General features: G+C 39.4%; 2 protein-coding genes across 2 annotated transcripts; one reads left to right on the forward strand and one right to left on the reverse strand.

The window, feature by feature from the left end:
- Positions 1-40,169: 40,169 nt before the first annotated feature.
- On the reverse strand, positions 40,170-109,221 carry IFT43 (intraflagellar transport 43). Its single transcript, XM_081326392.1, has 9 exons — positions 109,104-109,221; positions 108,381-108,464; positions 100,210-100,277; positions 64,844-64,879; positions 61,770-61,813; positions 43,675-43,747; positions 43,362-43,437; positions 42,587-42,649; positions 40,170-40,665 (listed from the first exon to the last, which is right to left on the reverse strand). Exons 1-9 carry the CDS (start codon positions 109,143-109,145, stop codon positions 40,546-40,548), a joined length of 606 nt encoding a protein of 201 aa, XP_081182518.1. The 5' UTR covers positions 109,146-109,221; the 3' UTR covers positions 40,170-40,545.
- A 2,628-nt stretch (positions 109,222-111,849) lies between these two features.
- TGFB3 (transforming growth factor beta 3) lies at positions 111,850-141,605 on the forward strand. The gene is made up of 7 exons (XM_081343325.1): positions 111,850-112,928; positions 121,248-121,411; positions 129,646-129,775; positions 132,722-132,829; positions 133,641-133,812; positions 137,488-137,641; positions 140,706-141,605. Exons 1-7 carry the CDS (start codon positions 112,583-112,585, stop codon positions 140,862-140,864), a joined length of 1,233 nt encoding a protein of 410 aa, XP_081199451.1. The 5' UTR covers positions 111,850-112,582; the 3' UTR covers positions 140,865-141,605.
- Positions 141,606-144,179: the final 2,574 nt, after the last annotated feature.

The following is a 144,179-nucleotide window of genomic DNA, read 5'->3' on the forward strand; positions in this document are numbered from 1 at the left end:
GGCCCACTTAACATAGCCTTTGCCAAATCTAGCTGCTACTTTAAGAGGCATTGAGCATCTTGCCTTTCATGCAGGAAGTTTGAGGTATGAAGAACTGCATATGCCGGAGTTCTGAAAGGAAAAAAATTGGAAATGGAGACCCTAAGCCACCTGAAATGGAGATGATGACGGAATATACTGTTGTAGGCAAATTCTGCAAGAGGTAGCAGTTCAATTGTCTGACTGATGAGAGACAATGCTATAGATATTGTTTTAGGTTTGGTTCGCATGTTCAGGTGTGACTATTCAAGACTGGATGCAAAGAAAATAACAGATACATTTTTTTAATTGGAATGGGGTTGTCTGAAACTGGGAAATAAACTGAGATACCCAATCTGAGATTACAGGATTGACCTAAAAACTTGGTCTTAAAAAGTTGTTCCAATAGAAGAAAATATATGGAGTCCCTGGTGCTCTCTGAGCTTAGTTGTTTGCTTGCAGACATTTTGTTACTAGACTAGGTAACATCTTCAGTAGTAGAAGGGAATGGCTTGAACATCTCAGAGAGATGAGTGAATATTTTATCTAGTCCCCATTATGCTGGCTCCAGAAAACCAAAGATTTAATGATAGAAGAAGATGAGATTATGGTTCCTTTTTTGTACGTCCACAGATCCAGAATGAGTGAAAAATTCCATGGCAGTATACAACACACACGGAGAGCTGGAATTGACCAAAAGCAATCTGAGGCCAAAGAATATGACATTTTGGCCTTTGCATTGGCAAAGATGAGACATCTGACTGAGAGAAGGGCCCTGCAAGAATATGCAGATCCTCTCCATTTAATGGCTTATGAAGCACCCCCTCCATTCCAACATCTGCCTATGATGACCCTGCTAGATGCCCATCATCATGTTGCTCAGGTCCCCCACCCACATCACCACAACATCTACTCTAATCCTCTGGATCCATTTCATTATGACAGTTCTCAAAGTACAATGTTTTAAGTAGCTCTGCAAACCCCAAAAACCCATCAGTTAGTTGCCCAGAGTATTTGGGAACCGTAGAGAGTTAATAAATCAATAAATACCAATGCAAGGAGAAAGGAATAAAGGAATGAATCTTAATATTTTTAGAAGCAAAGCTTTCCTCAGATGGACATTTAGATTAACCTTGGAAATCCTAGAAAAGAGAAGTTAGGGCTTCCTGTATAAAATGTCATGGATTCCCACCTATTTTATTCCTGATTTTTTTTTATAAAAACAAGCATGAATAAGCATTTATTCCTGAAAATATCAGTCTTGGGGGGAAAAGGACTCATTTCACTTCCCATAATTGCTTTTGTTCTTATATTAAAAAGTAATTTAATCATGTACAATTGTGGGCATATGAAGATGTGGCAGGAGAGAGGAAGGTGAGACCTGTAACTCAGAAGAGATGTTTGAAGTCATATGAATTTGATAGCATGTGGCAAATTTAACTCGGGAAAACAGCCACTAATTGTGGAAGAAAAGTTAGAGGACAGTATAAAAAATATACTCTATTTTCTGTATCCTGATGCAGAATGTTTCCAAGCTGAGAAATTTAGCCTTATATTTCCTCCAATACCGCATTGTCAGTGGCGATATACTTGTTGCCATAGTTAGTATGTTAAAAGAAGCTCTAGTTAGAGCAACAAACCCTGTTTGGAGCTAACATAATAGGATGATAGGACAGAAAAGTTACGGTACATTATCCTGTATCTGGCCTCCCAGATATATCGGCTATACTCAGAGCTGATAATATGAGAATGGAAAAGGGCTGAGAAAAACGGATCAGGATTGGTTGGCTGTTGTTATTTTTCACACAGACAGTGTCTCATTCGAGGTGGGTGAAGAAGAGTTTGAAATGTGCTAAGGACCTGGTAGGAAGAGAATTGTGTTTGACTCAGAGAAGGGGAAAGAAGCAAACATGGAATTAGATTATGTCAGACAACTATAGAGGGTCCTGGCTGATTGAGGGTCACTAAAGATGAGTCAGCATAGAGGTCACTGACAGGAGGATCAGCCTTCCCAGCACAGATCTGGAGGGGGAGATTCTGTTCTTCTAACCCAGTGGCCCCCAACCTTTTGGGCACCAGGGACCGGTTCCGTGGAGAAAGGTTTTTCTGCGGATTGGAGGAGGCGTAGTTTTGCACGCTACCTGCATCCTGTGAATGGGGCTATGGGATCCAGTTGCCGGCATGCCGTAGACTGTTGCTGCTCCATGGACCGTAGGTGGAGGGGGACCCCTGTTCTAAGCTGTGAAAAGTTGCCAACTAAGTTTCAACTAAATCCGTTAATTAACTCTTTGGTAATTTACTAATAATTATACACTTAGCAATAGGTTAAAATAGACACATTGACACAGGAACAGAAGTATTATTATTATTGCTGGCAGGGAGATAGTTAACCTCAGCAGAGTAAAGCAATTAGGCTATAAATCAATTTGTCACATTCCACTCTGTTCTGATGCCAGGAGCAGGATGAGCGGAGATCAGTTTGTGGGCTTTAGCTGAATGCCTCTTGCATTGTTAGCCTTGCATGGTGGAAAGAGAAATTAAACATTTTTCTAGCTTTGAAATTTAAAAGTAGGAGAAATTCTGGACAGATTCACAAGTTCTGTACATTCTATGCTTTGTCTAGGGAAAGAACCCCCTCACAAACACACATATAAATATGGCTTAAATGATATTTTAATTATTTTATAATATCCGTGGTTAGCCTTCAACAAAAGTGCTGCCTATGAATCAATCTGACTGACACCAACATATAATTAAGGGGAGCAGTTATGGTGTGGTACCCACAACATGGGTTGAACTGCAGTTCCCCAAGTTATTATAATTGTATGTGATTGTTGCCAAAATGGCAACAGTCTGGACTTTTGGACAGGAGGTTATATATATCAGTATCTACCAATTTTTGCTACTTTAATGTGTTACTATTATAAATTACACACAATGATACAGTTTTAGCCAATGGGAGCAGGAGGAGTAAGAATATATTACCGTATAAGATTTTGTGAGGCATATACCTATACTGAATATCTGTGAATGAGAAATAAAGAGTAACAAGTAGTAGTGCAGAACAATTTATCTTCTAGATCAAGGGTGTCAAACTCAATTTCATTGAGGGCCGCATCAGCATTACGGTTGCCCTCAGGGGTCCGGGTGGGTATGGCCAGGGTGGGCATGGCCTACTTGGTGGGTGTGGCAAGAGTGTGTATGGCCTACTGGGTGGGCGTGGCCAGCTCTACATCGTTCGCATCAAGGGTGCCTATGGGGGCCTGGGCAGGAGTGGGACAGATCCGAGGGTCTCTGGCAGAAGGAGGGTCTCTGGGCCAGGGCCAAGGCAGTGGGGGCTGTTCCCTCACTGTTTCCAGGATGGCTTCACGGGCCACATGAAACCACTTCGTGGGCCGGATCTGGCCCCCAGGCCTTGTGTTTAACATGTCTGTTCTAGATTAGAAAAGCCCTATTCTGGAGTAATAAGCAGTATTTCAAAATTAGGAATTTGGGCTGGGCCTGTCTGGAAAAAAAGAAGACCAAGAGGAGACATGGTATCAGAGTTCAGGTGTATATACAGTAATAGGCAGGGGCTGAATCTTTAGCCAAGTGGATCACAACTCTCAGAACTGAGAATATTGTACGTTGAAGCTGTTATCCACATTGCAGTTTCCCTTGCAGTCAAAAGAGGACTTGGAGATATGCAAAGTGGAGGTGGTCAAGCATCAGACTGAAAGGGGAGGGGGTCTCACAGGAAAGCAGAGGGATCATTTAGAGCCACAAGATTGCCAACATGGAATAGGTCATTTCAGGCCACCTCTCCAATATATCTCAGCGCTCCACACTGACTGCAGAATTAGAGGGGAAACACCAATTCCAGAGCACCACACCTCAAGCCTGTGGAGGGCAAAGAGATACAGGTCATGGTGTAGAGATATGTGTTCAGAAAATGATTACTAGGCCACTCATGTGCTGGGCCATGGCGGCTGTCTGAATTTGTCCATAACTGTAAACAAAGCATTGGGTTACATTGCACAGCCCTTTTATTTTCAAAGAAAGCCTTTTGAGCTATGTAGAGTAGTAGATGATATTGTGACTTTTAAAAATTAATTTATATTCCATTTTTAAAAGAATGTGCAGTCCAGTGATACACCAGGTACCGATGGAAGTACCTAAAGGCGATACATTGATTCTTTTTTATATATAATAACATTTTATTAAGTTGTACAGTAAAATACGAAATACAAAGCAAATAGTAGGACACGATGGGGAGGAAAAAGGGAGAAGAAAGTGAGAGAAAGCGAAGAAAAAGGAAAAAAAGAGATTGACTTCCGACTTCCCCTGTTGCAGTAGAATAGAGTATTAATGTCAAGCCTCAACTTTTTACTTTTTCAGAATAGGAAAAACTAGCCATTTCTGTAACAACAAATCAATCTAATCAGTGAAACCCAAAATCAAGAGTTTCATTTTTTTGCACCTCAAGCACAAAGTCCAGAAGTAGTCTCCATGTAGAGAAATGAAGGTACTTGTATTCTTTTATTTAATCGAAACAGTCAGTTTAGCCATATCTGCCAGCTCCATCAACTCCTGTAGCCATTCATCCATAGTAGGAATCGAAATGTCCTTCCATTTTTGTGCGTACAGGAGTCTTGCTGCCGTCAACATATACAGGATAAAAGTTCTGATTTTTCCCCCCAAATCTTTTCCCATTAAACCCAAAAGAAAAGTGTCTGGTTTCATGTCTATTTTTACTTTAAGGATTTTCTGTATCAAAATGTGAATCCTTCTCCAATATTTCTTTGCTAAGGCATTACATTGATTCTTATGAGCACCACATTTAAGTTTCCCTGTTATAAATCCTGATAGAACATCTGGACTAAAGCTGCACTTATATATATTAGCCAAGAGAAACACACCCCTCCCCCAAAATAGCCCCCCCCATCTCTGCCCTGTTAGCATGACCATAGCAACACTTTGCATTTGGTTGTTCTATCTCAGATGCTTTCTCTCTCCCTCAAAGGATTACTCTGTTCTGCATCTTCTCTAACATGTTTCTCCATAAATTCTTTCTACAATCTGATTGCCTTCAACTGTATTAGACCAACTCCGCTGTCATCCCCAGTTTGTCACAGACACACTACATGATATGTCAACTCACAAAGGGCATTCATCACCAGAAATCCATTTATAACAATCAAATATATTATCTTGGGGGGGAATACAATAATTCATTTCCAAACATTGCCAAATATTTAGATATTTCTAATATCTAAATTATAAAATGTCTATTTTATAATATCTTTTAGAAATTCCTATGGTCATATTTTTCAGTTTTTAAGCTTTGCATTTGGAATCCCCATCCCAGGATAAACCCAAGTTGTAGCATGTAAATTTTTAAGGTATCAAATGCATCATTTTAACACAAGTAGAGATTCTCGTGACTAGATATCATTGCAATGTGTGCTCAGGTGTTGCTTTTGTTTTCCAAACTGCTTTTTTTGTCTAACAATGTATTTGGATGTTACAGTACTTTATCAAAGCCAAAGTACAAATTACTCAGCAGCTTTTACTTTGGTATATTCCAGATGAGTTATACTGAGTATATGTGCACTGAAAATTCTGGAAGTTATAGTACCAACACATCCAGAGGATCTGTGATTTAGAAAAACTTTTTAGATTAACCTTTTCGCCCGGGGGGGGCACTCCCTACAGACATAGGGTACAGAAATGTACACTAGTGTACAGTGTAGTAGAAGTGTACAGCACTGAAGTATAAAGCTGTAACCATTACACAATGCTCACATTTCAACCTCTTTTCTAACAACATTGAACCTCATTCATGTCCTTAGTAGCCTGATCTGGGAAAAATCCCTCTTTTCTCTGGCTTCTTTGAATGAAACGGTTCTGGTGACAGATGACGAAACTTTCAACCACAAGGCTATTGTGAGAAATAAAGCATTATACAAAAGGCAGTGATCACTTGATTTCAAGCTAGATCGGTTTAAAAATGAGCTTTGGGCTACCAAGACATGAATGATCCAAGGTAATAAAAAACTTTCTGGATTTCCAGTTGATCCTGATGGGCCCTTTTATGGCTACTTTTGCACAATGCTTAAAAACTTATATTTTATAGCACTTGCACAAAACACTGGTGATACCATAAGTGTACACTTTGAAGTATCTTCTGTTAACCACTATGCTTGCTGGTGGGAAGTGGGGGAACCATTTCCTTGCCCTATTTCCTCTGTCCGAACCTCCTTCCCCACCCCCAGCCAATGTGTGTTGATCCATTAAAGCCCTAGCAGTATGTCACAGGGCTGATAATTACATTCCACACTCCCATCATGCCGTCTGCTGCTGACCTCTCACCCCCTTCTCTTTTAATCACTCCTTGGCATCACTCACTCTGACAGAGCAGCAGCACAGTCCATGTGACCTGTCAGACTGGGGACATGACTTATAGGGCTCGGCCAGTGGACAAAGGGAAGGGAGATAGGCAGCATAAATCTTGGGGGCAAATAAAAGAAAGTGAAAGGGTGCTGTAGCAGGGCCTGCATTAGCAGATTCCCAGCTTCTTGTTATTCCCCTTAGAGTTATGATGATGAAGAAGTGGCCTAGAGTGACGTGCACTGGTCACCATCAACCTTGCACATCCTACAAAGACATGGCTTAATATCATGCATGGCTGCCAAGGGCCCCAGGAAGGAAGGTTGGAACCAGTAGAAAGAACCATGGCAGTTTTAAGGGGGGGGGAAAAAGCCAGGTCCTGTAAGAGTTCTCAAGAGGGCTGAAAAATAAACGTGACAAGAAGCTCAGGCCTATGGGACCCAGTTTTCAGCTTTTCCCAATTTAACTGAAAGATAACATACTGTATTTGAGAGACAGGGAAATGCAGCAGTTAAAGTATAAGATGAGGAATGGGGAACCGTGAAAATAACTGAATGACTTTGAAGTTGTTGTGTTTTTTTTCTTGGCCTACCTCACTTCATGGAGTTGTGACTACACTGTAAAGAGAAACTGAGAGGAGACATCTGCCCCATCTTGATTCTTCCACCTTGACCCTGAGAGGAAAGGTGAGAGGTATGTGCAATAAACAAACATGTCCTTTCAGTTAATACTGAAAATGCTTCCTCATCTTAAAAAGAGATGACTCTGGTTCTATAAAGGCAAACAGGGAATAAATTCTTTCTGTCCAGATGAACTATCTGAACTACTGTGCAATATGACAAAAATATGATATTCTCTACCAGTTGTAACCTCCGTGTCATATTAAAAGATGGTTCTACTATCCCATACATTGGAATACTCCATGCATTGGAATAGTCCAAATGTGTGATAAGAATCTGAGTATGCATGAATTAACATCACTGAATCTTCTTGATCCAACTAGGGATGTAACTGGTGCACCAGCTGAAACTAGGCAAAAACCCCCTCTACCTGTGCTCTGGAGCATGATGTTGTCTATAACAAATCTGGAATTAATATTTCTGGAAAGCCTACAGAACAGCACTTCTATCCTAGCAGATGTTAGTCCCACTTTTGTCCCATCCTGAGGGTAATATGTAGTTGATAATAGCTTATTGATGATACCTCACCTCAAATCAATGGATGGCTTCTTCTGGCAATTATAAATAGCTGTTAAGCATCTTGAGAGAAAGAAACAAATGCTGTAGTACTCCACATTGGAGTAAACATGGGCTTGATCATGTCTTCCCACTAACTACCAATTGGAACTTCCCTTTCAGATTGGAATATAATCACTATAAACCTGTTTCTTGCAGATAATTCAGAACGATAACTCCGTTAGTGTTAACAAAACCTGCTGACAGTATTGTATTCCCCCCCTCCCCATCCAGGGCCGACAAAGGTTAGCAACCAGATCCACCTATTACCCCTGAAACCTGACAGAAAAAAACTAGTTAATTCATTTTTCCTAAGATCCTCCAAGATTGACTCCCCACTCAACAACAACCCCCCCCCCCGAAAGGGAAACTGGACAGATGATATGGCCTCTTCAAGAGAGATACACAATTTCCTCAAGTCAAGGGACAAGTCCCTTTCCCCTGGACAGGCACTGAATACCTCCTGGATCCAGTCACTCATACATGTGTAAGCTGCCTGAAAAAACCAGGTGGGACACCTGTCAACCCACAGGTGACAGACTCATACTACAAAGCACAATATCCTCTTTCTTTTGTTCCACAAGTTCAAAAGAATTCCAGGTAACATTGCAAAAGTTCACCCTATTCAACTAATACAGCTCTGTTCAATTTGTGTCCAAGCCTAAGTAAATATGAGTGCCTATGTAAAAAAAAAAAACCAGCAAAACGGCCTGCAGATATTTTATCCCTCCTGTCATTCTCCCGAGGGTCAGTATTATCCTGAACAGGATTAGTTGGCAGGAATCTGTGAATGCAACAAGAGCAAAGAAGTCATATCTCATTGCTTTGAAATAATAATAAAAAAAGATTCAGCATTTCTCTATTTTCTTGAGTCAAGACCATGATTATCTGTGCCAACCCCATGGTTGCTGTGGAAGGCATAAAATCTTGAGTCAACTTGAATCCCACTTCCAAGGCATGGTGAATGAAGACCCTTCAAACCAAAAGCTTTGAGACAGGAAATAAAGTCCAAGAGTTTGGGGAGAATCACTTCTGGGCAGCAGAGTAGTCCTTTCATCAGAAGGGACCCCAGAGAAGGCCTCTACAGCACAATTTCACATACCTGTGAAGTTACTGTACCTAGAATTGTGCTGCTGATCACTGTTAAGATCTCATGAATAATTACAACAACCCATTTTCCCCATGTTGGGTGTTGTTGCTGTATGGAGCCTGAAACCCTGCGACAGTGTCATATCCCTGTTGCTACCCAGATCTCTGTAGTAAATATCAGCCCTGCATGTTCCTCAACTACCAGATCATGAATGGATCTTGTTCTGAACAAATACCAGTAGTAGCCTGAGACCAAAATGCCTAAGAGTTTGGCTACCTGGGTCTGATGTCAGGGCTACTTGGTTAGAAGAAGAGATCTGCAACAATGTGTGGACCTCTTTCTCTGCTATCACTGTTTCATTTCTTTGCCCCCAGCATCTTTGTCCAAGAACACCCACCACAACCCAAAAAATGACATTCAAATTTGCATCTGCCATCTTCTCATTCTACTTGCTGTATAAGGCTGTAATGCCAGAGGCTTCTGCAAACTCACTGAGCTCAACCACCCAACTCAGCAAACAGCATCCTCCCAATCCACAGCTACCAAGCACCCTATTACTTATCCTAAACTTCTTCCTACAAAACATCCTCTACCAACAAGGCCTCTGCAGTGCCTCCCGTGGACCCTGCTACAGTGCACTACAGTGGGGTAGAAGCCTCTCCATTCTTTTACTCAAGAGGGAAACACACACACACACACACACACTAGGTCCCAAACATTCTAAAATACTTAACAAACACTTAACACATATCTCCCTTGCCTCTCAGCTAACAAAGCTAGAAAGAGCCTGTGGCCTAGAGGTTAGAACAATTGCCTAATGTGCAATCGGCCCAGGTTCGAATCTCAGAAGGGTATGGCTGACTGATGAGAACAAATGAGTTTGAAATGGCCATATTAGTCTCCGTTTAATTCTTTGTTAGCAATCCAAAAAAAAATACACAAATATGAGTTGTCACTGTTGTGACTACAGCCTGTGGATGGCCTTGGGTTAGGCTGAAACAGGCAATAAGATTTGTCCCGTGTTTGGGGCCTATCAGTCCCTATTTCTTTCCTTTCAGTCCTCTCTTGAACTCCAATACCACACCAATCACTTGGCACTCATCAAATCCAACTTCTTAATACTTCTTTTTTTATCCTGTTCAACTCCATCTTCTAAATCATAAACCCAAACTTATCCTACATAATCCAGTTTGCATTACCATCTCCCCCTGCAAAATACGGAGAGTCAAATGCAATCTATTTGGGGATCTCCTTAGATAAACAGACTGTTCTTTAATTTCCTTACGCCTCTTTTACTCCACTCAGCTGTCTCTCTACTTTCTAACACCTAATCTTTCCAAGTATTCGTAGTTGCTTACAAGCTTCCTTATAAGGAAACATCTTAACTATAGATGCTTGTTTTACAATAAAACTAATGCACATTTTCACACATAATTCACAGTTCTGTTTTAGTTTCCTTGTACCCCCTCTAGAATTGCTCTTCTCATTTCCTCTTTTTCCCAATAAGATGGGAAATGTCTATAATTCTAGCAACTGTTTGACCAGCTGCTATTGTATTTAATTCCTTGTGAAAAGCAGAAGACTTGACAACCAGAGTAGCTCCTCACACTTAATTGAATCTCTTTTTAATCTTTAAAATTTCATATTCTTTCATCTTATTCTTTCTTTCTTCCTCTTCTGTCTTTACAACAATTTCAGCTTTTTTTTTCAACCTGTATTTCATATGATAAACTAAGTATCTCCTGATAATGAATTTCATATAGTGATAAGGAATTCTTCCTTCTTTTTCAAATTAACCATTCCTTCTTCTGTGATAGATTGGATTTTCTGTCACAGAAAGAGCTGTGGCTGGCATTTCTGCTTACCTGGCACTCTACTTTCTGAACAATCTCCATTTTTTTCTTATAATTCCTCCCCCCAAAGCTTTTAGTAATTTGTTTATTACTAAATTTGCATACTATTCAGCAGCTATATTTCTAGCTTTTACTTCCATTTTACAACTTCTGAACTTTTTTTACAACTACTTCTACAAGCATGTATTCTGTCAGCAATAACCGCAATACTACATCTCTTGACAAAGTTAGTGTAGTAGGAAATCAGCTGACAAATACTATTTTGCTCATCAATAGCTTGCAAACATCTCATAGACATCTGATTGTCTAGTGCAGAACTGAATGTTGGAATGCAGAGGTCAAAGCCATCTTTCAGCAGGGGTGTTATCTGGGCCACAAACATGTTCATGTGAATGTTCATTCTGAAGACTAAAGTCAAGGGTAATTTCACTACATCTGCCTCAAATGACATTTCAAGTTGAAAATCCAAATCTTTTTGAAAAGATACTGATCATACTCAGACTTCAGACAGATGTTTATGCACATGGGAGGGTTCTTTGTTCTCCAAGGATTAGACATACCACAGCACAGAAGATAATTGTACAAAATATTTTACTGTAGGACATACTGCCATGAGCAAAAAATCAGGGAGCAAGGCGGCCTAAAATTAATGACTGCAGGGTTTTTGCATGCTAATGCTCCCTAGAACAGAGTTCCCCAACCTTTCCAGATTGGTGGCTCGGAGCAGGGGGGGAGGGGGGAAAGAGGGGATGATTTTGTGGGAGGGGCAGGTGCATGTGTGCATGCATGCACATGCACGAGCGCCTGCGATGTTGATACTTGCACAGGTGGGGCTGCAAGCACCCACAACAAGGGTCAAGGGAGCAAGCCCAGATTTATTCCCTCACAGCATCTGTAAATGAATTTCCTGTATTAATTCAGAAATCCAGATGTAATTTATTCAATTTTCTAAATGATTTTGTAAGGCCAAGTTTGTATCTTGAGCAAGGGAAATATCAGAGCTGAATTTTTGAATAGAATAGAATAGAATAGAATAGAATAGAATAGAATAGAATAGAATAGAATAGAATAGAATAGAATAGAATAGAATAGAATAGAATAGAATAGAATAGAATAGAATATTTGGTAAGACCACACTTGGAATACTGTATCCAGTTTTGGTCGCCACAATGTAAAAAAGAGCCTTGGTGGAGCAGTGGGCTAATGCCTCCTTAAGTAACACCAGCTGCCTGCAATTAGTGCAGGTTCGCATCCCACCAGGCTCAAGGTTGACTCAGCCTTCCATCCTTCCGAGGTAGGTAAAATGAGGACCCAGACTGTTGGGGGCAATAAGCTGACTTTGTAATAATGCCGCTTGGGGGGGGGGAAAGCCCTAATAAACAGGCATATACATAGAATGAAGGCTATTGCTAAGCACATTGGTTTGTGCTTAAATTGTAAGCCGCCCTGAGTCTTCGGAGAAGGGCGGGATATAAATGGGATTAAAATAAAAAAATTAAAATAAAAGATGTTGAGACTCTAGAAAGAGTATACAGAAGAGCAACAAAGATGATTAGGGGACTGGAGGCTAAACATACAAAAAACAGTTGCTGGAATTGGATATGTCTAGTATAATGAAAAGAAGGACTAGGGATGACATGATAGCAGTGTTCCCATATCTCAGGGGCTGCCACAAAGAAGAGGGAGTCAAGCTATTCTCCAAAACACTTGAAGGACAAAAAGCAATGGATGGAAACTAATCAAGGAGAGAAACAAGCTAGAACTAAGGAGAAATTTCCTGACAGAACAATTAATCAATGGAATGTCTTACTTCCAGAGGTTGTGGGTGCTCCAACACTGGAGGTTTTTAAGAAGAGGTTAGACAATCACTTGTCTGAAATGGTATAAGGTTTTCTGATTGAGCAGAGGGCTGGACTAGAAGACCTTAAAGGTCCCTTCCAACGCTTTTATTCTGTTATTCTCTTATAATAGAATAGAATAGAATAGGAGTAGAGTAGAGTAGAGTAGAGTAGAGTAGAGTAGAGTAGAGTAGAGTAGAGTAGAGTAGAATCATAAGGTTGGAAGGGACCTTGAAGGTCTTCTAGTCTAACCCCCTGCCCTAGGCATGAGACCTTATATCATCAGCAAGTTCTTCATCTCAAAAATGATGAATGCCAAATCAGGTTTTACAATTGAATGTTAAGGTAACTCAAAGCATTTAGGTGACTTCTGATTCAATTCTTTCTTTTTCCTCTTCTGCCAGGCCTTTTGTAGGGTGTAAATGTGCCACTGATACATGGGAGTGATGCTATGTACCCATCAATTATTTATCTATTTAAGTAGATATTTAAAAGGTGTAGTAGGTGTTTTGGTGACATCACAAATGGTAATCATCAGAACATGGAGAGAAAAGATGGGTTCAAATTCAGCATGATGCAGATGTTTCCTACAGCTCTAAATCTTTCTAATTCTTGGATCTCTTTGTCTCAAGATTGCCAATGAAAAGAAGCAACTAAACCCCCAAATGACAATAGCTGCTGTTCACTTGGTCCTGACCTAATAATAAGAACGTTGAGCTGGTTGGTAATTACAGCCAGTGAATACGTTACGTTAATCAGCACAGAAATGCTTTAAGAAAGAGTTCAACACTTAAGATTAAGGTATCCCTTTCTGCATCCATCAGCAAAAGGAAAGGAAGGAAGGAAAGGAAGGAAGGAAGGAAGGAAGGAAGGAAGGAAGGAAGGAAGGAAGGAAGGAAGGAAGGAAGGAAGGAAGGAAGAAGATTCAAGATTTGTGCGTGCTAATTTATATGTATAAATGCAAATTTAGAAACAATTGTTTTGACTTTAATAATTTCTCTTTCCATAATGAGAAATACTATAATGAGATGACCTTTCTGTCTGATAAACCAGTGGCTAAAGAACTGGTAGGTAATTTCATGGGTTCCAGTTCTCCTTTCTTAGGGCTTTAAATTGGGCCCTGTGCAGGACAGCCCTTCAGACTAAGGGAAGGGCATACACTACCTGCTCAGAAGGTAACCCTGTATTCTCCTTCAGCTTGATTCTTTTTACAGCTAGGTGAATCCCCTGAGCCTCCATGGGTCCTCTTACTCAGCTCTCAACCCTGACCCACTGCAGGGCCCAGCCTTTCAGAGAAGAGAACAGCCTGGAGTTCCTGGCCTCCCTCCCCGCATCTGCCATGTAACGATGATGGAAGTTGCTGTCACTACACAGCGACAGTAATAAACACTCTTCTTAATAACACAGGGTGTCCCTCTTATTAAAATGAATAGACTTCCGCAGCCGTGCTGGACTGCCTGTCTTGCATTCTATGGGGGACCGCAGCTCTCAAGCAGAGCCGTTTATCTACCATAATTACTAGCACAACACAGCAGCTCACCTTCTGTACCATGGTTCGTGATGGCATTGATTGCTCCAGACTGGTAGAATAAGCAAGTCGTCACCTTGTATTGAAAGACAGGCACATAACAGGCACAGGCCTGAATGGACAAACAGGAAGCAAACACGGGGATTAACGTAGGAGCACAAGTCCCCATTATTTATAAAAGACACTGTTGATCTGTCATGGATCTTACCAGTAGAAGAGTCAGATTCACTATCTTTCAGGCATGGTTTGTATTTAGTTTGATTCCTTCCTATGACCTGTGGCTCTCTTTCTCTTTTCACTTAGATGTTTTTTTTTCTAACTTAGTATTTGCATGACAGTAATAAAGTATTTTATTTATTTCTTTGTTTGAGCAATAAGAATGAATATTTTTGTAGACCAGCTGAGTGCAAACAGAGCAAATGGGAACACAAAGCTATTAATAATAACATTAATTCAAGAATTGCACACTAGGTCTAAAATTCAAGTGTTTGGGGTTTAAAAATAAACTTACAGTTTGATTATTAACATTATGCAACTATTATAGTTCTGCAGGAAGTAGTGATTTGAGATGGAAATATGAATATAATTTGTGGTTTGTGCTTTTGAATATTCCAGTGCTTCGTTGTTCAAGAGTGTTAGAAATGTCATGCAAAACTATGAGGAAAAATAATAAAATTAAAAGGGAGGAAAAAGGATCTCCCTAGTTCTTTGGATGTATTGCTGCCAAGCATCAAGATAAGTTTTTCTGATGCTTAAACTTTCTCTGGCTCTTTAAGTTTGCTTGATCCCTCTGGAAGTGTTGCTCTGGGTCCCTGGAAAACTGTGATTCAGAGAAAGCATCCTTCCGGGAAACAATAACATTTTAAAAGATTACCTTTCAGAAAAATAAAAATTCTACCAATATTAATGCTTCCCACTGAAATAATATATGTAATACTGCATTGGCTGCACCAGACAGGAGTAAAAGGAAAGTGGGAATATTATTTCTTTTCGTAATAAGGCACTTTCACTATTTCTGAAAGTGTTCAGAGCAGTTTGTTAATAGCACCTGCATTATTTGCTTCTCTTCAGTCAGATTTTGAAACAAGCTCCATAGAAGGGTATTGCTTCTTCTTTGTGCTATGCGTGCAAGCAGAGGCTGTAGATCTGCCTGTCTGGGGAGCCTTCATTTGGCTTCAGCAATGGTCAGTTTCAACTTTATGTGTCTCTGATTCTATCACATCAAAAATTTTCATTTAACTAGGGGTGTCAAACTGCCGGCCCGCAGGTGGGTTGCATCATGGGGAGGCCGTGCCCACCCCAGCTCCGGCAATGCGAAAAAAGCCGCTATACGTTGCGACACATCACGTTACGCGGCGAGTTTGACACCCGTGATTTATGCTGTGCCACAATCTGACTACTTCTGAAGTTAACTATTTGAAGGGGACTTTTCCAGATTGTCATAATGCTAATGGTTAAATATTTTCTTGGGAATTATGCAAGTTTCTGGTTAGAGAAAACTTGCCATTTCCCCCCATTTCACAGAATTTTATTCTCCCTCTTCTACCTTTTATTGTTAGAGGAAGGTTTTTCCATCTATAGAATATAATGAGCAGAAATTGGTTAACTTTTTTTGGACTTGCAATTTTAGATGAAAAATCAGCAACTTAAACATTTTAATTTATAGCCATTTTTCCGTAGGTTTTTAAATGAATCAAAAACCTTTTATGGGCAATGGGCAGCCTAGAAATTTAATCAATAAAATAATAACATTAAAATAAACATGCTAGACAGATAAATAATCAGACAATGATTTCTGTTCATATCAACCTGGAAAAGTCCTTCTGATTTCATTGCGGTTCAAGTGGATGTTACAAACATTGATTATGTGCCATCAAATCAGTGTCAACAGTTAGGTTATAAACATGTTTAATATTTTTAGAACTTAAACTAATTTTTTAGAATTCAGTTTCCTTTTTGGTTTGTTTGCTTATTTTACAAAACAAAGGCAAAAGAAAGACTAACGTGAATTTTCCTGTTTCAAAAGCAGGCAGAAAACATTCTGAGGATAGCCAGAATAGCTTCTTTTCCTCCCTTCGCCTCCATTCTGCTCTTTGCATCTGTGGAGTCTCCAGCTTCATTCCCATCCCTCTTGGACTTGACACATTTCATACTGGACTCCTCAATCTTCCCCATTAGGAGAGATTGCAGGTTGAAGGGACAGACATAGGCACCTGTCACAGCTGCTACATATCACCTCCCAGCCCAAGCAATGGCCTCATCTTGTTCAATCTATCACCCCAGCCTACCTGCCACGCTGACTGTCATCAAGTGCCGGGAAGTTCCCTTGAGAGCTCCCAAGGATCTGCAAACAACTCTCTCCTCTTTGCTCTCAGATTGATCCTCTCCAGCCTTAATGGCAGGTGGGGTAGATTGATGATCGTGAGGGATTCAGGGGTGACTGAAGAAATTGCTGACTAGCTGGCACAAAATATGGTGGCACAACAATGATAATATTACGCAGGAAAGAACTTGGGAAAAGATGTCGTGTTAGGACACTACTTGAGCACCTATAAATTCTAGACTGGGGTGTCTTTCCAGCAGGAAGAGTGAAGGTCTTTCCTCAGAAAGACTCCTGCAATTTGACTCTTTAATTGCCGTATTTTTTATTTTATTTTATTTTAATTCCATTTATATCCCGCCCTTCTCCGAAGACTCAGGGCGGCTTACAATTTTAAAGCACAAATCAATGTGCTTAGCAATAGCCTTCATTCTATGTATATGCCTGCTTATTAGGGCTTTTGCCCCCCCAAGCGGCATTATTACAAAGTCAGCTTTGTAATAATCTTTTCCAGTCTTGCTACATCCTTAATGTATCTGGTTTTTTAGACCACAATATAGCATTGCTAAGAGGGACGCGGTAGCTCAGTGGGTTAGGACGCTGAGCTTGTCGATCAGAAGGTCGGCAGTTTGGCGGGTTGAATCCCGAGTGCCGCGTAACAGAGCGAGCGCCTGTTACTCGTCCCAGCTTCTGCCAACCTAGCAGTTCGAAAGCACGTAAAAATGCAAGTAGAAAAATAGGGACCACTACGGTGGGAAGGTAACAGCGTTCCATGCTCCTTTGGCGTCTAGTCATGCCGACCACATGACCACGGAGACGTCCTCGGACAAGCGCTGGCTCTTCGGTTTTGAAACAGAGATGAGCACCGGCCCCTAGAGTCGGAAACGACTAGCACTCATGTGCGGGGGAACCTTTACCTTTACCTTTATAGCATTGCTAAATATTAGCCTTATATAAAAGGATTGCAATTCTGGGAGTTTCATTTTAAAAAAAACACTTTCCTAATAAAATGGATCAATTGAGCATAAACCACACTCCTGATATATTTCTTCATCTCAATGCCAGGTTAGATTTTGCAGTATGTATGAAGTTAGGCTTTTCTTTCTTTCCTTAGAGTGCATCATTTTACAAATTCATTGACGCCTGCAATTATCCTTTTGTTGTCCACCTACCAATCTAGTTTCTTTTAAAACTCTGTAAAGTGTGTTGGGCAAATGCCATCCTGAATAATTTGGTATTCTTTACAAATGCTGTTCATTGCTAACTTTTAGATAAGTCGTTTTTATTTCACCTTCATTTCATGCTATTGAAAGTGAAGAGTGATGCAAAGGACCAATCAAAGAGTTGGTAAATCTTGCTTCACAGCAGCACCATAAGATCTCATCTGCATATAACAAAGGAAGGGATAAGCTTATTGGTGGGAATTCATCTTGCTTGAGGGATCTGTCTGTGTTGCTGTTAGCAATCCCATCTGTCCTGAATTTCCTAGATGAGATTTATAGATTGTTTTTAACTCAGTGAAATCAAATACAATTTCTTCTCAGTGGATGAGTTCAAGTGAGTTACAGTTGTTTAGTAGCCCTTGAATCCAATTGTGCGGTCATGCAGATGGAGTTGTACTCTTCGTCGGTCATGGTGCACCCCAATATCTGTTCAGTTTCCACATTTATATAAACATGTTCCACTGAGCAATGCTAGTAGTAATAACTGAGCAATGGTCTCAAATCCTTCTGTGTCCAGAGAGCTAAGGAAAGGCTGCTACCTACATTCTCAAGGCAGTATGTCAGTCCTGGATTCCACAGAGAGGAAATAACATAAGAAACAAGTATGTAGGTAGCCTTTATGAGAGCTTTGTTCACCTCATAGGGGAAGGTGGTGGTCTTGGGAAATTCTGTAGCAATAGCAACAGAAAATGTAAGCCATGTAACAGGACATGTCCTCTCAGTTCTGTAGCTGCCAGTGCTTTGAGTCACAGAAACAGACCCCTCCCTGCTGCCAAAGCCAGTTGGATTCCTGCTCTTGAAAAAGCTGTGAGCTGTCAAGCGCCCAATGAAGAAGTTATTGAGAGCAACTGTATTTTTCTCCTTTTGCCCTCCAGACAAGAACTCAGTGGCCAAGAGAGACCTCTAGTGATGCTGGAGAGAAGCTGCTTCCTCTTCCACCGAGTTCCTTTAGAACCTGCGCTGTACAAAAAGCTCGATTTAGCACTGCAGTTTTAATTTCTGCACAGGAAAATGAGACTGGAAAGATCCTCATCCTAACTAAAGATCTCATTCGAAGTTACTGTTTCCAGATTGCTTCGGAACTACCTCCTGAGTTCTAAGTTACCCTTTTCAAAAAAACAGTGTTGATCTATTTTCATATTAGTTAAGCCCTTCTCTGCCATCCAAAATAATTTGTGTGGAACGTAAGTAGCTTAAAAAGACCTTAAGGCTGGAGGACTGTTGTCAAATTATAATAAACTACTCAAGGCATTCATATCTGGATTCAAATGTGCATTATCTAATATAGTTACATAAAACCGATAGCTGCTGTACAAATACTGTAAGTTTCACCGTATCAGGATATTTAGAGAACTATAACTGCAGATTAACTGGGCATATTTGAAGAATCTATGCCACAAATGGCTGTGCTTAGATATAAACTTCAGTTTCCTACACATTGTAGTCAACAGAAGTTTCAGAATTGCTTCTAACCACAGTGATACTGCTGGAAATTACTCTGACCCATATAATTACAACACATAGTTATAAGAATACGGGGAGATAAGCATGTGAACTATAAAAATACAACCAGTGCTCAGAGGCTTCTGTGGGGGAGGGGGGTATCAAAAAATCTCAAAATGGTGGTGGTTAGATCCTTGTCTCAAAACCACCTGTTTTAGGTTGATCGTGTTCTATTATTCTACTTGTGAAGCACACACTTGAGATTTTCCCACCCACATACCCACTGGCATTCTACCTGCACCCTTGTATGTTTAAATGATATTGATAATAAAATAAAGATGCTAATCAGTCTTGATTTAAAAAAAAGTCACTAGACTGTGCTGCCCTTGGTGCTGATATCAGGCATACATCCCAGGACCACCATCATCAATCGTTCTCTGGGTGCTCAGATGGCTGCCAGCTCCAGAGTGAAGGCTTTACCAGACCACTGCAGATACTGTGTACTGAACATGCTGATGTACCTAAGGTATCCCCATTACTCAGGAATGTGATAGATCTTAAGATATGCTGCAAACAGGAAGGAGCAAACTTCAGATCTGCAAAATCTGTATTTTCCCCCCTAGACTGTTGAGATCCACCATCACAATTGATTAAATAACTACTAGTCCAAGGAGAAGTTCTGGCTTTCGTAAAGCTGCTTCATACAGAGCTGATTATCTGTAAGAACAGAAGCCTTCAAACTTGGCCCTTTTATGATTTGTGGACTTCAAATCCCAGAATTCCTCAGCCAGGTTTTTGTGTTTGCCATTGCTTCCTTTCCAGAGCAGAGAGAGAGTGGCTGGCCCAAAGTTACCTAAATGGCTTCATACCTAAGGCAGGACAAGAACTCACAGTCTCCTGGTTTTTTACCTGATGCCTTAACCACTGCACCATACTGGCTCTGATTACGAAAAAAATAATCTTTATTTAACAATGTGGCTATACTATGACCAGACAGTATAAAATAAGTCTCTTTAAACTGTTGTAACAAACTCCTGTATACTTATGTTCTCTCCCAAGAAGAGCAAGTGTTTGGCAAATAAAAATTATAAATCTTAGGCTTGCTCTTAAAAATCCATAATATTTCCTTTCTGGGCATAAGACTTCACTAAGAGCATAAATGTATTAGTTCTTACACAGTCTATTGACCAGCCATGCACTTAATGCTTAACAATTTATTTATCTGGTGCAAAAGTTTGAGCCCCTCTCCCCACCACCACCGCTACCACTGCCTCCCTCTACCTCTACTTGCCATCTGGCCATTCGTTTGGAAATCTGTTTCACTTGACCGCTAGCTGACCACAGCTGCCCTGTTTTCTCCCTCTTGCCACAGCTTCCTCCACACGCTCCCAGCTCACCTCCGGCACTTTGTGCTGAATATGCAAATTTTCCCCCAGCCAGCTGGCATCTGCTGCCCAGAAACACATGTTCACAAGCCCACTGGATTGGTGGGGGGAAAGAAGGGAGCACCCTGTGCACCCAGATCTGGCAGCTGTGGAAAAGAAGTGACTTTGGCACACAATTATGCAGAAAACAGACAGGAGCAAACAAAAATCCAAGGGCGAGAATGGGGGCAGCTTGTGTGTGCGAAGGAGCATGTGTGGGTGTGTCTGTACATATGCAAACCCACCGCGCTTTGGACTTGTCCTATTGTGTGTGAATTAAGTGTCCCCCTCTCCATTTTTTGAAAGGGGTGAGAAGAATTTTCTTGAGGAATAGTCACAGGCCATTGATGAAAAATGTGATTCTTTCCAAAGCCAGTAAGAGACTTAAGACAAACAGACCTTTTGAAGCTTGACTGTGGTGTCTATTGCCTTTCCCTACATTTGCATGAAGAACAAGGATTTATAGGGATTTGGAGTTTTAAAATATAGTCTGCTCATTTAGAATACTTGTGGGGGAACTACCTGAACAAAAGCACCTGTCAGGACCCACCCCAATCCACGTCTTGGGAAAACAAAAACTCTTGGAGTCAGTTCTAGTCCAAAAGGAATTTTTACTAGGACATGCTTGGTTGTGGAAATACAAGACAGGACTTAGTATTGTTTTACAAATTGAAACTTTATAAAGGGTTCCCGGTTCAACCCCCCTTCCCTCAACCCCATTTGGTCAGCCCCCATCATTTTACTTCGTGTCATCCCTTTCGTGGGGAAAAAGGAACTTTGAATCTTTATGGTTATTGCCTTCTTCCTCTACAGATTTAAATGAAGACACAGGCCAGATGCCCTCTTCTCTAACCCTCCCTTTTGTTCCCCCAGTTCAAAAGGGTTCCCTTGGTCTTTGAAATAACCTAAGGCAGGCTGAATCCACATGAGCTCCTCCTTCCTCGGGAGTTGGCAGAATCCATGGGGGGGGGATAATGTTTTAAACATACATTTATGAATGTGATATAAATGGATTCTGACAGCACCCCAAAATTTATTTATTTATTTTATTTATTTATTTATTTAATTTGTATACCGCCCTTCTCCCGAAGGACTCAGGGCGGTGAACAGGGCAATACATATTAAAAACAAGATACAAAATTAAAAGCGATTAAACAACAATGCCCATGAATAAATTAGTACACATTAAAAAAGTTAAAACAGATTTATAAAACCCAACCCCATCCCATCAGGCCAGGCCAGCTTGTTCAAAAAGGTAGGTTTTGAGATCGCGCCGGAAGGAGCGGAGGTCAGGCGCCATCCGGAGCTCGACCGGAAGATGGTTCCATAAATCCGGCGCGCCCACAGAGAACGCCCTCCCGCTGGGGGCCACCAGTCGACATTCTTTGACCGGTGGCACCCTGAGAAGGCCCTCTCTGTGGGAGCGTACTGGGCGGAGGGAAGTTGACGCCGGCCGCAGGTGCTCCCCAAGGTATTCCGGACCCATGCCATGTAGGGCTTTGTAGGTCATTACCAACACCTTGAATCTCACCCGGAAGACAACTGGAAGCCAATGCAGCTCGCGGAGCAGAGGTGTAACATGGGAGTGTCGGGAAACTCCCAACACAACTCTCGCGGCTGCATTCTGTACCAGTTGGAGCCTCCGAGTGGTCTTCAAGGGTAGCCCCATGTAGAGAGCGTTGCAGTAGTCCAGACGAGAGGTCATGAGCGCGTGAGTGACCGTACGTAAGGCATCCCGGTCTACATAGGGCCGCAACTGGCGCACCAGGCGGACCTCGGCGAAGGCCCCCCTAGTCACAGCTACTATATGGTCTTCTAAAGAAAGCTGTGAATCTAGGAGGACTCCCAAGTTGCGAGCCCTATCTACGGGGGGTAATAACTCACCCCCCATAGAGAGGGATGGGATAAGGTAATATAAATTAATATAAGGTAAATGCATTTTTAAAAAAAAAAAAAGTGGGGAGGAATCTCCCAATCCCACCTTGAACTCCTGGCCCCATTTATTCACATGATTTAGTTCCAATTCTTTTGGTTATGATCCTACCCACACAGCCTTTATTCCCATTTATCACCTGAATCCCTACTATAAAATAAGAGCTGAACTAGCCACTGAACTCTTTGTGTTTAGATGAAGCTGGCAGATGCTTTTCTTTCTGATCGGAGGCAAGAGGTATGAAATCCAGAATCTTCAACCACATCTTAAAGAAGAGACCTGGGAAATTGGGCAAGAGGAAATAGAAGCTGGAGGGAAGCAAAAGGATGTGGCTTTTAAGGTCTAGCGAGGCTGTAGAGATTCAGTTATGAACCCATATTGCTAATCAATCTCTTTAGCTAGTACAGGCAATTCTCAACTCACAACTATTTGTTTACTGACTATTCAAAGTTACAGCGGCACTGAAAAAAGTGACGTATGACCATTTTCACAATTATGACCATTGCAGCATCCCCGTAGTCATGTGATCAAAATTCAGATGCTTGGCAACCGGTTCACATTTATGATAGTTGCTGTGCCTCGGGGTATTTTTGTGACCTGAGAAGCAAAGTCAATGGGAAATCCAGATTCATTTAATAACCATGTTGTTGTTGTTAGCTGCGAAGTCGTGTCCGACCCATCGCGACCCTATGGGCAATGTTCCTCCAGGCCTTCCTGTCCTCTACCATCTTCTGGAGTCCATTTAAGCTCACGCCTACTGCTTCAGAGACTCCATCCAGCCACCTCATTCTCTGTCGTCCCCTTCTTCTATTGCCCTCAATCTTTCCCAGCATTAGGCTCTTCTCCAGTGAGTCCTTCCTCCTCATTAGGTGGCCAAAGTATTTGAGTTTTAGCTTCAGGATCTGGCCTTCTAAAGAGCAGTCAGGGTTGATCTCCTCTAGGACTGACCGGTTTGATCGCATTGCAGTCCAAGGAACTCGCAGGAGTCTTCTCCAGCACCATAGTTCAAAGGCCTCAATTCTTTGGCGCTCAGCCTTTCTTATGGTCCAACTTTCACTGCCATACATTGCAACTGGGAAGACCATAGCCTTGACTATACGCACTTTTGTTGACAGGGTGATGTCTCTGCTTTTTAGTGTGTTGTCTAGATTTGCCATGGTTTTCCTCCCGAGGATCAAGCATCTTTTAATTTCTTGGCTACAGTCCCCATCTGCAGTGATCTTGGAGCCCAGGAAAATAAAATCTGTCACTACCTCCATTTCTTCCCCATCTATTTGCCAGGAATTGAGAGGGCCGGATGCCATGATCTGCTCCGTGAGCTGCATTGGTTGCCAGTTGTCTTCCGGGTGAGATTCAAGGTACTGGTAACGGTATTTAAAGCACTCCATGGCATGGGGCCGGAGTACCTCAGGGAACATCTGCTGCCGGCATCAAGCTCCCTGCGCCCTGTGCGTTCCCACAGAGAGGGCCTCCTCAGGGTGCCACCGATCAGAGAATGCCGATTGGTGGCCCCCAGGGGGAGATCCTTCTCTGTGGGCGCTCCGGAGCTGTGGAATCAGCTACCGGTTGAGCTCCGGATGGCGCCCGATCTTCGCTCCTTTCGTCGCGATCTCAAGACATTTCTGTTTGTACAAGCCGGCCTAGCCTGAGGGGGAGTGTTGGGGTTATTTTATTTTTCGTTTTTTAACTTTTCTGGGGGTTTTTAGTGTTGTATTTATATTGTTTTTAACTAGGGCAATTTGTTTAATCTTATTTTAATGTTTGTATTCGCTATTTTATTCTGCCCTGTGAACCGCCCTGAGTCCTCAGGGAGAAGGGCGGTATATAAATGTTATTAAATTAAAATTAAATTAAATTAAAATCTTGGTTTTCTTAATGTTTAGTTTCAACCCAACTTTTGCACTCTCCTTCTTCACTCGCAACAAGAGGCTTTTTAGTTCCTCTTCATTTTCTGCCATTAGAGTGGCATCTGCATATCTTAGGTTGTTGATATTTCTTCCGGCAATCTTAATTCCAACTTTTGTTTCATCTAGCCCTGCCTTTCTCATGATGTGCTCTGCATATAAGTTAAATAGGCAGGGCAACAGTATACAGCCTTGCCGGACTCCTTTCCCAATTTTGAACCAATCAGTGGTTCCGTGTCCAGTTCTCACTGTTGCTTCTTGGCCCACATATAGGTTTCTCAAGAGACAAATAAGATGGTCTGGTACACCCATCTATTTAAGGACTTGCCACAGTTTGTTATGATCCACACAATCAAAGGCTTTAGCATAGTCAATGAAGCAGAAGTAGATGTTTTTCTGGAACTCTCTAGCTTTCTCCATGATCTAGCGTATGTTGGCAATAACCATGTTACTAACTTAATAACTGGTGATTCATTTAACAACTGTGGCAAGGAAGGTCATAAAATGGGTCAAAATTCACTTAACAACTGTCTCACTTAGCAGAAATTTCGGGGTCTATTGCAGTGGTAAGTTGAGGACTATCTCTAATGGAGAGTATACAAAAAGAAACCACTTTTTTTCTTCCCCAATCAGTAGAATCACTGGCTCCATCAGATTATGGTGCTCTGAAGCTACAGATATAGCAAGCTGATGTGCAAGCTGGCATAAAGCATGTGCACAGAGATGGCCTGTGAGTGTCATGGCAAAATTTGCTTGGTTCTGGGGGAAAATGAAAATAATTTTTCACTGCTGTTTAAAATTCCCTTGACTTCAATTCCTAATGAGTAAATAGACACATCAGTGTAATAGCCTTGGCAGCAACATGGAAGTGATAGCCTGTAGGTTGCTGTTTATAGGCGAGAAAACTTCCAGATAATGCCATGTGAGGCAGTGAATATATGCTGACTTGCCAGCACAGAGCCAACATCAGCACATATATTCATAGTTCCGTACAGCATTACTTGGAAGCTGTTTCACCTGTATGGAAGTGGCTTGCCATTGCCTGCTTCTGAAAGACAGAGACGGATATGACCCTGCTTAGTCTTTTAAAATCAGACAAGGTTAATTAGCTGCTGTTTCCTGGCTAAGTACTGAAGTTTACAGATAGTCCTCAGTTTATGACCATTTGTTTAATGGCCATTGAAAGTTACAATGGTGCTGAAAAAAATTACTTATGCCTGGTCCTCGCATTTCACAGCATCTCCACAATTGCATGATCATAATTTAGGTGCTTGGCAACCAGTGTGTATTTATGACATTTGCAGCATCTAAGGTCATGCGATCATCGTTTGCAACCATCCCAACAAGTCAAGTCAACGGAGGAAGCCAGATTCATTGAAAGACCGCAACAACAAAAAGTTGTAAAATTGGGTGCAACTTACTTAATGACCACATCGTTTAGCTGAGCATTCCAATCCCAATTGTGGTCATAAGTTGAGGACTACCTGCATTGGTTGCCAAAACACTGACAATTTTCACATTTAATAATTAAAACCTTCATTTAAAAGTTGAAGAAGGAAGAAATAAGAATATTTAAATAATAATTTTATATGGTTATTTAAATGTTTTATATGTCACATTCTAATATTTCTTCCTCATGCTGGCTGGGGAATTCCAGGAGTTGAAGTCCATAAAGTGCTAAGGTTGGACATCCCTGTTCTAGAATGTTGAAAGTAAGATAGGAAATATAACTATCAAACAAGGAATATTTTACAGTACCTGAAGCAGAGCAATCTGTACATAAAGACTTCTCAACTTCTCAACACAGGGATATATTCCAACTTCATTATAGCACTAATACAAGTGTCAGTTCCCATCCCAGGTCAAATTACAGTTGCTGAACAATATAAATATGCCATTTTAACAAACTAGGGAACAATGAAAGAAATTGGCATGAAGCTGAAAAGAACAGAAAACTAAGGCAAGTCCAACAGATGCTTGTGAGACATTTCTTATATTTTCTTACAAGAAATAGATTGATCTTCAAAACAGAGATCTGATAATTTAAGGTTGTCAACCAGATGATATTATTTACTCTTATTTTATGCATTTAGTTATTTCAACCATTTGGTTTTATTTACTTTTATTTATTTAGTTATTTCTTTTAAGGGTTGATATGCCACCTGTATATTCTACAGATAGTGTTCACACACAGTCTGTGCCTAATGTCTACAAAGTGAGTATTTTATATTCTTATATTTACTTACTTTGCATATAAACCCAACTTTCCACCTATTAGGACTGCATACAATTCTGTACCAGTGTTTATACTCACGACAACTTGGAGTGTTGGCTACTCTAAGAATTACTGATTGGATCTACACCAGGGAACACCACCCCCCCACCCCCCCGCACACACTCTCCTGCAGACTGGCACCTAATAGTTATGGCATGCAGGCTAATGACCGCTTTTAAGAAAAAAAAACTATTTTAATGTGTTTTATCAGCATAACACTATGAATGGAACAAAAACAAAAAATGTCCTCCAAATATAGTTGAGAAGAAATACAAATAGGATTTTGATATCCTTTTCTCACATATAGAGTTTATCCAGACTCATTCCAAAGAGTTGGAGGATGAAAGGTGCAGAAGAGAGTTGCGGGGGGGGGGACTTCAGTGGAATCCAGTGTCCCAAAATGAACTGGTAGCTGCCAACCTGAATCATTTTTAAATTACTTTAAATACTTCCTTGAGAGTCAAGCTGTGTGTAGTTGCGCCTTTCAATTTTACAATATTCCTCTGAATATTAGTGTTGATGGTTAGCAATCAGAAGATGATCTTCCACTATTGTCTTGCTGGTGTGGTATGCTTCCCTTAAGCCTTAGGGAAAACAAGGCTCACAATTCTGAGGTCTGATCCTACGTGGTTCTCTTTACATTTTTGTTCGTAAATACAAATAGTTGTGTTTCTTTGGTGCATTATTTTGTATAGCACTCTGAATTGCCAGGTGGTATGGTAGCTCCAACTGCTGGGAGAGTAAGGTTCAAAAGCCCAGCCAGACATGATGCTCTGACTTTAGTCCTATCACTATCTCTCAGCACAATTACTTTATAAAGTTGTTGTAATGAGTACTTTGAGGAGTAGAATAAAGAATCCAAGTAAATAGAAACAGAAGCATTGAGCTAAGTTGTGTGAGTTACACAATACTTTCTGGACCTGATGTCATGCTTGATACTAGTGCAGATTGATGGAGACCACTTTCCAGACAATAAAATTAGCATTCATATCATTCCATTTCAATAACTTAAAACATGATTATTAAAATTTCTCTCAGCAATCATATTTCTTACTTTTTTATTTACAGTATTTATTACATTTATTTGGCACCCATCTCGCCACAAAGCGACTCTGGATGTTTCCTTGCCATGATAGAAATTACATTTTGGCTGAAATAATTTGGAAGGCAGCGAGAGGTACATCAAATGGTTTCAAAAGTATAGGCTGCCTTCTGATTGTGAAGAAAAGAAGGATATTAGCACAATATATAAAAATATATGATTCTTGTCCTGGTAACTTCTTACAATATCTAATGCCATTCATTATAGCTTCCTCTTAGCCATCCAGGGATTGCATTGCCCATCCAAGTTCTTATTCAAAAATGGGCACATGTGTTTGAAATGATCCTTCAACCACCATCTAATCATACGAACTCACGAGCTCCAGAAGAGCCAGGCCCATAAAAGCTGAAGAAAGATAAGAAAGTGACAGAGAGAATATTTCAATTATAATTTCAATTAAAATCAGCATCTGTGTCATCTGGAGTGACCTCTGCTCCTCAGACTGAGTCAGAGCCTTCAGGAGAAGAACATGTTTTGGAGTTCAGCAAGTCTCTCATTGTAGAATGTAAGTCAGGCACGATTCCTTCTCACAGCCCTCTCTTGCTTCTCACCAGGGGAACTGTAGCAGATCCAAAGGTTGTCCCGCCTCTCAGATGAAAAGAGAGCTCCCTTTTCAGGCCTCTCTCTTTTCCTCAGAAAAGGCTGTGAGGCAAGGGAGATGCAGGCCGAGTTGCTGCAGCTCATGTCTCCTCTCCCTTTGTATGTACCTCCCGGAATGATTATTAAACGCAAATTACAGAAAGAGGTGACCCAAACGATCTTTATTTCTTCTTTCAACAAGTGCTACCCGCAGGGTCCTGATTCCAAATTCTGTTTCAATTATAGCTGCCATTAAAACAGAAAACAAAACAAAAACCTCACCACTTGTCTCTGCAATTACCAAAAGCAAAATCGAGAGCCCCGTGGCACACAAAAAGCTGGCATCTTTTCCATCTGCATGGAAACTTCCAGTTGCCAAGATTAAGGATATAAACGGAGGCACTGTCATACTATGGTTCATTCGTATTATATGAAGCGCAGAGCACACCACCACATTAACCTCCTTCGGTACTAGGTTCTCAGAGGTGTAGCTCAGAAACTGAGGGCTCCCACACTCTTTTGCATGTAGGTTCAGGCACCAAAAAACGCTGATGTATCATAGGAGAAACACCTGTGACTGTTCTTAGCCTACAGAATTACCCCTTTATCCTGGAGGGATTGGTTTCTTACAAGATAAGTGATAAAACACATCACATTCCTTATTTATTTGTCAGACATTTCCCCCTAGCTTAAAGAATCTACTATGCAGATAGTTCTCAACAACAGCAAACATGTCTAGAATTAAGCTATGTGGTCATAAAGTATGGCAGCACTGCTTAGCAGTGGCAATTCCAGTACTTCTGATTGCCATCATTAAATGAATCCCACAACATCAAATGTGACATCTCGTGGTCACGGTCTGTGATGACTTGCCAACATCCCCACTGACTTTGCTTGTCAGAAACCAGCAGTGAAAGCCACAAATGACAATCACGTGAAGGCGGGATCCTGCAACAACATAACAACGCCCAGATCACAATCACGTGACCGCAGGGATGCTGTGATGGCCAGAACTTTAAGGACCAGTCATAAGTACCACTCATTCAGCTCCCTTGTAAGCTGATCATTAAATAGGACCACCTGGATGCTCCTGCTGATGAACCTTACAGGAAAGTTTATAGGCTGAAGATTCAACAGCAATGGAAATAATTATGTACATGCTTGGTAACATACTTTTTTTTCACAGTTCATATGTAGACCATGTTTTGGAACTAAAAGAAACAAATAATTCTGTTGGCTCATTTTGTTTTTTGTTTTAACAGGCGACACGATTAGACTAAAGTATTCTTGAGTACCAGCAGTGAGCAACATTCAGAGAGTGGATCTGTCAGCCTCTGCAAATGGCACGAAAACCTAGGAGTGGGCTCTTAGTGAGAAATTGATCAGCAGAACAAGGCAGGGACATTCAGAGTGACTGCTTAGGAAGCAGTTAAATGCCAGATCAAAGGCTCAGCTTGGCCACTTTAAGAAACTCCCCACATGGTTTGAACATGCAAATGCACACAGAAACAGGCAGATAGCCCCAAGATCTGTAGCTATGGGACCTCTCTTCTGTTCTGGACAGCACCATGCTTAGAAATGGTGGTGTGCATGTAAATAATTAAGAAAAGGGTTAAGAAAAAGGTCCGGAATAGTCCCAAGACATTTCCTCGGATGTCTTATCACTACAATCCAGGAAAACTACATACTACATTAACTACATTACATTAGTAATTACATTACGAACTGCTTTTCCACATTCTTTATATATGCTTTATTTATTTTAATAGATTTTCCCCCCATTCTTTTTACACTGCAGAACTTCACATTATTTTTGTCCTCATAATGAAGTTAAAAAAAAATTCTCAACAAAAGTTATTTTACGTTCTTCATCTGTACCTTTATTAATCAAATTCCTGCAGTGAACGTAGAGTCAATGTTGATATCCATTTAGTGGTGGGATTAAAATATATGAACAACTGGTTCTCTGTGTGGATGCCGCTTCCGGAAGTCCATTCTGGGCCTGGGGAAAAAAAAATTAGCTACCGGTTCTGCCAAAGTGGTGCAAACTGGCTGAATCCCACCACTGTATTCATTTAAACAGAAATCCTCCCCTCTTCTCCCACCCAGCTTTAGATTCCCCAGCCTCTCTAATTACAATCTGAGACTTAACAGAATCATTGATGGCACCCATTTCTGCAAAACCCGGCTGAAACATGACGTCACGCTGAAGAAAGAAGAATTGCATCAATCTCAACTGAAATTCCACACCCACTTTTTCCAGCATATCTGATTTGATTCTGATCCTGGTCAGTAAACTCATATATTTTTGTACTGCAGTTTAAGAACCAGTCTCTGATACTATGCCGCCTTGTTGTGTGGCCAAGAAGTAACTTGGGACTAACTGGCCTTAAGGGTTAGCTTTGCAGGACTGCGAGCTCTGGATTCTAGCACCACTATGGAGTAGGGTCCATGAGGGTCCTTTGGCTCCTGCTAGAAATGGAGGTAGAGAAGGCCTCCATCAGCCCTTTTCTGGCTCCGAATTGTCAACTTGAAGTAGGTGAGCAAGGAAGATTTACAGCCATGGTTACTGAGCGATGTGTGAGCAGTTTGTCACACTGAATCCTGGCACCTTGTCCTACCTATGTTGTGCGTATTTTATTGGTGTTGAGCAAGAAGAGGCTGGAGCAGAAGGAGACTGGAGAAAAGCCACTCAAGTGAAAAATGAACCAAGTCAAACAGGATTGAGAAAGAGAGACAGGCAGGGGAAGGGGGTGAAAAGGGCCAGAATATAAAACACAAGATAAACGTCTTTACTGGCGGCAAGGATAGGGAGTGGAGGATCGGCAGACGAGAGGGAAAATAGAGATGTGGCCCGTGATGGGATCTACTAATGGAGAAAAGAAATCCTTATTTAACAAAGCCAGAAGTTGTGGAAGAGCCATGGCAGAGCCACACGGAAAACTAGTGTCGCAGACTAGCCTGGTGGGAGCTTAAGCAAAATCTCTCATCAAGCCTCATTCCCCATGGGGGGTGCTCCCCCCCCCATCATCAAGGAAAGTGGGAGAACAGAAGGTCTTTTTAAAATCTCACTTGCCTGCCATCTCCCAAATGCTGAAACTTCCAAGAGAAAAAGGAGGAGGGGAGGAAAACAACAAATAAGCTGGCTTTATTGGCAAGGCAGATCCTGAGTTTTTCTGTTAGGGACAAGAAAGGAAAAAGGGAGGGAGACAGAGACTTGCTTTGTGCTGGCAACAAGCCACTGAAGGTGCATTTTTAATTAAATTTATACAAAATGTGTCAGTTTTATCTCTGTATTTCAAACCTGACTCTTTTCTATCAAAGTAAAGTATTGATCTTCAGTACCCTGAAGCTACCTGACTGAATTAAACAGAATAAATAGGAGGAGGACTGCAAGGGCTTAGAAACAACGGCAGAGATAGAGAGGCGCATGTTTAATGGCTCTGCAGTCATTTGCTGCAATTAAAACACAAAACCATTTAGAGGAGCTGTTAACACCTTGAAGTCTGAAAAATTCTCACTTCAAAAAAAACAAAAAACCCCAAACAGCTCACAGGCAAAACATTTTAATTGCTATAAAAACTTCCAGCCTCAGCCACTTGCTGGTGCATATGCACCCAAGCCAGACAGGCAGGCGAATAAAGCCTGAAACGAGTGAGCTTTGCGATCTGCAGGATCCAACAGGAAGCAAAAAGTAGTATTTTCCTGATGCAATAGAGGAAAAATAATGGGGTCCAACAGATGATAATCCATCTGGAGGTTGTCATATGCTTACAACTGAACAGGCATGCATTTAGTCCCTAATAATGTCAAAATGCACCACACACAGAGAGAGAGAGAGAGAGAGAGAGAGAGAGAGAGAGAGAGAGAGAGAGAGAGAGAGAGAGAGAGAGAGAGAGAGAGAGAGAGAGAGAGAGAGAGAGATTCCCTTGTACAGAGACCTCAATGCCAACCTAGGAATTCACCTAAATCAATGTCCATTTCCACCACCACCACAGGTGCTTACTCAGTGCTGTCATACGGTAGCTAAATGTATGAATAGCATTTCTGAATGGGGCAAAATAATATTAGGCTATCCAGTATAATTTGCAAAATAGCTATCCCCCTCATTTAGTCCTTTTCTGGTGTAGAAATTACAGGAATCATAAGAAAGAAAAGCAGCTGTTTTAAAGCATTAAATGCCCTAAAAGAATAACATATTGTATAGGGTGGCCTTTCCATTGTGCCTCCCTACAACAGCGTATACTTATTGCTAGATTTGTCAGACAAAAAATGAAATCTAAAAGAATGAATAACATCTGTTAGCTATTTTGCAATTTTTGCTTGAGTGTAATAAAGATCATGTCCATGTCAAAGTTTACTTAAACAGTACAGAATGTGCAGTTCTGTTCAGCACTCTGAACAGAAAAAAAATAAGCAAGAAAATAACTTTAATTTTTGCCTGCAGTTTTTGATGACTGCTAACTTGATGACAGTTTAAGAGAGATGTGTACTCTGATAAAAATTGTAGTTTTTAAAGCCTGCCTATAAAGAAAAAGGAGTATTTAAAAATATACATATCTGAAAGAATATTCCTGTGAATTAGCCATGTTTTCATAGTGATCTTATAATCCCTACCAATAGCATGCACATTTCTATCTCAAAACCTATCTTTTTGAACAAGCTGGCCTGGCCTGATGGGATGGGGTTGGGTTTTATAAATTTGTTTTAACCTTTTTAATGTGTTCTAACTTATTCATGGGCATTGTTGTTTAATCGTTTTTAATTTTTGTATCTTGTTTTTTAATATGTATTGCCCTGTTCACCGCCTTGAGTCCTTCGGGAGAAGGGCGGTATACAAATTAAATTAATAATAATAATAATAATAATAATAATAATAATAATAATAATAATAATAATAATAATAATAATAATAATAAAAAATAAATATTATGGTGCTCTCTTCTACCCATTTTTAGTCTTCTGCTCTGCCTGGAGCAGAGGCCCCTAACCTTTTGGGCACCAGGGACCAGTTCCGTGGAGAGAGGCTTTTTCACGGACCAGAGAGGGCGTCGTTTTGTGTGCTGCCTGCATCTCGCGGATGGGCCTTTGCTTGTTTGCACGGACCGGTTTCTGGAATGCCGCAGACTGGTGCCGGTCCACGGACCAGGGGTTGGGGACCCCTGCTGTAGATTTTTCCCCTGTTTGTATATTATAGCAATAAAAATAAATAATTTAATTGTACTTTTGAAACTTATCTTGTTTAATAAATGCTATTTTGCATTTTATTTTCTGTTCATGTATTTTAATTTATACCTTGTAATGAAAAAATAATAGTTATGTTTGTTTGTGTGCGTGAGTGTGTGTATGTGTATGTACTATACTAATACTACACTACACTACACTTTACTAGAAAAAATGCACAGTAGTTATTAGAAAAGCTGAATAGAAAAGAGCTGGAAGGGACCTCAGAGGTCTTCTAGTCTAGCCCCCTGCTCAAGCAGGAGAACCTATACAATCTCAGACAAGTGACTGTCTAGCCTCTTTTTAAAAATCTCCAGTGATGGAGCGCCCACGATTTCTGGAGGCAAACTGTTCCACTGGTTAATTGTCCTCACTGTCAGGAAGTTTCTCCTTAATTCCAGGATGCTTCTCTCTTTGATCAGTTTCCAACCTTTGTTTCTTGTCCTTCCCTCTGGTGCTTTGGTGAATAATGTGACCCCTCTTCTTTGTGGTAGCCCCTCAAATACTGGAATACTGCTATCATGCCACCCCTATTTCTTTTCTTTAGACTAGCCACACCCAAGTCCTGCAGTTGTTCCTCATATGATTTAGTCTCCAGGCCTTGGATCATCTTAGTGGCTCTTCTCTGAATTTTTTCCAAACTCTCAACATCTTTTTTGTGATATGGCGACCAAAATTGGCTGCAGTATTCCAGGTGTGGTCTTACTAGGGTTTTATAAAGCGGTACTAATACCTCACGCGATCTTGATTTTATGCCTCTGTTTATACAACCCAGGATTGTATTAGCTTTTTTGGTGGCTGCTGCACACTGCTGGCTCGTGGTTAAGTGATCATCCATTAGGACTCCAAGGTCCCTCTCACAGTTACTGTTTTTAAGCCAGGTCTTGCCCAATCTATACTTGTACCTTTGATTTTTCCTGCTTAAATGTAAAATTTTGCTTTTCTCCACATTGAAACTCATTTTGTTGGATAGGGCCCATTGTTCAAGTTTGTCAAGATCTTTTTGGATCCTCAGTTTTTCTTCTGGGGTATTGGCTACTCCTGCCAGTTGGTGTCATCTGCAAATTTGATGAGTTTTCCCTCAGTTCCTTCATCTAAATCATTGATGAAGATATTGAAGAGTACTGGGCTTAAGACGAAATCTTGTGATACCCCACTGCTTACTTCTCTCTATGTGGATATAGTGCCATTGAGGACTACTCATTGAGTATGGTTTGCCAGCCAGCTACAGATCCATATGGTAGTGATGTTGTCTTTTCCAACTTTTTCTAGCTTACCAAGAAGTAGGTTGTGGTCTACTTAATCAGATGCCTTACTGAAGTCTAAGTATAGTACGTCCACAGTATTTCACTGGTCGACTAGTTTAGTCACTTTGTTTGTTGCTCTCCTTGTTTGTGTGCAAGCTGCATTTGTGAAAGACCCTATAGTATTAACCTGTAGATAGCTATGATTGCATGCAGGAATCTTATGTCACACAAGAGGCCTGATCCTAGTCAGAAGCCTCTTGGGGTGTTAGTAGCCACAACCACATGACTGAAGCTGCCATCTTGACTTTTTTGACCCCGCTCCAAAATGCCTGGTTCAAATGGCGACTATCAAGATGACCCCTACTGTCAAGCTGGGGAAGATTATCTAACCTACAGTCTGCCGATCATTTTCTGTCTATCAGGAAAAGCCATCAGCTTTTTCTTCACACAAGGAAGAGGGCAGGACAGACTAGATTTCTTTTAATTAAAAGAAAAAGGATCAGATTTATTTCAGATAAGGAGCAGGATTAAAACAACAGAGAAAGAATTGACAAGAGTCAGCTGTCAGCACTCAAACCAATCCAGAGTGATAATTAATAATGATAAGCAGAATAATAAAGGGATAATTAAGTGGTCTTGAAAATGACAGGAGGTGGGCCTCGATAAAGGTCATTCAAAAGGCTTATAGAGACAATGTAGCAAAAAAGGGGAAGGCAAATGGAGGATTGAAAGGGGAGAATGAATTGTGTTGGTTGGTTCAATTTGGCATTGTTATCAAAATAAGCCTTGCTTCTGAAATGATAGCAACATTTTTGCCAAAATTCTCTCTATTGGGGCTATTAAAGGGATAGGACCAGTGTCAACTCAGAAATGCTATTTGCAGTCCCCAAACATCTGAGTTTCAGTGTGTTCACTTGCAAACTATGGGAATGGTTTGTAGAATGTTTTTAGTGTAGAGAATTCCTGGATGCCATGCAACTCCATAGGTTACATTAATGCAGTCAAAGCTGCAAGCAGAGACTGCCAAGCCATATATTTGCAGCTAATTAATCAAGCAGGATGACAGAACCAAATTCCATGGTCTATAAGTGGCAACACACCTTGACTCTTTGGCAAACCTCCTGCACCATGTAGTCATGAGCAAAAATATTAGAGTTGAAAACCCCTAATCACTCACCAACTCTTAGATTTAAGGCTGTTGTGTAAAGATCAGAGTTGGTGAAGAATTTATTTATATTGTCCTTCTTGGTATTCTGAAGGGATAACCCAGTAACAACTAACTCAGGACTGGTACTTCATGCACTTTGTTTATTCCTTAACCCTCTGTAGTTTAACCTTTCCCAGCCACACGTAGGAATTCAACTCCCGGAATTCTCAGCATAATTTGCTATGGGATTCTGGGAAGTAAATAAAAGTGCTCCAATTCAGAAAACTAATCTGTGTTGTGGGAAACAATATTTACCAAGTACAACATCCTATGACTTTCCAAATAATTAGAGACATTTGTGCAGTACTGTATATAAAACCAATTCAATGACCAGTTCCTTCCCTAACTCACATTTTTCTCCAGGGCACTTTAAATGCAGCGGGCACCACACTTGCTCTCCTGCCCAGCCAATGGAAACAGGCTCCTCGCCAAGCCAGAGAAAAATAAAGGAAGGCAAAAGTTTGCCTCTTGCACTTTTGCCCTGTGATCCTGCCATTGCAGGCCACAGCAACAGATGCTGAGAGCATATGCCATGAATTAATTCTGCTTTCCCTGAAACCCTCCAGCTTGAGGAATTGGCATAGTCTTTCCAAGTTATTAACATAGTCATTCCACTGATCTCTAATCTCTTTGTCTCATTTTATAAAGTGGCCTTTTCTGGGGCTTGCAGGTGGCAAGAGACTTTATTATGACAGTTGTTTAGAAAATCCCCCTGATGTTTTTACCCTTAATTAGCTGATTTCTTAGAGATTGATTGTTGTAATGGATTAAGTAGCATGCACCACATTCTCTCCATGTATTGCCATCTAGATTTAAAAGGACAGTTTTAATACAGATGATTTTTGAGAATTGTTTAAAGAAAATTGTTTTACAAAATCTTCAGTGCAACTCAGAAAAATTACCAAAAAAAATTGTGCTCTGTAGTTGTCAACAGATGCAATTACTTTCCAGAGAAATCCCTTAGAAATCAGTGTTTGTTGTGCAACTCTGTCTCACCTGTGACTCCTGGATACACTCCAACATACAGCTGAGAACTTATTTACGTTCATTGTTTCCATTTGATTATATGAGAATTGTGCACAGCTCATTCTGGAACATCAAATTATTTGAAAAAGGAAGTAATCATTCCTAGCCACCTTCCAAATGGTATAAATACAGGTAAAAGTAGGACTTAAAAGAAGTCACAAGGAGAGGGAGATCAATTGGGTAAATCAACTTTCTTTGTTCCTACTGATTTGCATAATTTCCATAATTGAAATTATGAATGTGGAACTCACATTTTTACATATTCTTTACTGAGATAATTGCTTATAATTGACTTGGAGGCAAAACTATAATTTTTAGAAATAAATACGGCTGGCTTTCTTACACCAAATCAAAACCATTTTTCTAACTCGGGTTGGCAACTGCCAGCCCTCAAGCTTCTTCTACCCAAAAATCGTTATTTTTGTGCTCTCCCAAATCTCCCCTACCAAAATGTCAGTTTTTAGCAGTTGCATATTTTTTTCTATCTTCTGAGCTTTTAAAAAGCAAAATGGCTGACCGCAAATAGTATTTTTTCCAACCCACAGTGGCACTTCAGTTTCAGGAAAGAGTTTTTCCAACTTTGCTATGATGAATTTGTTCCTATGCTATTTATACAGCTATGTTTAACTCTGAACAAAACAAGCATTTATGGCCTGGGGTGGTGGAATGGTAGAATGTTTCTCTCTCTGTCAAACAAAATATAAGCATGTTCCTAGTCCCTTCCCTTAAACATTGCCACCTTGTAGTTAGGCAGTGTACTAGCACCTGCCCTATGGAACATCTCTGAAATTTGGCAGGCCCCTTCCCTCCTAGCCTTCCGCACTGAAGAGCTGGCTTCTCCCCACCCATGCACTGGGACAGGATGAGGTACCTGCATAAAGGAAGCTTGATTTGATGCCAGATCTTGAATATTCTGGGCATCCTCAGCATTCCTCCTCTGTGTTAAGTGTGTTAAGGAGGCCACATCTTCAGAATAGCTCCATGGTGTCTTTTCATTAATAGTGCTAGGAATCATTCCATTTGGAAGCATCCATACACTTAAAACATAATAATTCTAAACCCAGGAAGCTAAGTATCAAAACCGAACACTGTAAAAACTACTGTTTTCTCCTAAGCTTTATTTCAGTGCTATAATTTTGTCAGAGGGAGTCCTTTGGTGCTACCATTGTTTCAGTAACACTAAGAAAAATCCTTCATCTGCTGCAAATTACAAAGACCCTTATTAAGAGTCTCAGATATACCTGCTCCATCATGCTCTTTCTTCTTTTCTTCATTGTAGTTGATTGAAATAAAGTGAGAGAGATTAACAGAGTGACAAAATCAAGTCAAAGGAAGTTGCTGGATTCAATGGACCAGAGGTCTTCAAACTCGGCCCTTTTATGACTCATGGACTTCAACTCCCAGAATTTCTCAGCCAGGCATGCTGGCTGAGGAATTCTGGGAGTTGAAGTCCATGAGTCATAAAAGGGCCGAGTTTGAAGACCCCTGCGACGAATGCAACTGAAAAATATGCTGCACATATCATTTGTGGAGATCCTATTTAGGATTTTTTGCTTTCCTGTTTTTCCTTGGCTCAAGCCTATGTCCTTGAAACAATGTCTAAGAAATTGAGTAAAATACCTCCTTCTCCTGATTCAATTTCAATTGCCCAACTATCAGAGATCTTTTGTTTTCAGACTGGAATGAAGTAAGTGTGTGCATCAGAAGGGAAAATCAACGTAGCTGGAAATATAGGCCATGTAGTCTAAGGAGATTTAGGGTCCACTGCATCAACCCAGCCCAGAGGCAAGATCCCTTCAGGTTTTAGAACACAAAAGCAAGTAACAGCAAGACAGAGAGACAGGAAGCAACAAGAGAAAAGAACAGGTCCAAATCTGACCCTAACATCAAAGACAGAAAGCATCCTTCCCATCTAAGTCCCACAGCTTGCAATTAAAAGTGAAATACACATATTTCAGGTACCATTGCTGCTAAATTTAAGCATCATAGTTCAAAGTATATGTATCATTGAATCCCTACATGAACAGAAAAAAATACAATCTGTATATGGTACAAAATGAAACACAACTTTCTGCAAATTTTAACCCATATAAATTCAAAATTTAAAAGATAGTTAATGTGGCAAGAGCAGAACTTTAGACACCCATTTGGGAAGAGCTTTGGACTGAAGAAATGAATACTCTGCCAAGAGATACTTGGAGAAAAAAATGACAAAGCTCTTGAAGAGCACCTTAACAGCAGTTAAGTATACCAGTATACCATACCAGTTCCCAGTTCCCAGACTGTATACTGATGGTGGTGATGATTCTGTGCAGAGATTTCATGCATGCAAGGAGATATAAGAATATTTCTGAGAGGAATTCTGCAAATGGAGCTTCAAGCGTGAGTGCCTGCCGCTCTCAGCAATGGAGCTTTGAGCACAAGCACAAGTGCCTGCCACTCATGGAAATGGAGCTGTGTGTGCGAGCACCCACCACTCACACAAATGGAGCTGTGCGCACATGGGTTCTGAACAGGCTACAGCTTGGGGATGGGGACCCCTGGTATAGGGTTTCCTGCTTGAAGACTAGAAGACCTCCAAGGTCCCTTCCAACTATTATTCTGTTAGAAATCAAACGTAAATAAGTGTATTGCTTTATATTGGAAGGTGACTGCTATTTCCCCCCCCCCAATTTATATATGTGTGTGCATGCATGCCTATGCAGCTATTGGTTCTATCCTCCATGACAGTCAGTTTCTCATGTGAACTCTTGGGAAAATTAATTGCCCATCCCTGTTCTAAAGGAACCGGAAAACATGGAAAAAAGCAACGAGCACTTTGGCAATTTGAAACAGGAGGCTCCTTAGATGCTTTTGCACATTCAGACAAATCTCTTGAAAAGATACGCTCATCCCTGCCACTTTCCCTACTATTGTGGTGGCTCAGTAGTTTGTAATATTCTGTTCCAGTTTTGGAGGAGAGTTAGACTAGTCCTATTCAAAATGGAAAAAGTTTTTAATTTCCTTGTCTTTTACACTGGCAATATGTTGCATGGGTTTTGTAGTTGATGATGTTGATGGCTCCCTTTCGCTGTCCACAGCACTGCTAAGTGTATGGTTAGCTTGGTGATAAGCATAGATAAATCCAGAAATTATGATCTTGGGAAAGCAGTCAAGCCCCAGCATATTTTAGAACAGGAAACTGGTACTCCCAGTTCACTTCCAAATTCAAAAAGCTCATGTGATATATGGTGCACTTGGGTTGCTTTTTGTTTGTGTAGCCTCTTCTTTACACATTTATTATTCATGTACATTTAAACAAATCTGAATATATATTAGAGTCACCACTTAAGTGAGGAAAGGTAATAAATCAATTTAATATTCCAGGCTTGTTTATGAATAACTGTAATAGCAATGAGTATAAAACATAACATTTTAAAATGAGGCATACATGTATGTAAGGGAAAAAACATCTTAAAATGGGCATGTAAGTACTTGAAAAAACATTATCTACTGAAGTTTCCCAGTTAATAAAAATATTTCCCAGTTAATAAAAAATATAACCAATTAACCTGAATATCAATGAAAAACTTCTTTTGAATTCTATTAGATATATTTCTTAAACAGCTATTATTACATTGTGTAGACAAAAATAATTTCTAAAATAAAAATCATACTAAAAAGGAATGTCTCTACAACTGTGCTTTTATGCAATCAAACAATCAAAATTCAAGCGTTCTTGTTCAAAATAAGGTTCTCTTCTTTTTCTGACTGCCCAGAGTCCCATTCACTTAGAAGTTCAGAGGCAACCTCTGTGTAGAGATGGTTCCAGTCCCAGATGACGTCATCCTGTCAAAGAACAATAACAAATATAAAACATGTACCAATGGGGGCAAGATGTTTCTAAACATGATGACACAGTTCAAATGGGGGAAAATACATTACAGCAAGGACCCAATCCCTAAGTGCTAATAATGGTAGAAGGATCACTTGTTTTTTGCAGGTCAGAAGAACGTCTCAGCTGGGTTTGTCTGCAGAGATCACATCTTCCCACTCCATGGGTTAAAAGAAATTCTGCCTTAGTGGGGTTACCAGTGAAAGGTGACCTAAAGAGGTTGACTTCTGAGAGTCCCTTTGTTGGCCCAGTCCCTTTGTTGCCCTCATGAATGTTTGGAATGTAACAGAGGAAGAACAACTTATTTTTGCTGTATCTTATTAAGAGACATTATGTTTTAGAAAGATGGTGAAAGAACAAAGTTTTGTAGCAACAGATATGGAGGGATGGATAGACTGGTGACCAGTCTCTGTTCCAGGTTGTAGTCTAACCAAGGAAATCCAGGTGACAATCAAGGTGGACCCTTCACTCTTAAGCTTCTGCTTTTTAATGCTACACCAGTTGCTGGTAAAACATTTATTAACCAGGATTTAATTCTGAGTAAGTACTTGACTTAGTATATATTTTAAGACAAGAGAGGAAAGTTACTGTTTCTCAGTTCTACCCTCTGGGATACTGTGTGATGCAGCAGGCAGGCTAGGGCCAGAAGGTGCTGAAATAGTGGCTGTGATCTATGAGAATTCATCTCACTGACCAGAAGCTCCAACCGACAGTCTTCTAATTTTGAATATTTGCCTCAGTGTTTAGGCAGCCACAAGAATGGAGCAATACTGTTAAAATAGTCATCCCACTGCATAATAATCTGTCATTCTGAGCTAATTGTGATTATTGCTGGTGTGTCAATGCAATATTCTGAATTTCTTGTCTTGATGGATTTCAGGCCCTGTAATAGGCAGAAGGAATAATCTTGAAGAACAGGGGGAAGAGCCACTACTGGTCCAATAAAAGAAATATGAGTCAGGGCCAGAACTGTAATCTGAGAAAACACCTCAGATAAGACCGTCCTTAAAGAAAGGGAACACATTCAGACTTGCAAGATTCTGTTTATATTTTTATAACACAAGTAGTATTAGTCTGCATGACTTTGGTTCCCTAGTCTGAAAGTCTGACATCAATCTTACATCTCCTCATCTCCAGTCCTATACACAATGAAGTTTATATCCTGTTCACCTGATAGTGATCTGAAAGTAAGCTTTCCAATGTCACAAAAATCACTCCCTGACGAGCCTTAGATTGGCAGCCAACTCAGAAAATAAATGGATAGTTTTCTGAACATGTTGGCCAATCAGGAGTCCTGTTGAATCCCTGGCTACTCTGTTGAACATCATTTCAAACCATCACTAAGCATCCTCTTCCATTTAGCAGAGGTCAATCGGCACTAGGAAGCTGAGAGCAAAGAAGCAATGAACTATAGTGATGCAGTATGGAGGAATGTCTGGGTTGAATCAGATCAAACGTAGCTTAGGGCTCCTTCAGGCACAACTGTAATTCTAACTTCATGGAACAGGCTCCCTTCTTTCAGTCCAACCATATGGCCCCCCCTTCATCAAAATGCTAGGGGAAGGAGAATTGAAACACTTGGGGATTTGTTGTGAGAATATTTTATCATTCTTTGCAGAGTTGATCAATCTTATCTCTGCTTGGACTTCAGTCTTATGTGGGTACTACCTGCTTGCTTGATATGATGGTTCCCGGCCCCAACAAAAAAGCCATAAAAGTGTTAAAAGATTGTCCAGACATGGTGATAAAACCACGCTATGATTCCAATAAGGCAAATTCCAAAGGAAACTGAGAAGAACTGAAACAGTGGAGTGAAACAAACGTTATTTAATCGATACTGAACAGGTCTAGCAAAAAGATTCAGAATGAACTCACCTCTCGTACTTCTTGTTCTGGTGCTAACACTTTACTGAGCAGCTTGAGATCAATCTCTCCATCCTATAAACACACATTAAAATCATATCTGCTCCAAGAGCAAGTAGTAGCAACACCTGCATTTTTCCCACAATAGCAAGACAGTCCTATTCCTTCTCTGAAAAGCACGTACACCTAGAATGGGAGCAAAGCAGACCAAATGCACCAAACATCTCACTCAGAAAATCCTTTCAAAAGCAATCAGAACATACAGACATTTGGAGAATTGTTTGCTTCTTGGGCGAGGCTCTCTGATGAGTACAATAATTTCCAAAATTCAGTGTCTAGTCTTCTCTCCCAAGTTTCTTAAATCTTTCTTGAAAGACATTCTGTCAAATGAATTATATAACTAAGGAATGTCCAAAGATGATTAAAAGGAACATCAAATATGTTGCATAGACAATAAGATATTTAATTTGGTTTCTAAGACCAAGAGCTCTATCAAAACAACAGATAGAATATACATATATTACATTAGAATAAAAAGGGACATGTAGAAGCAGTGGTGAGATTGCACCAGTTCGGTAGAACTGGTAGCTAATTTTTTGTTGCCCAGGCCCAAAATGGACTTCCGGAAGCGGCATTCACACAGAGAATTGGTTGTTCACCTATTTGAATCCCACCACTGCGTAGAAGGTAATAAATGTCAACTTTTATATCAACAGAAAAGTCTTGCTGCTACCTTCTTCCTGGAAGAAATATAAATAAATCTGAATTTCCATCTGACTGCACTCACCAAGGTTTGGAATGCAGCGTACTTCATGAGTTCATTGTCCAAGTCACGATAGGTCAGCACTCTATTCACCTGAACACTGGTTGGGTTAGAGCAGAAATGAAATTAGCATTCACTAGAGTCTAAAGTATGGAGCTGATCCTAATAAAAAAAGTCTTTTATTAGCTTTACTCAGCAACTACAGCAGCTACTTCCTCCCTTCAGAAGAACTCATTTGCCATTATTATAACACAGGATACAACACTCAGCCATGTGGGGCAGAAGTTGATCCCAACAAGACAACTAACTAGCAGAACCAATTCTGGGGTTACTCTACCTAGGCGGGGCTGCCACTTGCATGGCAAAGTCTTCCTCTTGTACTTCCTCCAAGTTAGGGATCACTGGTATATCTGCAAGATATAAAAGATAGGTAAGAAAGAATTACTACAGATTTGCAATGTTTATTTTGGGAGACGGACCACAGTTCATTGATAGAACATAGGCTTTGCAATCTGAAATTGTTCGATACTTGGCATTTCAAATGAAAAACATCAGATGATGGGGAAAACCTCTGCTTGGAAGAGGTTCTATCAACTGGACCAGACTATTCTGGATCAGATGAACAAATAGTCTACCTCAAGGCAAGTACAGTGTGTGTGTGTGTGTGTGTGTGTGTGTGTGTGTGTGTGTGTGTGTGCGTGTGTACACACACACACACATGTGTACAAATTTTGTTTCTGCAAATACACACACATGTAGAAATTTTGTTTCTGCACAAAAAATAACTTAATCAGGCATATGAAATCAGCAGATACTGTGCTGCTGTACTACAATTCCAAATATCCTTCATCGTAGCTATGATGGCTGCTGACATTAGGACATAAATTATCAGCATCTTTAGGGACACATAATCCTTGCCCCATCCTAACAATAGTTGTAACCTATGTGACAACTAACATAATCCTCCTCCTTTCTCTGTTTTAACTGTTTAAGAAGACAGATATAAGCTTTCTAAGAAAACTAAGTATATTCTAGCATCAGGCAAGAAACCAGAAGTTCTAATCCCACTTTAGGCATAAAAGTCAGCTGAGCCAGTCACTCTCTCTCAGCTCACCTCACCTCACAGGGTTGATATTGTGGGGAAAATAGGAGGAAGGAGTATTATATATGTTTGTTCCCTTGTGTTATTTATAAAAAATAGTACAGTGGAATGAAAAAGCTAAATAAATAAATATTTTAACAGATAAAAGCAAAAGAAAAATAGTTGGATGTTTGAATGGAAAAATAATCTTTATTTATTTTGTACAAAGACATGCAGATGCTTATTCATAGAAATACAGGATCCATTTACGTTCTAGTACAATGAAATCTTCCTCAGTCACAACATGACTATTTTAATAAGCTGGCTCTTGAATAGTTTGGTGCTAAAGTCCTCATGCTTAAGCATTGGGCATCATTGTCCTCTGAGCCGTCTTGATCCCGTTCTGAAATTTATTCTAGTGTCCCAGATTAGGTAGATGGCTAGGGAACGGGCAGGCTCAGCTGAAGTTTTGACTGTTAATTTAAAAAATATTTTTAATCTGTACATTGCTGAGGATTGCTTTGTGGGTGGCCTACCAGCGTGATTAATAAATAATGAATAAATCATTAACACACTATCTTAACTAAGGATGATATCTTAGGATTGCAAAACTCATGTCAAGTTTTGCCTGTAATTGCTTTTGCATTAAGCGCTGCCTTGTCTGAAACCTTGTCTGAAATTACCATTTCAGAGCAGGAAAAATGCCCGTCCTATGAAGTCTAGGACCCATGTCCAGGTCTTTTTCCAACTCCCCCCTCACAGTTCCAAATGCACAAGCCACATCGCCTCCTCCACATTCCTTCTCCTCCTCTGCAGATTCCTCTGACCTTGATGGAAGCAGGACTGGCCCATCTGCAGTAGGGCAAGGGTTAGCGTGGACTTTTGACAAGGGTAATATTTGGAGCAACCCACACAGTGGGATTTCTCTCTAATTGGATGCCTGGTGAAGGGGCTGAATGAAAGAGAGGCTGAAAACAGAGCCAAACCGAAGCAAAAGACAGTGACAGCTTGGACAGTCTCAGCAGAATAATGCCTTCCAGCTCCTCAACTATCCAAGGACTTGCTGCCTAAAGCAGAGTGGTTTTTAGCTCATAGCTAAATGAATAAACGGAGCTGTTGAGATTCCTTCTTTACCAAATCCATGCCACAGTGATAAAGTATGCGCAGGCACAGAATTGAAGTTTACAAGAGTGCATTTTGCTCATCAATGTAACAATTGCAGCCTCCAGCTGCATGTAGACCAACGGGGTTGAGTGCATTCTACAAATGACTCCACAGCCATCCCTTGCCTCCTACTTCCACTTTCCACTGTATTTTTAACGGCACTCTACTATATTTCACATTACCACATCACTTTCTTTCTCTAGTGTTTCTATCCTGCCTTTCTGATCCGTATCTTCCTAATAACATTCAGCAACAGGAGAAATTTGATATGGCAGCACAACATCAAAAGTGCTACATTTTCTGAGTAACAATCTTCATTAAAAGGCACAAGCTTTCATGAACTACAGCTCAGATAGCACAGAATGGCTAAAGTGAAGTAGGATTTAAACTCAGATGGGGAAAAAAGTGAGGAAAGACAGGATAGTTATGCACGTACAGATTACCGTACACGTGTGGCAGATTAGAGTACCATATCAAACAACAATTTTAATGTGTTTGTTAAAACCTTCTCAGATATTATGAACCCTTTTGATGTACACTCTGTTACTCAATCGTGTTGATGACGTTTCTTTGTTCCAGAATTTTGAAATCTGCAATGGAGTGTCCTGAAGGATTAAAATGTTCCAGTTTTACTTTATCCTTTTTGTGAGTTCTGATGTCAAGCTCACATCCATTAATTATTTTGTGCAAAGTGTGGCCTGTTTGTCCTACATAGATCCCAGTGGGGCACTGCTGGCAGAAAATAGGATAGATCAATTAGAGAAACAGCACGTGAAGACATATCTAATCTTGTGGGCAAAATTATTGGGACTTGTAATGGTGCTGTTGATACAAAAAGATGGTACAAAAAGATGGTGCTGGTAATAGACATACGTTTCGTTGCAGGCTTTAATTCTCATCTTACCATTATTTTCATGTTTCTTCAGACCATCTGGGAGAATCTACTTCATGTAGAATGGTTGAATGTATGCAAGTTTGGGCCTGCCACCCAGCCCTGAGAAAGTGCAGTGCTGTTGTTCAATATGAGTTGTAAGTTATTAATAACATATTTGAGTTGCTTGAGTTTTGATATATGGGAGACAACCGATAGTGTTCTGCTGTTTTACTTTTCTCGTACGTCTTTTAATAGTTCTTCCCTGAGGACTGATCTGAATTACTGCTCTTCTTCTCTTTCCTCTATTTTACAACATCAATCTATCTCTTCCAGTCTTCTTTTTCTTCCCAAAACTCAGTGTAGTGTCCTCTACCTCAACTGTCTCTTTTTGCATTTCTATCTGAAACTAAACCCATTTTAGCTTATTCTCAGCTTGCTGTTTCTCAGCCTTGATCATCAATATTGTTCTTTTGCTTTCTTTCTCTGGCTTGTCCCTTTCCAACCTTTTTCTAAAAAAACTATTTTCAGACTCAAGAACATCTCGATATCTGCTCCTCAGTGCTGATTTAGCTCCCTCTACTGGGCTTAGAATGAATTATAAATGGAGAACAAAGTACTATATTTTTCCATAAGAACACAAAGTTTTTTTTCCTTGAATGGGAGGAAGAGATTGTCTTACAATAACTAAGGATAGTTGTTTAAAAATAAACAAATGTGAGGAAGATTAATTACAGCTAAACTGGATTACTTGCTTGCTGATTTTATTGGATATAATTGGAGAACCTTATTTTATAGACAATGAATTTTAATCAATAGTTATTGATATAATTTATATTTATTCATTTTTTGTTATATCCCTGCCTTTTTTGGAATGTGGCTTATAATGTACATAAATACATGTAAGCACCTGTATACACAAGTACAATATATGTACTGATACATTTTTATGAAGAAGAAATTCTCCAGGACATTTTTACCTGGGAGGACAGGATGAGTAAATTAGTTATAAAACACCACAACTGTGATGTTTCTTGTCAACTGCAGCAAAAAAGATCATAAAATCAGTTGGTCACATGGGTGACCTGCTTTATGACCATCATGCTTTACAACCTTAATGGGCTGGTTCAATTACAGTTGTCAGTTGAGGACTATCTGTATACAGGTCTTGAATAAGTCACATACATTGTGTTTAAAACCCAGCTAAACTTGGTTTTTGAATGCCTTTAAGAGACTCTGGGTGTCCAAAAATGCTGGATTAGAGCTGCAATGCCTGCACATGCTAAGAACCAGAAATTAAAACTAATAAACTCAGCAGCTATTAAAGCAAATAGACAAAATTCACAGACCACAGGGCAACTTCTAATTTAAGTAATGAATTGAGGTCAATTCATACAACTCATTTAATGTTGCAAGGCCTGCTGTGAGCACTGAATACAGCGATGGCTATCCAACTGCTTCACCACAGGCATGAGACTGCCAGTCGGTCAAGGCTGAACTGAATCTATCATGTACTGATTATTCTAAAAGTAGAATGGTTATTCTAAATTAGTGGAATGAGTCCTCTACAACAAACCAAAAATCAGAAAACATAAAAATGAAAAAAAAAATCAAGAATTAAAAAAAATCGTTTGCCTATAAAATATTAACAGCTCGATATTATTATTTGGAGGTTTTTACAACTTTTTGAAGTCAACCATATTCTTTAGTAAAAATTACTAAAATATACACTATGATTAGTCCTAAAATTAATTAATACCAGTAAGCCTAATGTATTTATCTTTCTTAGTAATGATAGAAGACTTTATTCTGATATCTGCTGGGAGGCAAATTTTGCCAATCATGATTTTTCCAGATCTACCTTAACCTGCCTTCCAATAAGGCAGGCAGATTCCAAATGACTGTTAGAAGAAACACTTTCTAAAGATAACTTTAGTTCAAAAGTAAAATCAATCGCCAAGAGAACATTTGTTTCACTTCACTTGGTGTGTTCAAGTAGAATCTCTGTATTGAGTAAAAGAAAAAAATTGACTTGAATGGCTTTTTCCAACTCTTCCACAAGTAACTTGTTACAGACTAACCTACATGGCTCAGACTGCTGCATGCAGAGAACATAATCAGTACAAGATGCAAATTATCAAAAATGCTTATTTAAGGCAAAATGTTAATATATTTTTATTTAGTTCTCATTAATATCAACAGCATTTACTTCTGAAATCTTTGCATTCAAACAGACAAGTGATTCTAGACAGAGGAATAGAGAAGTCCAATAACTGTACCTCAAATATGAGATTTAAGGTGCTGGTTCTTACCTTTAAAGCCCTACATGGCTTAGGCCCAGGATACTTGCAGGACCATCTGCTGCCGGGAACGAATTCCCATCGCCCAGTACGCTCACATAGAGAAGGCCTCCTCAGGGTACCGTCGGCTAGACAATGTCGGCTTGCGACCCCCAGGGGAAGAGCCTTCTCTGTGGGAGCGCCAGCCCTGTGGAACCAGCTCCCCCCTGAGCTTCGGATGGCCCAAGATCTCCAGTCCTTTCGCCGCGGCCTCAAAACACTCCTTTTCCACCTGGCTGACCTAGACTGACAGGGATTTTAATTATATTTACAATTCTAACTTTATTCTTTAATTTATTTTAATTTATTTCAAATTTTATTTTTTAATTTACTGTACAGAAACCTTTAAGTTTTGATGTTGTTAGCCGCCCTGAGTCCCTCGGGAGATAGGGTGGGATATAAATCCCATTAATAAATAAATAAATAAATAAATAAATAAATAAATAAATAAATAAATAAATAAATAAATATACACATCTCAGACTAAACATTCCAGAACTATCTAGAGAATTCCAATTGTTAGGCTGACTAAAATATATTGAACAATAATTAAAATAAAATATGGAAAATGGTACTTAACTGAGCTCCTCTGAAGCAACAAGTGTCTAAATTTTCCAACTATGGGTTCAAACCAGCGGTGAGATTCAAATATGTGAACAACTGGTTCTCTTTGTGGATGCCGCTTCCGGAAGTCCATTCTGGGCCTGGGCAACAAAAAATTAGCTACCGGTTCTGCCGAAGTACTGTGGAACCGGCTGAATCCCACCACTCGTTCAAACCCTTCTAAAAGAATTGGGTGACACATACTGAGTAGAGAATAAGACTGCAAAAGAGGGAATAGAGCTCCTTGGCAAAATATCATTATGATTAAATTGTTTTACTGGGAATGACTATTCTTTGTCTGAAGCTTGTCTGATAACAAGAGCTTAGGAACAACTGCTGTTTGTTCTAATGTTTCATAGCATATAATCTTATGTTAGGAATGGAAGGATATGGCCCTCCAAAAACACTAAACTACATCAGTCTTAACAAGAAAAGCCAATTGATTAATACATCTACCCAGCCATATTTTAGGATGGCACAACATATCCAACACCCTATTAGATTAATAATCAAATTCTCATATGTTTATGAACTGAATGTATTTATTTATATATAGGTTTGCTCTTATGCTCATTGTTAAAATCAACTCCTAAGTAGCTATGCTCCACATAACATTCACAATGATGTAGATCTATGAGAAGACAGAAACTAAATTTTTATATTTATTTAACATTAATTTTCTGCCTTTTTTCTGTATCTTCAAATTACAGGATCTTTCAATTTTACAAAAGGTTGTGGAACAAATTTTCAAGTTGAAAAACTATTACCGGTAAGTATCTTGTAGTACATTTTCAAATTTTCCCAATAATCAAAGTCTGCCCCAAATAATTTATGATAGCCTCTGATCCTACTTATTGACTTGCTATTTTTAGTATCCAAATTAGAATGAAAACATCTCCCAGTAATCATCTAGTTTTTATTATTACAGAATCCAAAAATGTAAATAGTTATGTACAATGCTATGTTTATAATGTTTATGTACAAAACTAGAAAAATCAAAGGACATAAAGAGATTTGAAAAATTAACTGGCCTGTTTTGTGCAATGAGAGGCTTTAAAACAAAAAGTTTATCCAATTTATATAAAAGAAGTTGATTTTCAAGGCATGGAACTTCAACATGCAATTCTAATTTCCTTATGACTGCAAAACTTTTTTTTTTTTGCTAAGCACTGTTACCTTCCGCATCACGTTTAGGGAATTTTAAACAGGCAAATGGAAGAGGGCCTGATTGAAGATGAAGTTAAATGAAAGAAATTGGTCTCATTTAGCACATGACAGGATTCATCTGTGTTCTAAAGTCCACTGAGGTAGCATCATGGGCGTTTCATATTCATGAGCTGCTGCGACACTGTGTTCCCGCATTTACAAAGCACCATGTTCAGCAAATTCTGTCCCTATGGACACCCCATGCATTTCATGGTCCTGTCAGACAGACATCAAAGACTACAGTAACCAAATACTAGAAAGTGGTTTTAATTAGCAAATTTCAATCTGGTAATTTATTTTTCTTCTAAATAGATATAAGAAAACTAAAGCAGAAAGCAACAGGCTATAGCATTCATAAACTGCAAGGAACCAGGAATGAAGGCAGACACAAATAAGGCTGCTCATTCAGTTTTGTAAGGCCATTAAGGAAGCTGATGAATGATATGTTCCATAGCAACTATGTACTGGCTGCGATACTAGAAAAACTAAGAGTTATAGTTAATTTTTCTGAGATCAGCCTAATAACCATTTGTGGAGTATCTGGGAAGTAGGTTTCAAATCTTTTCACTAAAAACAAAGTCAAGGCTTTAGAAAATCAAGAAGTCTAAGAGCTCTTCAGGAAGCTGAACCTGTACTGTACACAGACTCCCTAAAGACAGAGATTAGTCATGTCAATATATAACATTAAACTATGATTTATATTAACCCTGGTTTTATTCATGAAATATCAATTAATTCTCAGCACCCCAATTGCCTTTCTCCCATCTCTTTTGCTTGCTGACCACTGAACTTACTACAACTTATGAGCCTTGGTGGAGCAAAGGGCTAATGCCTCCTTAAGTAACACCAGCTGCCTGCAATTAGTGCAGGTTCGCATCCCACCAGGCTCAAGGTTGACTCAGCCTTCCATCCTTCTGAGGTAGGTAAAATGAGGACCCAGATTGTTGGGGGCAATAAGCTGACTTTGTAATAATGCCGCTTGGGGTGTGTGTGAAAGCCCTAACAAGCAGGCATATACATAGAATGAAGGCTACTGCTAAGCTTGTAAGCCGCCCTGAGTCTTTGGAGAAGGGCGGGATATAAATGTAATAAAAATAAAATAAATAAATAAAATAAAATAAAAGCAACAGTGAAAATTTTAAAACTTGAAAAGCCAAAGAAAAATAGCCCTTCCCCCCTTGAAGTAACCCACACAGGACTGAGTCAGCATAAGCTCTTTTTGACAGTTACATTATTATCGTCTTTTCCCAACCTCTCAAATACATTTGCTGTGTACAGAAATGTTTCATTTAGCTATGCCAGCTACAACTAACTTGGGATTATTTGGACTACAAAATTACAAACGTGCACAGTGTGGTCAGTCTGAACTGCTTTTTATGTTAACAAATTTAAGCACACTACCCTTCAGATCCTGCTATCCTATTTCAAAGGTGTCAATTCATTCTTAAACATTTTTTCCTTAAAATACCTTGAAATGCTATAGAAGCCCTCTGGATGCTCCTTAGCACTCCCAGAAATCATCACTACTATACAAGCCAAGTGGACTGATGGTCAGTTCAGTAACAACTAGAGATCTACAACTTCCTCACTCTGGCAGAATATTTCTACCTTGTTGACTAATCTTAGCCCAAAATGTATACAAAAAGTTTACTCCTTCTGGATTCACTGATAGTTTGACAGTGAGGTTGCACTTATAGCCTTTCCTGTCTTCTCATTAATTAGTGCAGCTCATTTACTCTTTGTTTATTCTCCTTGGAAGCATAGATACCAAAAAAACTTCCATAGCCCAGCCCATTCCAACAACAGTGCTCATAAAACAACACTCTGAGAGATTTTTCATACATTTTAATTCTAACATTTTATGAATGCGTTCTTGGTTCTAAATTATAAAGATTATATACTGTAATTTTCTTCCTTTAAGTAGTATAAACATAAGAAATTTTCAGAACTTTTTTATGATGGTTGGATGGCAGGTAGCAGGAGCATACATTCTTTAAAAAATTAACTGGAAGAAGTATTTTAGTCGCACTTCAGCTTTCAGGAAAAAAACCAAAGCACAAGGTTCAGATTATTCTCAAATCAAATTGTATTCTAATATATGATAGAACATAGCATTGCCTTTTTTTAACATAAATGCACTTAAGAATAATAGATGCTGAAGACAGCATGACTCATTTTGCTCAGAGGTCCTTAATCAGGATATAGTTAAAGTTTTGAAAACACATTGTAGATACAAAATAGTTGTCATGGTTGGTTTGACCAATCACAAAACAGATGTTCATTTGAAGGCAAAATTATCCATCATCTTATTCTAATGGTGCTTCTGGCTCTATGAAGGTCCCTAGATATAGCATACAGATTATGTTTGAGGCTGATGTTCTGTAGCATGCTATTACCCATGTAGAACTTCTGCAAGTTCTTCCACACTGTAAAGTTCTTCTAGTTATCATTTAGTTATTTGCTATAGGTATGGAGTACCAGAACACAGCAATGAGCTATTATCTTGTTCATTTTCTTTATTACTAAAAACTGACTCTCTGCCATTAAGCAAGTACAGCATATGTGATCCTTGTTCTCTTAGGCAAATCTGAGACATAAAATTTCCTTCATGGCCAATCCGGAATTATAATATATCACTATTATGCTATTCACTACAATATATATCTTCATAGATATTATAACACTTCAAGTAATAAGATTTACTAAAATATACCTATTATAGTTAACTGCACTCTGAATGGCCTTATCTGATCAATGTTGGAAGCTAAGCTGGGTTGAAATCAGAGTGCCAGGAAATCTCAGAACTGTAGACTGGACTACTAAATAAAAATGAATTACAGAAAAAGGCAATGGGAAAGAAACCATTTCCCAAACACATTCTTCGATCATTAAATCTTCAAGAGTTGAACTTAGTTTGAAGGAAGCATTCAGTGCAAGTCTGGTTGTCAATGAGTATCATTTCTTGCAAAATACAAACTTATCCAAAAACTTTGTGGATCTCTGTATTTTTTCCACCTGTCACCCAACTGATAAAAGGAGATCCGAAACATATGTGAGAATTGCAGCTAGAAATGGTATGTGCATATATGTCTGAAAACTGAGATTTCATCTAAAGAAGAAAAGAAGACACAAATCCAAAGAAGGTAGCATGAAATACCAAAGAGGAGAAACTGTAGCATCAGGGTACCAAGAGAAGCAGAAATAGACTTCCAATAAGATGTGATGTGCTAAAGGGACATTTATCTCTTTCTTCCCCCCCCAAAATAAACAAAATAAAACTTGTGAAGAAAGATAGTAAGCAGGAAATTAATTCAAAGTATTTCTACCATTTCCAGTATTTTGGGAAATTAATCACATCATATAAACAAGGAAATAGCTTTTTTTTCTGTTCATCTGCTATAATGCAGATCTCCCTTGGATAGCCCTCTATACAGCTTCTAGAGCAGACATGTCAAACACAAGGCCCGGGGGCCGGATCCGGCCCGCAAAGTGGTTTCATGTGGCCCGCGAAGCCATCCTGGAAACAGTGAGGGAACGGCCCCCACTGCCTTGGCCCTGGCCCAGAGACCCTCCTTCTACCAGAGACCCTCAGATCTGCCCCACTCCTGCCCAGGCCCCCATAGGCACCCTTGATGCCAACGATGTAGAGCTGGCCACGCCCACCCAGTAGGCCATATGCACTCTAGCCACGCCCACCCAGTAGGCCACGCCCACGCCTGAGGGCAACCGCAATGCTGATGCGGCCCTCAATGAAATTGAGTTTGACACCCCTGTTCTAGAGAAATTGTCATAAACTTGGGGCATGAGACTGAATTGGAGTTTCAACCACAATTTCCAATTAGTGAGAGTGGTGAATAATTATTTATTCAAATTATTTACCACCTTTATTACAGTAGTTGGAAATTGTGGCTCAAACTCCAATCAGGATGGGAACTTACAGAAATTCCATCTAATTTATAGTTTGGGACATTAACAGTTTTGAGATTCTAACAACTTTGAGCTGGTAGTCAGTAACACATAAATTTAATAAATTATTACTATTATTCCTTGTCTTTCACAGTATAATGAGAAAGTTGGTAAGATTAGAATAAGAAACTAAGTTGAAGAAAACAAGAAAATAATTGCAATTTTAATTGCTCAAGATGCAATAAAAACTAAAGAGCTTGGTATAATTTCTTTAGAGCACAAAGAAACATTATTACAAGCTATAACAAAACATTTTTTAGTTCTGGACAGACTGTTGAACTGGCTGATGCATCTTATTGTGTGCCTTCTAGCTCCTCACAGTCCCTTGATCCTGTTGTTATTGAATTTCTTTGGAGATCAAATTAAGATAAAATATTGCAAACACTCCAGAATTTCATCACATTTAGAATATGGAGAAAAGCAATTGACATTCCTTCCATATCTACCTTACAGAATGAAACAGAAGTATGAAGAGTTTCACCAAGCAGACCTCCAGGTGAGGCATCAAGAAATAAAAGCTTTTCTTATCTTTAGATACTGTTATAAGGAAATTTTACAATCTAGAAATGACTATTCATTACCTCAATGAATGCCTACAGTACTCAGAGAATCACAAAAGGAACACGACAGTCTATCTAGAAATAATTCATTGGTTTGGAAGCCTGATGAACCTATCAACTGAACAAATTGAGTTTTTCTCCCTTTCTTTTCTTTTCTTCTTCCCCCCCCCCCCCAATTCTTAGCTAGATTTTAGGGAGTGAGGGTTAGTTTACCTTAATTAGATATTTAATTAGATATTTAGAGTTTGTGTAAAGAGTTTTGTTAATATTTTTGTTAGATACATTTTGTTTGTGTAGTGGTTAAGATGCTGTCCTAGAAAACAGGAGAACGTGAATTATAGTTCCGCCTCAGGCATGAAAGCCAGCTGGGTAATCTTGGGCCAGTCAGTCTCTCTCAACCGAACCTTCTTCACAAGAGGAGGAAGAAGCATTATGCATGTTTGCTGCCTTGAGTTACTTATAAAGTAATAAAGGCAGGATACAAATCTAATAAATAAATAAACTGTGGAGTGTTTAAAATCCCCAAAACAATACAAACAACAAAAAACCCCACAAAGTCATTAAAACATAAAAAATATATATTAAAACTTTAAAAAATATAATCTGCAGGAGAACAGCATTCACTTTCCTAACAGTACAAACACTTAGCAGGTTCTTCACCAACATCACTGGATATCCAGGCCCGATGGCAATCTCTATCTTCATTTAACAGACAAAGGAAATGATAAAAACTGAAAGAGACACATTTAAATTCAGGGAAGTTAGGAAACTGACACAAATAAAAGGGATTCTTGCTTTTCAACAGAGTCAAATTTTAAAAGGGAAACTTGGTATAGAAAAATCTTTATAGGAAAGTAAGAAGAATAAAATATACACTGTTACAAGATTTCTACTGAATAAACTATGTTACCATATATTTAAAGTACAGGGGATAATATATAAATTCTTAAACTAAGTATTAATTTAAATTAATATTTCCAGAGGCATAAATCATGGAAATGTATTTATATATCTAGAAGGGAAAATACATCAAAATAATATGTGTAGTTACTAGAAATGAAAACAGTTATTTTATATATTGTTTTTAAGCCTATAAATAGAAGTAATACATGTAAAATTGGTCAATTACTGTTTGAACTGAATATTAAATGCTACATGTAATTAATTATGCAATTATAAAATTAGTTACAAAATTATGAAAAAGCAAAAGCAACTGAGTATGTAAATTGTGCTGTATTAAACAATTTAATAGCTGTAAAATAATAAAACTTCATATTTGAGAAACCAGCTAAATAAATTGATTTTAGGCAAACAATATTCCTTGGTTTAATTAATACAACAAACATATAAGAATTAATGACTGGCCATGTGCCAATAGTGGTGATTCTACCCTGGAATGTTAACAGACTGCAAAAGTTTTAAAAAGCAAGCCGATTCAGTTGTCTTCCTATTAATTCTATCAATGCTGCCTCAGGGCATGATACAAAAATGACATCTGTAGATGCCACACATTATTGCTTCCTACAGAACAGATTTTAGATTTAATTGTACACTAGCTCTAAGTAATGCAGGAGAACTGAGCCTTACAATTCCTACATTGAGAGCACTAGAGAACAGTATTCTGGTTTTTTTCCTATAATATTCATTTTGCAGATGGAAATTTCCCAGAATTACTCAACTATAAAACACAGAATAATGCTTGGTAAAGAGAATAAATGGGTTGAAGGAAACTACTACTTAGGTTATAAAAACTACTAAAACCTGTTTTATCTTGGGGACTTCAAATATTCTCCATTATAAAACAAAACAATTTTTCAAAAGCAGCACCGGCCAAGGTCAAAAACATTTAATTAAAAACCAAAAACAACATTCATTTAAACTAAATTAATTTTAGTATTCGTTTAAAATGTTTTGTTCATAATGTTACACCACTAATAATATAATTTCAAAATTTGGATCAGTTTTTATTTTGATAAATTAACAGAAGCATAAGTTTTAGTATTTGTACTATGTATCATTCTTTCACAGTCAAAAAAATCAGCTGCAAAGCAGTATAGCCTACCTGAGGAAAACTTCTCTCTAACGCAGTGTACCTGTGAAAAGCTTCTGATTGTAACAATCAATACTGATGGTTATAACGGTAAGAAGAAGCAAGTAACAGAGACGGCATAGGAGGCATAGTAAGAAATCGTTGTTGGATAGAATACGTTCATAACTCAGAATGTGAATTAATAGGTAAAACTAAGACATATACAAAAAGCTACCTTGAAATCATCAGAAAATATAAATATTATAAGTAATAATTATAAATCACTAAAATGTTTCTAAAATAAATAATACATACTATCATAATTCTGTTAACACTACCAAAACTAAATAATACTAAATAATACTAGCTCCTATTTATGCAGTAGTTGAGTTCAGGTATCAATAGTCCTATGTACAGACTAAGTAAGAAGGGAAAGAATATAGAAAGTCTATATTATTATACTATACAGTTACATTAATGAGAACTACTTTAATATATGATCAAAAAGGAACTTCTCATAAATAACATAATCAATTTTGTTAGAGCACAGATATATCTATTTTATTTCATCCTTTTCATAATTGAGTGGGGGGAAAATAAGACAAACTGAATTTATGTTAAATTTCTTACTGTATGTATGATTTTATATATATATACATGATTAGTATATATATACATATACATGATTAGTAGAATTCATGACATTTTCATATCCAGAAACTTCTCAGAAGCTCCTTCATTGCACATGAAGCAGTTATAGCTGACAGCCACTGGGACTGATCACAGTCACTCAGAATCAGATTTTCATAATTCAGACAAGGACTCCAATTGCTGCTTTCTTTCGTGCTGTTAGCAGATGAGAAATTGATGGGGGGAGCAAATCCTGAGGGAAAAACACTACAATTAAGGGCTATGCAGCTCTCTTGCTGTCCCTCTACAGCTGCAATTTTCAAAGGAACTTGCCTTAGGCACTTTCAAATGATGGCACCTCAGTTCTGTAATCATATTTCAAGAGCTTTTCTTAAAGGGTCTTTTAGATAAACTTAGTCTATCAACCACACTTAAGGACTCAACAATCACACCTACAATATGACAATGTACTGTTTTTCAGAATTTTGGCATAAAAATATCAAACATTCCATTTACCATTATCCAACAACTTTACACAAATGATGCAAATATTGCCTATTCTTTTAATCATTTATATCCAGAGTCATAAAGTGTATTTTTTTAAAAAAAGGGATAAACATTTTCAGAAATAAGCTTTTTAGATGCCTTATTGCTATCATAACAAATCTGATCAAGTTTATCATACAAATTGATATTTTTTATATTTTGTTTGCCCAATTATAACTTTTGCTCTCTAGTAATTCTTTGACTGTAGTGCAAATCTATCATACTATCAGACCTGCATAAATATTAAGTTAAATTAAAAAATAAAATAATCATTTTTAATTTGTTTCTTCTGTCAGAAGAATAATTTGGGGTTCCAATGCAAGCCGGGATTGTGCAAGTATAAATAAAAATCCAGTCAGTCACTAAATGAACTGTTGTAAGTCGAGGACTACCTGAACAGCAATTAGGTTTCATTTGTAAGAACAAGTAACACTGAAATTATGCAATTCAAGAGAAGTAGAAGGTTGACCTACTTAGGACAATCAAATCCAAGAGTAGAATTCCTGATTTTTTTATTGTATAGTTATTTTCCTAGCTGTATTTCCCATAAACAGAGCTAGTCTAGAAGACTAGCTTTCTAAATTAAATACTTTCTAAATTAAATACTAGTCTAGAAGACTAGCTAGTATTTAATTTAGAAAGGAGATAAATGAGGGGGACTTGACTCAAACATACAAAATTGTGCATAGTATAGATCAAGTGGACAAGGAGAAGCTATTTTCCTTTTCCCAGAATACTAGAACCAGAGGTCAAATAATGAAATTGAATACTGGAAGAATCAGGACAGACAAAAGGATTTTTTTTTTGTACACAACCTATAGCTAAGCTTTGAAATTTGCTTCCGTGAGATGCTTAGCCTTGATGGAACTGTGATTGCCTCTGGAGTCCTTCTGCTTGGAGATTGGTAGACTTTCTTGTGCAGTTGGTTGGACCACTGTAAGAATAGACTGCTGAACTAAATGAGCCAGGGGTCTGATTCAGCAGGGCACTACTTATGTTCTTAATGAAGAACTTAACAAATAAAATAAGGTCATAATGGATAGCAAAATATAATTGCAATCAGAATGAAGATCTTAATTAAGTTAGTAGGGATGATATTGCATAGCTATAAGTATACTCACTTGTGCTTAGCAAATCAAGGAAAGTGAAGAAATAAAATATTTCCAAAGAACAAGCTACCACTTCTTGCAAACTGATTACTTTGAAAGACTTAGTACTTTTTATTTAGACCCATAAAGCAGTTTGAGCTTGGAATAAGTACCTTGCTCTGTGGAAATTCTTAACAGATAGCATTTTTTCAATTCCCATTTTAGCCTGGCATCTCCCATCTCATCCAGCTCTATTATTGAGCTGAGCTCAGTCACTTCTGCCCATTTTCCCTGTTGACATGGATAGAAAATTGAGCAATTACCCTTAAACGCTTTTCTCTTAGATCACCCAGATTGCTACATACACAATATTAAGTCCTCAATTGCCCCTGGCCAAAAGTGGTTCAACCAGGTCTGTCTTTTAGGAATTAAACAATTTTTGTTGCTTGCAAGAGTTTATTATTCCTAGGGTTGTCATCTACTAAATCCTATTAAAATAGCTTCCCATGGTGCAAGCTAGTCTTTCTCTAAATCTAAAAACAAGATAAAAACAAGACAGAAATAACTCAAGTCATTCTATTAATCATGCAATGTGCATTGGTTAAGTATATTCATATACATATATGTACCACAAAGACTTAATAAATTGATTAAACTGTACTATTTCATCTATACAAACTTTGCTAATGAATCCTATATCTAAAACAGAATTTGAATTCAGGAAATTTGTTGGAATTTTTTTACAAAAAGTGTAGTTTCTAATTTTTATAACTGTATTATAGAGCTGAATGAAAAAACGCAATAGCAATATCTACAAACAAATGAAATGTCAGTTATAATATAGACGCCCAACAATGGGGTTAGCTAATGCCATTGTTCTTTGTTTAAATATTTTCAAAAAGATACAAATATATTGAAAAGATGCGCTAAAAATCATACATGCAGTACATACAAATTTGGGATAAATAGTGTTATGAAGTAAAGGGGGTAAGAAAGAGTAAGCAAATTTTTTAAAGCATACGAACACGGAATATAGCTAAATATAATTTATACCAATATCATTCATCTTTCTAACTCATTTGATTTTATCAGGTCTATATATCACCTCCTACATTTACTTTTCTTCTTTACAGCTCACCCCTATGACCATTTAACTACAGTTTTTTGATCCTCCTTCCATTTCACACATTCATCTCCCTTCATATTTGTTTGCGATTCATATATTCTGTCTTTTATTATCAAACTACCTCAATATAATCATTTCATATGAATTACTCATTTTGTATCCCCACTAATCCAGTTCCCATTAATTTTTTGATTTTATATTGTCTTTTACCACACACAATTCCCATTATACTTACTTGTATGTTTCTCTTAATATACCCAAGTTTTACTTCCATGTAAAAGAAAAATAGGCACGGGGCCAGGTTCTCTGCAGGACCAACTCTCCCTAGGGACATCTACCTGTCCTAACATGATCAGATAGGATGGGCATGGTCCTAGTCCCTTCCCTTAAACATTGTCATCCTATGGAATGTAGGAAACATGCCTTTTCCATGATAGCCCTTGCCCTATAAAAAAATCTTTTCTCTAGCCCTCTAGCTTTCTGAAAAACACTAAAGACCTGGTTTTTCCCTAATGTGCTGAGATAGGACAAGGTGGATGAGAGATTCTAATGAAGGACTACATGTTAACTTTGGTGGCAAGTTCTTAGCGTTTAATTAAATATTAAACATTTAATAGATATATGTATCATGTTGGTTTATTATTGATTTTTTTTAAAAAAAATATTGATTGATAGCTGCCCAGAATTTAGTATAAGATGGGTGGCTATATAAATGTTTAAAATAAATAAATAAATGTGCAGAAAGACCAGCCATTTTTGTTCTTTCAACAAATTCATTCTTCACCATAGAACCCACATTTTTATCACCATTTGAATGTCTTAAAAAGTTTTAACAGCATTCTACCAAGATACACAAATTCAGTTAGTTCCTCTAATTTTTCATTAAACTGTATTTCATACATTATTTGGGGAAGCAGAGTACAAGAATTTATTAAAGTGCTTGCCTTAAAAACATACATTGAAGAAAAACTGGGTATAAAATTTTGTATATTTTAAAAAGTTGTAAATTAATAATAAATATTAATATTCTAATGACTTGATATCAAAAACAAAAACAAATAGAACAAATTGCATGATAATATACAAATAATGATTTTACATTAGAAAGATATCCTAAATATCTTTGCTGCCTTCCAGCCAGAGAAAAGTTGAATTTATATATTGTAATGAAGTCATCAGAAACATGAGAGTACCTTAATTTTAATTAAAAGGGAAATTTGTACCTTCTCCATTATCTGCCTCTGTGCTCTGTTGTCTTAGACGATGACTGGAAAATATTACAAAGTGAAGTCACCATTAGAGGCAAGTATATAAAACAGTATCTTAAGTTTTCCTCTGAAGAACTCAATATAGCACATTTTTGGCTTAAAAAGAACTATAAACCTACAAATTATTAGAAAAGAGAGTGCATCTTTGCATATCTTTTTGCATGTATATCAATCTTGGTGTTTCACAATTACATTGACTCCAGCAAAGACCATACCTGAAGACTGAATCAAAAGTAATGTCTCTAACTCCATAATTTTAGCTTAAACAGGGATATTTTAATAACAAGGAACAAGAAAAAATATCCTTGAAATTAGCTCCAGACTTCAAGGGTTTAACAAGCCTTTTTTGCAGATTTGGTAAGAAAACATTTTCCAAGTCATTCTCTTGATTTGTCATTTGTATTTCCCTCATAATTTTTAAAATTTTTATTTTTAATATTTGTTGCCCTGTACACCGCCCTGAGTCCTTCGGGAGAAGGGCGGTATAAAAATATAATAAATAAATAAATAAATAAATAAATAAATAAATAAATAAATAAATAAATAAATAAATAAATAAAACCTCGGCCATTTTCTTTAATATATCCAATAACCCAATAATAAAGGACAATAAAATTTTGTCCTTTTCTAAATCATTCTCTTGGTTTATTGTTTGTAGTTCCACTTACATTACTTTCTCGGTTGTGTCAGACAAAATTCATATCTATCATTCCCTCAACATATTTTGGACATAATTTATCTATACAATCAGACATCTTCACTGATGCTGATATTGTAGCTACTAATTTCTAACTCAATTCTTCAAAGTTCTCCTTTAATATTTCCAATGTTATGATGTTTTGTGTCATTTTATAAGTCCCAGTTAACCAGTACCAAAAGCAGGCTTGTATTTTTCAAAACTATTTACCGGTAGAATCTTTAGTCCCCTCTAGCTTCCAGTTTCTAAAATCATAAAGTCATTTATTTTTTTGTTATGAATAAGGATAACCAAAATAATTCTGTTTACATGAGAAGCTATTTATTTTTTGTAATTAATTCTAAAATCTTATAGTAAATGTCAATATTCCAAATTTAACTTGACCTCTACTCCATTTCTTAGATCAAAATCATATTTAGCTTTTTGCTGTTTATTTCAAATTCTTTAATTTTTTTTTAAGTCCCATTTATATCCCGCCCTTCTCTGAAGACTCAGGGCGGCTTACAATCTAAAGCACAAATCAATGTGCTTAGCAATATCCTTAATTCTATGTATATGCCTGCTTATTAGGGCTTTTGGGGGGCCCCAAGCAGCATTATTACAAAGTCAGCTTATTGCCCCCAACAATCTGGGTCCTCATTTTACCTACCTCGGAAGGATGGAAGGCTGAGTCAACCTTGAGCCCGGTGGGACTCAAACCTTCACTAATTGCAGGCAGCTGGTGTTACTTAAGGAGGCATTAGCCCACTGCTCCACCAAGGTTCTTTTTAAGCTTGTAATTAATTTCAAAGTTGCAGCTAAACTCATGGAGCAACTTTTCAAATTTGTTGTTCCAAAGGTCTCTAATAGCTTTAAAACGGTTAACAGGCAATTTCTGAAAGTGATTAAAGAATCTTGCAAAACTAGTGTCTTTTAAAAGGTTCTGCTTGTCAGGCACAAAGGATCAGATCCACACAGGAAGATCCAATTAACTGATTTATTGCTATTCACGCCTATGCCCAGGAATATTCTCAACTCATGATTAGTATCTACTAGGAGTCATGATTAGTATCTAGTGTACTCTGCTTATGGTTACATAGACATTCTAGGCTGATTCCTGTTTTAACTCTTCCCTCAGGTTCTGCCACTCCTTCCCCTACACTGCTGCAGTTGCAAGCAAGATGGCTAATCTCTTTTTCTCCCACTGCTCAAACTCACAGAATACTGTCCTGCAGTCTCCACAAGGAGTAGACATCCAGAGTATATGTGGATGATCTACCATCCTCTCGTTATCTGGAGAGGTTCCAAAAAACTGGTCTACTCATTGGTTCTTTGATGTTTGCTGTGGTGACTGTGCCCTGTCTACAATTTGCTATGCCTTCTCCAGAAGTTCAGTTCATCAAATCTTTTCATGTGAAACTTGACAGTTGCTGCTACGGGTCATGCACTTCATTCTTAATCACACAGAGAAATTAGTTCACCATCACCTTCTTAGGCACAGTGATGCACAGTATTTGCTTCATAAAGTCACATTGACATAAACAACTGTATTTAGCAGTCCTGAACAGCCATACGTTCAGTGAGGGTCTGCTGCTTAAAGTTTACTGACAAGTACTCACTACAGGTTGATATTTCACAAATAATAGCATCACAACTTTTTCTTATAGCAAATTCTCACCACTTGAAGTGAAAGAACAGATGCTAAACTACACTTCAAAACTTCTAGCACATCAGTACTGCCATCTGTTGGAGATTTAATATTGGCAGTGCTACTTTTCTTTCATCCAGAGTCATGGGCAGGTAGACAAAACATTGTAAAAATCCAAGCACAGGCATCAGGAATGAAAGCAGCTTTTTAAAAGAGTGGCTTCCAAATGTCCAATTGTTATTTTAAATTATTTGTAATACTTCAGATTTTAAGTTGAAGTTCTTTGGGGATCGTAAGACTTCAGTCTAATCTATTCCCCTTTGACATTTAAGAAAATAGTTCAAGAGATTGTGCAGCAATCTAGTTTCTAAGAAGAAAAGAAGATTCGTAGCATGTGTAGGTACAGATATTGCACACAATGCCAACTTGTGCCTTTTCTCAGGGTCATATACTGTATGTACTTAGGCAGTTACCTTCGATCAAAGGAAGAATATGCAGGTGCACCCATATGTGCTATGAATCGCCTTTTCCCCTTCAAATCTAGATCACTACATAGTCCTAATAGCTTATATCTATTTCAATACACATGACAAAAATCTACAAAAATATATGCAGGGACAATAGCAACAAACATGCAATGACGAAAATGAAAGTTTTTCTTAACACTTATGTGGAAACATGGCAGACAACGAGGGAGTCACTTACTCTTCAACTTCTTGTTCTGCAGGTTTCTTCTTTGACCTAAAAGACAACAAAAGCCTACACTGAACAATGGGAAAACAAAGCTGATAACAACTCTTCGAAGTGTTATTTCATGAGAAGTACATTTATCCGAAAGTAAGTCTACATTTTCTACAAATTATTCACATTTGAAATAAAAAGATCATCTTTGATTTATTGAGGGTAGAGCAAAGAAGCCAGATTAGTTCTTTTTTCTTTCAGCTTCTTTTTGAGCACTGGACTAGTCTCAGAGAGTTGCTATTGTGGGGAAAAACTGAACACGGTCTTAAGCTCATAAACAAAAAGCAGGATATAAATGTAACAAAGAAACAAGTAAAATGATAAAAGCCACATATCACCCTAGTGCTGAGGAAGGCAACCTAAATTGCTGGTTTTAATTATGAGAACCTAGATTGTTTGGCTGAATGGAAACTTGCAAATAGGATGTGATCAGCGTGGTATATGGTGCCTTGGTCTCTAATGATTCCCACAAGGGTTCTCCTAACTTTCTTCCTGCAACTGCCTGTACTTTCTCTTTAATGCCTGGGGATTCAGTTTGCTGCTACCAATCACTTTAACCCAGAGGTATCCTCTTTGTCACTGATTCATCAGAAGTGGAATAATTGAGGAATTGAGAAATTCCCTTCCTTCATATCTCTAAAAGCTAGATACCTTTACTAGAATGTCAAAGATTCAGACAGATCTGAGGGGGGGAAAGGAAAGGAAGAGGAAAGGAAGGAAGAATGAATAATTGCTTTATGAAAAACCCGATCCCTGTCAGTTTTTCCTTCCAGCCCAGGATCTTATAGAAGAGCATACATATCCAAAACACAGCCTGGACAAGAGTCCACAAATTAAATTGAAGCACAAACTCTAGTGCCGCTAGCTTTACTGAGTTGGCTGTCCAATTCACTACATTTCATTTAGCTTGCTGTTAAGTATGGCTTTGTTCTTGGCTGCTCCTATTTGGGGTTAAGTATTATCCATGAGCTGGTGAAACCCAACCTTATTCCTTGACTCCAGTCCAAAAAGAAGATATTAAGAAAGCCCTGACCCAGTAATTGCAAGCTAATTAGATAGGGTGAATTTTTTAAAAAGTACCCTGATTGTATCATCACTGTCTATTTTATTCTGTCACTAAACATTAAAAAGCAAACAGAATTCAGTCTTTATTTGTACTTATCTCAAACCAGCTACAGCTTTATTTTACTTTTTTTTTTACAGATGCACTCTTATCAGTGAGATGGACAGCACAAAAATTTAATAAATAAGAAATAAATATAATTTTTAATATTTATTGCTATTTGATTCTATAACTGATTTTTTTATCATCTTATTGGTGTTTTGTTTCTTAAGTTGCAAGTCATTCATAATGAAAAGATTAGGAGCAGATACATTTGAATAAATAATTAAATAATTAAATATAAATAAATTAAATGTCAAACACAAAAACAAACATTTGTTTTTCTTTCCTCTCAACTCATTTGTATTGATATGTCAGCAACTTTTCTTTAACTCTGCTAGTGTCAAATCTCTTGAAATGGAATTCCCCTACATTCATTACAAGAATCTGCATTCATATGATCGGCAGTTATACACAGCTTTATAGAAGAGGGGCAAAAATTCTCATAGTTCATTTTATACAAGAACCAAGTGAAGAGACACAAATTATTCACAATATCACTATTACTACACTTTTGTAACATCTGAAATTGCGCTTAGGGTTGAATTGAATACATTGAATCATGAGACAAAAGTAGGTCCTGGGGAGATATTTTTTAACACTATTACCTGAAAAGCAGCCCCTGAATATTTGTTCAAAATTAAAACAATGTAAGACTAAAGCTTTTTAACTCTCAGAATTAAAACCCTACCTTTGCCCTGCTACTTTTAACTATAAACCATTATAATTAAACCCAGCTATCTCTTATAATCTTGGAAGTTCTTATTTTAGATGCCCTACAGATCAGGAAAAATCTGGTTGCATTACTATTAGTTTTTAATAATATTTAAATATTATTAAATGAATATCAAATACATTTTATTATTATTTAATAATATTGTGATGTTGGAGGGAAAAGATAGGGCAGAAGAAGATAGCAAACAACTCACTTGTTCTTCACCCACCCCAGCAAGCCCAGAACTAATTCAGATCCGATTCGGAGTGCTTGTTCAATATTCAAAATGTAGAACATAGAGGTTGCTGAACCAGCACTTTGAAAAGTTAATTAAATGTCAGGTTTCTTTTTAACAGATACTCCATCACTTGCTGATTGCTTTGACTGTTTCACAAGATGAAGTTTTTTAACTCTGCACATTGGGAAATACTCTTTTTCCACTCCCTAGAGCAAAGAGCACAGCATGACAAGGTACATAATAAGGCTGTACTCTACCACATGTTCTGCTTTTACAAAAAAAGCTATCACTGAAAATTCCAGAGATGATGCCTATTTCTTTAAGACTGTAGAAATTGTCTCACTCTCATTTTTAAAAACCAGCCTTCATTTTCAGTTATACAAACAGTGCAAACTTTTCATATTTTGGTTCAAATAATTTGGTTCTAGACTAAGAGACATTTCAGTTTTGCATACTGGAAGGGTGTTATTATGCCACTGATTCTTACTAGAGGAGCTGATGCTACATTGCTACATTATGTGCTGTTGATGTCAGAAGACCCAAATACACCCAGCCAGGAGTCTGAAGAAGAATCAGATGACAAAAAAGTGATTACAAAAAAGAATAGAGAGTGATAAAAATGATAGGATAAAACTAGCAGCGATATGTCAGGAAGTAGTAGTGAACAAAGTGCAAGCAAGCCTTCTTTGAGGTTTGATTTAACAAACGGTAAATACTGATGCTTAGCAAAATCCAATAAATTGTTCATTTCTATTTCAAAAAGAGTGGAGGGAGGGAAGCTAATGCCATGTAATAGTTAAGTCATTATGCCAGGAGCAGAGAGAAGTTTCCTGGACAATTTAGGGTCAGTTACTCTCTTTCAATCCAGTCAATCTCACAAGTTGTTTGTTGTAGGGAAAATTAGGAGGGAACCCTACATACATTGGCTTGAACTCCTGTACAAATAGGTCCGATGTAAATCCAATAAAATAGAAAATAATATAAAATGTTAACGTTCAAATATATGTTTAAACCTTAAGCTTTGTAGTAGGTTCTAGTTACAATGGTGCCGCTGTACTTGAATGCTTCAAAATTTATCAAATTTGGTACTCAATACATTTTGAAGCAAAAATCTTGTCTCGGAACTCATTTTTCTCCCAGTACTCAACATGCAAGGTAGAACTTGCTAGGATCAGCTGCCTCGTGACTCATTACTCCTTTTGGCTGAAATAAAGGGTCCCATGGTAACTCACATGCAATGTGACTACAGGATGGCTGAACCATTGTAAATGTGAGCCAGCTAACAAGCTCCCAAATTGCAATTGTGTGACCACAGAGATGTAAGACTGTTGGAACTTTGCAGACAGGTCATAAATCACATTTATCAGCACCATTAGAACTCTGAACCATCATTAAACAAATGGCTGTAAGTTGAGGGCTACCTTTATAGTATCAAGAACGTGTGAATTTGCCATACAGAAAGTACATATCACGTCAAACGCAGTATCTTTTACTATAGAAATCAATCAAACAAATATAAACAATTTATACAATCATCTGTGGGTCACTTTGGCAAAGACAGTGATTCTCACATGCCCCCATGTATAAGAATGCATAAAGGAAAGAGAAAAAAGTAGAAGAAAGGTACAAAAAGTTTGAAATGAGTCATTTACAAAGCATATTAGTGTGAATAAAGGCCTCTTGCCTGAAATTTTAAGTAGACACAACCTTTTAGAAAACTTGTGTGATTATCTGAAGCCTGTTCCCAGATGTACAGTACTTCTTGCAGATCAGCTAAAACCGTGAAACATAACAACTGAGCATAGACACACAAACAACTAAGGATATCCCTCAAAACCCCTTTGTAAACTTCCCCCAAAATACAGTTGTTTGCTTGAGGAAGAGCTCTGCTGTCACATATATACTTTGTGAAGTATCACTTTTGAATAATTTACACAACTATGATTCAAAAGCTATCAAGTCTAATTATGGAGTACTCTGATTTTAATGTAAATTTGGAATGTAAGTGTAAATTTCGTCCCTCACGTTTACAAATGCTATCTGTTCTGATGGCAGACAGACATCAGAACAACTTTAAATCTCCTCAGACTAGAGTTGACTCCCAGAGATTCAGAAAACCCAAAAGCTTATATCCTCTATTCAGCCCTTTGAAACGGAGATGAGCACCGGCCCCTAGAGTTGGAAACGACTAGCACGCATGTGCGGGGGAATCTTTACCTTTACTTTAATATGGATTAGAATCAACAAAAATATTTTATGGGTCAACCAAGATATAACAGTTTTTATATGTGTATCATATCTATTTCATACGGGAAATAGAAGTAGTCCTCGACTTACAACAGTTCGTTTAGTGACTGTTCAAAGTTACAATCACACTGAAAAAAGTGACATGACCATTTTTCACACTTATGACCATTGCAGCAATCCCAAAGTCACATGATCAAAATTCAGCTGTTTGGCAACTGGTTCATATTTATGACAGCTGCAGTGTCCCAAGGTCATGTGATCCCCTTTTGTGACCTTCTGACAAGCAAAGTCAATGGGGAAGTCATATTCACTTAACAACCTTTTTAGTAACTTACCAACTGATTCACTTAACAACTGTGGCAAGAAGAGTCGTAAAGTGGGGCAAACCTCACTTAACAAATGTCTCGCTTAACAACAGAATGTTGGGCTCACTTTTGGTTGTAAGTTGAGGACTACCTTAATCCAAGAGAATTATTAAAAAGAGAGAAAGCTATACCATGATTTGTCCTGAAATGTTGGATAAAAGAAATAAAATATATTTTTAGATAGAACTCCTCCTTTTTCAGATACATACGATAAGACAAATGTTTGAAATGGAAGCAGCTTTCCTATACACATAGGTATACAAGAGAAATGTTCAAATTTTCTTCTCCTCTCACCCCTAAGCAGTTTTCTAGGTTTGGAGTGAGGAACCAATTCTCCATAAATGCTATATCTCAGAGGTTAAGTGCTGAAGGGTGAAAGACAGCATTAATGTAGACATCCTCTTTGTTAAAACATTTTATTCCTATTTAATGGAATATTGAAAAGATTTAATGGTGATAAAATAGCTAAGCTTCAAGAGGAGCCAGGATACTAAATTCATGCAGGATGACAATGTTCAGCGGTTAATTAGTCACCGTTAACCTGTTTTAACAGGTGACATAAGTGGGATAAATGTGGGCAAATGCCCTTGAAATTTGTTAATATCTCTAGCCCACAAAGGCTAGTTACTCTTCTTTCTTGTACTTATATTTCATGTAGCTGCAAGTCAGTCTACTGTAAAGGCATAAAACAGAAAATGAATGTATTTCATATTGTTAAGGGAAAGAAGAAAAAATAACACAAGATATTATGATGAATACTGGATAAAAAAAGGCATGAACTGAAAGAAACTATGAGAAAAAAATTATTAGACATAAGCAGTAAAATAATCATACTAAACCTTTTTGAGGTGCTAACTTTGTTTTCCTGAAACTTGTTTAAGAACTAACTGGTTTTTTTTAGATCTCCTTAATACAAAAGGGATTTCAAAACAGCTTCTAAGCAACTGAAGTAAAAGATACACATTTACTATCAATTCCAAATATTAGGTCCAAAATATTAGCCCGATTGCACCTTTATGCAAAAGCCATTTTCTAGGGAAATGTATGTAAATAGTATCATGTTACTTATTGCCTTGGCACAACTACGGGCAATATATCATTGTTGACTAGAAATGCTGAAAACACAGTTAAATAGCACATTCAGTTCAAAGGAAGGAAAACAAAGTAAAATAGGCAAATAATCTGTAAGGTTAAAATTAACAATGCAAACAATGTGCAGATAAAACGCTCTATTAGGGCGGTTTTCCTATAAAGCAAGTCAGTTTGGATTTCTCCTTCTTCATCAGACTAAGATACTTAGACCTAGAGAACCAGTTTGGCCTAGTGCAGGGGTAGGCAACCTCGGCTCTTTTATGACTCATGGACTTCAACTCCCAGAATTCCTGAGCCAGCCATGCTGGCTCAGGAATTCTGGGAGTTGAAGTCCATGAGTCATAAAAGAGCCGAGGTTGCCTACCCCTGGCCTAGTGCATCACCTAAGGCACCAGAATAGAAAATGAGAGATTGAGTTCTAGTCCCGCCTTAGCCATGAAAGCCAGCTGGATGACCTTGTGCCAGTCACTCACCCTTAGCCCAACTCACTGCACAATGCTATTGTTATTGTGTGTGGGGGGGAGGGAATAGGAGGAGGAAGGTGTGTTGGATATGTTTGCTACCTTATTTTTAAAAATGATAAAGGTGGGATAAAAAGAAACAAAATAAAATCATACCCCAGCAACAAAGTCACATTATTCTCCAGTTCTGTTACAGACTGATGTTTTCTGATCCTTGTTAGCACAGCATACTTACTTAATCAGCTATTAGAACAATGAAGTCAAACTTCCTTACTGGAATTCTCCTGGTACTCAGGCACACTGAATGAGACAGAATCAAATTTTAGGAAAAGAGCCTCAACTATTTCCTCCAATCTTGGCTGCAATCAATGAGGAACAGAGAAACACAGGCAAGCTTCATGATATCATCAGTCTCTTTTTCACTGATCACACAGTAAAGTCATACAGTACAATCATCATACATTAGTGGTGTGAATGGGAGATGAAAAGAGTGATGGGGAACAGGCAAGGCCCAGTGCCCCGGGTTTACACAAAACCTTACCATTTTCTCTACTTGTCTATCCCTGTTGTTTTCTTCCCCTGCAGCAACACCACCCTTCTCCACAAGACAACATCCTTTTAAGGAGTAGAAGAATCAGCTATAATGATTCCTGTCTGAATAACCCTGGCTTACAACTAACCCTAACCCTAACCCTAACCCCTCCCCCATGTGACACTCATAAGAAAGAAAAATGATTGTACTCCTTGCAAGGAAAACAAAAGTAATGAAACAGAAAAGGAACAGAGAAGGAGATAAGCCTTGGCATATAGAACCCAGAAGAGGGACAAAGGGGGGGGTGACACAATTGCCTTTAAGCAATTTAGAGTGCATCCCAGAGATCCAGAGCAGGGGATATTGCGTAAATTGTTATGTTGTGTTGCCTCCTGCAACCAACTCTTCTCAACCCAGCACAGAGACATCCCGAGCCCGCTGTCCAGGCCCAGGGCCAAGCCACACCCAGACGGTCCACCAGGCCTCATAGGACACCAGCATACTTAGCAGATTATGTGTGCAAGTGACCACCCCACAACTGCATGTGTTTAGCACACACTGTATATAGTTATGCATGTACATAGCTGTAATGTTGGTTCCATAACTTGTCATGTGATTCTTCTCTAAGGGGGGAGGGGTGTTATGTATCTGCATAGCAACAGCCACCAGGGGGCGTTGGCCTGGACGGTTTTGGCGGGAACCTTAGTTTCGGCGGGAAACCTAGGGCCAACTCCATTGGCTGCACGCCTACCTGGCTGTGTATTTAAGGAGGCCAGGTAACCCTTGTTCCCCAGTACGTTCCCCCCCACAATAAAGAGCTGAACATGTACTCCGGCTGGCGTCTCTTCCTTGTGTCGGAACCACTACACAATATAAATATTTTCAGAATTTTGGCATAAAAGCCTCTGATGAGGTTTTTCTCATTGGCAGTAACCACAAAGAATCTCACTGAGGCAGATAAAGTAAATAGCTTGATAGACCTCTCCAAGCAATCCTTGTTAAAGAACTGTTCAGCAGCTAATAGAACTTGACTTTTCCAATGGGTCTATGTCCTCTACTCTCAAAAGACTGAATTAATGGGGCTGGGCAATTGCTTTACTTTGAATGGGGTACAATATTTGCATGACATTGCTGAAAGGGGGTGGCATTTAACCCCAAGAAAATCTGGGACTATTTTGAATTAAACTCTTATCATTAACATCTCTAATTTAATCTTTAGCTGATTGGATTTAGGCATTCACATAATGACCCCTTCCATGACCAATTAAGCAAGTTGTGCAAGTAAAGGTTTTATTTATACTACACAAACCATCACCAGGCAAATTAAATGAGTAGGGAATGGCATGGGGCTTAATTCTGAGTGCCACTGAAACAAAGACTGCCAGACCCGTAACTATACTGGAATGTGTACTTATTCCTGTGCAATGTTTGCCCCCTTCTGACTAAATTTATAACGGTATTTACATTTCCTTTCTTTTTTATATCTCCACTTTAAATTCCCCACCTCTAGTAAAGTTCTACTTTTAAAAAAAGCAAAAGCAAAAACCTAATGTACCAGTTAATAGGGATCACGCAAATGTAAATCTCATTTTTGCTAAATATTTATCCAAGTTGCTATTCACTCAAAATTCTTGCTCGGTTTTAAAAAAAATCTACATATTACAGAAGGTTTGCACTCAACGAGTGACTGGAATGATACAGTACTAAACCCGGCAAGCTTTAACAATGACTTTTAGCTGAGATTCTGAATACTGAAGACTCGGATGAACTCAGCAACGAGCAATGTTGTACTCAAGGAATCTTATTACTTTGAAAATTTCCAGAAATGAAAAGCGTATGAATATATGTTCACAGAAATACACTGCTTGACTTTTTACTTCTGAAAAATAACACATAAACATTTCCTCAGTGCTGCCAGTTATGAAGAATGGGACCGCCTGAGCTCTGCAGGAAGTCAGTGAGTAGAATATCAAAAGTATTAGTGGGTCCAAATGCAGAAGAGCCGTCACAGCTGAAGGGGATGTTTCCAAATGGAAGTGAATACACTGCCTAGCCTAAGCTGCTTCTCTCTTTTATGAATGACCTGCAAAATGAAAGCTTCTTGAAGATGCCCTCTTGCTAGAAGAACACAAAGGACAAGAAAGTACTGATGTTCACAGAAATTTTATTTTTGAAGAAAGGCTTCATCAAAGGAAAAGCAGACCCAGTTCCTTGGCTTATCATATTAAAAATCCCTGCTTTCTGAACAAAGCTACTGGCAATATTAGGTGTATGCACTGATAGCCCCCTACTCAAGGAATGGGGGGAAAAAGTTTTGTCTCTAAGGCATAAACTACACTAGAACAATTTGCAAGGGAAAGGTTTTTAACTATCATGATACACGACCTGGGCGGTAATTTGCTGTAGTAGATTGAAACTACAAGAATCAGGGCAGGATTCCCAGTATCTAAGAGCAGAAATCTGCACTTAATCTATTTTCTAATACTCTCCCAAACATTATTTTGATCTATATATGGATTTCCATTTCTACTTATAAACTTCATAACTGCTAAAATTTCAAATGTCTGGCTGTTATACACTATATTTTATTTAGGAATGAATAAAAAGAAGAAATAATATACATAAAATACAGACATAATATGCAAACTTATATACATACGTACGTACGTACTTCAAATAGCAAAAATAGAAATATTTACTACAGTACTGAATACCCTGCCAGGGGTGTCTAAACTATTCAGGGTTTCTCTTTTTACTGTGTTTGTTTTGAGTTTGGGGACAGAAAGTAGCATCATGGATGGGCAATTCCCCCCCCCCAAAGTTATTCATGATTTTGATTTGTATTAAAAAAAATAAACAGAAACAGAAAGGGATCTTTCATTTTTTAGATGGGATTGTTGTGAATGTATGAAAGGATAAGTCATGTTAGCTCTACCTTAATTATGTCAGAGTGATATCATCCAACAGGGCAATGTATTACAGTCTTCCCAACTAAAGTTGTAACCTCTCATCTATTTGAATATTACCATTCCTGAAATCTTGGGAAGGGAATGCTGATTGCAAAATTCAGTTAAAAAAGGCAAAGCCATGGATAAGGTGTTGGACCACTAATGGCGTGGGCCACGTTCCAATCCACTCTCAGTGGTGGCAGTTCTCTAGTTGACTTTCTGACAGTCACTATCTCTCAGCCTAATCCACAGGGTAGTTGTGGGGGGGAAAATAGGAGGAAGGGCAGCATATGCCACCCTGAGCTGCTGGATAAAGATGAAGATAAAATTTTAAGATAAAATTAGTAATTTTAGACAATGCCTTAATAATTCTTAGTTCCTTATTAGGTTTAACTTGAAGAATTGGTGGGGGCCACAAAATAGACAAAGTAATAGAAAATGAAGAAACTAAAGTGCTCTGGGTCTTTAGAATTCAAACGGACGAGCATCTGGGTAGTGATTGCTGGTGGGGAGGCGTTTTTGTCTTTTTGAACGCTTTTTGGCTTGTTGATTGTCTTCTGCACAATATCTAGATGTTCTTTATGTCTGTGTGTCCATTGATGGCCAAGTTGTCAGAATGCTCCCCACCAGCAATCAACACCCAGATGATTAACTCCAACATTAAGATCAGACCAATAATCATGAAGTAAATAATACGGCAACAAGGAACTACCAAAGAAGCTAACAGTAAACAGCCCAACCAAAGAATCTCCAACACCACTCCCACAACGCTGACAGGCAAGCCACTAGAATAAAAACTGAGAGCAAACCCCCATTCCTTATTAGTATTGATGATGTTAAGTAGTTTAGGCAATGAAATGTGTGCAAGAAAACAACCAAGTTCAGAGAGCATCAAGGTCTCTCATTTCAACCCTGACCTACAAATATTATCCTTTATCAAGATAAAAAAAATAGGAGAAAATCACAAAATACAAAGACCTGCAAATAGAAATAGAATGACTGTGGCAAAAAAAGCAAAGAGAGTAATAATAGTAATAGGCACCTTGGCTGCAATCCCAAAAAAATTGGAGCTCCACTTGAACACCACTGGCATTAACAAAATCATCATCAGTCAATTGCAAAAGTCAACTTTACTTGGTACACTTACATACTGCAACAATATTTTTAACACCATCAAACAAGATCTCCATATCCCAGATCCTTGAGATGGACTTGATAGGTGGATAAAAACGCCAAAGCTAATGTAAACATCTGGCTGACTAGGCGCTAAACTATAATTTAATAAACCTGTATGCTACCCAACTCCAAATGAAGCTGGGCAACTCACAACAATCAAAGAAATTACAATTTATTTGTTTATTTTTCACATTTCTGAACTGCGCATGTCCCTCAAAAAGGGAATTATTAGTTTAAACTAATAGATGATAAAAAGATAAAAGTTGGCAAGAATGACAGACCAAGTGGAATGAAGCAAGGGGTCTCATTCTCCTGTGCCTAGGGCCTGGGTGAACTTGGCATAGTTTGGCTATTTCGGTTATCTAACAATTATAAAAGGTATTACAAGATATAAAAATTACAAAAATGCCATTCTTTTCTGCAGAATGAATAACATTCTTTAATAGGTTAGAAAATGTTAATCCAGTCCTTCTAAAACTTTTACGAAGAGGCACACTTCAAAATCATGCCTTTATTTGTAACACATAGACATGCTATTTCCTACAGCTTGAGTTCATCTTGACAATCAGTATCCTTAGCCTGGAAATTTAGTTAATTAATCTTTTCTTATTGCTATCTGGAAAGTCATGCCTTTTAATAGTTTGGATCAAAAATATTTGTTAAATATAATTTCTTTAGGATTTTTTTTAATAGAAAGCAGAAAAGAGAAACAAAAGCTTACAGACATCGCTGTACTTTAGGAGCACCTTAAGATGATAACGTTCCTTTTTCCTGACTTGCAAAGCCAACCATCCTGGCAATGACAGTGAAGGAGAAGAGAGCAGGAACTGGTTAACATTCCTGAAACATCTACTCTATAAAAAAAAACCCACAGACTGCAGCTTTACCGCCATCTTGATGTCCTTGATGAGTGCTGATGCTGTGGAGGCGGCTAGCACCAGAACAGCCCAAGAGAAGGAATGAGAGGCCAATGGAGATTTATGTGAAGAGAGTGAGATGGACAAGGTAAAATTGTCAGGAGGAGTTGTTAGAAAGTAAAATATATTGTGACAATTCCACTCCTGCCGTTCATCAATAAACTGACAGATCATTTAGTGTCAATTAGGTGTGATAGATGGACAAGTCCCCATGATCCCAGGCCAAAATTAATAGCTGGGAGGGAGAGGGTGATTGAAAATGACGTCTGACATTGAGAAGAAAGTCCTGAAGGTCCCCAAGGGGCCATTACTTGCCTCATTCCCTTGTAGATCAATGCAGGAACAAACCCAAAAACTGACACTTCAAGCCAAAACTTAATCAGACTTCCTTTTTCTCAAGTTTTGCTTCCTTACACTACTTCCTCTCTTCTCTCTGACCCATCCAGTGAACAGAGCAACAGGTAGCAATGAAAAGTCCAAAAAAACTCTCTTTCAACACTTAAGAGTTTAAATTCAACAATTAAAATTCAGGCTTTATAGATATACCATAACAAACCAGTTCAACTCTTTATTGTTGCTTCCCATTAAGCAACTGGAAGAAGAAATTGTGTATGAACCAGCCTCTATTCTTATGGAGTATTCTCCTCATACTTCTTTATATTGAAAGATCCAGGGTGATTAAAAATAGAAACAATATCCAAGTTCCACAGATCAAATAATCCTTACACTGACAATAAAATGTTTTGTTTCCACTGGACCTTTAAGATCTTTTAAGATATAGAAGATACAAAAATACTGTTTTATGAGAAATTAATTATTTTGTTCAAAAACCTACATTATGTTAAAGTTGTTCGATAGACAATAATATAAATTAGAATTTGCACTAGTTTAGTCAATCTATCTTCACTAATGTAGTTAAATTATCATAGCCCTTAATTGTAGAATTCAGTCTCTAGGAATTAAACTTCCAGGTCCTAGATATCAGCTTTAAATGATAAACATTCCATAAGTAGCTGAGTTAGACTAATCCCCAAAAAGTAAGCAGCAGCTTGGTTATCGCTTGGGTGGGAGACACTACGAAATCTCAGAATATAAACTAGACTAAGATTTTTAAAAAACTGGAAGAAGGCAATAAGAAATAATTCTATACCTTTGTCAAAAAAAACACAACCACATACCGGTAGATGTGTTTATGCAGCCACCAGTCTTAAATGTCAGTTTTTATTTTTGTAGAAGAGAACTGTACTCCAAAACATATCCTGCCATTTAATTTTCTAAGGTAGGGGTCCCCAACAACAGGTCCGTGAAACTAGGCCATGCAAACAAGCAAAGCCCCACCCATGGGATGTAGGCAGCACGCAAAATCTCAGCCCCTCGGGTCCGTGTAAAAACCTTTCTCCACAGAACCAATCCCTGGTGCCCAAAAGGTAGGGAGGCTGCGGTTCTAAGGCTCATCAAATCATACACATGTTTTGATTATTCTTCATTTTAAAGACTGATTTATCAGGTTATTGCCAAACCTGATCATCTGTTTCTATACAGAAACTTTTACTAAAAACTTCTATTCTAAAATATAATTGAAAGAATTAATGTAGTATTCTCCTCTAGAAACATTCATCTTCAGCATGATAGACAGACAGACTGACTGACAGACTGACTGACTGACTACCATCAGGCCATGGTGGGAAACCTCAGTCACTACAATTAGCCTGAGAGTGAAGCTGGAAGGAACAGTTAGAAAGGTTGGAAGAGATGAATCTAAGAGTAATCCACAGTGGGGGTGCAGCAGATTAAGGGTCTGTAAGTATGAAGGAAATCACATAACCTACAAGAAGGAACTCCAAAATAGAACTCGATGGCAAGCTGGAAACAACCAAAACATTAAATAAGACAAATTTCCAGAGTTGGAAGGAATTGGGCAGGGAAGAATACAGAATATTGAATTTTCATGAGTAGATTTATAAATGGCGACATCCCTAGACCAAAACTATAAAGAAGCATAGTTACTGGGGTATCAGTGCTGAAAGAGGAATTTTCATTCTATAAGGACACAAACAAGTGGAATACGAGAACCCAAAACCATGAAAAAAACTTATTGAAGATGGAATGCAGCATGGAAAATTGGATGTTTGGGAAATGTTAATTTAGATTAGACAGAATGGGGCATGTTATATCAGATGATTACATAATACATGATCAGGTCATTAGATCATATACAGGAATGGAACGATAATATTATTAAAAAAAACACTGCTGCAGTAAATATATTTGTCTTGCTACAATATCTATTATTGTATCTTTGATACCATCGACCATGGTATCTTACTGCGGCGTCTTCGGGGATTGGGAGTGGGAGGCACCGTCTTACGGTGGTTCTCCTCCTACCTCCTGGGACGTTCACAGTCGGTGTTGGCAGGGGGGCAGAGGTCGGCCTCGAGGCCTCTCATTTGTGGAGTCCCTCAGGGGTCAGTCCTCTCGCCTCTCCTGTTCAACATCTACATGAAGCCGCTGGGTGAGATCATTCGTGGTTTTGGGGTTGGGTACCATCAATATGCGGATGATACCCAGCTTTTTATTTCTACCCCAAACCACCCCAGTGATGCCCTCGATGTGATGTCCCGTTGTCTGGAGGCGGTTCAGGTCTGGATGGGGAGGAAGAGGCTTCGGCTCAACCCTGACAAGACTGAGTGGCTGTGTGTGCCGGCATCTCGGGAAATTCAATTTGTTCCATCGTTGACTATGGGGGGTGAGATATTACCCCCCGTAGATAGGGCTCGCAACTTGGGTGTCCTCCTAGACTCACAGCTCTCTTTGGAAGATCATATAGGAGCTGTGACTAGGGGGGCCTTCGCCCAGGTTCGCCTGGTGCGCCAGTTGTGGCCCTATCTGGACTGGGATGCCTTGCGCACAGTCACTCATGCACTCGTGGACTACTGCAACGCTCTCTACATGGGGCTGCCCTTGAGAACTACTCAGAGGCTCCAGCTGGTGCAGAATGCGGCCGCACGAGTGGTGGTGGGGGTTTCCTGATACTCCCATGTAACACCTCTACTCTGCGAGTTGCATTGGCTTCCGGTTGTCCTCTGGGTAAGATTCAAGGTGCTGGTTATGACCTATAAAGCCCTAAATGGCATGGGTCCGGGTTACTTACGGGAGCACCTGCGGCCGGCATCAACTTCCCTTCGTCCAGTGCGCTCCCACAGAGAGGGCCTCCTTAGGGTGCCGTCGGTCAAAGAGTGTCGACTGGCGGCCCCCAGGGGGAGGGCGTTCTCTGTGGGCGCGCCAGACCTTTGGAACCGTTTACCGGTGGAGCTCCGGATGGCTCCCGACCTTCGCTCCTTCCGACGTGACCTAAAAACATATTTATTTGAACAAGCCAGCCTGGTCTGATGGGTTTAGGGGTATTTTAACGTTATTGTATTAACTTATTGAATTGGGCTGTAGTATTTAATATTTTTTAACTTTTGTATATTGTATTTTATTGTATTGCCCTGTACACCGCCCTGAGTCCTTCGGGAGAAGGGCGGTATAAAAATTAAATTATTATTATTATTATTATTATTATTATTATTATTATTATTATTATTATTATTATTATTATTATTATTATTATTATTATTATTATTAGTGTGCATTCAGTGAATATTTATGTTATATAAGCATATGTTCCTACCACAGAAACAAATTATAATAATAAAGTTGGAAGGGACCTTGGAGGTCTTCTAGTTCAGGGCTTTTCAACCTTTTCACCGATTGTACCACTTTTAGGATATGGCAATATTCGAATACCACCTAGCTAGGTGTCAAAAGCTTGATGACCAAAAAAACAAAAACCTGTTCAAAGTTGCAATTCCACTGAAATGACTTATGACCATTTTTCACACTTATGACCATTGCAGCATGCCCAGGGTCATGTGATTTATATTTGGATACTTGACAACTGATTCACATTTTTGTCAGTTGCAGTGTCCCAGGGTCATGTGACCCCCTTTTGCAACCTTCTCACGAGCAAAGTCAGTGGGGAAACCAGATTCACTTAACAACCATGTTACTAATTTAACAACTGTAGTGATTCACTTAGCCAACACAGTGCTAGGCTGCATTAACAGAGGGATAGAATCGAGATCACGTGAAGTGTTAATACCACTTTTCAATGCCTTGGTAAGGCCGCACTTGGAATACTGCATCCAGTTTTGGTCAACACGATGTAAAAAAGATGTTGAGACTCTAGAAAGAGTGCAGAGAAGAGCAACAAAGATGATTAGGGGACTGGAGTCTAAAACGTACAGGGAACGGTTGCTGGAATTGGGTATGTCTAGTTTAATGAAGAGAAGGACCAGGGGGGACATGATAGCAGTGTTCCAATATCTCAGGGGTTGCCACAAAGAAGAGAGAGTCAAGCTATTCTCCAAAGCACCTGAAGGCAAGACAAGAAGCAATGGACCGAAACTAACCAAAGAGAGAAGCAACCTAGAACTAAGGAGAAACTTCCTGACAGTTAGAACTATTAATCAGTGGAACAACCTGCCTCCAGAGGTGGTGAATGCTCCAGCACTGGAAGTCTTTAAGAAGAGATTGGACAGCCGTTTGCCTGAAATGGTATAGGGTTTCCTGCCTTAGCAGGGGGTTGGACTAGATGACCTCCAAGGTCCCCTTCTTCTTCTTCTTCTTCTTCTTCTTCTTCTTCTTTTTCTTCTTCTTCTTCTTCTTCTTCTATTATTATTATTATTATTATTATTATTATTATTATTATTATTATTATTATTATTATTATTATTATTATTTTATTATTATTATTATTATTATTATTATTATTATTATTATTATTATTATTATTATTATTATTATCCAGTTGCCATGATTCAACTTCCAGGAAATTGTAACTGGGTGAGTGAGAATCTTCATCAACATCTAAAAGAGATGTAGTACAATTAATTCCTGATTGGCATGAAAATAATGGAGAAACAGGGAAATCTGGAGTTTTAGAAAGATTTGGAGTGAATAAACACAATCATGCAGGACACAGCTTAATAAAGTTTTCTGAAGACAATTATTTTGCTACCACAAACATAGACAGTACATATGGACATCACTAGATGGACAATATCAGAATTAAGCTGACTAGATAATACAGGATAGAAGATGTAAAAAGCAATCCAGTCAGTCTGGATAAATCCAAGCATAGACTATGAAACCTCATAAATTACTGGTGTCAAATATATGGATTAAATTTGGTAACCTAGAGACACTAGATGCACCAAGCAGGTTTAACCTGGATTACATATAGTAAGATTGGAAGATTAGTGAAATAGATTTAGTACATTTGACTTATATGAAAGAGAATCTGACTTATATGAAAGAGAATCTGAGGAGTTCTGAGAAGAGATGAAAGAAATTGGGATAACTAAAATATAAAAAAAATGCTTCCAAAATTTCAAAGAGAAAAAGATCCAAGTCGCTTTCAGAACAAATTATTATAAAAAACAAGAAAAGATGGATGGTGAAAGCCTTGAGCAACTAGAAAGATGTATGAGGACTGAAGACCAACTTTCAACATCAAGTAAGAAAGGACAAGGAAAAATATCTCAGTCACAAATGTCAACAGAGATAAATAATAAGAAAATAGTTTTAAGATCAGAGAAAAAATTAAAATCACGGGAATATTTATAGATATAAGCATCCAAAAAAGTTACAGATGAGATATAATTGAGACAAAAAAGATTAAAACAAGATGGAAAAATGTGTTGAAACACTTTATAAACAACATTACAAAAGGCAGAAACATATGTATAGAAACTATATTCAAGAACTATATTCAAATACTCTGAACTGTTTAAAGCTGCAGAAGAAAAGGTAGTTGGTATTCACAAGTCTATATCAATAAATATGAAGTAAGTTTGTGACCTAGAGATTGAAAAAGATTATTACAAATGGCTATACTGAAAAGTATAGATGGCAAGAGAAAATGCATATTGCTGAGCTATACGACTCAATCCTCCTACGAGCAAAGTTTTGCTTAAAATCTTAGAAAAAAATAGCTATATTGTTATTTGTTAATTTATATGGCTGCCCATCTATCAAGAAGTAATTGTAGGCGGTACACAATAATCAGTAAAACAACAATATGAAAAAGAACCATTATTAAAATATAAAGAGTCCTATTAAAATGAAAAATGCTATTTAAAAAATTAAAACATACAAGCCACATAGAGAGAATTAAAAGTTCAACCATAAGGGAGCAATCTAAGAATGTTTCCAGTTCCCTGGGACCTGCAGACCTGGTGACATAGTAAGATCTTAAGTCTTAACCACCTCCAAAATGATGATAGGGATGAAGCTAACCTGACTTTGGGAAGGAGAATATTCCATAGGGACAATGAGACAGGCAGAGAAGGCCTGTTTCTGCAATCCACCAAATGTAGTTCCCTGGCAAATGGTACACAAAACATGCCTTGTCTGCCTGATCTAATGGGATGGCTGATGTAATCATGGAGAGGCAAGTTCCTCAGATAACTCAGGAAGGTCTTCAAAAGTTAAAACCAGCCTCTTGAATTGAACCTGAAAGCATACTGGAAACCAATGCAGCCAATGTAGAGAAGTAGCAAATGAATAGGTGGGCTTCAGCCAACCAAAGGGACATAATACAAGATGAATAATGCAAAGAGCATGGGAACCTACGAAGAAAATTTACCTCTTCTACTGTATATTGATTACAAGGCCTTTGATTATGTTGATAATGCCAAAATGTTTACTAAGAATAACAGGTACGCTGTTATTTTTGGATATTATTTATCAAAAATTATTTTTTTGATGAAACCACAACTATTGTAAAACCTGAATTTGGAAAAACTGATTGGTTCCGAGTGCAGAATGGAATGAGACATAGATACATATTATTCTCATATCTGCTTCACTTGTTGGTGAATATATTATATGAATGGCAAGATTGGATAAGATGACAGCTTGAATCAAAACTGGATGTTGAAACACTTAACAATTTGAGATATGCATATGACACCTCTTCGTAGCTGAACATAAAGACAACTTAGAAGATCTCATTATGAAAACAAAAATGGGAAGTGAAAAATGTTAATATTAAATAAGAAGACAAAGATAATGTCAACCAGCTTGGTCACAATTGACCATGATGAAGTGAAGGTACTAGACAGTTTTGTTTTCCTGGACTTAATAATAAATAAAGATGGATAGTATGCTGGAGCAGTAAAGACATTAATCCAAGGGAGGAAGACACTGACAACCTCAGAGAGGTCATGAAAGATAAGGGCATTTCTACGATAAGAAAGATCGGAATAATTGTAGCATTGTTTTTCTATTCAAAGTGTACATCTATGAAACAGTAAAAGAGCAAAAGATAAAGAAGATGAATATTTTCAAATTATGAATAGTTATGAAGAACAACGTGGACTACAAGAAAAACCAGTCAATCGGTCTGAATGAAAAACTGATAGCTGCCTTGAAATGATCATCAGCAAATCAAAATTCATCTGTTTTGAACATATGATGCAAGCAGATGATGAAAGAGAAAAAAAAAGACTAGGCTTCGGAAAGTTGAAGGAAAAAGAAGTACAAGACAACAGAAAAAATGGATGGACCAAATCAAGATCACTGAATGTCCTTGGAAGAGTTATGCATTATCATGGGGAACAGGGTGAGACAGAAGCTATTGTCCATATAGTCACCAGGGACTAGGCCCCCTTTACCATCACAAATGGTACAGAATATTTATCTATTTTTTTGTCCAGCATTTATTATAAATTGAATTATGTAGTCATATATCAACTTATGATTTGAATGTCTGTAGGATCCCTCAGATTTAACAGATGATAGTCAAACAAAATTCTGTTTCAGTTCTGGTGTTATATCTTTGAAATACCCTTCTCAAAAGCTCTTCCTTGTTTTTCCATAATGAAGCCTGTAATAAAGATATTCTTTTCATTTGACTGTCCTATCTTTAATCAGTTTATTATTATTCTTATCAGTAGATCTTTTGTTAGGTCTACTAATGCTTAGAGATATTTTTTAAATTATATATTATGATTTGTTCTGCAGTCTTCACTGTAATTTATAGTATACAGTATATCATTCTGAGCCTATTTCTGGAAAGTCCAGATATGAATTTAATTATTAGCAATGTTCCAACAACTACAAATCAATGTGGGAATGTTCATACAATAATGATGGAATTTAGTCTCATTTTCCTTTTTTTCACTCTCTTTCTTGTGCTTCCTATGAGGCAGACACTATTTTTAGTATTGCTTCTTCAAATTAATTATTGCTAATGAAGTCATAAATTGAGAAATAGACCTTTAAGGTGCCAAGTTTAAACTTTTGGTGAGTGCAGAAATCCAAACTAAAGCATTCCAAAAAGATAGCTGTCCAGTGCTGCTTGACCATATCCAGTAGAACTAAAAATCTGTAGAGCTGAAGGACCAAAAGGATCATCTACGTACTAAAAAGAGCTGAAATGTGCAGGAAAATCAATTAAACCATCCATGAAAGCTGGTTGTCCAGCCTCTTCCTAAAAATCTCCAAAGATGAAAAACCTACCATCACTATAGGTAGATAGTTGTATACACCTTACTGTCAATAATTGTTTTCTTATATTTTAAAAAAATCTATGTAGCTACAACCTATACCCACTGTTTCTGGTTTTAATATTTGTGGGCATGAAAAATAGTTATTTTCCCTATAGCTTTCTTTTAGATATCTGAACATCAGGTTCTGATCATGATGCCACCTCAGGTTTTTTGTTTTTTGGACAAAGCATTCCAAATTCCTTCAGCCTATTTTCATGGACTATCTTCAACTTCCCCTATCATCTTCATTGACTTTCCCTGAAGCATCTCTAATCTGTTAATATCCTTCTGAAAATGTGGTTAGAATTGTACACAGTACTCCATGAGTGGTCTGACCAATGTAGACTAGAGCAGTGGCCCCCAACCATTTGAGCACCAGGAGAGAGGTTTTTCTGCAGATCGGGGGAATGGGGAGTGGTTTCATGTGCTGCCTGCATCCCATGGGTGGGGCTTCGCTTGTTTTCATGGACCAGTTTTTGGCATGCCGCAGACCAGTACCGGTCCACAGACCTGGGGTTGAAGACCCCTGGACTAGAGAGTTCACATTTATTTTTATATTATCTTCCTCTGATGCAGGGGAGAACATCTAGCAGTTGTCTCACTCTACTGCCTCATGTTCACTTTGCCAATGGTTATACCCAAGTCATGTTCAGATATGGTATTTCCAAGCCATTAATTTCACATCTGGTATGTGTGTTCTATTTTTTTTCTCTTTAAATGTTAAAATCTTATATTTTTCCCTGTTAAAGGGTGTCTTGTTCCTCTCATCCCAATCTTCAAGCCTGTCCAAATTACACTGCAATCTCATATAATTAGTCTTGTGAATTGACCAGACCCCTAAATGTTGTGTAATTTGTGAGTTTATTGAACGGCACATTGATTCTGTTTATATTATAAGTGTTTTGAATATCAATTTTCATAACCACTTAAAATATGATGAACTCTATTTTGAAAAAATCTGCTATGCCAGAATCCTGGAATCTAATAGTTTCTTACTTCCAAAGGAAGGACAAGATTTGACTTCAACCAAGAAGTATAGACTAATTTCACTGTTGAATAATGATTATAAAATATTTACAACAATATTGGCTGATTAAAGATTTTACAGTACTTTATTCAGGATTATCAATACCTAAAAGACACAAGAAACAAAGAATTGTATTGGTTGTAATAGAACATTTCAACAACACAACGAAAAGCAAGCAGCAGTGATTTTTCTTGATGCAGAGAAAGCTTTTGAAAATTTGAATTGAAAATATGGATTTGGGAAAAAAAATTATTCAAAAAATCAAATTGATATATACATCCCAAAAAGCATATATTATTGTTAATGGTAACTTAACTAAATTATGTGAAATCCAGAAGGGACAAGACAAAGATGACCTCTGTCATCTTTGCTTTTTATTTTAGTTCTAGAAATTTTGAATAGAAACATTAGACAGCAAGAGAAAATAATAGGTTTGAAAATTTAAAACAAGACTTACTAATTGAGGACTTTTTTGACAATTTTGGTTTTTTTACAAGAACCTCAGAATGGTATAGTCTGTACGGCAGGGAAAAAACCAAGAATTAAATATAAATTGCTGCAAGCTGCCAAAAAGATAGATGGATTAAATCAACCAGATTTAAAATCATAGCTAGGTGCTTGTTGTTTCATATAATGAAAGAGACGATGTCTTTGAGGAATAGAAGGTTATTAAAGTTGGAAGGCCATGATCTGAGGTTTGGGTGGCTCTGCTATTTATGGTATGACAAACTCAAGGTTAACATAGATTTTCCAAATTATGTTGTTAGAAGTGCCATAATGAGGATTTAGAATAAATATAAAGAAAGATTGACTCCTAAAATTCCTTTATGGTAATCCCCCAGAAACTTTTTTAAAAAGAGAAATGATAAGTACACAAAGTTGGTTGACCTATGCACATTTATTGACTTTCTCTGAAGGAGAGACTAAATTAAAAACTAGTGAAGAACTGGACAATGAAAGGTCACATTTGTCAATATTATGCTTATGCCCAGTTGACAGAAAGATTTAAAATTGACCAAAAAGAAATTCGCTTTTATCAATGAAAAAAACAGATTTTGAATTAGATTGATGTGCCAATGAAGAACATATTATGCTAAGATGTATGCACTATTATTGGGAATGGGTTTTTTAAAAATGTATGATTAAATGGGCAAAAAACGTGGGATACAACATAATGCTTGATCAATGGGAAAATATATGGAGTAAAGGATTGAAAGTTACACTGAATTATAACATGAAGAACTTTTACAAGATGATGTATCATTGGTATTTAACATCAGACAGTTTGTCAAAGACACGTAAAGGTGTCAAATATATGTTGGAAATGTAAGCAATCTAAAGGTATGTTTTCTCATTTTTGGTGGACAGGAAAGGAAACTAACAAACAGTGGGATCAGATAAGTATTTTAATTCAGAGAATTCTCAAATTGCATGCACAACTGAAACAAGAGGTTTTTCTAAATTTGATAGATAAACAACTTGAAAAAAACAGAACTTTTTTATAAATGATAACAGCAGCAAAGCTTCTTAACATGCAGAGATTGAAAAATCACAAAGAAAGGATGGATGGTGAAGTTAATAAAGTTGGCAGATATGATAAAATTGACTGTTTTAGGGTTTTTTTAAAGGCTAACTTCTACATGGAAGCCACTTTTGGATTGTTCTGCTTAAAACTGAAAGAAATGAAATCTTAACCTTGGAATACTATGACTAGAACTATTTATGACTATAGAGGTGTTGTGTACTATTTGCTCTAGTTTAAAGGGTTATTATATTTTATGTTGGTATCAATGCCAAACTAAGTCGGAACTTAGTTTTTTCTATAGCTTATTTTCTTTCCTGTCTGAACCCTCTAATTTTGCTTTTTCCATGCTTTCCCCTTTAAACCTTTTTTCTTGTTCTTTGTATTTGATATTTTTCTGAAATTCAGTAAAATTATAAAAAATAAACCTAAATAGATCATCAATTCTATTACCATTAATAAAAGTGTTAAATAAACCTGCCCACAAGACTGATCGCTGCATAATACCACTACTTATTGCTTTCCAACTTGACCCAAAGCCTTTAAGTCTGACTCTCTAAGTATGATTGGCCAAGCAGTTTTAATCCACTTTACTCTAATGCTTTGCAAACTACATTTTAAGTTTGTTCATGAGGAACCTTATCAAAAACTTTGCTAAAATCAAGTTAGATTATATCCACAGCATTCCCCTTGTCCGCTCTATTAGCTACTGTGCCAAAAAAGGAGGCAAAATTGTCTCATGGGATTTATTTTTTACAAAGACATGCTATCTTTTAACAATCATGACACTGTCTTCAAGATGCTTACAAATGGCCTGCTTTTTAACTATCACTTCTAGCATCTTTGCAGAAATTTACATTAGGCTCACTGATCAATAAAAGAGAGGATTCCACCAAATCCTTATGTAATAGATGCAAAACTAATCTTACTATCAGAAAGTTTTTCCTAATATTTAAGTAAAATATGACTTCACTGATTCCATGTTCAACATTCAAGGATGATAAAGAAATGAAATTTTATTCTGTGCTGCCCCTTCAGGTATAAAAAAATGCTACTGTAACTTCTGTCTTCTGTTTTCAGTGCTAACTACACCGAATCACTGAAATTGTTAATTCCTAATAATCTTAATTGCCTTCTTGCCCTCTCTAAACCATTCCAATTTGTCTAAATCCTTCTTAAATATAATGACTACAACAAAATTCAGTACTTGAAATGAGGTGTGCCCAGAATAAGAGCGGCAACTACTATTTCTCGATCATGGAATGTATTGTTCTATTAAGGCATGTGCCTTTCAAATAAATATTACATTTCTGCATCATGTTTAGCCAGATTAATAGACCTCCAAGACTTCTTTCATATATTCTATTGCCAAGCTAAGTAACCTATCATAAATTCCAAATTCACTAATTAATGGAACTTAGTAGAATTTGGTCAAGCTCCTCTGCCATGATTTCTGCCCCATAGGCTGAGGTTCATGCAGAATTCTACAGCTGTACATCTCTAAGTGGTGGTATTCTCTTCAATAGGAGTCTATGACAGAAAGATTAGGTCAGGTTAGGTTTAGACCCTCAGCCATGTCAGCTTAGAGCTGGTTGGCATAGCTATCTTCTTCCTGTTGGTTTCAGTTGGAGAAGGGAAGAATCTACCAATGTCAAATCCTGAAACTTCTTTAAAAGCAGCAAACAATCTCATGAAATGTTCTCTAGGTTTCACGTTTTATCTTTATTCTTATAATACTTTTATAGACTGATCAATATTATTACCTCTACATTATAGTTGGAAGGCTGAAACACAATCCTGATATTTAAATGCATAAACAATATTAACATTACAACAAGACACAAGAGCGTGCCTGAGTACACACACATCACAGCTCAACAAATCAGCTTAAACCAGCATAGTATCATTTCATCTTTAAATAAATTCTGAAGTTCAACATCAACAGGACAGACTAAGATGGAAAAGGTTAGGGAAAAAGCAAACCAATAACAAACTGCACAGCAGCATACTCACAATAGTTTGGAAAATATGAAACCGTGATCAACTCAAGTGTTTGGTTCAAGTATTAGTATAAGTTGCTCAAGATGCTAATATGAAAGCTCGCATATTTGCATGTTATAAGCTCCATTGAAGGCTTTTTTGAAAAAAGTCATACTATTGCTTCAACTCCCCAACTGTAGAGATTTTGAAAATATATTATATTTTAAGTTTCTTTTTCAGGGACAGTTATCATTAAAGAATAAGATAAAAAATAGTAAGCATCTGAATTACAAGACATTTATGGTATATACGTGTGTAAATGAACAGGGAAAAACTATATAAATTGCTACACGTTAATTTTTTAGGTAGAGATAAAGACATATAAAACAGAATATAAAATAAATCTCTGATAGAAGCAATATTTTTAAGTTTTTTTAAAAGAAATTAGCAGTTCTCTCATCCTGTCATCTCTCATCTCTCCAACCTTCATTCATTTAAATTCCTTAACACATGAAAATAAGTGTCTCTTTGCCATATGACTGGTGATTCTTCAGCAAGCACATGCTCCTTTCCCCTTGTGTTTTATAAATGTAATGCATGAGCTAATATAAGGAGCCATTTACCGTAAGTCTGTTTATCAAAAGGTAAATGATGTCATAAAAAAAACTTACTATTTTCAAAACAGAACTTGAGTGCCCTCTACTGGTTGAAGAACTAATTGTGCAGCTGAAATATATTAGACTTCAATATATTTTGCTGTAGTGTAGACAAAACAATGTAATGGAAATGGTGAAGATGCTAAGCATATAGAAAATACAAACACACAACACTTAATTTTTTCAATTCCTTTTCATATATATCTTGAATTATTCTTCCTTTTTCATACACCATGATCTATCATGCCCACTATAGGAAAGCTTCTTAAACTGTTTCATGAAACATCAGTGATGCTCAGAACTTATTCCACAAGATGGTCCTAAGATCCCAGAGAAGGCTTTTGTCGGGTTTTGAACCTTTCAATTTCATTAACCAAGCAAGCACCATCTCTGGAATTCCATTACTAGAATATCTTAGGATGAGAGAATATGAGCTGCTACAACCATTCCTTTCAAATTTCTTTTCTAAATATGGATTTTTCAGCACTTCAATAAACCAAATGTCAAAAGATGATGAAAGATTCTGATTCTAAATCTCATTCCAGAAATTGATAGAAAATACCATCACTGGGAAATGTGCCAGTCTCTTTGCAGATAAAAATGCACATATCCTCATAGCTAGACTCCAGTAGGACAGAGATTTGTGAGATGACAAACATGATATCTTGTGATCAATTAATCACGATAGAGCTCGAAGGGACCTTGGAGGTCTTCTAGTCCAACCCCCTGCTCAAGCAGAAGACTCTATACCATTTCAGATAAGTTACTGTCCAGTCTCTTAAAAACCTCCAGCGATGAAGCACCCCACAACTTCTGACAGCAAGCTGTTCCACTGTTTAATTGTCCTCACTGTTAGGAAGTTTCTCCTTAATTCCAGGTTGCTTCTCTCCTTGATTAATTTCCATCCATTGTTTCTTGTCCTGCCCTCTGGTGTTTTGGAAAATAAGTTGACCGCCTCCTCTTTGTGGCAGCCTCTCAATTACTGGAATACTGCTATTACGTCACCCCTAGTCCATCTTTTCTCTAGACTAGCCAAACCCAAATCCTGCAACCATTCTTCATGTTGTAGTCTCCAAGCATTTAATCATCTTAGTTGCTCTTCTTTGCACTTTTCCCAAAGTCTCATCTTTTTTTGTAATGTGTTGACCAAAACTGGATGCAGTATTCCAGGTGTAGCTTTACTAAGGCTTTATAAAGCGGTAGTAATAATTCACATGATTTTGATTCTATACAACCAAGGATTGTATTAGCTTTTTTCACTGCTGCAGCACACTGCTGTCTCATATTTAAGTGATTGTACACTAGGACTCCAAGAACCCTCTCACAGTTACTGTTTTTGAGCCAGGTTTCACCTAATCTGAACTTGTACCCTTGGTTTTTCCTGCCTAAGTGTAAAACCTTGCTTTTCTCCACATTAAATTTCATTTTGTTGGATAGGGCCCCTTGTTCAAGTTTGTCAAGATCTTTTTGGATCTTGAGCCTATCATCTAGGGCACAGGTCGGCAACCCGCGGCTCCGGAGCCGCATGCGGCTCTTTGAGCCGTCTCCTGCGGCTCCCAGCCGCCCGGTGCGCGCGCACCTCTTCGAACAGGCAGTGGTGCGCGCGCACCTCTCCCAAGCCGCCGCCGTCCGGAGACCTGCCAAAGTTTGGGGAGGTTTGGGGAGGTGCGCGCGCACCTCCCCAAACCTCCCCAAACATCGGCAGGTCTCCGTACCTCCGCGCCCTGCCTGCCTGCTTCTTTCCGCTGCCTGGCTGCCCTACGACGTAACCCGCTTCATGATCGAGTGCGACGCCTGCAAGGACTGGTTTCACGGCAGGTAACACAAAGCGATCGGGCCTTTCCTTCCCCCCCCCCCCGCTCTAGGGCAGAGATCCCCTTCCTATCGCTCGGGGCCTTTCGTCTCTTTGGCTCACCAGGGCTGTTCCAGGGCTGCTCTGCTCCGGCAAGAGCGAGCGGGAGAGGAGAGATGGTGGGCTCCTGGCTGCCGCTTCTGCTCTGTGCAGTTTTCCAACAGGCCTTTTTGGAGAAGAGGAGGAGGAGGAAAGCGGTTCCACAATGTCTGGCTAAGAGGGAAAAGCCAGTCCCAGGAAAGATCCCTACCGAGCAAGCGGGAACCGCAAGGACTGGGGCAGCAGAGGCGGCTCCCGGAGAGCCCGCGCTCCGGGCGGTCACTTGCTTCGCGTCTCCTGAGGGAAGGGGGGGCGACTGGAGCGGGCATGTTTCCTCGCCTGCTGGGCGCCGCGATTTGCCCGGGGAACGCGCGGGCCCCGAATGGCAGCGTGGAGCGAGGAAGCGGACAGCCAGGGCTTCCCCGAGAGCCGCGGCCACACAGGGTATTCCTTGCCGCGCAGGCTGCTGAAGCCTGGCTCTGACGCCACTTCGCCTCGGAGCGAGCGAGTCCGCTCCGCCAAACAGGGGAAGCAGAGTTCCCGGCCGCCAGACTCAGCCCGAAAGGTGGGCAGAGGAGAGCACAGAAGAATAGGCGAGACCCCTTTCTGGTCTTCCTGAGGTAGCGCTGTCTTGTGGAAGACAGCCCACCCCACCACTGGTTGCCACGTCCGCCTCTTGACACTTTCACGGTACCCCACCCCCCTTTTTTGTTTGTTTCTTTTCACCAAATGAGATACAAGGGGGGTGGTGTGGTCAAAGCTTTGGCTGCCGTCTCCTGGGCGGCAGGCTGCTTTTAATTCGCCTTGTCCACCACCGTCAGCAGTGGAATCTGAGACAATGTAGGCGCAGGGGCTGGAAACTCCCTCGGCCACCCGCTCGTCTCCTTGGCTTTTGATTAGTATTTGATTTGTGCAGGAGGGCTCCCCGCCCCGCCGCCTTTGTCAGGCTTTCTTGGCGCTTTAATTATCACTTCACCTCGCCCGCGTCTGCCTTGTTTGCAGGGACTCTCTGGATACCATCTGAATATCAACCTGATCTTTGTGCCTCGCGGTGGCGGGGTTGTGTTGCATGTGGAAGGCAGACGCATCGCTCATTTAAAATAAAAAAAATAAAAAATAAAAGCTGCCGCCGTCCCGTCCGGAGACCTGCCGCGTTCACGGCAGCTGTGCAAACGGGATGGCGGCGGTTTGGAGAGTGCGCGCGCACCTCTCCCAAGCCGCTGCCGTCCGGAGACCTGCCGACGTTTGGGGAGGTTTGGGGAGGTGCGCGCGCACCTCCCCAAACCTCCCCAAACGTCGGCAGGTCTCCATACCTCCGCGCGAACGGGCAGCGGCCCCGCTTGTTGCGAAAGCTGCCGTAGCCCGTCTGCAAAGCTGCTGAAAGCGGCAGCTTTGCAGACGGGCCGCGGCAGCTTTCGCAACAAGCGGGGCCGCTACCCATTCCAAGAGTGCGCGCGCACCTCCCCAAACCTTTAGAGAGGTGCGCGCGTACCTCCGCGCGAACGGACAGCGGCGCCGCTCTTTGAGAAAGCTGCGTCTGCAAAGCTGCCGCCTCCGCTCCCTTCCTTCGCCCGGCCTGCTTTTCCAACCTCACTTCCCTCCCTGCCAAAGCTCCTCCTTTTCTACTCAAACCGATTTTTGGGGTTGCTCGGCTTACACCCAAACGTCCCTTTCTCGCCGCTCCTCCCTCCCTGCCCGCAGAGGCTCTTGCCCTCCCCTGGCTCGTTCAATGGGGGGGGAATAGGTCGGGTACCCCTTTCCCCCCCCCCACGAGAACGACACATGTAAATCTCAAAACGACCCCGGCAAGCTTCGCGCAAAGCCGCCAGGCAGACCCTCGAGCTGGGGCTCAGAGCCAGCAGCTGGAGGGGAAGAAAAAGACGGCGCCGTCTGAGGAGTCTCTGGCTATCTTGCTCTGCCCGTCTCCCGCTTGCAAAAACCTCCTCAGCTGATCGGTCCGGTGAAGAGGCCGAGCTTCCTTCGGGGGGCCTTTCATTCCTGTACAAGGGGGAAGGGGAACTCTGTGCTTTTGTGTGTGCGTGCGTGTGTGTGTGTGTGTGTGTGTGTGTGTGTGTATGTAAAGCACGAGAGAGGGAGGAAGAGGGGGGGGAAAGCGAGATCTCAGCGCCGCTTGGAAGAGAAAAGGAGCAGGACAGGCACGCTCGCTCCTGCCCCACTCCTGCGCTCTTCCTCGGCCCACTGCGTCGGTGCTGGGTCATGTCAGCTGGCTGCGCGTTTCCACGGCTGTTACCCGGCCTGCCGGAAGGCCCCGGTGGCTGCTGGGGCATCGAGAGAGGCGCCGGTGGCTGCTGGGTCATCCCGGCGGCCGCGCTCTTCCCCGGCTCGGTGGAAGGCTGCAGTAACGTGGGGGCTGCATACAGACGCCGGCAGCTGGTCACGGGGCCCGGTGAGTCCCTCCGCGGCCTCACTGGGTGTCGGGCGTGTTGAGCCCGACACCGGGCAGTCTCCCTGGCGGCGTCGGTCGATCGGAGGATGCAGCCGGCGTGCGGAGGGCAGGCCCCCAAGACGAGGTGGGCCTGCGCTAGTGGTGTGCGAGGATGGCGGGGGTGGCTCCCGTGGCGAGGAGGGCGTGTCCGTGGGGGGTGAGGGCCTCGCGCCGTGCTGCGAAGAGGGGCCCTGCCGAATGTCGCGCCCATAGGCCGCAACAGCTGCCGCGGCCCGCCTGCAGAGCTGCCGCCTTCGGCAGCCTGCAAACGTGCCGCGGCAGCTCCCCCAAAGAGGAGGAAAGCTGCCGCGGCCCGTTTGCAGGCCGCCGCCCTCCTCTCTTTGGGAGAGCTGCCGCGGCACGTTTACAGGCTGCCGAAGGCGGCGGCGCCGCTGCCACTGGGAACCAGTTCCATCACACACACAGGAAGGTGGCAACCGCGGGCGTCCGCGCATGCGCAAGAAAAAACCGTTTTGCGCATGCGCAAGACATTTTTTTGCGCATGCGCGTGCATGGACACACGCATGCGGCTCCCACTTTTATGTGTGTGTGATGGAACCGGTTCCCAGTGGCTCTCTTCCTTTTTCGGGTTGCCGACCCCTGATCTAGGGTGTTGGCTATTCCTGCCAGCTTAGTATCATCTGCAAATTTGATAAGTTCCACTTCTATTCCCTCATCTAAGTTGTTTATGAAGATATTGAAGAGTACTGGGCCTAAGATGGAACCTTGTCATACCCCACTGCTTACTTCCCTCCATGTTGATCTAGTACCATTAAGGATGACTTGTTCAGTATGGTTTCTTAGCCAGTTGCAAATCCATCTGGTGTTGATTCTGTCAATCCCGCATTTTTCTAGTTTAGTAAATTGTGGTTTATTTTGTCAAATGTCTTGCTGAAGTCTAAGTACACTATGTCCAAAGCATTTTGCTGGTCTACTAATTTAGTCACTTTGTCAAAGAATGAAATAAGAACGGTCTAGCATAATCTGTTTTTAACAAACCTATGCTGGCTTTTAACTTTGTTTCTAGATGTTCACAGAACTGCTTTTTGATTATGCTTTCACCTTGGATTCTTCCTCATAAGATCATCTGGCACTGTTTTGGAGCTTCTGACATCAATGGATCTCAATAGGTTTCTTTTTAGGATGAGCTCAGTCATCAATAGATTAAATCTATGCCCCTCCTGGCTTGTTCAGACAGCTAGAAAGGGGATGACAGTTGGGTATAGTGGTTCCTTGATTAGGGTATTGTTTACTTCATAATTGTTGGTCTAGTGTTAAACTTAGTAACTTAGTAACTTAGCTCACCTGAATGTTGATAGCTGATTAGATCTTTTTGTTTCCTTTTTTTACTTTTTGTTTCTTTTAAATGATGTGTTTATCTCTATATGCCTGTTGATGGTTGATTTGTCTGAGTGCCAAGCTTCCAGGAATTTTCCAGCATTTTTGGATTTGGCCTGGTCTAGTATGCTTACAGTTTTCAAGCTGAAACTATGGTTAAGTCTGTTGATGTGTTGTGAAATTGATTACACCTAAATGCCAGCAATTTAAAACTGACTACCAATGCCAAAATGTCCAGTTATTCAACCACTCATAATGAAGCAGGTAAGTATAATAAAACATAGAACCACAGAAAAACATGGACTTCCAGTTTGTGTCGCAGTGGAACAGGATGCAGGAAAGCAGGGCTCTGCCATCCACGCCCAATTTTGCCCTGCTGGGGGCCCTAAAAAGGGCCTAAAATCGCCCCGAAGAGGCGATGAAGAGGAGGGGTGCCTTGTTGCTCAAGGAAAGCCTTCCAAACCAGCAGGGGAAAGACTGGCTACATTCCTGTGGCCAGCCATTAGCTGCTGACAACTGAAGAGGAAAAAAGCACTTCTTAATACATCATAAACAGCATGTCTGGAACTGGGTGAGAATATTGATCCTTTCTTTACTATACTGCTCAAAAAATAAAGGGAACACTTAAACAACACAATGTACTGTATTTAATAGTAGGTTGTCTTATTTTCTGTTCCCTTTATTTTTTTTGAGCAGTATATTTTACAACTGAATTTCCTGGGAAAGATGAAGTAAGTAAGATGAATACTTTCTGTCTCCCAAACTTTGATGGTTCTCCTAATAATTCTATAGTCCATTCCATTTTTCTTGTCGTATCAGAACCTTGTAGATTTTTTCCTGTTTGTGTTAAATTGTAATTCTTTTCATTTGTTTCATTTTTCATTTCTCTCTTGAGAAACCTATATGCGGACCAAGAAGCAACAGTGAGAACTGGACACGGAACCACTGATTGGTTCAAAATTGGGAAAGGAGTCCGGCAAGGCTGTATACTGTCGCCTTGCCTATTTAACTTATATGCAGAGCACATCATGAGAAAGGCAGGGCTAGATGAATCAAAAGTTGGAATTAAGATTGCCGGAAGAAACATCAACAACCTAAGATATGCAGATGATACCACTCTAATGGCAGAAAGTGAAGAGGAACTAAAGAGCCTCTTGTTGCGAGTGAAGAAGGAGAATGCAAAACTTGGGTTGAAACTAAACATTAAGAAAACCAAGATCATGGCATCTGGCCCTCTCAATTCCTGGCAAATAGATGGGGAAGAAATGGAGGTAGTGACAGATTTTATTTTCCTGGGCTCCAAGATCACTGCAGATGGGGACTGTAGCCAAGAAATTAAAAGACGCTTGCTCCTCGGGAGGAAAGCAATGGCAAATCTAGACAGCACACTAAAAAGCAGAGACATCACCCTGTCAAGTGCATATAGTCAAGGCTATGGTCTTCCCAGTTGCAATGTATGGCTGTGAAAGTTGGACCATAAGAAAGGCTGAGCGCCAAAGAATTGAAGCCTTTGAACTATGGTGCTGGAGAAGACTCCTGCGAGTCCCTTGGACTGCAAGGCGATCAAACCGGTCAGTCCTAGAGGAGATCAACCCTGACTGCTCTTTAGAAGGCCAAATCCTGAAGCTAAAACTCAAATACTTTGGCCACCTAATGAGAAGGAAGGACTCACTGGAGAAGAGCCTAATGCTGGGAAAGATTGAGGGCAATAGAAGAAGGGGACGACAGAGAATGAGGTGGCTGGATGGAGTCACTGAAGCAGTAGGCGTGAGCTTAAATGGACTCCAGAAGATGGTAGAGGACAGGAAGGCCTGGAGGAACGTTGTTCATAGGGTCGCGATGGGTCGGACATGACTTCGCAACTAACAACAACAACAACAATTCATATGTATCTTATAAATAGAAACAGGTATTTATCTATGGTAGCAACTTTATCTCACATTTCTCTTGAGTTAAAATCACACATTTGCCACATATAGTATTGCATTGGCCTTGCTGGAATATTTTTCAACCATATTTATTATTAGATTTTTATCCTGCTTTTATTATTTTTATATAACTCAAAGCAGCAAACATACATAATACACTTTCTTCCTCCCACTGTCTCTACAAAACCAATCTGGTGAATGGGCTGAGAGACACAGTGACTGACCCAAGGATGCCCAACCAGCTTTCATGCCTAGGGTAGAATTAGAACTGAGTCTCCTGGTTTCTGGGCCAGTATCTTAACCCCTACACCAAACTAGGTCTCTCACCTACTGTATGTTGCAAGTTTTGAGGCTGGTCCCAAGAATCTCTTGTTCTAAAGCCTGCTTGTGCTTCAGTCAGAATATTCTCTTCTCCAAGCAATCCTGAACTTTCCCCACAGATATCTAGAGTACAGTTTGCTTATTATGCTTATGGGATGGTACTTAGTTGGTACTTAGCCTTTTTTAAAATAAAGGAATGTTCACAGGTAATCCCTAGTCACTGCAACTGATGATGTTTTGTCACTGGAAATGAATAGTGAAACAAGGCTACTCAAGGACTGAAGTTTTTGCATGGAACCAAAAGGTAAACTCCCCCAGGAATTCTGATGGAGACAAACAGGACTGGAACACATATTGAAAGTTTACAGCAGCTTCTCACATTGAAAAACAAAGAATTCTGTAGCATGTATAAAATAACTGTAAGATAACAAAGTACTTCAGACTACAGTATAACTGCTAATATTAGTCTCTTTATTACACTTTGCTGATTCATATGTAAGGCTCTGCAATATTTTGGATTCAAAGATAAAAAATGTTTTGGAGCACACAGAGGTTAATTACACGATGCTCTAAAACCCTTTTGCCCTCAAACCTCAAGAACTACACAGTCCAACTACATGCTAACATAAACTTACAACAATTGTAAGTACTGTATTATTTTTTTCCATTCAAGAAAAGTATACTGTGGAATGGCTTTCTAAAGAAATGGCAGTGTATCTCAGAAGATCTATCCCTTAAAAGAACCAAGAGCTGACAAATTCTGCTGTTACTTATAGTGTTCTCTTCCACTAGACCTCCATGATCTAAAGCTCTAAAAAATGCATGTGAGATACATTATTGGTTTTACACAACAACAAGAATGATGAACAACATGGAGTACTTATTATAAAGGACAGATTATACCATGCTCAAACTATTCAAAACATTTGTGAATTCATCTCCATCAACCTTGTTCTATTATGTAGAAAATAAATGGGCTGGGATAATCAGAAAGAGCGATTTCACTGAAGTAACAGCAGTTACAAAATTCACAGGAAATAAAATTTAACAAGTTAACCCAATTTTCCCCAGCCTGGTAATCCTCAAATTTCCAAAATTTCCCAGCCAGCCAGCAGGGCATTCTCAAGAATTCCAGTAGTTAATATCCACATATTTGGAGCAATTCAAGTTGGGAAAGCTGCTCCAAGTCTAAATATCAGATAAGAAGACATAAGCAATCAACACCATTATGATACTCTAAAAGGCTCCCTTTGCCATTTTCTAGGAAATTGCCCAGATTACAGTAACAATTTGGTATGTCTGGTCTAATGAAGAGAAGGACGAGGGATGACATGATAGCAGTGTTCCAATATCTCAGGGGTTGCCACAAAGAAGAGGGAGTCAAGCTATTCTCCAAAGCACCTGAAGGCAGGACAAGAAGCAAAGGATGGAAACTAATCAAGGAGGGAAGCAACCTAGAACTAAGGAGAAATTTCCTGACAGAACAATTAATCAGTGGAACAACCTGCCTCCAGGAGTTGTGAATGCTCCAGCACTGGAAGTTTTTAAGGAGAGACTGGACAGCCATTTGTCTGAAATGGTATAGGGTTTGCTGCCTGAGCAAGGGGTTGGACTAGAAGACCTCAAAGGTCCCTTCAACTTTTTTATATTATTATTATTATTATTATTATTATTATTATTATTATTATTATTATTATTATTATTATTATTATTATTATTATTATTATATCATATTTTGAACTCTAGTTGATTTAAAAAAAATTGTACTTACCTGGACACATTTACACTACCCAAGCCAGACCACACACCTTCGCGTATTTGTGGTTTAGATGATGGACGCTTAAGAAGTAAAAAAAGTAATATAAAAGAAAATAAGACTCCAATTAATATTTGTCAACATTTGTATTCTATACTTGTGACCCAAGAGGGGGACTTTTATAATGGCTAATAATTATAGCCAAATCAATGGTTGTAACGAAAATATTATTTTTACAGTCTAAATGATACAATGTAAACAATGGACTGTTATTATGTTTATTGGAAATCTGTCAAGTATTTCATTCACTTTCATGTTTTTCTAATCTTATATTAACCTAATATTTAAAAACTGTTAAAAACCTTACCTTCTTCCATGCACATTTCTCAAAATGTATGCATTTTAATTCACACTTTTTCTATTACATCTTTCTGTACTTCTTGTAATACAGGAGTGCAACTATAAGTTGAATTGTAGAAGGAAGGTAGAGAATATAACTCTTTTGATAGTTTACTGAGGTTTAACAATGGCTTTTGACACAACTAGCTGTGGAATTTTTCTTCATTACCTAGTTTAAAGTAAAGGGATAGCTGAGAAAAGTCCAGTGATTCTAATCCTAATCTAATCTAATGTCCTGCAAGGACATTCCTGGAAATCATATGGACCACTATTCTACCATTTGGCAACTGGGGTACACCAAGTTTGTGTTATTTTGTTTCTGCTTATTAATATCAATTTTTAATATTTAATAAATCATCTGAATATTTGGATTAAGGTCCTGTTACTATAAGAATGACATAAAAGAATATCTTCCATTTCTACAAACATTTTCTCAGGGAACTGGAGTACTGTGGGTGGGAAAAGGCTGCTCTCTGAATAAAATTGTGAGAATATGCTGGATGGTACCACGGTATCCTGAAGAAAGAATGGAAAGAATTGTTCTTGGTGCTATCTTGGTTGCATAGATGCATTAATTATTACATTACACTTGCAGACTTTTAGTTGGCTCCTTTGAAATCAGGATGCTCAAGTACACAGTTCTACGCTCTGATTCTGCAATGCTCTTATTTTTAAGATTTGATCAAGCAGTCTAACAATGTTTGTGGATTAGTGTTTTTGTAAGTTTCTTCAGCAATAATAAGGCAAGAAAAATGGACAATCTTCTTAAAAAAATCACAAAGAATGGAAAACACTCCTGAATATTAAATTTGGATTGGGGGGAGGGACTCAGCATTTCCTATAGATATTGAGATAATTGGTTTTTAGGTAGACTATCATGTGGGAAATGGACAATATTTGAAATTGGAGGTTGCTGCCTGCTGGAAGGAGGAGGCATGACCCAGCATAACTCCCTAACAGGAGCAAAAACAGTCATTCTCCAAAAATAAACAGGGAGAAGGAACAAGCCAAGTGCTGCAGTTTCAACATACCAGATTTCTTCAGCAAAGGGGGCGCAGAAGGGCAGAAGGACAAACAGAGCTTAAAAAGCAGGAAATAGATTCCTTATATGGGCTTATCCGCAAGCGACAAAGCTCAGTCGACTGGAATGACTGTGTCACAAAATGTGAAGCCTTCAGGGGCTGCAGTGAATGGAGTTTTCTGATCTTTAAATTATTTCTCCAGATTCTTAAGATGCCAAAGCCAGGAGACTATAGTGCCAAAAAAGGAGCATTTTTAACTGGGATAGTTTAGAGAAACACACCACATATGGATGTAAAAGACTACATACATAGAAGACCCCATACATATTTTTCTCACAGAATCCTGAATTCCTAAACATTTATTAGATACATTCCCAAACATTGATTAGATGCATTAAGCCAATATATTTGAGCTACACATATGTACAAGCTGTCATTTGTTACACTTTTTTTAAAAAAATCCTATCTCTAATAGCTTTTTCCTAACCTGCAAGTAGCTTTCCTCAAAGCAAAGCTCCCAATTTGCTCCTATACTTTATAGGCAATATAAGGTACTTAAATGAGAACAGAGGTTACAACACCACAATGATTATAAAAATAATATTTTTCAAAATTCAGCGATCATGTGAATCTCTAGGAAGTGTGCATCATTCTATAGAATATCCCACAGTTCATGAAAGTTTTAATCCAACTAAGTCTCACATTTTTCATTTATACTACTGATTAATTCCCTCCCCAAGGAACAGAGATTATAGCAGAAAGCAATACCAATAATCAGCAAAGTATGTTGCTAAGCATAGACTGTTAATAGTTTCTTTCAATAAAAATAGCATTTATGTATCCTTTAGGAATATTCAGTATCTCTATTAGTTAAAAACAACTAATATCCTAACCAAATCATAATCAAATGAGGGCACTGTTTTCTTCTTGAGTCTGTAACACATTTAATAGCTCTCTTTGGGTCTTATAAAGAAATATTAACCATGCTGAGGGAAAGATTCATGTTTTAGGGATTTAGCCATTAGCCATGAGTGGGTTGAGGATCTCTGAAGATCTTAACCTTCTTGGTCCATTGTCCACTGGGTTGTGTGTTTGGAAACATGTTAGTCTACCATTTTTTAGAGTTCTCCCTCATTTTTTTTTATGTGTGCCATACATACTGGCTGAACTAACTCTAAGCTTTATTTTAACAAAAGTGCTAAATCACATAAAATACAGTTTTTCAGTATAGAATGGCTTGGAGGATTTGTTGTTAACAGAGCTGATGAATTATTAGAATAGAAAGATGAATTTAATAAGTATCCCACAACCATAAATAAAAATGTCTATATGGTGTGGATAAACAAAAAAATAAGGACAAAGAAGGGTACTAGATTCAAACTTTGTAGGAGACAAGAGTTGCAGTCCTGGACAGGCTTTTCTTAAGAATAAACATCCCACTAAATTCAGCAAGATAACTTTCACTTAAACAAATATAAATTTCAGCTGCAGATTAAAACATTAAGAAACAGAAAGTAGTTAATTAATATTTTTAACTTACAAAAAGTAGGAGAATTTGAAATAAATGGTATCTTGGCTGTTAGAAGACTTTAAATGTTGGCATAAACTTTGCAAGAGCAGTTACAAGGGTAAAAGGCTGAGTAAAAAAATAGATTAGTCAAGAATAAAAATAGGAGGATAAAAGTAAAGAATACTTAATAGACTATATCCTTGCAAAGTCAGAGTCAAAAAGGAGACATACAGTGATAACTGGAAGGAAAGATAGGATCAAAAGGAATTTCCATTTCAAAAGGTATTTGATCATGTTAATGTCCCATCTGATGGGACCATGAATTAGGCCTTCTCTGTCATAGCACTGCCCCCTGAAATATCCCCCCCCCTGAGATTATAACCCTGTTAAAATGGGCACTCAAAACTTGGCTCTTTCTCCTTGGATTTTAGTGAGTAAAGGATTTCTTAATGGACAACTGATATGAGAAAAAGTGTCTGATGACAAAAATGATTTTAGAATTATGTTATTTATCTGAATATTTGCTTTTTGTATTATTTATATTCTATCATTTAAAATTTATATTGTATGCCATATTGGAATTGGATGACATATTATTTAATTAACAATACTGGATGTAAGGGAAGTACAATATATTCCTTCACTGGAACTGAACAGGTCTCTTATGTTACATCCAAATAAATGTTGTTTTATATTGTATCATGACAATACATTTATTCCAATGGAAGTAATCCTTGTTTATAAAACCACATAGATCTCACAACCTAATTACCAAGTATGTTATCTTATAGACGTATATATAAATCGCTACTATGTCTAAATTACTATTTATTACATAGAAGTGTTTTTGCTTAATATAAGTGTGGTGCCTCTTAAAACTAACCCCTCCTTTAAACCTTTGAAAAAGGTTTAAATTTTCAATATCTCTTGTAACTGGTTTGTCTCTTGTCTTGCAAAATATATTTTTATTGTCCTTATGTCCATGACCATTTTGAAGTATCCAAACTATTTGGGGATACATAATCCATGGCACAGTACATTATATCTCATTAGTCTTCGATGTTGCAGGGCGAGTCAATGTGAGGAAAAAACAGCATTCAAATAATAGTCATTTCCCTCATCTTTTGGTGGGCTCTTGTTAGAAAGAATTCAAAAAATGAAATACATGGTAGAAATAGAACTTTTATATAACCTTTCCCATGCGCTTGTGCTCAACATTCAGCAATGATCAGTGCACTAACAGTGAAGACCAAAATGAAAAGTACTGGGAAATATAGATGCTTAAGAGTTATTTTGAGGAGAATGATGAAAAATGTAATTGAGGATAAGAAGATAACCCCAGCAGGCCAAAAATAACTAGGCAGCTATTCAGGGTTCTACAGGCTAAATAAAAGACTTTGGGGAGCTTCAGGCTGAATGAGGCTACAGATCATTTTAAGAAAGCTGACCTAATTAGGGAACATGAGTTCAGCTACATTTTTTAGATTCCTATTGGAGAATCTGGCAACATTCCAAAGGAACAGTTGGAAGTCCAACACTTCTTGTACAGGCAGCTGGATGGCTTCAAAAGAAGAAACACTGATCCATTCCACAAAGACTTCCATGGGATGGGCAGTACTAATACTGATTCTCCTTTGATGGAAAATATGTTTATATATTTAAAGTACCGTACATGTTTTGAAAAGAGTATTCAAATAGAAAATCTCTGCTGACCTCCATGTTTCTATATTGTTTATTCAAAGCACATTGTCTTTCCATATTTCCACATTTGAGTTTTATGTCCCAGAAGGACATGATAATTTACTTTGGTTAATCTAACCATATGCCTTGAATTAAATAAAAAACCCATGAACAGGGGAACAACAACTAAACTGCTGAAAGTGGACAGTTCCCATCAGTGTTACTTTAAGCTATTAAGAATAATGTCTCAGTATTTCATGATATAATAAATATTGCAATAATTTATTTCTGTGTTTGCTGACTCTACTTTTAAGTTTTTATGGTTTTAAATTTGCTTATTATATATAATTAATATTAAAATCTTTTTTCATTTTGGATGAAACAAGCCACAATTAAGCAAAAAGGTCTGAATGCCTCCTTCTCAGTCACATAGGAAAAAGAAGAAGCATGGAGGAATAAAATCCAAAATTCACTGCTTATTTCAGGTCATTATTATAATTAATATTACATAAGAAAATGAAAAATGTCAAGTCATAGCAGGCTTCTTACAGCAAGAAGCTGGCTTAGAAATTTCTTGGCAAACATTATCTTATTTCACAGACTAAAGAGATTATATGTTCCCATCCCAAGATCTAGAAACACTGTTTGGCAACAAGCATACCATCCTTTCAGGTGCCACAGTTGGGTTTTTCAATTTTATATCCTCAAAACTTCTCGGTTATACATGCTAATACTACATGAAATTGTATAAGAATATCATTTGAACTAATGTAGTTAGTTTAATGAGAACAGTACTCTTGAAAATTGTTTATTATCAATAATATGTAAAATAGGGGGAAATAAACTGAATTAAATTAGGTAAGATAGATGTGCTACTGCTAAATAAGAAATGAACTCAGGCTCAGCTTCTTTTAGACAGGGTTGCACTCCCCATAAAAGAGCGGGACCTTGAATTTCAGCAGTCGTTGGATGCGTAGATTGCAACAATGGCAAAGCAGCTTTTTTAAAAACAATTATACTTAGTACAACTAATACAACACTTCTTGAGCTGGCAAGATTTGACAGCAGTTATTTATGCCTAGATTATACCCTGTCCTAACTATTACACGCTCAGTACATGAAATATACTTAGGAAGTGTCCCCAAGTTGCAAAATATAGCACCTAAGCTGCTAATTATTAAAAGAGAGGTTGCAAGATGTCCATACTGAAATGTCTACACTTTTGGTCAATTACTTCTCAAGCATAATCTAAGATGTTGTATTAACTCTTGAAGCCCTACACATCTTAGGACATGACAACATGAGTATCTATAAGATTTGTTAAAAATATATCCATTCAGATTTGCTGAAAAGGTCCTTCTATAGATGCCCATGCTGTCAGAGAATTGTCTGTTCTTTACACATATTTTTGCATATAAATGAACACTGAATAATTTGTCATTTAACTGAGGTAATCATAAGGAAATATTCCAGCCCTCTTTTATAATTTTCCAGTAACTTTGAGGACATTATGACATACAGAAATCAATCTCAAATATGGTGAGCCAATGGAAGGGAAGGGAAGGGAAGGGAAGGGAAGGGAAGGGAAGGGAAGGGAAGGGAAGGGAAGGGAAGAGAAGAGAAGAGAAGAGAAGAGAAGAGAAGAGAAGAGAAGAGAAGAGAAGAGAAGAGAAGAGAAGAGAAGAGAAGAGAATCTGGAAGGGACCTTGGAGGTCTTCTAGTCCAGCCGCCTGCTCAAGCAGGAGAACCTATACCATCTCAGACAAGTGACTGTCTAGCCTCTTTTTAAAAATCTCCAGTGATGGAGCGCCTACAATTTCTGGAGGCAAGCTGTTCCACTGGTTAATTGTCCTCACTGTCAGGAAGTTTCTCCTTAATTCCAGGTTGCTTCTCTCTTTGATCAGTTTCTAACCATTGTTTCTTGTCCTACCCTCTGGTGCTTTAGTGAATAACATGACTCCTTCTTCTTTGTGGCAGCCCCTCAAATATTGGAATAGTGCTATCATGCCTCCCCTATTTCCTTTTTTTTTAAAACTAGCCAAACCTAAGTCCTGCAGCCATTCTTCGTATGTTTTAGTCTCCAGGCCTTTGGTCATCTTAGTGGCTCTTCTCTGAATTTTTTCCAAACTCTCAACATCTTTTTTGTGATATGGTGAACAAAATTGGCTGCAGTATTCCAGGTGTGGTCTTACTAGGGTTTTATAAAGTGGTACTATACATCACGTGATCTTGAGTCTATGCCTCTTTTTATACAACCTAGGATTGTATTAGCTTTTTTGGCGGCGGCTGCACATTGCTGGCTCATAGTCAAGTGATTGTCCACTAGGATTCCAAGGTCCCTTTCACAGATACTGTTTTTAAGCCAGGTCTCCCCCAATCTGTACTTGTACCTTTGATTTTTTTCCTGCCTAAATGTAAAACTTTGCTTTTCTCCACACTGAAACTCATTTTGATGGATAGGGCCCATTGTTCAAGTTTGTCAAGATCTTTTTGGATCCTGAGTTTGTCTTCTGTTGGCTACTCCTATCAGTTTGGTGTCATCTGCAAATCTGACAAGTTCCCCCTCAATTCTCTCATCTAAGTCATTGATGAATATATTGAAGAGTACTGGACCTAAGATGGAACCTTGTGGTACCCCACTGCTTACTTCTCTCCATATGGATGTAGTGCTGTTGAGGACTACTCTTTGAGTAAGGTTTGCCAGCCAGCTACAGATCCAGCTGTCTATTCCAGGTTTTTCTAGCTTACCAAGGAGTAGATTGTGGTCTACTTTATCGAATGCCTTACTGAAGTCTAAGTAAACTACATCCACAGTATTTCGCTGGTCTATTAGTTTAGTCACTTTGTCGAAGAATGAAATAAGATTGGTTTAGCATGATCTGTTTTTAACAAACCTGTGCTATTTGATAAAATGATACCAATGACCAACTTATTAACTACCTCAAAACATTACATTGTAAATGATTACTTGGTAAATGGTCACCCAGTATTTAACTAAGCAGCTTTTCCAGCTCTGTCACAGATCTTCTATGGATGTATGTATGAAAATATAGCATGTAGTGAAAAGCTATATTTGACAGCATGTTCCAGAAGGACAAGATTTCTACAACCAGCAGGTCTCACAATTAGAAAATCTCGCTATCTATGGGTACTATATATTTGTATATATTTTTATTGTTTTTACTTTGGGCAATAATTTAATTCTTTTTTAACTTTTGTATTTTTGTAGTTTTATGATATGCCCTGTTCACCGCCCTGAGTCCCTCGGGAGAAGGGCGGTATAAAAATTTAATAAAACCTAAACCTAAACCTATATCTCAGCTGCAAAAATACAGACAACTACCAGATGTTTGCAAACTGCCCAGATTCACTTAGGTGAGATAGACTGTGCAGAAATCTGATAGATAACTAATCAGTTATTGTATAATATTCTGTTTCATTGTGGCCAATTAGTGGTCAACTGGAATTCTGCAGCCCAAGAAGGGTAGCCTTACGTTGCTATTGGAGTAACATGCTCCATTTATCAGTCAAATCCAAGCCGTCCAGGCAACGTTGCTCAATTTAGTTATACCCACCTGTGCAGCTGGAGAGTTCATCTGGCTAAGATGGTTTTCGTCTGGCAAGTGATCATGATGAGCACGTCTACCCATCTTTACTACCTACGTGAAGAATATGAATGTAGTTATTCAAAAGATCTCCCTCAGAACCGCACATAATAATGGAATACAGGGATAATCAATCTGTGCTGACCCTCCGAGAAAAAACGTTCGCCCGGGAGGCTCTGCAGCAAGTTTGCCGTTTAAAGGCTCAAGGTTGACTCAGCCTTCCATCCTTCCGAGGTAGGTAAAATGAGGACCCAGATTGTTGGGGGCAATTAAGCTGACTTTGTAATAATGCCGCTTGGGGGTGTGTGTGAAAGCCCTAATAAGCAGGCATATACATAGAATGAAGGCTACTGCTAAGCTTGTAAGCCGCCCTGAGTCTTCGGAGAAGGGCGGGATATAAATGGAATAAAAATAAAATAAATAAATAAATAAAGCCTGTTTAAAGACCGGCGCGCCAAGTTTGAGTTTTTTTTTTCCAGCGGAACTGCAGCACAAACTTGGCTACGCGCCTATCCAGAGAGACCTACTGGGGGGCTTCGAGAGGGCGGGGTGGGGGGGAGAGGAAGGGAGCAAGACCTCAGCCGCGAAGTCCGGCCAAACGCCCGAGGAAATCACGCGAGGCGGGCTGCAAAATAGGCCAGGAGAAATGTCCCTCCGTCACCATGGTAACCATGTCTTTCCCGCTCGCCTTACCCCCTTGCAGACCTCCTCATCCAACTCTAAGTCGTCCTCCATCCCTCAGGCCCAACGTGTCGGAACGCGTGATTTTTTTTTGGGGGGGGGGGGACGGGACCCGAGGAGCCGTTTACTTCCGGGGGAAAAAAATCCGCCTTTTAAGCGTCCATAGCAACCACGACTTCCGCTTAAAGGGACCGCGTTCTTCTGGCCGGGAGGATTCGAGTGACGGTGCTGACCGTGCAGTATTCTTTGCTATCGCCCTGGAGCATTCAGTTACGTAGGTCAGGGGTCTTCAAACTTGGCCCTTTTATGACTTGTGGACTTCAATTCCCAGAATTCCTCAGCCAGCATGCCTGGCTGAGGAATTCTGGGAGTTGAAGTCCACAAGTCATAAAAGGGCCAAGTTTGAAGACCCCTGACGTAGGTGCTAGCAAGGCACGTGTTTAAGCATTGCTCAGTCTTAGAAAAGAACTACTGCAGATACTTGTAGGTCTCTAAGTCAGGGATCTGTGGAGTCTCAAAGTGGACAAGCTACGAATGTTAAGGAAACGAAGAATTAAATTTAAACTTAAGTCTAAAGTAACACTAGAAACTAAGAAAACTAAGAAAAAGAGACGTCGAAAGTTTAATGCCTAAGAGGCTTGTTCGTTTGTGTTTCAGATGGAGGAAGTCTTTCTCCCTGAACCAAATGCTTAATTTTCAAGAGATTGAACCCCAGAGAAAAAATTTCCATACAAGTAATTGTTTTTCCATAAAAAGCAATGCTGGAAATTATATGCTAGGTGTGCACGTACAGGCTGGCAAAGCAGTCACATGAATACTCTTATTATACAATTTTTGCTCATTGTAGAGCAATTTGCATAAAATATCCTTTTTGGTTACAGCATACAGATAGTGAAGGTTGATCAGTGCATGTTCTTGTAGCTGTTACTATTGGTATATATAATGTTAATTGGATTCACTGGACACTAATGACTCAATCTTTATGAGAAAGGATGACTTCCTTATTTTCTAAATATTAAAATTGCTGCTTTCTATTTTCTTCCTCTTTATACATTTAAAGAACTATTATTGCTTTATTGTACTTTGGTTGCTATATTTTATATTGGAATATTGTTCAGTAATAGAAAAGTAAAGTACATATTTAACAGTAAATCAATTAAAATATTACCTATGGATGCAAGGAATGGCATATTTCCAACAAGCATATTTTCATTCTAAGAGCCACTAAAATAAAACTGGAAATAGGTTGTCACAGGAAGAGATATAGTTTATAAGAAAGAAAGGTACACTTTAGCTTTAAGATGCAAGATACTGTTTAACAGCTGGAAATAACTGGGAGGGGAGGACGATATAATGCCAAAATATTTAATCCATTTTCCGTTTCAGGAACAAGCTTCCTTGAAAACCATTCCAAGGGGAGCTTCTCCTAAAAGTGAGGAGAGCACTGTCCACCAGGGGGCATTATTCGCTGCCTGGCTGCACTTTATTTCTATTCTGCAGTGATTTATGTAATAAATAAAATTAATAAAGTGGGGCGGGGTCACGACATACAGCATAGTTCTTTTTATTGTTAATTTTAAAGATGCTTAAGAAGAGAACCAGATGGGGGGAAATTAAAAAAAATACAAAAGATGACTTTACAAATTATAAAAATTAAATTAAAAACAGAACACACGGTAGTTCCAAGCCGCTTGCTAAATCAGTTCGCAACCTCACATTCCCAATACTTTACAAACAAAACAAAACCGGAGGGAACACCCAGCTCTTCAAAAACACAGCATAATTCTCTCTCTCTCTCTCTCTCTCTCTCTCTCTCTCTCTCTCTCTCTCTCTCTCTCTCTCTCTCTCTCTCTCTCTCTCTCTCTCTCTCTCTCTCTCTCTCTTTTCAGGGTCAACCTCTTTTGTCACGACGCTGTTACAGCAACTATGAGACCGAGCTTTTCGGCGCTGTAACCTCGCAATATATTCAAGCCATAGTTAAAAGCGAGGGTCTTCGTTAGAATTCACCCGATCTGCCAGGTTTACTTGGAAGAAATCATTCCACCAAGCTTTAGATTTGAGTATAGCTGCGGGGTCGAATCACTTCAGTTCATCAAAAGCGTTTTAGTACTGGGGAATGACCGAGTGCAGGATCATACAGGTGTGCCAACACATAGATTCCACTTGTTGACACCACCGGTGATCACGAGATCATGGCAAAAAAAACAGCACAGAAAGGACGCTTGGGATGCTTCGAGGACGTCGGTTGCAATCGAGACACCTCGAAAAATTTCCGACCAATTTTCCCTACTTTTATCTCACGCCCCTGGATTTTTTTCTTCTTAAAAAAAAGTGTGTGTGTGTGTGGGAGAGAGAGAGAGAGAGAGAGAGAGAGAGAGAGAGAAGGAAGGAAGGAAGGAAGGAAGGAAGGAAGGAAGGAAGGAAGGAAGGAAGGAAGGAAGGAAGGAAGGAAGGAAGGAAGGAAGGAAGGAAGGAAGGAAGGAAAGAAAAGCGGTTAGCGCGCTGATACAATCCGTGGCTGCCGAGCCTTTCAGCTCCTACTGATCACTTGGTCGAAGCTCGGAAGCCGAAGCTCCCCAGCGCCACCGCCATCCCAGAGTGGAAAGCGCCCCATTCGCCTTGCGCTGGACGCGAAGGCTGGGCTTGGAGCGAGAGCCCTCGGTCGCTCCCCCTGTGCCCGGCCCGGTCTCAAAGACGTCATGGGAGGGAGGTATAAAATTTCAAGCGAGAGAAACAGAAGCAGGCAGTGCGCCTGGCGTCGAGAAAAGGCAGAGGAGGCGACGGCGAAGGGGTCCGAGGGGGAGCTCGGCGGCGGCGGTCGGGGGGAGCGGGACGGCTGGCTGGCTCTCGGCGGGAGAGAAGGAGGCGGCTTCTGCCCGAAGAAACTGGGGCAGCCGGGCGACGGCGGACCAGCTCCGAAAGCCGGCCAGGGGGCACCGCTAGCAGCTCTGCCCGCCGGGAAGAACGGCAAAGGCGGTTCGGGCGCATCTCTTTGAGGGGGGGGACCCCCGTCTCGGCGCAGTTCCCACCGGCATGGCGAGCGGCGACGAAGCCGCAGGAATGGGGCGCAGCGGCCGCCGCAAGTGCGCTCTCGGCCCCTGACCCGCGCGATCCCCGCCGAGTCTCCCGGGCGTCTGCCTGCTCCGAAGCTGCCCAGCGGCGGGATTGGGATCCCGGGCGAGGCGGTGAAGCCCGGCAGCTCGTCCCTCCCCCCCCCCCCGGCCCGATTTGCCCCCTCGCCCTCATGGAGAGGAACCCCGGCGGGGCGGGGCGCCGATCCGCTTTCTCCTCTGCCTGGAGAGCGTCCGGCGGTTCTTCCTAGGCTAGGAGTCCAACCCGCTCCCGAGGCCGGCGGGGAGATCCTTCATGCCCCTTCTCGCCAAGTGCCAGACTGCAGGATCTGCTCGGTCCGCCGCCCGCGCCTTTCCGCCAGCGCGCTTCCCTGCGGAGTTGCCCCGCCGCTCTTGCCCCACCTTGCCCCACGCCTGAAGATGCACTTGCGCGGGACTTTGCTGCTCCTCTCGCTCCTGAGCTTGGCCACCGTCAGCCTGTCGCTCTCCTCCTGCACGACGCTGGACCTGGAGCACATCAAGAAGAAGAGGATAGAGGCCATCCGGGGCCAAATCCTGAGCAAATTGCGCCTAACCAGCCCTCCGGAGAGTGTGGGGCGAAGCCACGTGCCCTATCAAGTCTTGGCTCTGTATAACAGCACTAGGGAGCTACTAGAGGAGATGGAAGAGGAGAAGGAGGAGGGCTGCTCTCAGGACAACTCGGAGTCCGAGTACTACGCCAAAGAGATCCACAAGTTTGACATGATCCAGGGCTTTCCCGAACACAGTAAGTCCCTGCTCCTTCTGGATTCCCGGAGAGCCATTTAAAGAGTGGGAAGAGGTGGGAGATGTTGCCTACTGAACATTTATTCAAGAGGGGCGGAAATCACAGCATCCCCTCTTGGGAATAGGAAGAGGAGGAAGGCAAAGTCACCAAGCGGTTAAAGATTCTAGAGTGGAAAAGACGGTGACAACATCTGAGTTCTTGTTGCCTTAAAATGACCCGGTCCTCGTGTAAGCTTAGATCTGAATCCAAAGCACAGTAGTCTGAGTTCTCTGCAGTTGCTTAGTTGTTTGTAAATTCCTGGTTGCAAAAATAAAGAGCCATTTCTCTGCCAGGTCTCTTGAGAGATCTATCCCTATAAGTAGTCCCCCTGCCCCTCTTAGGATGCAGAATCTTGTCTGGCCAAGAAGTTGGCAATAGCTGTTCATTGCGGCATTGTCTATCAGTGTGTGGTGAGTGCCTGCCAAGCACTGATATTTATGCAAATGGATGAGGGTATACTTGTATGCGTACACTATCAAAGCTGATTGCCTAGACATATATTAGATGCAGAAGTGATCTTTGCAAATATTTTTTCCTGTGTCTGTCTGTGTTAGTATCCATGTCTGTGTATAGCAGCAAATACAAAAGACAAATGTAGATGTGTTTTCAACATAACCATAAATGTTTATGTGTTGGATGTGTGGAGAGAACATTTTGAATGTGAGAATAAAGTGTATCTGACTTTAGAAGTGGCATGCAGATTTAACTCATGTATGAAATTGTGGGCCAAGCAGACTTGTACATTGATTTGTTAATACCTAACTCTAGCAAGCCTGTTTTCTGCTAGTGCGCTCAAGACTGGTTTTCTAATAATGGAAGAGTTGGAGAAAGAGGCTGTGGCCATAGCTCCTTTTTCCTTGACTGCCATTAGGTGTCCTCATGGGCTCTTGGATTAACAGCAGAGCTGAGTGGGAGGTGAGAGGGAAGACATGGCCAAGTATTCTGGAGGGAGGGGTAGAAAAGGCCACAAGAGAAAAGAATGGCAGGAATATCTTCTTGGCTGTTGGGGATGAATATAGAGGGCAGAAGATGGAGTGAGTGATGAGGGTGAGAACTCAAACAATTCAGGCTGCAATCTCTGCACCCTTTCTCGAAAATACGTTTTTACTCAGGGAAGTTGGGCTGGCCTCTGAGCAGACACAGATAGCCTCTTGGAAGCCTGCAGCTAGCCTCTCTGAATCCAAGAATTTCAAACATCATGTTTGGTAGAAAACTTTTAGCATTTGTAATAAGTAAGCCAGGGCCCAGCTAGTTTCAGTGTCTTGGAATAACATCATCCCCAAATCCAGCCAGTGTGAGAAGAACCAAGGATATCTACAAAGCTGAAGTAGGAGGCGGGCAGGGGGGGGGAGAGCAACAAAGAACATGAGTGGGTGGGAGCAATGTACTTCAAGACTGAGGGAGCAAAAAGTGTTCTGATGCTTTGAAGCCAAAATTATTTTTGAAGGACGGAGCAGATATATTAATATGTTCCATATGTGACTAGCAATCACTGCAGATGCTGGGGAAGCTCTCTCCTATAGAGAATACCTAACGTACATTCAGCCACAACCGGCATGGTAGATTTGGTTTCTGCTTTGCACGTAATGAAGTAAATCGTTCAGTGATCGGCAATCCGTATGAGTATTGAACCTGCACTCAGGAGCAGAGTTGGAACCGTAAGGAAAATATTTGGAAAATTTGGTCATTCAGCCACTTAAACCTTTTGCCAGTTCTGCAAAACTGTAAAAAAAAAATCCTTACCCCCCAGCTCCTTATTGTGACTGTATATTTTGATGGGCATAGTAGTTTTGCAGTCACGCTGTTGTTGGAAATCAAAAAGGTGCTGGTGCCTTTCCAGGCAGAGCCTTGGTTTTCTTTGCACTGGGTGCAATCTCAGATCTGAAAGCATAGTCTTTACCCAGGCAACAAGGATCTAAGTTAGAAACTCAGCCTATGAACCCCTATGAGCAGCAACCCTTAAAAATGCCTTTTCTTGTGAGAGACCCCAACAGAGTTGTTGCTTTTTTAAAAACATCATCACATTATTTCCCCTTCAAGAAATCCATTAAGTTGAAAAATGTGGACATGAATAAGTGTCAACATAAGAGAGAGGGCAGAGTAGCTTCTTCGTAATGCTGAGGGTATTATGAAAATGATACATAATAAAACAGATATTACAGCAAATCAGAGGAAAAGAGGATTCTGAGTGGTCTTCACAAAGGTAAAAAAAACACCCAAAGATACAGATGTTGTACATCTGTGCTGTCTCTTGCTATGAAATAGTAGAAATATGGAGCCACCGAAGTTGAAAAACAATAAATGCCCTGAAGCTAAATGAAATTTAAAACAATATTTCTGAGTTTCAGCATTTCACTGTGGTAGTGTAATAACAAAAGAGGAGCTAATAAAGTATTGCAGTAGTCCTAGACTCTGGCATACAAATATGCTTGCCTCATTTTTCCTCAGTGAGAGAAATTTCAGGGGTTCATTGCTTAACCAATGTGGATTTATGTTAAGAAGAGGAGGAGGATTATGGAATTATTCAGTATTTGAGTTTAGTTACAAATATAACTAACCCACCCCCACCATTTAATTGCAGTGTTTCATATTCTGTTCTGAAAAAGAAGTAACCAGTAGAACAAGATGCTTCTATAACTTGCTCAATTCGGCCAACTTACGGAGTTGCTTGCAGTGAAAACCACTGCAGTCTCAAAAGTTGCTTCTATTGTTCCTGTGCTGGCTTAGATTTCATCAACCTTAGCTGAAAGACGCCCTACTGCCCTGTTTGGAAGGTCTGGGGAGGATCCAATTATTGAAAGTAATCAGTCAACAAACTCTTTAACAGAAAATATTGCTTGAAGCTTGCCACCACCTTTTAAATTTTGCCCCATTCACATCTCCTTGTGTAGTCATATTTTGAGGCACATATCCCTGAACAAGTGCCTCCTGAAGGATAAAAAAATACCTTCCCCATCCTTAACCAATATGGTCATATTAAATGGGATCATAGGAGTTTTAGTTCAGTAAAGTTGGCACTTTCTAGTTACTTACTCAATTCTTTTCCTGATCCATATAGAAACTACCTGAAGAAATGTTGTTATGCAGGAGATAAATGAAAACACAAGGAAGAGTTGCTTGAAATTATTTGGGAAATAGCATATTTTGCCTATATGTTCTGTTTCTTCTGTTCTTTGGTACAAATTGGCAAGGAATTTGGTGGAAACTTGCAAAGCTCTACGTAAGAGACAGCAAAACAATTAATGGATATAACATATACTTTTCACAAGTTTTCAAATATTGCAACTGGGGAAAAATAACCCATGAATGACCTTTGGGATTCCTATGTCTAACAAGCTGCAATAAATGAGATGACGATGCAAATGTCTCCATACTTTAATTTCAGATAAACTGTTTCATAAAAATATAGGATCCGTGCCAATAGCAACAATTGTCAGAAGCACATCTTAAGGTACAGAGAAAGGGAAAGCTGTCAACATTGTTAATGATTTAGCTTTAATCACAGAAGAATCATGAGTTATTTTTTGTTGATCAGAAGAGGGAACTGTGGATGTTCTTACACAACCAAAGTAATGAGTGCCTGCAGCCCAGTTGGATAATAGAGATATCCTGGATGCTACTGAGGGAATGTCAGGAACAACACAACAATCTAACCTCTACTTAACAGGGGATTTGTGATTTCCCATATCACTCTGGCAGTTATGTTATGAATAACTATTTTGTGAAAGTGATTACAAAATTCCAAATATGGCCCAACCTCCCAAAAGTTCTCTATTCTACAGTATGGGAAATGATATTTGATTTGAAGTACTGTATGTCTTGGAAAGAAATTTAGCCAAAGATCTGTGCGAGTTTATTCAGGATGCAAAATCAGTGTATATAGGCAGGGAGAGAAACTTCAGGCCAAGATAAAGGCAGTAAGAGCAGAGATTACTGAGATTAACCCAGACTCAACCAGGTAGGATCTTGCTTACAGTGAGAAATTGAGCTGTGGACTCCCTGGAAGGAAGTGTTGTTTTGACTGTCTCCTGGGACCAAACAATCTGGATTCCAAGAGACACCACTGAAGTTAGATCATGATGAAGAAAGTAAGAGTGCAACTTAACCCTGGTGAAAGCAGAGACCTGCCGTTGAAATCTGTGCCATTTTCCTCCCTTGCCTGGATGATGGATTTGGTCCCATGTCTTCAAAAGCGGCCAGTATTCAACTTTTTCCTGGCTTTGTCTCTCTGCCAGGTGGTGATTCAGAATAAACATAAGAGCCAAACCCATTATCCTCCCCCCCCACCCCCGCCCGCCACCCGAGGAAGTGGGGCAAGTCTTATTCCATTGAGGTTTCGGCGCTGATACAGACAATTCCAAATGGCACACACAGGAAATAGCCATGGCTCCAAACTGTTCACCAGATAGCTGAAAGTATTTGTCTTGTTCCAGGACTTTAGCCCTGCAGAGGAAGCAAGATAGCAGAAGGAGGAGAGCTTTCGCTCTGATAGAAAAGCAGACAGTCCCACATCCTGGTTCCAAATGATGACAGGCGAACTAGATCGTTGCACTTCCACTCCCTGCCTCCCTAACACGTCATCGCTAGGACAGGAGTATATATATGTCCAAAATATAAAAAAATATCCAGTGGCTCCTGTCCACATGACACCATGTGGCAGGCTTCCCAGAGTACTACATCTTTGTTTCTTGTCAAAAGCAGCAGAGAGCGCTATGTTTTGGGTCTTGGGGGAGTAGTCTGTGTGTGTGTGGGCAAGGAGTTGAGGAATTAAAAACTCAATCTAGCCCTCTCCTGGTGGTCTCCTTTTTGGGCTTAAGGTGTGAAGTCAACTTCTGTGAAAAATACCAAAGCCTCTGTAGAGAAGACAGAGGAAGAAAACGAAGCACAGCAACTAGGATATGTAAGGAAGCACTTGGAACTGACGAAGATTAATGTCTATGGAGATTCTGTCATCCAGGTTGTTGTTATCCCAAAGATGCTTTTTCACGAGGCAACTGGACTTTTTTGTTTTTCTTTGAAGACATTTCGCTTCCCATCCAAGAAGCTTCTTCAGCTCTGACTGGATGGTGGGGAGTGGAAAGATTTATACTCCTGCAGGCAGCTGGTCATTTGCATTCTTTTAGAGTAAGGGTGTCAAACTGCTGGCCTGCAGGCCGGATGTGTCACCGGGAAACCATGCCCATCCCATTGCCGGCAAGGGCGATAAAGCTCTGATACATTGCGTGACGTCACATGACATCGCGAGTTTGACATGTCTGTTTTAGAGAGTCTTTAAAGCTACCTCTTTGATGCACAGTCATCCTGAACACAGATGACTAAAAGGCCAAGGTGAACAGTCTTCTGAAGGACACTGCCACATACAAGATTCTGAAGAGCAATCCCACCAGCAGTTACAAGAAAAAGGTCATTGATTTCTTGCAACTACTACTAAAGGACAATGCCATTGACAAGCCACAATGCTACCGTCTTTAACCTGGGGAAGCCACGCCATCCATATATGGACTCCTCAAAATCCACAAAGAAGGAACACCACTGAGACCAATAGTTAGCAGCATCAATTCGGTCACCTACAACATTGCAAAATATCTCACTACCATACTAGCTCCTCTAGTTGGTAACACCACTCATCTCATCAATATTTCACATGACTTTACCAGCAAGATCTGTAAAATAAAACTGGACTCGGATGAGACGATAGTTTACTATGATGTGACTTCACTCTTCATTTGCATCCCAACAATTGAAGCTGTCACATTAGTGAAAAAACATTTTCTACAAGACAGCATCCTAGGTGACAGAACCGACCTCAGCCCAGGCTGCATATGTGCTATGCTAGACCTCTGCCTGACCACTACCTATTTTTTAATACAGTGAAGGTTTCTATAGAAAAAAACATGGCTGCGCCATGGGCTCACCTGTGTTCCCCATTGTGGCCAATCTCTACATGGAAGAGGTAGAAACCAAAGCCCTAAACTCCTTCACAGGAATTCCACCCACTCACTGGTATAGGTAGGTCGACAATACTTGGGTCAAGATCAAAACACAGTAATTGGAAACGTTCATCAAACATATCAACTTGGTGGACAGATACCATCAAATTCACCCATGAAGATATTAAGGAAAATAGTCTAGCCTTCCTGGACTGTGCTGTATATATTAAAGAAGACAGAAGCCTTAACGATGAAATTTACAGAAAACCCAATCACACAGATCAATATTTGCATTTTGATTCACACCACCCACTGGAACATAAAATGGGAGTTATCAGAACCTTACACCACAGAGCTGAAGGCCTTCCTACCACCAAAGAAGGAAAAGAAAAAAGAAATAAAACACATCAAGGAAGCCCTCAGAACGTGTGGCTATCCCAAGTGGCCCTTCATTAAATCTCAAAAAAGACCTAGCAGGAGCTCCTCCATAACAGACAAAGAAAACAATAAATAAAGCAACATAGTCATTCCACACATTGCAGGAATATTGGAAAAGCTCAGGAGGATCTTCAACCAACACAACATACATGCACACTTCAAACCCAAGAATACACTAAGGCAGAAGCTTGTCCACCCCAAGGATAAAACACCCAGGCACAAACTGAGCAACGTGGTATATGCAGTACAATGCAGTGAGCCATGTGCAGATCTGTACATTGGGGAAACGAAACAACAATTTCATAAAAGTATGGCACAACATAGGAGAACAAACCCATCAGGATAACAGTCAGCAGTCCATTTACATTTAGAAGACAAAGGCCACTCTTTCGAAGACACCAAAGTCCACATTTTGGACGGAGAGGACTGCTGGTTTGAAAGCGGGTCAAAGAGGCCATCTATGTCAAAATTGAACAGCTCTCTCTCAACAGAGGGGGAGCGATATGACACCATCTATCTCCAGTCTACAACACAGTCCTTTTAACAGTTCCAAGAAGGCTCTACACCCATTTGGACTACTCAGGTGACCCTGGAGACACAGATAAGCCTCCAGGTGTCATCAACGACTCTCTAAAAGAATGCAAATGACCAGCTGTCTGCAGGATTTCCATTCCCCACCATCCAGTCAGAGCTGAAGAAGTTTCTTGGATGAGAAGCAAAATGTCTTCAAAGAAAAACAAGAAAGTCCACTTATCTGATGAAAAACCATCTTTGGGACAAAGATTAATGAAACTTATTTCAATCTAAACATGACCTATGAATTGGCATTCAATCTATTCCAGTGGTCTTGATGAATTATTTCTACTGGGAGTTGATTTTCTTGGATTTTTCAGGAGCTTTTGATAACATAGATCAAGAGTAGATAACCTCAGAGTCCGCTCTGATCATGTCACTAATTTTGAGCTTCCTACCATTTTTGAGGTGAGGGACATACAAGAATTGCAATAGAGAACAAACTATGTGCAATGTAGGGTTTTTAAAAATGTGTTAATGCATCTATGACTAGTCATGGAAAAAGGGGACGTGTCAAATATTACATGTCATGTGTTGTCCAAGGGCTTCCTCAAGATTGCACCAACAAAATTTGATGGCAAAACTACTGAATAAGGGGCTTTTGATTCTCTGCTGGGTTTTGATATTTGTTTGTTTGTTTGTTTAATTGACTTGTGAATCTTTAAGAGATTGAACCCAGCTATTTTAATTGTAAAATTTCCTGGTAGGTTTAGGTGAGAACCGATTTGAAAACAATGCGTGTTTAAAATAATTTTTTGGATTTTGATAGGCCAGTTTTTGCTGATTTATCCTTTACAGTGACTTTAAACATTTGTTCTTTATTCAGTTTAAGATTGTTCCTTGTCCTGAATATATAGGACCAAATTATTAATAAGCTTAGAGGATGAATCATTCAAAGATGGATATTTGAAGGTAACCAACATTGATTCATACTAGGCCAATGTTTCTTTTGCTCTTAATTGTTTTATTCTGTCTAAGGAACAGCATCTGGGCAGAAAGTACTTCCAAGGAGTAAAGTAATACAATTTATTGAGTCATTTTAATTTAGCATTTTTTAATTGAACAATTAAACAATCTTCAGGTGAACTACTATGTACGTACCACATTCATTTTGGAAGAGATGGGGGATTTTTTTTCAACTTATGCAAATCATTTCAATTTAGCCAGGGGTAAACTCTGCCTCAATTCTTGTACCTACTGGTAGATATAGTCATCTCAAACTGCGAGAGGTGGGGAGTATATAAATTTAATAAATAAATAAATGAAATGCTTTCAATCCTGGCTGGATTATAATTTCCCTCCTCAATGCCATTCCAACTCATTTGTCATTTTCTCTTAGATGAGCTGCCGCTGTGCCCCAAAGGAGTAACTTCCAACATGTTCCGCTTCAACGTGTCTTCAGCAGAGACAAACATCACCAGCCTCTTCCGGGCAGAGTTTCGGGTCCTTCGCTTGCCAAACCTCAGCTCCAAACGTTCGGAGCAGCGTATTGAACTCTTTCAGGTAATCCCACTTACTAGCAGGGCCTCCAGGGTACCTCAAGGTAGGAGCTCCTGTTTCTAGTGGACATTTTTGCTTTCTTTCCAATTTCCCCATTTCCCCCTCCCCCACGCCCTGGTCCATGAATATAGGTACTCGACTTAATCCTCGACTTAAACAGTTCGCTTAGTGAGAGACGGCACCGATAAAAGTGACTTATTGCCATTTTTCACACTTATGACCATTGCAGCACCCTCAGGGTCATGTGATTTACGTTTGGATACTTGACAACTGATTCACATTTTTGTCAGTTGCAGTGTCCGAGGGTCATGTGATCCCCTTTTGCAACCTTCTCACGAGCAAAGTCAATGGGGAAACCAGATTCACTTAACAACCGTGTTACTAATTTAACAACTGTAGTGATTCACTTAGCAAATGTGGCAAGAAAAATTGTAAAATGGGTCAAAATTCACTTAACAAATTTCTCGCTTAGCAACATAAATTTTTGGCTCCATTGTGGTGATAAGTTGAGGACTGTCTGTATTAACCTTTCCTCCCTGGTGTCTAATCCATTAAAGAAAAGCTTTGTTTTCCAGTAGAGTTTCCCCCCCTCTCCGCCCTACAGAAGGCAGGGATGTGATGAATGGAGAATGAGCAAGGCTATGGTTGTCTTAGCATTTGGAAATCCATCTCATCATTTTATAGACAAGCCATGTTATGGGCTTGGATTCTATGCCAAATAAATCAATAACCATGTTATCTATTACCCAGCAGTGCAAACCTAGAGAGTGACGTCTCTTGTATTTTGTTACATCTTCCTACATTCATCTTGAAAATGCCTGGACGGCCATTTTGAAACATCATACACATATGCAGCCTTCTCAATCTTAGCCCAAACCAGCTGATGTCAGGGTTTTTTTTTTGAACTGAGAATGAATGTGGGTTTTCCACCTTCCCCTGGAAACCAGGCTATTTTCACTTACTTAGTACTTTGGCTCATACTAAGTTAATGATGCAAAGCAAAGGGGTCACTCCAGCAACTATTGGCCACTTTGGACTGGTATGGGCATGTCCCTCTCCCCTCGGTTTTTCACTGTACAGCGTGTCAGCCGGCTGCCAATATACTGCGCAGGGATTCCTCACTGTTCAGCAAGCCAACACAGCTGCTAACTGCTTCTGCCAGGAGGTGGAAATGCTTCAAATCCCAGCACCCCTCCCCCCACCTGTTGGTAGCAGCCCCCATGATGATCCCATGCACAACTATCTAGTGTGGATGCCAATGCACTATGTGGGGGAATCTCATGGATAGTCCTATGATATGTCGATGGATAACTGGCTGGTGTGAAAGAGTTCTGCCCTTCCAAGGCAATGCCCCCTTGCAGGTTTTGTGGACAGTTTGCATTGTGTATCTGGAAAGCAAGAATATTATTGGGTGGGGAGATACATGGCCTAGGGGTTTCTGGTAAATCAGGAGAGGGGAGCTCCTTCTTCCCTTCTGAAAATTTCCCTTCTCCCAAGATCAAGTTCTAAACAAAGCTAAACCTATCACTTTACTTGTCTGCCACAATTTGCCTCCCCTACTTCACATCAGGAACAGCAACCAATGCCAACTAACCAACCCTAACATTCACAGCAAAGACTGTGGTGCCTTTAATAGATACCTTGTAGGCACTAATAACATAGTGCGCTTTCCTTGAATATTCCAAGGGCTTTGTGTGTGTGTGTGTGTGTGTGTGTGTGTGTGTGTGTGAGTAATACGTTAGAATAGGGTCATAGAAAATGTGGGAGCAGAGAGGATAAAGCTGAGGAACCCTAGAATGAAAAAAACAAACAAACTATACAGCATAATTATAGGCTCAAGGAAGGTTTAACATGAACCTAAGTGCTGGTAACCTAAAATAATTTACTTTTTATTGTAATGTTATAAATCTTGATCTTGTATAATCTTGTATAATTTTAATGTAGATTTCAGTGGAATTTTTATATAATATGATTAAAAATTATTAACATTCTATTATTTTAAAAGTTTAAAATAGTGAAAAAACCCTAAAATAAAAATTCTATCAGTATTACCATTTAGTACAGTATGTCAGGGTTACAAATATAAAGTTGAGTATTATATAAGACTAAAAAAAGAATCACTGCAATTCACATCAAAGTATTAGTTATAGTACAGCTTCAGTTTTGAACTAATTACTTAAAATTAAGTTCTCCATTGTATTGTGAGCTAATGTATGTGTACATAGAATGTATATTTCTGTTCAGATTATGACCACTTATCCAGTGACTGTTCAAACTTGCAACAGCACTAAAGGAGAAGGATTTATAATGGGTCCTTGGAATTCTGTCCATTGCAGTGAGTTAGTTATGTGATCTCAATTTCTGACATTCTCTGCTGGCTCCCCATAAGCACTCAATGGGAAAACTGGCAAGAAGTTGAAAGACACATTCAAGTGGGATCCTTGCTTCTTGGCCCTTGCTTAAGAGAGCAGTTGAGATTTATATGTTAATAAAAAGAGATAAGATAAGGCAAATTTATCAAAAATTAAAGTTAAAATACCTAAAAACTCAAGAAAGTCCAGTTAACTTTTGAAAAGTACCTTTGGGACAATTGGATTAGATATTAAAAATATTTAATGGCATTTTAAAAAGTGCCTAGAAATTGTTCATCTGACAATGCTGCCTATGGCAAAATAATTGGAAGGAGGAAGCATATTAATTTCCTACAAGGGAATTCCAGTGGGGTGGGGAAGGGGATATAATCAATATAGTGGCATTCAACACAATTGCGGCTACCATCTTGCCTCTTATTTTTTTGAGCTACCTGTTAGAACACTGCCATTTTCTTTTATTATCATATAAACAAATTGTTCTTTGAAGTAAAAACAACAATAACTAACATTTAAAGGAGAAGGACAGGCCAAGGGTGTGATCTAACTAATCTGATCTGGTTTGTAGAAAACAGTTGATTCTTTTTTTCTTTGAAATCAAGAGAGTTTGTCTTTCCTCATTTTGTGCAAATGACTCTAGAACTTTGCACTGCTGGCCTGAGAATGGAGGATTTGCTCTTGGCGTTGTAACTTTAGACAGTGGTGGGATTCAAATATGTGAAGAACCGGTTCTCCATGTGGATGCCACTTCCACAAGTCCATTTTGGGCCTGGGCAACAAAAAATTAGCTACCAGTTCTACCGAACTGGTGCGAACTGGCTGAATCCCACCACTGACTTTAGACCAAACCGAGGGAATAGCAGTGAATCTTCTATGGGGAGAAGCCCATAGGCAGATCCCTCTGTGAATAAGAAACATATAGAGCAGGTGTTGGATAAAAGAAGCAGACTGGCAGGGATGGTTATTGGGTGAAGAAGACTCCTTTCATTGCATGGTCAAACACCAGTCCGTCTTTCCCTTGCAAACTGAAGACAGACTTGGTTTTCAGCCTGTTGAGCCACCAGCTTCTCTGTGGCCATCCCAGGAACATAGTGGGCAGGGGACAGACAGGGCATGCAGCAGCAAGTGTGCAGTGGTCAGCATTTGAGCCATGACCTTGTCTATCCCCTGATCATGTTAACTGATTGTCCTCTAGTTGGATAACTCCCCTGCTCTAGATCTTTTAGTGATTATAATCCGGCAACATAAAATAAATACTTTGCATAAGGGCACCTCGAAATCTCTCCGTTTAAATCAAGGAAATCCATTTGATTAAGTATTTGATTCAGTTTCAGCAATCCTGATTCCTATTTGAATGATTACCTGCCATCAAGTTGTTGTTGACTCTTAGCAAACACATAATAGATTTTATCCATGATGATCTGTCCCTAACCTGGTCCTTCGAGTCTTCCAATAACACACTCATTGCCATTGTAACTGAGTCTATCCATTTTGCTGCTGGTCTTCTTCTTCTCTTTCCTTCCACCTTTCCCAGCATTACAGCCTTTTCCAAAGAGCTGGATCTTTATATAATGTGGCAGAAAGAATAGGATACTTTAAATCTAGTCCTTTATCCTTGAGTGAGAATCTGGGTTGATTTGTTGGTTATCTATTTGTTTGCTTTCATGGCAATCCATGGTATTCTCAGAAGACTTTTCTACCACTACTGTCCAATAGCATAAACATTCTTCTTATCCTGTTTCTTCAAAGTCCAACTTTCTCTTCCGCAGAGCATCATAGGCACATGGATTGGGTTATTCTGCTTTTGGTAGGTATAGAAACATCATGACATTTCAATATCTTTTCCAAGACTGGTGTAGCTGCTCTACTAAATACTAGCCTGCAGTGTATTTCTTGACTCCTTGTTTCTAATGTTTGATCCTGAAATACAGACGCTATCCACTAGTTCGATATCTGCCTTGTAGAATATGCCTATATATTTGGGAGAAAGGCCAACTGAATAAAGGGTTCCCCCCCGCCCCCCGAAAGATTCCCTCTTATGACTTAAAATGTCTTAAATGTCATTCAGGAAATTTTGAAGATCTGGTTGTTTTCTCAAGTCTGGGGACAAGATGATTGTGGGGTCCCCTTTGGGGCTTTTTTGTTTTGTTTCTGTATCTTTTTCTTCTCTTGTTTAGTATTTGCTGTTTGGTGAATTGATTTTTAGTTGTTTGTCTCTTTAGAGTTACTTAGGATTTGGGCAGCCCTCTAAACAACCAAATAAATATAAACAAATAGACATACTCCTAAGTGAAAGACCACACTGTTAGTCACTTACATTATCTTAGTTCTCCACTGTTGTAATCCAGATTGAGAAGTGAGAAAATATCGAATGGAATTGCTGTATCAGAAAACATTTCTGAGCACTGTGCTTATTCACAGCACCTTTTTTGAATGGAAGATGTTGTTGTTGTTGTTGTTGTTGTTGTTGTTGTTGTTGTTAATAATAATAATAATAATAATAATAATAAGAATAAGAAGAAGAAGAAGAAGAAGAAGAAGAAGAAGAAGAAGAAGAAGAAGAAGAAGAAGAAGAAGAAGAAGAAGAAGAAGAAGAAGAAGAAGAAGTAGTTGGAAGGGACCTTAGAGGTCATCTAGTCCAACCCCCTGCTCAGGCAGGAAACCCTATACCATTTCAGACAAATGGTTGTCCTACAAGCAGCAGCATGACAAAGTAGCAACAATGGTGCATTGGAAGATCTGCAAGAAATATCATTTGCCTGTAAGCAAGAACTGGTGGGATCATAAAATAGAGAAAGTCATAGAAAATGATAAAATTAAACTGCTCTGGGACTTCAGAATTCAAACAGACAAGCACCTGCAACATAACACCCCGGACTTAAAAATTGTTGATAAGAAAGACAAAAAAGTCTGGATAGTAGATGTGGCAGTGCCTGGAAACAGCAGAATAGACAAAAAAGAACTGGAGAAGATAACAAAATACAAAGACCTACAAATAGAAATAGAAAGACTGTGGCAAAGGCAAGCAAGAGTAGTACCAATAGTAATAGGCGCCTTGGGTGCAAACCAAAAAAACTGGAGCACCACTTGAACACCATTGGCATTGACAAATTTGCTATTAGTCAATTGCAAAAGGTGGCCTTACAAGGAACTGCTTCCATCCTGCAACGATATCTGTAATACCATCAAACATCCACATCTGCCTATCCCAGGTCTTTGGTAAGGACTCAATAGGTAGACAAAAATGCCAAATCCAGTCTGAACATCTGGCTGATTGTGCGATTAATAATAATAATAACAACAGCAACAACAACAACAACAACCTGGCCATTGAAACTGCGCGATTATGGATGAAACAGTGTAATAGTGTAACAGTGATACCCATTGTCATCGGGGCATTGGGAACTATGTTCAAAAACTTTGCAAAATACATCAAGAAATTGCAGCTTCCTGCAATAACTCCAGCAAAGCTACAAAAAACTGCGCTACTCGGAACATCTTACATTTTAAGGAGATACCTGGTTGATACCTAGGATGCTGGCAGCAACCCGTGTCAACCATTAGTGCCAGTCAATTTGAGTGTTTAGTTGACTGAGTTTCATGTTTAATGAATAAAAGTTATAATAATAATCATCATCATCATCATCATCATCATCATCATCATCATCATCATCCAAACTGCCGACTTTGCAATGACAAAGTTGAAACTGTTTCACATTTAATATGTGAGTGCAGCAAAATTGCGCAAACTGATTAGAAAGCAAGACATGACTGAGTTGCTAAACTAATCCACTGGGCATTGTGTAAAAAATACAACTTGCCTGTGTCCGAAAAGTCATGGGAACATAGGGTGGAAAAAGTTGTAAGAATGAGAGGGTGAAGATCTTGTGGGACTTCCGAATACAGACAGATCGCCATTTGGAACACAACACGCCAGATATCTCAGTCGTAGAGAACCGAAGCGCATAGTTGATTGATATCACTGTACAAGGAGATGCCAGAGTCAAAGAAAAAGTACTGGAAAAAATTACAAAATACCGTGACCTGGTATTTTGATACCCATTGTCATTGGGGCACTGGGTACTATGTCCAAAAACTTTGCAAAATACATCAAGAAATTGCAGCTTCGTGCAATGACTCCAGCAAAGCTACAAAAAACTGTGCTACTCAGAACATCTTCCATTTTAAGAAGATACCTGGTTGATACCTAGGATGCTGGCAGCAACCCGTGTCAACCATTAGTGCCAGTCAGTTTGAGTGTTCAGTTGACTGAGTTTCATGTTTTATGAATAAAAGTATAATAATAATAATAATAATAATAATAATAATAATAATAATAATAATAATAATAATAATAATAATAATAAAGTTGGAAGGGACCTTGGAGGTCATCTAGTCCAACCCCCTGCTCAGGCAGGAAACCCTATACCATTTCAGACAAATGGCTGTCCAGTCTCTTCTTAAAAACTTCCAGTGTTGGAGCATTCACCACTTCTGGAGGCAGGTTGTTCCACTTGTTAATCGTTCTAACTGTCAGGAAGTTTCTTCTTAGTTCTAGGTTGCTTCTCTCGATTAGTTTCCATCCGTTGCTTCTTGTCCAGCCTTCAGGCACTTTGAAGAATAACTTGACTCCCTCTTCTTTGTGGCAACCCCTGAGATATTGGAACACTGCTATCATGTCCCCCCTCGCCCTTCTCTTCATTAAACTAGACATACCCAATTCCAGCAACCGTTCCTTATATGTTTTAGCCTCCAGTCTTCTAATCATCTTTGTTGCTCTTCTCTGTACTCTTTCTAGAATCTTAACATCTTTTTTACATCATGGTGACCTTAACTGGATGCAGTATTCCAAGTATGGCCTTACGAAAGCATTGTAAAGTGGTATTAATACTTCACGGGATCTTGATTCTGTCCCTCTGTTAATGCAGCCTAGCACTGTGTTGGCTTTTTTGGTAGCTGCAGCACACTGCTGGCTCATATTTAAGTGATTGTCCACTAGGACTCCGAGATCCCTCTCACAGTTACTACTATTGAGCAAGCTATCACCTATACTATACCTGTACATTTGGTTTTTCTTGCCTAAATGTAGAACCTTACTTTTTTTCACCATTGAATTTCATTTTGTTAGATAGCGCCCAGTGTTCGAGTCTGTCCAGATCCTCCTGTATTTTAAGCCTATCTTCTGGAGTATTGGCTATTCCTGCCAGCTTGGTGTCATCTGCAAATTTGATGAGTTCCCCATCTATCCCCTTGTCCAAATCATTGATGAAGATGTTGAAGAGCACTGGGCCCAGAACAGAGCCCTTGGTGATATGGATTTGAAAGCTAGATGCCCTACTAATAATTTTGGAAAGTATTAATCCTTTGAACCATAGCTTTTGTCTATGCTTTCTTTCAGTTCATGGCCAGTGCTTACACACCTCTAGGAAGATATAAAGCAATTTAAGTCTCTAGGCTACTATTGTTCTAAGAATTCATAGTTATAGTAGTATATGAGAAGCTAAGCCCTTCATGTTGAAGCATAAGTATCTTTCACAGTCAGGAGAATTGGGAAATGGTTCTGATAAGTAGTTTTCTAGTGAAACCATGGGCCCAATCATTGGACTTAACTCTTAATTTCAGTCTGTAACTTCATCCCCTATGTCAGTTTTTATGTGCATGCTTTCCTGTCATACTCAATTCCTCCTTTGGGAGACAAGGCTAGAAATTCTTCGGATAAATCACATTAGACATTTTATATATTACAGAAAACCAGAAAAAAATACAATAACTCAACCATTCTTACCCAGAATTGTTGATATTCTCAGGGGAAATCCAGTAACTGTCCTTTGTGAACTAAACAATGCCTTGTGCCATCTGCTTCTGTAGATCCTGAAACCTGATGAGCATATTGCAAAGCAGCGGTACCTAAGTGGCCGAAATGTACTGACACGGGGCTCTCCTGAATGGCTGTCTTTTGATGTCACAGAGACTGTCCGTGAATGGCTTTTGCATAGAGGTAAGTGGCACGTAAAGTAAGTAAGTTTCCTCTATGTCAGGGGTGTCAAACTCAATTTCATTGAGGGCCGCATCAGCATTGCAGTTGCCCTCAAGGGGCCGGGTGGGCATGGCATACTGGGTGGGCATGGCCAGCTCTACATTGTTCGCATCAAGGGTGCCTATGGGGGCCTGGGCAGCAGTGGGACAGATCTGAGGGTCTCTGGCAGGAGGAGGGTCTCTGGGCCAGGGCCAAAGCAGTGGGGGCCGTTCCCTCGCTGTTTCCAGGATGGCTTCGCGGGCCATATGAAACCACTTCGCGGGCCGGATCCAGCAACCGGGCCTTGTGTTTGACATGTCTGCTCTATGTTATCAAGTTGCATGTGCCTGCTTAGAGACATATAGGAAACCAGCCTTTCTCCACTTAATAGGATCCATAGGTATTGGACAGCAATTTCTATCATGGCCAATAAGAGTTACTGGTAAGTCCAATACACTGGGAAATTCCGGATTGGAGAAGTCTGGTATGAATTGATTCTGGTATTGTTTTTATATGGAGTTTTTTTTTCTTATATGCTTAGTAATGAGAAACACATCATACCATGATTTACAAATTCGTTTCTTGGTTGCTGAGGTTCACAGGAACATTAGCATCTGGGCAGACGCCAAAACTGAGATACAGGTGAATGATTTTAGCAGGACAGTGATCATGTGCCTGACTTGTTGGTATGCCCAAATTCAGGAGATCTTTTCTCCTAGTTGTAGTGGTGGTAACACTGAGAGATACAAATTGACAAAGTCCTACCCTGGAACCTTATAGCTTAATGCAACACAGCAGTTGCTACAGAGATTAGCACTCAGCAAAGAATAATAGAACAAAACATAGGCTGTGAGATTCAGCAGCTGCAGCTAGCTTGAAAAACTAGACAGGTGCTAAAATTCAGGCTTGAGCCTCAGACTACGCTTTTGGCCACAGACAGCAATCTCGGCCTACGAGGGATATGCTTGTTACTCTCATGTTTCCTATCTCCAATAATTCTGCCAAGAATGTTCAGATTTCATGACAGTTAAATGCAAAGCAGTGTCCAAATATTATATGTAAACTTAGAATATTCATTTCCCATATACATCCTAATTGTAGTACAGAAGGTCTTTTCTTGCTGGATTTTGGGTTTAGTGGTTTAGACCTCCAACAGGAAAGTTGCTTAATTGTTTCATTTATAGAATGTGGTTGGGAAAAGGTACAATGTTGAATAAAAATACAACAGCCACCTCTCTATTTATTTGGAAAAAAGATTTACTGATTTCTGTGGTATTGCTCCTTCCAAACAATTAAGGCAGACATGTCAAACACAAGGCCTGGGGGCCGGATCCGGCCCGCGAAGTGGTTTCATGTGGCCCGCGAAGCCATCCTGGAAACAGTGAGGGAACGGTCACCACTGCCTTGGCCATGGCCCAGAGACCCTCCTTCTGCCAGAGATCCTCAGATCTGTCCCACTCCTGCCCAGGCCCCCCATAGGCACCCTTGATGCGAACGATGTAGAGCTGGCCACGCCCACCCAGTAGGCCATACGCACTCTAGCCACGCCCACCCAGTAGGCCATGCCCACCCTGGCCATGCCCACCCGGCCCCCTGAGGGCAACCACAATGCTGATGCGGCCCTCAATGAAATTGAGTTTGACACCTCTGAATTAAGGAATGGAAATCTTGAAATTGAGTGTCACTGATCTCTAGATGTTTTATTCACATCATTCAGGCAAATCCTTTTTTTTAACCAATAGCCCTATAATAAAATAATGAGGACTTGCTAATTTCTTTGAGGGACTCAAAACTATCTTATACTTAAGGTTCAAACTATTATGGCAAAACCCATTAAGATTCCTGTCAAAAGTTGATAGGTCAGTCCAGCCTATCCACTGGTCATCCCTTGTCTGCTCCCAAACTTCACCATAATTTATTTATTTATTTATTTATTTATTTTTGGGACTTATATGCTGCCCTATCTCCCAAAGGACTCAGGGTGGCTAACAACAATAAAAATACAATAATACAAAAGTTAAAAAAAAGAATTAAACTAGCAGCCCCAATAATAAGTTAAAAACATTTTAAAAATCCCTGTCAGTCCAGGTCAGCCTGATGGAAAAGGAATGTTTTAAGGCCGCGGCGAAAGGACCGGAGTTCTGGGGCCATCCAGAGCTCAAGGGGGAGTTGGTTCCACAGGGCTGGTGCTCCCACAGAGAAGGCCCTCCCCTGGGGGGTCGCCAGCCGACATTGTCTAGCCGACGGCACCCTAAGGAGGTCCTCCCTGTGTGAGCGCACTGGGCGATGGGAAGTCGTTCCCGGCAGTAGACGGTCCTGCAAATATCCCGGGCCTAAGCCATGTAGGGCTTTAAAGGTAAGTACCAACACCTTAAATCTCACCCGGAGGGCAACCGGTAACCAATGCAGCTCACGCAGGAGGGGTGTAATATGGGAGTATCAGGATGCTCCCATCACTACCTGCGCGGCCGCATTCTGCACCAGCTGGAGCCTCCAGGTGGTCTTCAAGGGCAGCCCCATGTAGACAGCATTGCAGTAATCTATACGGGAGGTAACGAGTGCGTAAGTGACCGTACGTAGGGCATCTCGGTCCAGATAGGGGCGCAACTGGTGCACCAGGCGAACCTGGGCAAATGCCCCCCTGGCCACAACTTGTTTTTGTTGAAGGTTGAGATAATTTCAAATTAGCAATCCAGAACAGGACAGAAAATTCAATATGGAGCTACTACTGGTCAGAATCTGGTATGATTTGCATATATATAATTCAGTCTCTCCTTCCAGTCTTTTGTAATCTGGAGGGAACAGGAGTTCAGGACCTCCAATCTTAACAAATTTAATTAATGGGGGGGGAAGGAAATTGCTGAATCATTATTTGCTTTCAAGAAGATTGATTGGTAAGGGTGTTTTTTTTAATTCATTTTCTTACAGAATCTAATCTGGGACTGGAGATTAGTGTCCATTGCCCATGTAACACTTTTCAATCCAATGGTGACATTCTGGAGAATCTGCATGAGGTGCTGGAGATCAAATTCAAAGGTGACAGAAATGAAACCAGAGGGGAAAGTAAAATAACTCACCTAAATTTACATAACAATGTGTGTGTATGTGCTTCTCTATGAGCAATTGTCAGATATTTGTTTATTTACATTAGAAATGGATGATAGATAGATAGATAGATAGATAGATAGATAGATAGATAGATAGAGATAGTCATCCTTACAGATGACCTTAACAGCAATCCTCTTTTCAAGATCTCTAAACTTTGTGTTTGAAACTGATATCTCTTAATAGAATTCTCAGTGTTTTCACAAACCACCTATGATGGCTGAACTGGCATAAAACTGCTAAGTACCTGTGTTACTGAGTTAAATATACAATTTGGTAAATCTGTTTACATCCATCCCTTCAAAAACTCATCTCTGCTGTGCTGTGCTGTGGGCACAGAGATTAGCAATGGTTTGTAGTACCATAAGGAGCCAACAATTTGTAATCTCAGTATTGGCAAGTGTTTGGCTTTGGGTCTTGCCCTGTGAATAGTATTGATGAATTTTGTATCTCATTTTTTTATGTTGTTCAGTTCCAGTTATCAGATGTCATCCATCATTAAGTAATGTATCTCTTTTGCCTATTCAGAACTGACTGCAATATCAAGGGATAGATTAAAATGATCTCCATCATCAGTCTGCAAATTATAAAACAAATGGCCTTCAGGATTTTCTGTCAGATTTATTTAATCTGGTAAAGCCACAGTCCTTACAAAAGATAGTTTTATGGATTCCAAGATTTCCTAATGCAGTTCTGAAGCAACTATGAGATTTGATGTCTCCCTTTTGCCCACATTTCTCAGGGATAGATGGTGAAGATAGCCATGGCCGTGGGGACTTGGGGAGTCTGAAGAAGCAAAAAGATCTGCAAAACCCCCACCTGATATTGATGATGCTGCCGCCACATCGTCTTGGGAGTTCAGCTGTGAGAAGCCAGAGAAAGAAACGAGCACTGGACACCAATTATTGTTTTCGGTAAGCTAAGATTCCTGAACCTACCTCCCCCTAGAGATTAATCATCTCTCTGGCAAAAAATGGTCTTGAAAGCAACATAGGGATGACTTTGGATAATTTTGAAGTTTAAAGTTAAGTGCAATTGAGTAACTACACTGGTTAAGTACTGTCTTTTATCAGCTATAAATCTTTGCAATCTATTAATCCTCACTTTAAATGTGAAATTAGTATCAGACACCTATTCTCTGGCTGAGAGAAGGGAAATTGAGTAGGAAGAGTCAGGTCATCCCTTTAGTAAAAAAGAAGGCAAATTCTCTCTTTCTTTTGCATGTTTATTTGATTCACTGTAGTGGAAAACAAAACAATTAAAAACAATATCTAACACAGACACACACACACACACACACCTACCATTAGGGTCCAGCCTCACCTTATCCCAATGCCTGGAGGAAAAGCCATCTTTTTAAGATCTTCTGGAAGGTCAAACAGGTGGGGCCTGGGAGATCTCAGGGAAAGGGTGTTCTACCAGGTGGGATACTCTATTGAGAAGGCATGCTTCCTGGGTCCTGTTAGATGACAACATTTGAGAGAAAGGACCTATAAAATGCCCACCCTATCCAGCCTGGTGCAGCAGGTAAATATCCTTGGAGAGAGGCGGTCTTGCAGATAACCTGGCCTCATGCCATATAAGGCTTTAGAGGTGACAATCACCTTGAAATTTACCCAGAAAGAAACTGGAAGCTAGAACAACGTGCACAACAGTGGTCTAATATAGGCAAAGTGAGTGGTGCCTCAAACACCACTGCATTCTGAACCAGTTGCAATATCCAGTTTTCAAGGAAACCCTATGTAGAGTGCTCTGTAGTAATCAAGCTGGGGACTAACCAAGGCATGAGTGACTACAAGTAAGGTCAAGGAATGGGATCAAGATCGACCTATACAAAAGCTCCCCAACCCCACCCATGGCTGTCACCTTCCTCAAGCAGGAGTTGAAGGTCCAGGAGGCCATCCCAAATTGCACATCTGCTCTATTTGGGGGAGTGCTAGCCCATCAAAAGTTGAAGATGACATCCTTTCAGAACCAGAGGAAGCAAAAACTCCCAAGCTACTCCATCTTGGTATAAAAATGAGGCAGGTGTCATCAGCACTTGGAAAAGTATATTTCTTTGTAGCCCAAACCTGATATGCACTGTCTGGATTACAACCATACTAACATACTAGGGACGCAGTGGCTCAGTGGGTTAGGACGCTGAGCTTGTCGATCAGAAGGTCGGCAGTTTGGCGGGTCGAATCCCGAGTGCCGCGTAACAGAGAGCGCCTGTTACTCGTCCCAGCTTCTGCCAACCTAGCAGTTTGAAAGCACGTAAAAATGCAAGTAGAAAAATAGGGACCACTACGGTGGGAAGGTAACTGCGTTCCGTGCGCCTTTGGCGTCTAGTCATGCCGGCCACATGACCACGGAGACGTCCTCGGACGAGCGCTGGCTCTTCGGCTTTGAAACAGAGATGAGCACTGGCCCCTAGAGTTGGAAACGACTAGCACGCATGTGCGGGGGAACCTTTACCTTTACCTTTTAACATACTAGGAGGTGCAAGAAACCAGGAATTGTGGAGACTTTGATAGAAAGGAGAGAAATATTCTTTTAAATGATGCCTTCCCAGTGATATCAGGAACCAAATAGGTTCGGTAAGATTCAGAATAAGCTGAACTTTTTGTGTGAGTTCTTTCACATAATTGGTGGGCTATATTTAGCTTGATAGATGCAGGCCTGCTTTATTGAAGTCTCAGGATTGTTGTTAGAGCAGGTGTCCAAAGCATGGAGTCAGGGAAACAGACGAGCTGCGTGGATTAAAGGATTATCTATAGACTCAACCCTTTTCATCCTCTGCTTCTTCCCAAACTGCCTTTTAGAATGTAATATGAAGAGGTATAACACAAGTGGAGCTGAGAAACTTTTTTCATCCATTGTTCATAATTCCCTTACTCTGCTCAGCAGCATTCTGGGATCATGTATTTATTTGCTTATCATAGCACCATACACTATAAGAGTATCATAGTGGGTTAACAACAATACTAGCTTGGAAAACCTGCTATTCAGCTAAAAAAAGTAATATGCCCCTGAATCTTCTGTCACTTAGGTAGGGCAGCCCCAAGGTCTGTTTTCTCTACAAAGCTATAGCCAATCACTATGACTGCTTTGAAATATTTATAGCAGGTTCCCTGTTCCTCCCCACCCCACCCCCGATTAAAACAAACAGCCCTTTCTTTTTGGGCTGATTTTCATCCTCTTCTTAATCTCTGTCATTAATGAACTTTCGTAGCAGCAAAAACTGGAGAGGAAGAGGGCCTAGTATATTTGCTATTTTCTCCTTCTTGCAATTTTGCTCAATTAAAAAAAAAACTTCAAACCTTAACCAGGCACTGACACCACATTTTTTCCTGGGTTATCTTCTTGTGCATATAGGTATGTTCCATGATGGTGGTTGCCAAACTCTCTATTGTGAGTGAGCAATTGTATTAGGTTGTATAACTCAGTGTTAATGCAGGTGCCCACATTTCTTTAAAGCAAAAGACCAAAAACAGCAAAACCAAAACCAAAAATACATAATCTCCACTCACATATCTGCAGAATTAAACCCTTTTACAAATAGTCTCAAATAGAGTATGAGAAATGGGAGGCCCTGAATGTTTTATGAAAGGCCAGAAAGATGAGGACCACCTAGATATTGGAGAACATAGTGCTTCACAAGGCAGGTACAGTGACAGAAAATGCAGGCCTTTTCATAGAAGGAACTTAAAAGCATGCTCATCCTCTTGGATCTTGTGGCAGAAATAATTGGAGAGCCCTAGACCAAGAAAGGCTTTATAGGTGATAACAAACCTTAATTTGCACCTGGTGATTTACTGGGAGCCAATACTACTTATGGAGCTATGTTATTACATAAGCGTACCGAGGTGGGACTCCAACTACCATCCTGTTGCACTCTAGAACAGTTGCAGCTTCTGAGTGGTCTTTAAGGGCATCTTCAGGAAGAGCACATTTCAGTAATCCAGAGAGTAGGTAACAAAGAATGAGTGACCGTCAGCAGGGTCTTCTGATCCAGGGATGGATTTGTGCAAAGGCTCTCTTGGCTACATCTGCTGTCTAGTCTTTGAGCAGGAGTTGAGAATTCACGATTAGGACCTCCAAATTACATTCATATTTTTTCTTTAAGATCTTTAAGATATTGGAAGAAGGCTGATTTGTTTATTATAGAAGAATGGATTTTGAAAGTTTTGAATCAGATAGAAATGGTAGAATTTGGAATATGTGAAGAATATTTGTAATGGAGATATATTATGATGCTTAAGGAGAGTTAAACACGACTGGATTTAAAGTGTAATTATAGTTAGTTAGTATATTTTAGATTAAGATTGTGAAAATAATACTCTGTATTCTGCTTTGGGAAGTCGGGGGGGCTGGGGGAGGTAGGGGTATTGGGTGGGTTAGGGTATGGGTTAGGGGTAGGGGAGGATGGGGTTTATGTTCAAAAATGTACTTTAAAACTTTTTAATTAAAAAAAAGAGAATTCACGATTAGGACCTCCAAATTACATTCATATTTTTTCTAGGGAAGTGCTGCTCTTGAATTTAATACATTATTGACTTTGACTAAATGAGTTGAGTGCATTTAATAACAGCTTCCTTTTGTTCTAGGAATCTGGAGGAGAACTGCTGTGTACGTCGTCTCTACATTGATTTTCGTCAAGATCTGGGCTGGAAATGGGTGCATGAGCCAAAGGGGTACTTTGCTAACTTTTGCTCCGGGCCATGCCCTTACCTTCGTAGTGCAGATACCACACACAGCACGGTAATCAGTGTTTTAATATGGTCAAGGAACTTACAAGTTAGGCCATCTTCTCCCTATCCCTACAATCCCTCTCATGGATAGTTACGTTTTAGGAGTTTTTGTCATTTATTGAGGCTGCAGTCTAGGTGCTAGTTTCCTAGGTTCTTATTAAACTCAGTAGAACTTGAGTAAATATGTAGATAAAATTCTTGAAGCACATAGAAACCTCACCCCCTTTAAAAAAAAAACTTTTTGAGTTTTTAAAAGTTAAACAAGAAGGTGGCATCCTGAAAAGGAAAACATTGGTATCTAGCATTATTTTTATTTACAAGAGCAGTGCTGAATACTACCTAAGATCTACAAATCAGTTTTCCCCATCCTTAATACTCTCAGGGTTTTGTGGACTACAACTCCCTGGACCATCGGCCATGGTTGAAGAATCATGAGACTTAAAGTTTAAGGTCAGAAAAGTACCTGTTTGAAGAAGACTACTACCATTCTCAGAAATGGGGCAGAAAGCGCTTTCCATGGAAGTCTGCTTAAGTGCCCAGAAACAAAAGCAAACAAAACCTGAGGCATTTCCCCTCTGCTATACCTTCCATCTTCATCTTCAGATGAATTGGTATTTTGGGGCTGGCTACCATGACTATTTTGTGAATAAAGAAGCCTTTTTCCCATGGCAATCATTTTGCAAAACAATCCACTACACGGTCTCAAAATTCTGAGCATGTCTCCACTCGACTTCCCAAATAAAAGATGCTGGAACATTTCGTATTGCTCACAGAATGATTTCCCCTTTTAAACTGTGAATGCTGGTTAAGCATGGGCAAATATATTTAGTCAAGAGACACTTTAAAATCCCTGGTTGCTGAAAGAGGCAGCCATTCTGCTATGTCTGACTTTTCCTTAGAAGAAATAAAATAGTTGCTTTGACAGGGGAGTATTTTAGGTTTGAAAATGGCATAAAGAATATAACATTCCTTCTCTCCGAATACAGCGGCCTTCCTCTCTCCAGTTCTAACTGGTGTCTGGTTTTTACTTTCTTCAAAAAAAAAAAGTGTGAAATCCTGGTTATGGCTTTTCTGAGACCGTGTAAAGGGAGACATTATTCAAAATGGAATTAAGATGTAGAATGAAGTTTGGGTCAAAGGAAACAGCATATAGAAACCTGAAATGTTTTGTGAGTTTTTAATTTGTTGTACACAAAGGAATGGAGTAAAAATAGCATTCCCTAACTCTCAAATCAATCTTATTCCGGAGGCACTAATAGGACACAGTCACTGCTCACTGAAGTTTATTTGCAAATACACCTGATGATCCTCCTCCCTCTCCCCATCCATGGTTAGTTTTCTAACAGCTCCGGTGTGGGGGGCCTAGTGTAATGATAATTGCATTGGAAGAACCTAGAGAAAGAACTCCTTAATAAACTCTTCATTCCCCCTTTGAAAAGGGGGGCTATGCTCCAGCTGAAAAGGAAATCAGGGAGAGATAGTTTGCAGCTAAATCACGAGGCACATTTTGTTTAAACCAAGTATCTGGTGATGACTGGTATAGGATTAAATTTATAAATTTACTCCAAGAGGTTAACTCCATCTCCTAGGGTACGGCACAGTATTTGTCTTTTTCCCCCCTTGAAGTCAAATTTTAGTGCGGTGTGAAGTGGCTTTCTATTAAGAACCCCAACATTTCTGATGAGCAAAAATTAGACCAAGCCCTGAGTTCTATACCTTGTTTGCTTTCTACCCATTTTCTGGGCCTTGGGCCAATAAAAATATTAGATCTTTTCTATAAAATAAATGTAATAATGGTCCACTGAAAAGGACTACACCCCCCCCCCCCCGCAACAGTTATGTAGGTCAATAGTTAAACCATTGTGGTTGTTAATGCCTGTTGTAAGTATTTATATGGCAAAGTACTGTAATAATGATTACGGTAGCTTTGGCTGTAGAGAATTTCCATGACAGAAGACAATTACCAGCATGACTGGGAAACACCCAATGAAGCACTGTAGCAGTTGTTACATCAGAGTGTTGTCTATGCTGCAATTATTGTGAATGTAGAGGAACTGATTGAATATTTCTTAGCAGTGCAGGATTTTAAACAATAGTTATCTGTTTAGCATTTGGTTGTGCATATTTTAAAATCTGCATGCTAAGAAAACCATGATTCAGTTTAGAAATTATACTAAATCAGCTTTTTAACCTCATAAGCTATAATTGACAACGTTCACAGAAAATGATAAATTGTAATACAATTCTGTGTCTGGATTCATAAAAACACACAAAGAACCAAACATATAATGGCTTAGTAGTATATTGTGTCAGTGTCTTTTGTTAAATCGAATAGCTTTCTAAGGAGCCATGCTTCTTGTACATGGCAGTTCTAGTAGCAAACAGCAGTCTATCTCAGCCTAGAAAATTTGGAACTTACAAACTGTATCTTCAGAATTATTTTCTGTATACAATATTTTGTTTGAGAGGAGAGGAATGGATAGTATAATTTAATAGGCCATGAAGAAGACTGATGGAAGGAATAGACTTGCAGTATCTGGACATATTACACACCCTGACCTTGAAAAATAGACAAATACTAGTTTTCCTCGGTTGTCTTCTGATTTTCTCTATAGCAATATGTAGAATGGAGCAAAGCAAGTATCTCACTTGGACTTGTAGAGGACTGAAACAGTTGGGAGGTGAATGTTGATACTTGAGGAGGACTGGATTAAATCCAGTATGATTTGGAAATGCTGGCCAAAGTAAGTTGATTTTTTTCAGCTGGGTTTTTTTTTGAAACTCTTAGCAAGACTATAAGACGGTTACACCCAGTTTACTTATTTTTAAAGAGAGGAATATGCTAAAGAACTATATTTGCTAAGACAGAGGTTTGGGTGTTATACAACTTACTTAGCTGCTCCAGATGAAAAATCATTTGATCAGTAGATTGTTCTATATATTTACCCAGTGGTTGAACAGAGGTAGCAGCTATAAATGTTGGATTTTTGAAATATGTTATCTGCCTAACATTAATTGTAGCAACTGGCAAGTGCTAGCTAAGATCCTCATATATTTTTTGATTGTTTTTCCAGGTTCTTGGTTTATACACTACTCTGAATCCTGAAGCATCTGCTTCCCCCTGTTGTGTTCCCCAGGATCTGGATCCCCTGACTATCTTGTATTATGTTGGAAGGACCCCAAAAGTGGAACAGCTGTCTAACATGGTTGTGAAATCTTGCAAATGCAGCTGAAAAGGACCCAATGCAATTCACAGCTCAGAAACTGCAACCACTACCCTTGATCCCAGAGTAAAACTCAAGCCTAAACCCATTTCTGCCTTCCCGACTTTATCACCTTGTTTCCTCGTGAAGGTTTTTTTCTCCATTTATGGATATTTGAGGAAATTGGACACATTACAAGCTAGATTTTTAACGGATAAAGATCACCAAATAAGGGATTTTTCCAAGGAGGAAATCATGAGCAAAGCTGGAGCACGCAGAACGTATAGGGAAACTAGACCTCTTTGCCCATCACTAATTGTTTCATCGAGCTCAACCTTTTTCGCAGGAGGACGATTGGTTTCCTTTTAACAGAACATATTTTATTAGCACCCATACCATAATGGAAGTAATTATTCTGCAGACGAGTGAGCACAGGAAATTTGTGGTCCAAATAGGAATCTTTCTCACAAACTCTTCTCCATTTTCTCTTTCCTCCTGGAAGACCTGCTGGAGGGCTTCTGCCAGAGAGATTGGCTTTGTCCTTCTATCCCAACCCTGTTCTTTGGTAATCTTGAGGCTGTTGTGGCGGTTGAGATCTTTATAAAAATCTGCCCATCTTGTACAAGGACTTAGCCTAGGCCACACCTGCCAAAATTTTATACAAAATGTTAATCTCAATATTGTAAAAAAAATAAATATTTTTCTTTTGGATATTAGAATTTTATGTTCAAGAAAGCTGTTTCCCTATGCAAAGGAAGAGATACGTCTACAGCTGTAGAAGAACCCACATAGGTCAGTTTATAGCACTTATTGCAGCAAGAAGCCACCCTTGATTAAAACTCCGTTTTCAGTGACTGAGAGTCATGAAGGAAATGGCAATGCTGAAATGAGATTTGCACAAGGCAATGGGACCATTTGGGTCAGTTGTTGTTCACCCTTCATTTGGTGGTGTTGGAGTAATGTTTTACTATTCCTAAATTGCTTTTAATGATGTGTTAAACCTACAAGAAGTACTTATATTATTTTGAACTAGCCCCACTTTTTAAAAAATGGAAAAATCACTCCATTTGCCATTTATGTTCCCAAGGGACTAACTTGCGGACATGACTATTTTATTATTAGTTTTTCCAGAAAAGCAAGGAGATTGATCAATCTAGATAACCTTGAGAGACATGTAGCAGGGTCAAGGATTGGTTTCCGTTGTTATGAATAGATGTTAACATAAGTATCACAGTGAAAGGGCTCTCCTAAGGTCCTAAGAACTAAACACCCCACAATTTTAAAATAACATTGTTTCTGTTGCTTCAACGATGGGTTCAGATATATCCAAAAAGCACTATGTTTGTCAACCTGACTGCCGACAGTCTCCCTATTGCTTACTTGTCAGTTTCACATATTTAGACAATGGGTTGATAATTTTTAAATAATTAACTACAAAGATAGTAGACAGAATGAATGAGGAAGCAGGCATAGGGTGGTAAGGAACTTCTTCTCCTTGCCCTATCACTGTGGCGCTGTTCTAATTCTCCTGTAGCACGGAGGTAGTCACCTCATGCAGATCAGGACAATAATAAAGATGTTTTATCCCCTGCTTCCCCCACCATCACCATTTTGGGGTTTTAATCACATTGGAAGGTTTTTGTTTGGATTGCTACTGAAAGAAAAGTGTTGGAAGACCTGAAGGACCAGGTTACAGACTAAGTCTTATAGAGAAAAATCTAGGTGGAATGCTAAGAGTCATACTTATTTGATGGCACATAATCAATCAATCAATCAATCAATGAAAGCGTAACAGATATTCCTCAAGATGAGGAAGAATACATTTGGCTTCCAAACCACACTGAGGCCCTTATGCAGGGAATCAGAAAAGCACTGTTTCGGCACTCTTTTTTCTTTTTTGCTGCAAACAAGACAAGTGGGCTATTGGAGTTTGCCATTTCAGAATGTGATACTGAATTGCATATTGCTCTCCTTTATTTCTGTTAAACCCTAGCTAGGCCTCTCTCTAGCACAACCTTCTTACTGTTCATTTTCTATCATGCTGTTCTAATTGCTAATAAGAAACATTTTTATGAAACATGAAAAATTCCAGATACAGCAGCTGGGGTGGTATCAATCTATCATATCAACTTTTTGGATAAGAGCCTGTGGCAGGGAAACTCAAATTCAGATAAGAGGATACTTCCCACTTATTGCTTAACTTTTAGCCTTCTAATTTTTCTTTTAAGATCTCCTTGATATATAACAAGTTAAAAGTGAGGCAAGTAACTGTCCCGAGGACATACTTTACTGTGTTTTAACTTTTGTGGACAAGAGATATCTCTTGATTTCTGCAATAACCTATATAATTTTGAAGTGAAATATTTATAAATAAATCACAACACATAAATTTAATCATCTGTAATCTTTTTCTACACTACCATTGCTTCTGATGCTCCTTAAAAATAAATGCAGGTGGATGCATTTTTTTCAGCAATACATACTATTGTTTTTGAAAACAGCTAGATTTTGATTTCCATATGCCATTTCTGCATTTTCAATGCCCAGGATTAATTTCATTTCCTTGCTTAAATATCAGCCTCTTACATAACAGTACATTCTAATATTAACTCTGCAGTCTTCAACAAAAGTTTTAGACTTAATTGTAGAACAACTTTTACAATAAAGAACAAAACATCTCATTTTATACCTTTCCCTATTGCACTTCCTTTCTGCAACACAAAATGTTTCTGGTACAAAATATCTCTAAAACATATATTTAACAATTTTGACCAAAATTAAGGAAGAGGACAAACTGAAGAAAATTGTCGAAAGTCTCAAAGATTGCTACACCCTACACAAGATGCACTTTATTTTCTTTAATATGGCATCTTGTTCAATGAGCTCAAAGACAACGAAATAGTATCATAATTACTGAGGTGGAGAGATTCTACCTTCCATTCTAGAATGTATTTTATAGATAAGGCAGACTTATCTGCCAATTGATTCTGAACAGGTAAACATTTAGAACTGTTCTGATATTTAACTTCCATTTATTCCTGTGGATGAACAGGAATAGGACAACCCCCCAAAATATGAAACACTGAGATGATATTTGGCTTGAAGGTAGTACATATTCATAGAATTGTCTTAACATCATGAAAGTACAATCCTGGATCAGATGGCAAGGATCACAGAGTCACAGCTACTTTATTAAGCAAGGCATATCTGGAGGACTTAAGGATTTTTCCTGGGTGGCATTTACCAAGCCGGTCTTTATTTTCAGTTCTAGCAAGGATATATCAAGAAAATGACCTTCAGTCAGAGTACTTGAAAAAAAAACCCACCAAAGGCAATTTTTCATCT

This window comes from Vipera berus (genome assembly GCF_964194415.1).
Source record: "Vipera berus genome assembly, chromosome: 1".
Classification (NCBI taxonomy): Eukaryota; Metazoa; Chordata; class Lepidosauria; order Squamata; family Viperidae; genus Vipera; species Vipera berus.

Excerpts from the sequence above, each read along its gene's own strand:
- IFT43 (XM_081326392.1), bottom strand. The coding sequence starts at position 109,145 with ATGGAGGACGACTTAGAGTTGGATGAGGAGGTCTGCAAGGGG. Across the intron at positions 61,814-64,843 it reads GCAGAACAAGAAGTTGAAGA|TCATCGTCTAAGACAACAGA; the intron begins GTAAGTGACTCC and ends AATATTTTCCAG. Across the intron at positions 43,748-61,769 it reads AGAGGCAGATAATGGAGAAG|ATATACCAGTGATCCCTAAC; the intron begins GTACAAATTTCC and ends TATATCTTGCAG.
- TGFB3 (XM_081343325.1), top strand. The coding sequence starts at position 112,583 with ATGCACTTGCGCGGGACTTTGCTGCTCCTCTCGCTCCTGAGCTTGGCC. Across the intron at positions 129,776-132,721 it reads TGAATGGCTTTTGCATAGAG|AATCTAATCTGGGACTGGAG; the intron begins GTAAGTGGCACG and ends ATTTTCTTACAG. Across the intron at positions 133,813-137,487 it reads GACACCAATTATTGTTTTCG|GAATCTGGAGGAGAACTGCT; the intron begins GTAAGCTAAGAT and ends CTTTTGTTCTAG.